The sequence below is a fragment of the Gymnoscopelus braueri genome (assembly GCF_963280865.1).
Source record: "Gymnoscopelus braueri genome assembly, chromosome: 23".
Classification (NCBI taxonomy): domain Eukaryota; kingdom Metazoa; phylum Chordata; class Actinopteri; order Myctophiformes; family Myctophidae; genus Gymnoscopelus; species Gymnoscopelus braueri.
This window is the reverse complement of record NC_137625.1, coordinates 12,468,009-12,612,187: the sequence shown is the minus strand read 5'-3', so window position 1 is coordinate 12,612,187 and position 144,179 is coordinate 12,468,009. Positions and strand designations below refer to the sequence as shown.

The following is a 144,179-nucleotide window of genomic DNA, read 5'->3' as shown; positions in this document are numbered from 1 at the left end:
GAAGCCCCAAAATTCCCAGACTTCACTATGGAGGATGAGGTACAATACAGGATGTTGCGTATGGCCCTGAACAACCTACTTGATCCAGATGAAACTGAAGAATTCAAGTTCCATATTCTTCTTGACCATCTTAAGGTGGACCAAGCCAGACGCCTTGCTTTGGCTTACTCATATGCCCACCAGCCATTCACAGAAGCCCTGAGAGCCCTTGATGACCGTTATGGCCAGCCACGCCAGTTGGCACTGAAGGAGCTGAAAACCCTTATGGCTCTTCCCCCTGTACATCCCGGAGATGGTCATGCCCTCGACGCCTTTGCCCTACGTGTCCAAGCCCTGGTTGGGCTGTTAAGAACTATGGCCAACCAGGGCCATGCTGAACTTCTCTGTGGCTCGCATGTAGATCGGCTACTTGAGAAACTACCACATGAGCAGGTCAGCCGCTTCAAGCGCCATATGTATAGAACCCAGGCAGATGCCACCTATGACCTGACCAATCTTTCTGAGTGGCTGCAGATGGAGTCCCGCTGCCAACCAAGATGGGATAGCACAGCCCCAAACCCCCCTCGATCACACAGACCACAAGCACCTACCCAGGCTACAACCACATTCTATGCAGCTGACAGCATTGGTGAGCATTTCGAACCTCAAATCTCCCCTGTGTCCCCCTGTGCCTATTGTGGCGTTACCACTCATCACATAAGCCAGTGTGCCGATTTCAGAGCCCTGAACAAGCAGCAAGTTATAGAATGGATCAAGGAAAATAGGAGGTGTTGGTGTTGTGCCAGACCACATCTTGCAGCTCAATGTACACTGAAGAGAGACTGTAATATCTGCAAGAGGAGACACCTACAGATCCTTTGTGAGATCAACAATACCTCAGATACAAATTCTTACCATGTCAATTCTACAGCCCAGACCCTCTACCTTGATCACCCAACTCGCACAGGTCATGTTCTCTTGAAACTCGTCAAAGTAATCCTACGCAATGGCAGTCGCACCCTGGAGACCTTCGCACTGCTTGATGACGGATCAGAGCGAACCATCCTCCTGCAGTCTGCAGCCCGAAGACTCCAGCTGGATGGAGAGCCAGAGGACTTGGCCCTCCAAACGGTACGACAAGGAGTGGAGAGGCTGCAGGGGGCTCGTGTGTCCTTTAAGGTGAGCTCGGCCACTAGTTCCAGTGAATTTCACATCAACCATGCCTTCACTGCAGATCGACTCGCTCTGTCTGAGCACACACACCCTGTCCGTTCCCTCCAAAGAAAACACAAATACCTACGTAGACTGCCACTGTCACCAATGCATAACGTCACACCCCTGCTGTTAATTGGCTCAGATCATATCCGCCTGATATCTCCTATTGCCCCTGTTCGATTTGGCCCATCAGGAGCACCGGCAGCGGTTAAGACTCGCCTTGGCTGGACACTGCAAGGTCCAACCAGGTGCACTGAACCTCACCCTTCTGTTGCCAGGTGCTTCCATATCGCCAATGCCTCCCCAACTATCCATGTAGTTTCCCATCGAAAGGAGATCCCGCAGCCAAACCAATTACCACCTCCATTTATATACCACCATTCTGACACCTGGTCCCAAGCCCCTGATGGCCCCAAAGCTATAGAGCACCATCAGCTTAAAATCAAGCCCTCCTTCTGTGAAGTTTTCACCAGCAGGGCCGTTCCGGATCCCAGCCATTGCAAACCTTACCGGGTCCTTCTTGATGCTTCAGCTGATCACCTCCAGACAGAAACCCAGAGACCGGCATGGATGGATGGCATTGAAGACTTTGCCCATCTCAAGTCTCAGAGACCCCTGATGTCAACTAGTCACCCGCTCAGCCCTGCCCCAACGTTTGTCCGGACACGGGAGGCCTTATTCATGTTGGAGGAAGGCTATGTACAGAAGCCTTATGTCCCCAGTTTCACAAATCCTGACCCTGTGAGACAAAATTTGTTCTTCATGGGGCGGCGGGACCCCTCTCAGCCTTTGGTCTCATCTAAGCTCGGAACTCCTCAGCTATTGGCACGATGTCCATGTCCACCAGTTTCCCTGCCTGAAATCCCCAACGACCCCCAACTCACTTTTCCTAGTGTGACTCTTGGGAGTTTCAAATCCTTACGGTATTTGGGGGCGGCTGTAGAAAAGAGTCACACTAGACAGCAACCCTCCCCCTGGCCTATTCCCATGGATTGGCTCCACCCACCTCACCTGCTCTCACTCACTCTCAAACCTAACCACACCTGTCCTAACTCACTCCTCATTAGAGGCCTGCTATAAATACTGCTTGAGTGCCTGTCCCTCCAGTTATTGTTTGTCAGCAGCAGCAGCAACAACTCCTCTGTCCTGGTCTGGAGTCTCAGCAGGCCTGGGTTATGCATCATTGAATAAAAAATCATAACCGAGAAGCCTCATCACCTCCTTGCCCAATAACAATATGCTCATGTGTGCAACGGAAATAAATGGCTTAAACGGAACTCAATTGTCAAACATTCTTGCCGATGTTCCATGGTGATGTTCAAATAACCTGTGAACCAGAACTCTATCTTATAATACTATATTGTGTATGGACATCGTCGCCTATTGATGCAGCCATAACTGATTTATGTTCAAGTGTGCATGCATATTTGTGAAATTGCCACATTATTGATCATTTAAACTGTTTAAATGAAGAGTGTGATCCACACATAAGCTTTTCAAACATGGTGTCAAAGCAGTGGTTTAGACATAAACACTGGTAAAAAGCAAACAAAGAACACATCATATGTACTAAACTGGACTTCTAAATGAAGCCACTTGTAATGGTCAACCCGTTGAAACTGTAGACAGTTTCAAATATTTGGGCAAAACTCAAAAATGGAAACTGAGTTTCTGTTCAAACACTGAATATATATTAAAGAAATGTATACAAGGTCTTCGTCTCAGAAGTCTCAACACAGTCTTATAAAGTGAGCCAGACAATTTCAGAAACTGTACACAGGACTTTGACCTAGAGTGTACTAACTGTTAATCTTACATCATGGAATGGAAACAAAAATGAAAGGGGGAACTTGCACTAACATGCACCAAAGTCCATATTATTATGCACATGCAGTTTCTGTTTGTTCTTTCACTGTTGTCTCTCACAATACAACATGCACACATACAGCAACTTCAACAGCTATAGAGTAGAGTGTGCCTGTACAGGTAACCGTTACAGTTGTCAACTGAGACTATTTATTTTTCTACATTCTTTTACATTTATTTTATAAATGAGCGTCCATAATACATATATCTGTACATGATCATAACCACTATATTGGAATGCTGTCTCTCAGCTTTCACTTCTCTTAACAAACTTAATAATATACCAGAAGAAGATTTGTTCCCATGATTTGTTATGTACTGTAGCTCTTGTGCCCTCAGTCTATTCTGTGCAACACACACACACACACACACACACACACACACACACACACACACACACACACACACACACACACACACACACACACACACACACACATACACACATGCACACACACACGTGCACGTACACACACGCGCGAGCGCACACACGCACGCACAAGCACGCACGCAAAATGACAGAGCAAAGTACTGTGAAGATGCTTTCATTGTTGGTGAAAGCATCTTTCACCAACCTAAAGAATGTCCATAGCGTGCGAAGGCATCAAGGTGGGACCACAAGCAGCTTTCTTGGATTATATTATTATGAAATCAGTTTTTCAAACTGTCATATAGAAAAAAATGCTGCTTGTGGTATCGAAAAAAAAAATGCTTGTGGTCCCGCCTTGATGCCTTCGCACGCTATGGACATTCTTTAGGTTGGTGAAAGATCACACCACAGTGCAGGGCAAGTGGGAAAGGAGATCAAACAAGAGAAAAAAAACAAAAACAGCTAAGGCAAGGATTGAGTTTAACTTTGATGCTGATCGGTCCAGTAAAATCATAAAACACGGGACGTGATGTTGAGACTGTCCATTGTGCCAATAGATGGTGTGCACTCAAATGAGATTTGCCTTGATGTTAAGAGAGTGGCACGGGAGGTGTATTTCTTAGACTGGGGTAAGATGTCAATTTCGGGACACATCCTCTGTAATGTGCCTTTGAATCAGGGGGTGTTTCGGCCTTTAAACACTATACACCCTCATCAAAGGTGGCCAGCTACAGGGTGATCAAGCCTTAGCTTGTGTCCCATGCCCAATCATAAAAATGTGCCTAGTTTTAAAGTCCCATGGGACTATATGCAAGGCAGGGGCGTCCTATTCCCTGAGCCAACCCTACAGCTGACCGCATACCTCATATGCCCTCCTCAAATTGCCTCTTTCAGCAGCCAGCGGATATGGATCAAGATTTGCCCTGGACAAAAAAACAGACATATAGACACACACATTTCTAGAAATCTCGCCTCTTAAAGAGCTGTAAAAAAAGGTGGTTTAAAATATTGTATGACATTTCCTAAACTTTAGTATTGACAAGTGATTCCTCATACCTAGACAATACCGGTACTTGCATATTTGTATCTTTTGTGTTTTTCAGTGAATATAGTTGATGTTGGTTCTCGTTAGTTTTTAGGTGTGAACAGGTTCTGACCACCAACCATCAGAGCTGTTTATACTAGATGGTTAGTCCATTACCATCTCAGGTGTGTATCCTTTCAGTATTGAGCCTGTTGTTCCTACAACGTAAGTCAGCATGTGTAACACCTGAACTGATAAGGAGCCCAAATGTTTACCATAAAAAAATATTCCCACAAATGTACAAAAAAAGCGAACTAATGCCAGGTATAAATATATGCAGTACGTTATGTTAGTAAACATGATCTGCATCTCCTGCCTCGGGCTACAGCATGCCTTTTCGTCGAGAAACGAGCCAGACGAGCCAGGTTACTGTGTGGACTGCACGTTCTTCTCGTGAAGCATCTCGACTCCCGCCTGGCTAGAGCCAGAGCTCTCGCTGGATGGAGCAGTGCACAACCGAGCGGTGAGGCCTCATCTGCAGCCGGCCGAGCGGCCCCTCCCGAGACGCACCGTGCGGACGACACTGCGTTTATTATGGGGGGGGGGGTCCAATCTGAAGCTAGGGGGAGAGACCCCCCCGTCCCCCCCGGGATTTCCGTGCCTGAACACAGCATCCGATTGCGGTGAAACTTTGCACGCACATTCGCACTACGTTGAGGAACAAATGCCACCCTTTCAACATTGCTCTATTATGCGCCGCCGATTTTTGAAAAAAAAATGTATTACTCCTGCAAATGTTGTCCAAACATCACATAAATCGGTACATATTATCTCTTCAGTCAAGTGATCAAGACGGATCCGTATGATCCGTCCGATTTTTCACATTCCAGCCTGATTGGTGAATTCCAAACATTGCTGGCCCACTCTAACCTACCTGACCTGGCGGAGACCTGTGCACCGAGGAGCACTTTTTCTAGTTTTCTTGTATTATTTTTTTTACTGGACCCCTGAGTCTACACAAATAAAGCTGATTGATTGATTGACACAGTAAGAGAGATGAAAATGGCGAGCTTATCAATGTATTTAACATCTGACCTTTTGTTCCATAGTCGGACACAGCACTTTTTGGGTTTCTTAGCGCTAGCCCTGTCTAATTACTGCAGTAAAGTTTCCCATGGTTAGTAAACAACTTCTTTTTGTTTTACAACCCTTGTGTTTGTCTGTAGTCGTTCAGGCATGAATCATATTCTCCTGATTGATCATAAGGCCCTGAGGTGAACTGCACCTGTTTGACAGTTGGTGACAGTTGACGAAAAAAAACACCTTAGTTTCAGGCATGTAAACATAATCAGAATCAAAATCAGCTTTATTGTCACATCACAGGTTTACAGAATTAAAAAAGTGGGTGAAATTAGTTTCCGTGCATAGTTCCCATCGTTATTTCCATAGAAAAAAGAAGGGGAAGAAGACGGTGGGGGGTTGGGGGGGCAAGTGGGAAAGGAGATCAAACAAGAGGAAAAAAACAAAAACAGACAAGTTATCTTTTAATCTGTGTGTGACACATCTCATCAACAAGAGACAACATAGATTATGCCTGTACATGCTTGTATCAACCACTGTACTGGAATGTTGGCCCCGGGCACTCAGCAACCCTCAGGTTTAACATTTGTAAATAACTAAATAGCACGAGACTCAAGGGACAACACAGTAGATTCTTACGAGGGACAGTTTTCTTTATTCCACTCCTGCTGGATTTCTGCTCGTTTACCCTCTCTTACTTCTGACCACCCGCTCAAGCTTGAAGCAAAGTACCATCTGCTCCCATAATCCAAATATGGTAGGCGCACATTACAAACCCAAACACAGAATAAGAGAGAAAGAGGCATCCATTACAGCACCATGGACAGCAACACAGTGAGCTGTGCTTACAGGTCAACAATAGCTTAGGTTAGAATGGGGTGGGCAACTGTGATTATGGAGAGGGTCACTACATTTACAAACTCACCCCAGGGGGTCACATTGTATACCTGCTGCACTCTCACCAGTAGTATACTGTAAACCCCATCAGTCAAATAGCCCATAATAGTCACACAAAGGGATATTAACAATTATTATTCAGTATAACATTTGTATTTAATTTCAAATGTCAATTACCCTTGTATGGGTGGATACCTGTCGGTAACAACATTGTGAAATTACACTTTCCTGCTCTGTATTTAGACATAAGATAAATGTGTTCATAGAAAGCATGACAACACTTTTGTATTGTAAACACGGGCTTTTCAACCTCGTTTGTTGACTCGATGCTGTGCTCACATAACCTCACTCCGTCAAATGGAAGCAGCTTGCGACACACATTTTGTTTCACAGCGTACTTGCATCTGAGACTCCGGGCGCAGAATCGATGACAGACGGAGTTTCATTTTTTCAAGCTACTAGGCAGGTGATTGGATGATCCCGCCCCTAGCAGCCGCTGATTGGTTCGTATGCGCAGCGGTTCGGGCAGCTTTACTCTGTGAGCAATCCCAGACCCTCCTTCCTGAAACCAAATGCAATGCAATGCATGAGATTTCCGGAGGGAGGGGGTGTTTACCAGGCTAGTGCTCACAGTACTGAACACACACTGTTGCATGCTACTGTGTGGTAGACAGGGACAGAGCCCAGGGAATCCATGACTTAGCTGATACTGAATTAGCAAAGAAGCTATAGCTAAACTACTTGAATAAACAATGAATGAAGCTGCAAAGAGTTGTTGTTGTACCCAAGATTCAAATACGGCTCTCCCTCATTTTGGAGGTCAGGGTTCAATCCCTGGCCGGGTCTTACCAAAGACTAAATGGGACCCAAAGCTTCCCTGCTTGCCACTCAGCGCCAAGGGTGGGATTGGGGTAAGTCACTGAGACATGGGTCCAGGGGAGCATCACATTCTACTATACAGATTGGATCAAATAATATTTTATTCATTGAACTAATAATTCTAGATAACAGAGTACATTTTTCAAATCAAAATTAAATTCTCTGTGTAATTTAACAACACTTAAGTCTATGTTATACTCCATTGCATGACAGTGAAAATAAGTGATCTTCGATGAGCAACACCATACCACAATCAGCCTTAAAGTCATAACTCTTGTCTACCGAGACTTTGTTTTATTTTTTAAATTTTTTTTGCATAGTGTTCTGTCACTATGAACGTCAGATCTCACCAAAGCTGTGGCGGACCTGGGATGGAGTTGTGAAAGTTTTCTACTGTACCATTCATCCTAAGATATTATAACATCATAGAAAAGGTAAGAAAACCGTGGTCCAGAATTCCCTTTTAAGGCTCTAGGGGCCCCCTTTCAAGCAATTTATTTCATACATAAACTTTGGGTGGATATTAAATCTTCCAAATTCCAGCTAATTTTACAGCTAATTTTACAATGGTATATTTTGTTGAGCTATTACACAATATTTCAAATTTCACCCCTGACAAGCTAACTCTAAAGCTAATTTAAATAAAAACAAGTCTTTAACGGAAAATTACACTAGCAAACCCACTTTAAAATGAAATAACATCTATGAAAAATGCCAAACCATAATAACGTCATTTCACAATCATCCCTTGGATAACATCAAACTGTCACCTCATTATGGGTCTACTGGAAGTATTAATAACATGTTCAACAGCCAAGAAAACTGACTGTGCTTCACCCTGCAGGCGGTGTGTGTGTGTGTGTGTGTGTGTGTGTGTGTGTGTGTGTGTGTGTGTGTGTGTGTGTGTGTGTGTGTGTGTGTGTGTGTGTGTGTGTGTGTGTGTGTGGACCCACCATCAGAGACAAGGAGTTCAATTCAACCACAGTGCCTCTGGCTTGGCCAGGTGAAAACAACTGGCCGTGTTTGATGGTGTGAAGCCGGGCAGTGAGGGTGATCTCTGTCGTTGCACTTGTGACTCTTACAGGTTGGTCAGGGAGCCTTTTCAGCCCTCCCACATGACCAACTGACACTGTACAGTAGGGGTCAGTGACAGGGAATAAACGAGTGTGGGGAATATTGGTAGCCTAATTGGCATAACAAAATAAAACTTACTTAGAAAAGTGTGCTCCTCAGAGGACAGGTCTCCACCAGGCCGGGTTGTCTACCCAGGGCCTGCAAATTTTGGAAGGAAGTTATAGACAATTGGAATGGTATATGAGAAATCTTACCTATACTGTGTATTGTGATCACATGACTTCAGATATAATGTGTACCGATTTGTGTGGGCTTTGGACCAAAGTTGTAGGAGTGTGTTGTGAAGTAAACAAAATGGTGGGAGTTGCGTCATGATCAAAGGAATCCAGGGGAAAAACATTTATAGTTATAAAATAAAGGTATCGGTTCAACAGTTATAGGCCGAGGCCCAAAAGGCCCAAAAGGGGAAGCTCATCAGGCCGTTTTGAAAACATTGGGTATATGTGTCCTTGGTCTGTATGGGCAAAGTTTCACGACAATCGAACACTGCATTCATGATTTGCGATATTTTTTTGCAAAACGGGCCCCTCCCACAATCTTTGATAGCCAATCGTAGCCAATCTGAATGGCATCTAAAAAAGCTAACAGATACATCTTGATCACGTGACAACACATATAATGTGTACAGATTTGGGTGAGTTTAGGACAAAATATGTACAAGTAGTAGCAAAAACTGCATTAGGATCCATAAAATTGATCGTACAACCTACGGTTCAAGAGTTATAGGCCAAACTGTGAAGGGTGTTATAGCGCCACCATTAGGCTGATTTGAAAAATTGGGCTACTGGAAGTGTGTGTACAAAGTTCTGCGGCGCTCCCATTATCATTTAACACATGCGCTGCACTCAGGAAAAAACATCCTGGTGGACACGGGGCCAAACAATTTAACAGTCACCTCTTTATAATGATATCCAACCTGCAGGCTTGCTGCAGTCACACTCAGTACTTTATCAGCAGCCTCTTAAAGCCTTCATCACACAACAGCATCTCAACTGATCTTCTGTGAGCAACACCATCCCTCGATGAAATATAAATCAGGCTTTATTACAAACATTACTATATTGTGTATGGACATCATCGCCTATTGATCCAGCCATAACTGATTTATGTTCAAGCGTGGATGCATATTTGTGAAATGGCCACATTGTTCATTCAAAATATAAAATGTGTTTAAAACCACCATAAATAGTCCATGTTCACTAAGCTCCATGGAGTTTGCTGAAAGCAACCTGCTCATTAACCATTAATGTAATAAGCCAGACCAACATCACAACGACTTAGATTGAACAGATGACCTTAGTTGGCCTTCAAAGAAAACTCTTCAAACATGGTGTCCAAGCAGTGGTTTAGAGATAAACATTGGTAAAAAGCAAATAACTGATCATATGTACTAAACGGGGTGGGAGGTCGAACTATGGAGAGGTCGGGATAATGAGCGGACCCCGATAGGGAGATGCTCTCCCTATCTGTTTGTCTGCCTGTCTTCCTGTCTTTGTATCTCTGCTAGTCTGTCTGCTACTCTGCTTGTCCGTCTGTCTAACCCCCGGTCCTTCAGTCTTTCTGACCTGTTTACCCGCCTGTTGTGTCAAACCTCATGTTTGTCCGCCTGTCTGTCTGTCAGTTGATCTGTCTGTCTCTTGGCCTGTCTCACCTTCTGCCTGTCTGCTTGTCTGTGTGCTTGTCTGCGTGTTTGCCCGCCTGCCTTTCTGTTTGATTGTGTAGTCGTTTCTCTGTGTTTTTGACTGTTTCGTCCAGCCCAGTCCCTGCTAGCCCAGTTTTTTTATTCCTTCCCAGTCCTGTTCTGTCCTGCCTGTGTCTGCATTTGGGTCCTCGTTCAACACTTAACCCTGACATGTTCAAGCGAAGCGGCGTACGCAGAAACGGTATGCGCAAAAATGCTGCACGCGAAAGCGAGCGAATGTGGCACTCAAAACATTTTCCCAATGTTGGCAGGCCTGCGCTGCTGCCCCACACATTATTATCTGAGATCAATTAATCCAATCCAATCCAATCCAACTTTATTTATAGAGCACATACCAACAGTATAATGCAATACAAAAAAATAAAGAACAATACAATCAAACATTTATACAAATATCAGTCAGGGTTTAAAAGCTAAGGAATAGAAATTAGTTTTTAGGTGGGTTTTAAAAACAGGTAGTGTGGGAGCCAGCCTGACCTGGCGGGGTAGCTGGTTCCTTAGTTTGGGAGGTACAACTGAAAAGGCTCGCTGCCCTCGTTGTTTGAACCTCGTCTTAGGGACGACAAGCAACAATTGGTCAGCTGACCTCAGAGATGACCTTGATATTCCTATCAGCACCCTAAACTAGGTCAAATTATGAAAGAATGTTTCATAAGCACTATATGATAGGATATCTCTGTGCGTGCGTGCGTGCGTGCGTGCGTGCGTGCGTGCGTGCGTGCGTGCGTGCGTGCGTGCGTGCGTGCGTGTGTGCGTGCGTGTGTGTGTTACTTGAGTTTTAAGTTATTTAAGCTTTCATTCATTCCTTCATTCATTCATTCAAGATTTATTTATTCTCAAAATTACACACTAATTAAACTCATTTGCAGAGTCGTCGAGTAATACAATACAGTGCAAATTCAACAGCATCACAGTTTAAAAATACATTACATCTGGGAATTGGAAAAGAAAAAGGCATACATACAGTACATGTGAGATATAAAAAGTTACAAAAATAAATCAAGACAGCATTTTTCAGAGTTCTAAAAACAATTACACATTGTGGTGACCTGTTTGGTCACCAGAGTTCTAAAACGACTGAAGGGTACTAGAGTGGTTAATTTCAATGTAGTCTGCAGGTCATTCCATGTGGTAGGACCACAGAAGCTAAAAGCAGATCTACCAAATTCAGAGTTGACCTTGGGCACCTTAAATGTGAGAAAACTACTTGAACGGGTGTGATAGGGTCCAACGGGGGCCCATTCCAAAACAATCTCCAAGTATGGCTTTATATAAGAACAGATGCCAATGCAGTTCTCGTCTCTCTGCCAAGGAGAGCCATCCAACATTGTTATATAAAATACAATGGTGAGTACCATAACTATCACCCGTGATGAATCTGATTGATGGTAGACAGAGTCTAGGGATTTAAGAGTGGATGCTGCTGCATGTCTATAGATTATGTCTCCATAATCCAAGACAGACATTCAATCATTCCACTGCAGAAATGACGGGTGACAAATACCTATAGTTTTTTTAATCATCATTATTATTATTACTATTAGTAGTAGTAGTAGTAGTAGTAGTAGTAGTAGTAGTAGTATGTTTTGCTTTTGTTACTATTTTGCTGATGTTAATTGTAATTATGTTGCCTAAACATATTCATAAACAAGCCTGATGTTACAGCATCTCAGTGTTAGTATAGGAAATCAAAGGTTATTTGTGTGGAGACCAAGCAAGTCGACTTGTCTCTGCGCCATCTTGTTTTGACAAGGTGAAGTTAAGTTGTGCGTGTTGTTGGTACATATTATGAAACTTCATCTACAGCTCTGTCTGCTGTGGTGTAGACAACATCACGAGAGGAGAGGATGTGGGCACAGAGAAGACTGTAGATCATGTCTAGCACTGAGAAATTACAGATGTGAAACCTTCAACCTGACCACCTGACAAGCCTGCTAGTGAGTACTCAACAACAAGTCACACGCACTTCAGCCTTTTAAATATTAGTCATGATAAAAAAGAGCCATTCAAGCAGCTGTCACAGGATTTGATTTGATTAATTAAGGTGAAACACCAGAAAGTATCACGTGATCTATAACAGGACTATATGTGTGTGTGTGTGTGTGTGTGTGTGTGTGGTTCAAAGCATATAGGCAAGGCACTAATGTTAGTGCCTTGAAGATCGTATGGTTGAATTGAATAGACTTATAATATTCCATTGTTAGGCTAAAGGAGGCTACTGTTGTCAGCTACCCAAAGCAGTAGGCATGCAGCGAGAGATCAGCTTGGGATGGGCATATTATCAAATTATCTTTTTTTGAGGCAGGTGTTCACGGAACCTGATCCTTATCAACTGTGTGTGTGTGTGTGTGTGTGTGTGTGTGTGTGTGTGTGTGTGTGTGTGTGTGTGTGTGTGTGTGTGTGTGTGTGTGCGTGGTGTTATTGAGCATGTGAGCAGTCTGACTGTACTTCACTCTCTTATCTTGCACAATGCTGTTCGCGAAAGCGAGTGAATGTGGTACTCTAAACATTTTCCCAACTGCTGCCCCACACATTACTATCTGAGATTAATCAATCAGCAAGTTGACTGATCTCTTTCTAATGGCCATTATCAGCTTTATCCTATCGGCACCCTAAACTAGGTCAAATTATGAAATAATGTTCCACAAGCGCGATATGATAGGAAATGTGTGTGTGTGTGTGTGTGTGTGTGTGTGTGTGTGTGTGTGTGTGTGTGTGTGTGTGTGTGTGTGTGTGTGTGTGTGTGTGTGTGTCACTTGAGTTTTTTGTTATTTAAGCTTTTATTCATTCCACTGCAGAAATGACGGCTGACAAATATCTATTGTTTTTTTTTTAATCATCATCATTATTATTATTATTATTATTATTACCATTATTATTATTATTATTATCATTATTATTATTACCCTTATTATTATTATTATCATTATTATTATTATTATTATTATTAATAAACAGTGAAATTATACTTTTCAAATATGCCTGAAGGCCCACTGACCATTGACCCTTTTATGACTTGATTCGACATTCAGAACCAAATCGAACCAGAATCCCATTATTAATCTAGATATTAATATGCAAAGATGGCTTGATGAGTTGTTCAAAATAGAAAATATGAGTGGAATAAAATACTCTATGTAGTACTATTGAGGAAAGGGATCTTTTATAATGAACACATTTCATCACAACTATTTCAGTGTTAAGGATGATTTAATTCCCAGGATGGAAAGTACAGTAGTTTTGTAAGTACATGCCCAGTGCCCACTCCTACTTTGCCAATTTCCATGTCATGCTATGAAATGGACACCAGAAATCTCCAAATGTCTTTACAGTTTTCATCACTGATGCATCATGTGTCCAAGCTACACACCATCTGGGTTTTTCCAGTAACTAGTTATGCCAATTACAGACACATTTTCTTTCTCTGGTTCTGGTTTATTAAGTAGTGTACATTTCTAGGCCCAGATGGCAACAATCAACAGAAATTGACATTGGAACACCTTGTTCTACCATGTTAACACACTCAGTGTTTGCTATCTAGATGTGTCAATTCACTCAACCACTCATATGAAATGATGACCTCGCTGCAGTTTGTACAATAACATTATTTTCAGTAATAATCAGATCAAATAAAAGCATATATATATATATGTATAATAAAATCACATAACTTAAAGGGATAGTTCACCCAAAAAAGTACTGATTTTCTAACGATTACTAAGGTCACTAAGATATTTACCTTATATACTATGCACTCTACAATGAAGATGTTTTGTTTTGTTTTGTTTTGTTTTATTAATCAGAGTGAATTTTCTTCAGTTTCTGATATTAGCTGGCTCAGAATTTATGGAAAACATTTGATGTAAAGTGACATAATCTTAGAGTTTATCATACAGTATGCAGTAATATTGCTTGGGGTCTATTAAATGAATTTAGTTTAATTTAATTGATTGCTGTTTAATCCTTTTTGTACTAGTTTTTTGTTCTACAATGAAAAATAAAGTGAATTCAGTAAAAACTTGGGATTGTGTTACAACAGACTTAACACATTTACATAGCACAGACTAATTGTGATATTTAATAATAATAATAATAATAATAATAATAATGTACAGTTCAATTATACTTTTCAAATATGCCTGAAGGCCCTCTGACCACACTGAAAACAATCTCTGGAATGGATCAATTGAACTTTAAAGGGGTATCTCACATTAAAATACAGCTGGGGTCATTTTATCGTCTGCTCTGGCTTTTCTGTGCACCCCAGACAGTTTTTAACTTGCTTGATTCAATATTTAGATATTTGACATTCATTTTATTATCCCCTTCCTGCATAAACCCATTGTAATCTCAAACTCTATTTTATCCATGTTAGACTCATTCAAAACACACATCCCAGGTTCGCCTATTCCTTTTTTCATTTATTAAAACAAAAAAATATATAGTATTAAAAAGTAAAATATCCCCCCATTCTCTGCTTGCAGGTTTCAGTTTAGGGTTACCATAGTAGCCTACTTGGTAGGAAACAAGGGCAAGGCTATGTCAATAAGGTATATGGCAGAGGATCTATGTCATGACATCCGCCATAGACACACTGGGAGCCAAACTGGAGCTGGACGTTTGATTGAATGCATTGTGAGAGCTGACTGGACTCTTTTCAATGCATTTCATCAAACATCCGGCTCCAGAAATCTGCCAGCTCAACTTGCCAGACCAAAGTGACATATTTTTCCTCTCCTTACATAGCCTTGATTAACTTCCCTCTATGACAACTGCTTGGACAACGCTGATCCCTAGTGGCCAAGGTCTAGCCTATGAATACCATTTCCATATGTAGTCTTACATTTAGTTTAGTTCATTGAGCTACTGTATATGAACTAGTGGAACAATGTTAAATCCCTGTTGTCCTTTTATAATGCGTTTCTTTTGCACTCTCTAAATGCTCACTGTGTCTTAATGCTTAATGTTTTATATAAAGCACATTGAATTGCCTTGTTTAAATTTGTTGTACAAATAAACTTGATTTTCCTTCCTTCCTACCCCTCTTTGCAGTCACTGCATGTTGCTCACAGGAATAATAACATGGACAGTAGGCCTACTGGTCAAAATATTACAACTGAAAGGTTCGTTTCAGAATCATTTTATTTTCCTTCACAGAGCGAGGGAAATAGGCAGTTTTTTGTTTAGTTTAGTTTTTTCAAATGAGAAGAGCATGCTGAAGTTGTGGAATCCACTCAAAAATGTCACGGTTTGAATCAGAGGTGTAGGACCCAAGCGCAGGACAAGGCAGAGGACGAGGCAGACACAGGGCGGATCGAGTGCAAGGGGTTTTAATAACCAAAAACAGAGGAACAGGAATAATACACAGGTATACGAGGGTACTAGGAAAACGTCACAAACTGGGAACAAGGCTAGGACAAAACAGTGACTTACTTTTACGAACGAACAAGGGACTGAACAAACAGGGGAGTATAAATAGACACACGGTTAACTGGACACAGGTGAAACTAACTGACAATCAACACAGGGATAGGCTAGGACACAGGTGCAAGACAGAGTTAATCAGAGGACTGGTGAGTCAAGACAGGAAACAGAAAACAAGGCAGACAGGAAACAATACTACAAAACAAGAGTACGGAAAACCAGGGCAAGGGCAACAGAGTTATAATACAAGACCAATGCAGAACATAAAGAACAACGGCCTAAACAGGCCTAAAGAACAGCCCTTAGGAGTCCAAACCCATATAAGGGCATTCAAGGTCCAAATAATAAGGGCACAGTCCACGGCCCGAGGAGCGGACTGTGACACAAAAAGATCAGTTCAGATCAGATATAATATAAGACTGCATAACTATAAATTCCACAAACCTCATATTTTTGTCATCTGGACCAACCAAGTGCAGCCTAGTTATTTCCAACAGCTAAAAAAAAAATCTATAATACCAGATAATACCGTGTAAACAATCTTAGATTAGATGTAGGCCTATTTGCAGTGTTGTAGTGCTAATTTTGGAAGTGGGGGAGCGCACCTCTGCCACACATGCACGCGCGCGCAGTTCAGATCAGATATAATATAAGACTGCATAACTATAAATTCCACAAACCTCATATTTTTGTCATCTGGACCAACCAAGTGCAGCCTAGTTATTTCCAACAGCTAAAAAAATATCTATAATACCAGATAATACCGTGTAAACAATCTTAGATTAGATGTAGGCCTAGGCTATTTGAGAGAGCAGATGCATGTCACATTAACGAGCGTCAACAAGCATCAGCTGACACACAACACCTCCCCTGTGCAGTAGCCTGGGCATCATTCCTTTTCGGGTATATGATCCGGTCGGGAGCGGAAGTAAAAAAAAAGAAAAGTGGCCGGATGGGCAGAACCGGAAACACGTCTCACCACAAAATAGGTCCGTGCTAATAAAATCCTTGATTCGGCATAGTTTAGCTTATTTTTTAAATATAAATGTGCGTGCACTATCCGGAGACTATTTAGCGTCTGTATTATCCCACGGGGAAATTCTATTCCATTTAAATAGGGATTGGGGAACCAAAACAAAGCGGCACCGCAAAAACCGGATGGGCAGAATCCGGAAACAGGATTCTTTTCTCTTTTTTTCCCCCAGTAGACCGGATCATATGGGTCTTTAGTAACGAACACCAGGCTTTCCTCCGAGGTGGAAAGACTGGTGATGCGAGGTTACCTGTGCAGTGCTTTAAACTGAAAGTGACTGGAGTCTGTTTCATTTCTCTCCAAAATACCTTGAATATGATGGAGGACATGATTAATAATTACTATGATTATGATAAGCTTTACATTTCATATCATACAGTAAAAACTCCTAACTTTCACCGGCAAAAAAAAAGAAACTGTTTTTTTTTTATTAAAAAAACAATTAAAAAAAATTACGATACAGTATGACATCATGACAATACCTATCATCACAATTTAATACCACGATAGGCTATATCGTGACACAAAATATCGTGACACTTCTAGGCGGGGAGGGTTACTCTTTTTTTTGTAATCACTTGGGGAGGGTCATTGATTTTTTTTTTTGTCAAAGGGAGGGTCATGGTATTTTTGATCAGGGCACATACATTTTCACCAGGGGTACCCTTCTTTAAAAATCGACCTGTCCCTAATACCATTAATTTCTGCATCATGCATGTCAGAATAGGTGTGTTGGGTTTCTTGGACATTCACAGCCTCTTCCTTGTATTTAGCAATATGACAAACAGATGGCAGCAGAGACCCAACGTACTGCTGATGGTATTCATTTTAGCTGTACTGTTCTTTATTGCAGTGGTTCTCAACCTTTTCAGGCCGTGACCCCCAAAAGAATCATATTTGAACTGGGGACCCCCCACCCTGACAAGCACTTGGAATGTAGGAGTTGAGGCATTAAATGTAGTTTGACTCAGTTCCACAGAAATATTATGAAAATAGCCGATCTATAAGCTTGTAGATCTGCACTTTTTTTTCTTTTTACCTCTTTCTTATATTATTTGACAATTTGGCCAATTTTAATTTGTTGATTAGTTGTAATGCTGTAATGGTATATATTCTTTTGTATTAAAAAGGTCTTAAAAGTCATTGTCACTTCACTGTCATCTGGCAGACCCCCCCCAAAATCATGTGAACCACTGCTTTATCGCAGCAGGCATTGGACTGCACACTTGCTTTTTGCATTCAATGCAATTTCTGTCTACAGAGGTACAGTATGAGATTCAGTTATGAGGCTGCAGGAATCTGTTGATCGTTCCTGTTGTATTGTTTCAGTTAGATAAGATCCAAATCTGAAACATGCTTTTTGCTGATTACAATTGAACATGATGTAATGCCCAGCAGGTTCAGGTGCACAAGGAGTAGTCATGACAACAACCTTTTAGGAACACTCTTATTGGTGACATTGCTCACCAAAACATCAAACCAGCTCATATAAGCATTGCTTCACAGAGAGGAGGTGATTCACATTATCCCTTTAACCCATGGTTTAGCTCAATACACATAAATGGTAACATATGAATGGCCATCAGTTACTAGTTACTTTGTAGATTTTGATTATTACAAAACATACATTAACCACTTCAGCCCTATATACTGTATATTTCAGCCATTTGAAAATAGCAGATCTACAAGCTCACAATGCGTTGCGATGCGACACATTGTGAGCTTGTAGATCTGCTATTTTCAAAAGATTTTTATACATTTGAAAACTTATGAAATGGGACATTCTGCATAATGACTACTTTCTACTTTTGTTACTTTAAGTACATATTTATACCAATACTTTTGTACTTTCACTCAAGTAAATTTTGAATTCCGAACTGTTTTATAACAGAGTATTTCTATATTTCAATATTGACACTTTTACTTAAGTAAAAAATGTGAGTACTTTTTCCACCACTGATGGCCATCACACAATACCGTAACACCTGAATAGCACAAAAATAGGCTACTGTCACCATGCCCTGTGTATGGTGACAGAGAAAAACAACAGGCAATTTGGTTTTGCCCTGAAACGCTTTAGAAATACTAATTATTTACGTACATGTCTTCCACATTAAAGACCTGGCATTCTGGCAGTGTTATGTTTGATAATCTCTTCTACTAATGTCCTGAAACGCCTGAAAATGCTCATTATCTCAGTAGGCCTCTACATGTTTTCCACATGAAAGACATAGCATTCTGTCAGTGCTATGTTTGATAATCACACTACTAATGGCTGTTTTCGTATCTGCTCACGGATACATCCTCTCTGATGAATTGCCACGGCCTGCATTGCAATACACTAGACCAGTGGTTCTCAACCTGTGGGTCTAGATCCCCAAGGGGGTCCCCCCACATGATTTTGGGGGGTCCCCAGATGACAGTAAAGGGACAATTTAAGGACTTAAGACCTTTTTAATACCTGAAAAAAAAGAAAAAAAGTGAATTAAAAAATGCTTCAAAGGTCAACAAACGATACTTTAAAAACTGGTGAAACATTGGCCAAATTTTCAAATAGAATAAGAAAGAGGCAAAAATTGTGAAAATAGCCAATCTACAAGCTTGCAATGTGAGCCGTTGTGAGCGTTTAGATCTGCTATTTTCACAATATGTATCTGTGGAACTGCAGTCAAACTAAATTGAATGCCCCAACTCTTACAATTCCAAGTACTTGTCAGGGTGGGGGGGGGTCCCCAGTTCAAATATGATTATTTTGGGGGGTCGCGCCCTGAAAAGGTTGAGAACCACTGGTATAGATTACATTAATGAATGAGGTGAGAGAACAAAGGGAACATGTGAGCTGGATGGAAGGTGGCTGAGGATCTGTCTGTCTTCTTCATCTAGAATATTTGTCACTTGCGCACAGTTTCTGCTCGCAGGACCTCTGTGTCTGTCACCTGGCAACCATCTTGTTGCTTAGATACAACACGCTGTTTCTTATTTCCAATGGATCAAATAGAACCAGGGTTGAAAGACTTGTACATGTGAACAGGAGGAATTGTTGCACACACGATGACAGTTCAATGACATTCAGTTTGTCTTGACTGATCATCCACAACTTGTGAAAACCATCTCATGGTAATATGTTACATTGAGAGACCAAAGTGTCACATTCTGTCAGAAATGAAGTGCGATGCATTGTTCAGATTCTTGTTTTCCCCCTAGGGATCACACACAAGCAGAACCTAACTGTGGGCTAAATTTGTCTTGTGAGCTTGTCGCTAAGTAAGCAGAGCTAATCTGGGAGACATTAAAAGACACACACTCTCAATTACACGCAGGGGGGCCGGGGGCACATTTTGAACTTTTGGGAGAGAGCTTGCATTTTGCATGCTTGCCTACTCTTTCCCTCACCGGTGCAGTGGTTCTCAAACATTTTCATGTCACGCACTGCCAAATATTTGCCGGCGAACCCCCTCAAGGACCCCTGGGGGTTCCCGGACCACACTTTGAGAACCGTTGCACAAGTGAATATGGGCATAGTAGGGGCATAGTATCACCTGATAGCATCAACACCCTCCAGAGGACATGGTTTATCTTGAACAGGCGCCGACTCATCGCTTTCACAGAACCAGGGTGACCCAATTGAGCAAGGAAAATGCCCATGACTCATAATGTTAATAAAATATGTCACGTTCCCAAGATGACATCAGCACGTCTCTTCCCACACAGCAAAATCCCAAGAGAGTGTGGAAATGGACCTGTGTGTTGAATTTACAAGTTGAACCCTAACAGTAAAGTAAAAGAAGTTTTACTTTTACTGCAAAAGTTATGGAATTCATCCATGAAGTGACTCACCACTGCAAAAGAACACCTTCCCTGAAAAGGGGAGTTCAAGGAAGTCAATCCTTTCTCATTTTCTACCTGCTGGTTGTTTTTACATCATACTTGCACAGATGGTCTACAGGTAGTGTCCCTACATCCTAAAGCAACCAGAATGCCAATATTTGGTTCTATTGTGAATCAGCAGCCTTTTATATAATATAAGGCCTTATTAGAGGCAGTGTGACACAGTGTGTGTTTCCGAGTGTCAGGGTCTTAAATGGAAAAAGAACAATCACCGTAGTCTTATAAGCTTAGACTTAAGATCAAACAAGTAAGAGTCTGGAATTAAAAATGTACTTAAAAGTACAAAAGTATTGGTATCAAAATGTACTTAAAGGTAGGGTAAGTGATTTGCGTTGGTTAAAATAATTGTTAAATAGCTCTATATTCTGATAGTACTCATTGCTATAGAGTGTTTGTTCAGTATTAGGAGTCTCCTTGTCTTTATTAAACAGAAAATGCATTTTCGTTTCAGTTTCAGTTTCATTTCCAATTTTATCCAACCAGGACAGAGAACTCAATCAGGATCCAGATTAAACAAGTGAAATTGGAAGTGATGACACTAAGAAATGAGCATGCAAAATTGGAACTGAAAACTATACAAATTAAGCTTAAAAATGGGTACTTTCTCCTGATTGGCTGAGATTTTGACACCTACCGAAAAATGTATTTTCTGTTTATTAAAGAGCTGGAGAGACGGGGAGACTCCTGTTACTGAACAAACACTCTATAGCAATGATTACTATCAGAATATAGTATTTTAACCTTTTAAAAAAATACTTTTTGTTTTAACCAAAAAATATCACTTACCCTACCTTTAAAGTCAAAAGTCAAAAGTACTCGTTATGCAGAGGGTCCCATTTCACAAGTTTTCAAATGAATAAAATGTTAAAAAATCGGAAAAACAAAAAAAAAACAATGCATTGTGGCTTGTAGATCTGCTATTTTCAAATGGCCAAAATGTATGGGCTGAAGAGCGTAATGTATGTTTTGTAATAATATATGTATATGTGTGTATGTACAGTATGTATATGTTGCTAGTTTTAGAAGAAAATGCACTTAAGACTTCTGGTGATTAGTAGTTTCGTTCCCTACCCTAATGCACGTATTGTAAGTCACTTTGGATAAATGCGTCTGCTAAATGACTGTAATGTAATGTAATGTAATGTAATGTAATGTAATGTATACTGTATGTATAATATTTGCCTCTGAGATGTAGTGGAAAAAATTGGAAATACTTCAGTAAATGTACTTAGTTACTTTACACCACTGCTTAATGGTCTGTGGCTGGCTCAGATGGAGTTAGAAGAACTACATAAGATGTACAAAGTAAACTCCTCAGTGTTCGCACCCTTCGTGTTCCTTTTGCTTCCATTTGTACACACGAGTTACAAATGAATAAATTAACATTGGGACTTTTACTATGTAGCCGGGGGCCAAACACAGTTGCTATGTAAAGTTTGAGGGAAAAGGTTAGTGCCACTGCCGGTTAGTCTGGTCTTTTGTGTAAATGAAATACAAAGCAAATGCATTGCTCTGTTTTGTATATTTTTGTGGTGGCCTAAACGATGTCCTGAACCAGTCAAAGGCAGCATGAAACTGATGAACAGACAATAGATCTAGTAAAATCAAGTAAAATTGATCACACTGACAAGACAAAATAACACGAAACAATACAATTTGAACGCTTTGCTATTGCTACTATTTGCTGCCAAAAGAGTAAGAGTTTTCCATCTCATTTTTAGAGTGAGCTTTGTAGAGTGAATGCACTGTTGCCAGCACAGAAAGACAGTCTTGGGTTTGAACCTGACTGGGTGTTTCTTTGTGGAATTTGCATGTTCTCCCTGCATGTTCATGTGGGTTTGAGTCAGTGGTGGAAAACGTACTCACATTTTTTACTTAAGTAAAAGTATCAATACTGCAATACTGAAATACTTCGTTACAAGTAAAAGTCCGGAATTCAAAATGTACTTGAGTAAAAGTACAAAAGTATTGCCATCAAAATGCACTTAAAGTACCAAAAGTGAAAGTACTCATTATGTAGAATGTCCCATTTCAAGTTTTCAAATGTATACAAATCTTTTGAAAATAGCAGATCTACAAGCTCACAATGCGTCGCATCATGACGCATTGTGAGCTTTCAGAGTTACAGCACTTTCAGTGTGCATTTCAACCTGTGGCGTTCCCCGGACCTGACACATTCCCTGCCAGAGGTTTTTTTTTTTTTTACTTCCCCCACTGCCAGCATTGTTTTAACCTTTTTTAAAAAATTTTTAAGTAGTCACAAAATATTTTCCGTGATCACCGTACTCACGGTGATCCCCTCATTACACACACACAGGAGTCTCGTAGAATCGTGGAAAAAAATAATCCGATTGCGGTAATCCGTTCCATAATTGCAGCCAGTTGAAAATAGCATGTTTTTCCCAAAATAACATGGTAAAAAAAAAAGTACACAGGAGCCGAGATACAGGATTTTAAAGTAATAAGTTAACCAAGGAGTGAATGGAGCTAGAAATCTTTGGATCGTGATATCTCTGGTTCTGTGTGGATAAATTGAAAAAAAAAAGACCAAAAAAAAACACAACGGTTATACTCGTTGTTGGCAGTAAACAGGTGTATTTTTCAACAACGGTTATACTCGTGTTTGGCAGGTAATGTGTTAAAAAACTGTATAACTGTGTATACTGTTGTAGGATCTTGAATGGTAGTTACCTTGGCAAACATTTGTATTTTTTAGTACATCATGTTTAAGTCTCCATCATGGTTAGGCTTGGTTGGACTGAGCGAACACTGGGGACAACGATGAAAAAACTGTCGAGGACTTTATCGTTTTATCCCTGACATAACAGTGGCTTGGCTTATATGTAAATTTTGTATGCATTATTAGAATTTGTCAACTAATTCAAACCAAACTGACTTGCCAGCCTGAAGAGCATGGTAGTAACATCTGACAAGCAATGTAAACAGTGACAGACTATTCCAAAAAGGCTGACAAACAGCAAAGGAGGGATTCACTCTGTGGCATTCTGTTAGTCTAGGGATTGAGCTGAGGGGACCGATTTGCTAGCCTGGTAAACAAGATTTCCGGAGGGAAAATCTGCCTCCTGGTGGCGCTATAACAGGCCCATGTGAAAAACTGTTTCGCTGCGATCAAGCCAACGGTGCCGGAGATTAGCTGTTCACAGACGGACACACGGACGGACGGACGGGTTGCAACACATAAACTGAAACCATGGGTGGGTAGGAAGCCAACTCTGTGCAAATAGGCCTATAGCTCTAATAGCTCATTGGATTCCGTTTATCCAGCATTTACCATTGATGAAAATAATGGGCATCTTTTGAAGCTTTTCTTTTCAGTTATGCTCCTTGAAGCTCAATGTGGGTGTCTTGTTGGTCACAGTTATGCAGCCAACTATGCCAACTATGCTATTTCGGACTATTTCCACACAAAGCTTCTAGAGCATATGACGTTACCCCCATCACCAGCTTGTACTGGATATCTGAAGGCATTTAACACATTTGCTGTGACATGGGAAGGCTTTAATTATGCAACAGAAAGAGAATATTCATACAGAATGATATTCTACTCTTTCATTTTCATACAGTATATTAATTACACATTTTGATCGATAGGTCTCATTTAGGTGTAAAAGCCCATGCAAACAATCCACTTGTCACCAAAATAAATAATAAGTAAATAGATAACATCAGGATCATACTCAATGCAGTTGTCGTTCTGTGAATTTTACTCTCTGAGTGAGAGTGAATGTTATTTTCATTAAGTTGTATAAGACTTTGTATCAATATGACCTGAACTTATTAATGCTGTATAGTAAATGTAGTGCAGTACTGAGTAGAACCCAGAGGGAAATTTGGGTGACAGAAATAATACCCATCCAATCTGAATTAATATCTGTAGGGTTCGATTTGCTTTTTTTATCGTCAATGTCTGCTTCTGGTCAGAATGAATTAAATACACATTTCCCTTTGGGAAATGTAGACAATCATATGTTTGATATCTATGTTTGATAATATTACAATTTAACAACAAAAGTGTCCCACAACACATCACGATGCAATGAATTGTATGCTTGTAGATTGGCTATCTTTGCTATTTGTTTTATAATGTTGTAGGCCAGGGCTTAAGTGGTTAAGAGTTTTGTTTTTGTTTAGTTTTTTACAAATCGAACCCTGGATATCTAGATACCTGAGCTTGATGTATTGACATTACTGTGTATCTAGGGGCCAAATACAGAAATGCTATGTAAGATTTGAGGGGAAAAGCTAGTACAAACAGTGTTATTGCACATGGTAACTATGTAAGACCATTTCTATGGAATTTTGTTTTCACCTTTTGTTATAATTATTTGGGGCTCAAATGGAGCATCTCAGTAGGCTACTTCAGGCAGACATGGAATTCAATCCAGTCATGCTCTTACACCCTCCAATCACTAATGGTTGAACTAGGTGGTCTATTTAAGCAGACAAAACAACCGCACACTGGATCCTGCTCCAAAAGTTTTAAATGAATTCACGCCTCAAAGGCTCTTCGTCTGATGAAGAGCCGCTGAGGCTCGAAAAAACGCATACAAAGTATGATCTCAGTTTGTGTCACGCGTATGCAGATTGTTCTTGAGCGTCACAGGGCCACATCCCCAAATACAATGCAATATCATTGCAATAAATGGTTTTATCTACACTAGTCCTGCACTCAACTCAACTCAACTCAACACTAAGCTTCATTTGACGCATATTCGAAAGGGAAGTACCTCTTCTGTAAGAGTGGATGACAGTTTCTGTTTCTTTTCATGAGCTATAAGAATGTATTGTATATGGTACATTTAGGATCATAAAATTGCATGCTCACATACCTTTTTTTGTTTTGTTTTAAAATTCATGCCTGTTTTATTTGCTTTTTACGAGGAGAGTGCCAGGTATACTGTATGACATACTGTAGGTCTTGAGACAGATTTAATCCCAAGCTTCATAATCAACTTTTTTCTTATAAAGTACAAAACGGTCTGATCACTTGTGCAAGATAGCTTCATGAAATAAACGGTTTAATCATAACTTACAGTTAGACAAAGTATTTATTAATGAATATGTCACAGTGGAGGAAAAGAACTGGGATTCAGCACAAATTGGCTGAGCACACTTAATTAGGAGAGCAGCGTTTAATCAGCGCAGCATCCATCTTCTGGGAGACCAACCTAATTCCATCCACGACCCCATGACTGGATAATTGCGTTTATGATGTACTGTGATTGTAAACAGAGAATACGAAAACGTATGCATAGAAGTTGTAGAAGTGACAACAATAAAGGTAATCTCTTTCACTAAGAGATAATAATGAGAAACACAAGGCTATCACATTACAAGGTTCCAACATCCACCCAACAGGAGCCAGTGCTGTGCCACAGCTTGATTGTAATTGTATGCCACCATCATTGCCATTGCCAGCATTCATTTGGGAAGACAAGCTGAACTGCAGTGGAATGGAACATATCAGAACTGTTGGACCTTACACTTAGCTGCCATTTTGCCAGCCCACTGGGTCTAAAACCTGATATAACTTTGGAGGGAGAACATTAGGAGAAGAGATGTAACCTGTCTTCAGTTAGTTATATCATATCCAAATATAACAAAACAATAAATAGATGATGAAAAATAAAACAGAGTGTGATACAGTATATGGTTCATAGTTTCTGCAATGGAGACCAAATGTCTCCCGCTTGGCCAGGGGACATATTGCACAGCTTCAGGCGGTATTGTTTGTCAACCGATATTGAAAAAAGCAGAAATAGCTGATCTACGTCACTTTGTTGTAAGCTTGTAGATCAGCTATTTCTGCTATTTTTTTACATGTATAAAATTATTGAATATGTCAATAATTTATTTGTATATTTAAGTTATTTGTCATATCTGCCCTGTGGATTTTTTTATTACAATGCCTAAATGGCAAACAGAAACTTTTTCTTTTTATATGTTCCAATGTTCAATGCCAAACACACAATTAGATCGTTAATCGCAATTATTTGAGTGACAATTAACCGTCAACTTAAATTTGTAATCGTGACAGCCCTAACGGAAGAGCAGGGAGACCACCTCCAACCGCTGCAGAGTTCAAAGTGGTCAAAATAAGGTTTTATTCATCAACATAATTTCCGGATTGCAAATGGACCCTTATATCATGGGTTTCATTAGCACACTCTCATAGTTAAATCAACACTGGGGATTTGGCTGTTTTGCTTTTCTTGAACAGTGTTGGAATTATACCTGCAATACAGTTGCAGATCCTTCCAAATCTAAAATGTCTTGCCAGTGATGTAAGATGTAAAGGTTGCCTCTGCTGCAGAAGCTCAAGAAGAAAATAAATCTCGCTCACTCTGTCTCCTTCTCCCTTCTAGTTTCACGATGTACTTTCTAAAGCTGAGGCAAGGTCACATCTCTGACTCTGTACTGTAGGGCTGTAAAAAGAAGAGATCTCAATAGAATAGTCATCACGTCTTTCCTATGAAACTTAACTATTGTCCAGTGTTGTAAAGCTATTGGTCTATTGAACAGAATCCCGTTTTAATTATCCAATATCCACAAATACTCCCATTTACTGTAACTGCTATTCATCATATTAATTTGTGGTGAATGTTGTAAGTTCTTTCTCCTTAGAAGATTAGATGTTTTAGAATGAGTTACAAATAGGAGCTCTTTCCTTTTTTCTTTCTTTTTTTTTAAATATAATACTCTTAAACAAAGATAAAACATAATGTTGTAGGCAGTTTGTCACTTTAGTTCATGTCAACCCCAGGAAGACGTGTGATTTAGGGCACAGCTAATGGGGATCCTAACAAATAAACAAACAAAGAATAAACAATACTATATGATTTAACCACATAGAACCCTACCATCCCTTTTCTGGACATGTCACAATAGGTGAAAACAGCAGATCTACCAGCTCACGTCACAATGCGTGGCAATTCAACATGCTGTGAGCTTGTAGATCGGCTATTTTCAGTGAAGAGATTTGGTATAGAGGGAAACAAATAAGGGGGAAAGTATAGACCCCTGAGTGACCCTGGTCAACAAAGTATATAAGGGTTTCAGTGGTTAACTATCCCAAGCAAGTCAGGCTATAAATCAGGCTATAAATGATGTATGAAGAACTGCCTATGTTGTGCTGGACCACATACTTTCAGATTCAATTTGAATTAATCAAGGCTGCTCGTCTAGCCTACATCCCCCTAGGGGTCCATCTTGGGGGTTACACAGCTGGGAAAATGAACTGGCCAAGGACCTCCGCTTTGCCAATGGCCCTTTTTTTACCCTCCTGTCCCCGATAAAGATCAGCAATCTGGCTGCTCTATTTTTAGTGACAAGGCTACGGGGAGAGGAGCGAGGGAAAATAGCCTGACTGTGTATGGTTTTTGTCCATGTATCGGTCAGCGCAAGGATGTCTGTTTATAGACAGAAACCATGTTGGCCCACTGTGCGTTGAAGCCAAGTCCCCAATACATCATCGTCTGTGATGGATGGCCTCATTATTACAACATTACAGCCTCTCCACCCAAAGCTCCAAATTCACCTGCTTGTTTATTTGAAATGGAAAGTGAGAGCAGCAAGTAGAGTAAAGGGGAACAGGTATCAGAACATGGTTTTAACTTTACAGAGTTTGTTATATCCATAGAAATAAATTTAGAGTGGACATTCCATTCATAGCAACGCTGTGATTCTGTGTCAAACACGGAAGAGGAATTAATCGAGCCATAAAAGCCTCTATGACACGTTTGTGGTATCCATCATCAGTCCTTCCAGGAAAGTTGGTGCCTATGTTAACATGGAAGTAGGCCACTGGAAGTAAGATAGAAACCCTTCTAGTTTATATCTTACTTCCAAATAGTTCATTTGACGCTATGGTCAGGCTCAAAACATTATTTGATCATCTCCCAATAATGTGTCATTATAGCACACTGTTGTGTCTGAATCCTCTGTATAGTGTATACCATTCCCTCATTATGAGCAACATGCTCATAATGTAATACTTACATTCTCAAATGATGGCTCCATAAATAGCAAGGTTCCAGTATACAGTATGCTCAGCTTTTTAAGCAAATTACTTTGGTTTGAGAAACTAATTAAGTGTGTTCCAGTTGGGATAGTTGGCCTGTACCTTATTTGAGAAGAGCATCTTAATTAAAATCACATTATGATGTAAATAAGGATTGGTCATATGATGTTGATTCCAGAAAGGATATGGTTGCCTTGAACTAGTCAATATAGAAAAATATGAGTAAGTTGGACACAAACTCAGTAATAGTAATTGCTTTGGGGAGAATAATGAATAGTGCCTTATAGGTTATTTTCACATATCACCAGCGAGATACGAATTTACATTAGCAGCCGTATTCGATTATGGTGCTGAAAGGACAGCTCCCTCACATTTGCCCAGTGGTGTAAAGTAACTAAGTAGCCTACTAATTTAACTACGCAAATATGAATATAGAACTACCAACAAGCTACTGCAAAATGTTAGTTAAAATTGCATGCAGATCACTATACTCTGGTCATATAGTGTAGGCCATTGGTTCTCAAAGTGGGGTCCGGGGACCCCCAGGGCCAGGGGTCCTTGGCGGGGTACCAGGGGGTCCACAGCTAAATAAATTAATACAGCGTCACAATCCTTTTAACCACTTTAACCATTATTGTATTTGTATAGATGGCTATTCAAAAATAGCAGATATACAAGCTCAGAGCGAGGTAGTGCCATGCTATGAACTTGTAGATCTGCTATTTTGGAAAAATCGGTAAAATTTGCGCAAATCTTTTAATTTATAATTTCTTTTTTTAAAGCCAACATTTTTAACTCTTGCTCTTTGCTTCTGGGGGTCCCTGGAACAAAATATTTTGAGATGGGGGTCCGTGGCCAAAATAAATACATATAATTTTGGGGGTTCTTGACATGAAAAAGTTTGAGAAACAACAGAGTCATGGACGCAAACCGCACACTCAGAGGGTTGAGGAGGGTGTGCCCTTAAAAAAAAACACGTTTTCACAAGAAATACGCTCATCTCACAGCTACGGCTGGAACCTTGTAGCCTACATATTTTTCACTCTTCATACCAGTAACCTGTAAGCTGATTGTATGACATTCTGTATAGTAGTGTGTTTATCTGTCTGTCTCTTATATGTCATCATGATTTGTGTGCATGGGGATCTCATCTTAAACAAGCTCAGTGCTTAATGAGTCTTCCAGTTTAGTAGACCTTGTATTGTGAATTTGTACTTCCATGTATACTACTGTTGTTCTCATGTCTTACTAAATAAAGTACATCAATCAATCAATCAATCAATACGGCTGGAACCAGTAAGAATTCGTCGCTTTTGGGTATAAATAATTCACATTTCACAACAGAAGTTGTGATGACAATGTCAAATGACTGTTGGATGGATGACTGTTCCGTTCCATGTGACTTCACCTTCACCTGTCCATCCAGTAACCGGAACGCTCGCCCCAAAACACACTCGCCCCCATTTTTTTCGCGGACCGCTCGCCCCCAGCAGTTCTTGAATACTTGTATTTGTTTGACTGAGGATAAGGTTAGAAATAAGCTTTGGGTTAGGCATAGTTTTACTGAGGTTACGTTTAGGAATAAGGTTAGGTTTAAGCATAGTTTTACTGAGGTTAAGCTTAGGAATAAGCCAGTTTAGGAATACCTGGTGGCGACCGTTCCGAGGTCGCCGGATTTGCCCCGCGGGGCGACTGTGTTTTGGGGCGAGCGTGTTGGTATTCGTCCATACGCGGTGCGCGGCGTGGAGAGGGCAGGGACTCCCGAGGCGCGCACGCTGGCTGGTTTGAGCGCAACAAGCGCGCAGTCAGTGTGTGAGAGCGAGGAGGCGCGTTGATGCTACCAGTTGAAATGATTCGCTCTTGGAGCTAAGGAACTGTGTGGAGAGCGTGTTGTGGTGGGAGTGGGACCCAGTGACCCCCCCAGGTCCTCCAGTCTGACAACACACCACACCACACTGCAACACCTTCACTATACAAAGCACCCGCGTGGCTCAACATGTTGCGTACGGATACAATCCAAGTGCTTTTTTTGGGGGGAGAATTTTAAATAGACCCTGTGCTGTGTGTATACATGTGTGTGTAATGTGTGTCAGCAGCGCCTGCCGAGCTTTGCCGTTAGTTACTCTGGAACTGCACTAGATCTCCCTTCTTTGTCAAGTCTTCGAAGTCATGTCTGTTACAGAGCGATGGGCAAGTTTGACGACAACGAGAGGATAGTCCTCAACGTCGGGGGGACGCGACACGAGACGTACAAGACCACCCTCAAGACCCTGCCGGGGACCCGACTGGCCCTCCTCGCCTCCGACGCGGACATCGAGGATGTCCTGGACCAGCTGCAACAAGTCCCCGGCTTCCTCGAGTACAACGCGCGGACCAACGAGTACTTCTTCGACCGGCACCCCGGCGTGTTCGCCCATGTGCTCAACTACTACCGCACGGGCAAGCTGCACTGCCCGGCGGACGTGTGCGGCCCCTTGTTCGAGGAGGAGCTGTCCTTCTGGGGCATCGACGAGACGGACGTGGAGCCCTGCTGCTGGATGACCTACAGGCAGCACCGGGACGCCGAGGAGGCGCTGGACGTGTTCGAGTTGAACGTGGACAACGGGGACGAGGACGACGAGACGGCGAAGAGGCTGGGCATGGAGGACGCGGCGGCCGACGGCAGCGTCGGCCTCTGGAGGAGGTGGCAGCCGGTGATCTGGAACCTGTTCGAGGATCCGTATTCCTCCAGAGCGGCACGGGTAAGAGCGCACGGCACGACCCGGCGCGCGTGGAGAGTTTTAACCTGTATTTAGAGTCTAGACTCTACAGTTTTCTGAAAAACCGTTGTTGCTATTTAAGTGGTTCTCAAACTCTCTCATGTCAAGGACCCCGAAATGATATGTATTTGGTCGCAGACCCCCATCTGAAAATATTTTGTTCCAGGGGACCCCCCAGAAGCAAAGATTTGAGTTAAAAAAAAATCGCTTTAAAAAATATAGATTTGCACAAATTCTCAAGATTTTTCAAAAATAGCAGATCTACAAGCCCATAGCTTGTATCTGCTATTTTTGAATAGCCAAAGTATAAAATTCCAGAGCAGCACGGTAAGAGCGCACGGCCCGGGCACATGGAGAGTTTAAAGCACATAATCTATTCTATACGCCCCATTTCCAAACTATAAACAAGAGGTGGAAAAACTACTCATATTTCTTACTTAAGTAAGTAAAAGTATTAATACTGCAATGTAGAAATACTCAGTTACAAGTAAAAGTCCAGAATTCAAAATGTACCTGAGTAAAAGTAGGCCTACTATTAGTGTTGGCATCAAAATGTACTTAAAATACCAAAAGTAGAAAGTAAATAGATAAAATGTATAAACATATTTTGAAAATAGCAGATCTACAAGCTCACAATGTTGTGAGCTTGTAGATTGGCTATTTTCAAATGGCCGAAATGTATAGGGCTGAAGTGGTTATTGTATGTATTGTAATAATAATGAAATCAAATCAAAATCCGCAAAGTAACTAGTAACTAAAGTTTTCAAAGAATTGTAGTGGAGTAAAAGTACTATATTTGCCTCTGAGATGTAGTGAAGTAGAAGTAAAAGTATTGAAAATTGTAAATACTCCAGTAAAGTAAAAAATCCCTCAAAAGTGTACTAAGTACAGTACTTGAGTAAATGTACTTAATCGTTACTTTCCACCACTGCATGCGCTCCATTTCCAAACTATAAACAACACACTTTTAGCCCCATAGGCATATTGGAACGTGCTCTCTATGTACTGAATTCTTCATATAGCCTCAAGTATTCTATACATAATCAAACAAATATAGGTTGTGTGACTTGTTTTCATGGCGTGCCGTGTGTCACTTAGTTTCATCCCTTGTGCCAACATTTGTTTTGTAAACCCGTACTGAACATTCTTCTCTTCAGCACACACACGCCCCCAGTGAATTCTCAAATTGTAATACACAATAAGCTTATTGGATTTATAGCTTTATCAAAAGTGGTGTCACTTAGACTATCAATGTAACTATAAAGTGTCATGTTCGGCCGCTTGTGGACTGTTTAAACGGCTTGTTTGTGATTCCCCTTGTCAGTGGGGGTAGGTTCAGGCACATTGAGTTTGAAGCTGAAAATGATCAACATAGCAGCCACAGAAAACGTTGATGACCTTGAAAAAAACTAGTATTTGCCCCCATTTTAATAAATGTGATGTTCCATGGATCAAAGGCTCTATTTTCAGCCTATCAATGCATATTATCTTTGACTTGACAAGACCTAACACCTTTCATTGCTCTGTTCCTACTGAGCAACAGCTGAGAGGCACTGTTATATGTATATCTAGGCTAATGGACCGTTTTGGAGAATGGGCAGTAAATACTGTAGCTGTCTTGTTGGCAGACTGACATCTCAGAAATTGTTGCCGACAATAACGACATGTTTTTGCAACGTGCAGTTATTGACAAAAATAGGCTGTGGTGTCACAGCAAATGGGCTTTCTGTTCATAGATAAACTGTAGCAGGAATACGGAACATTACAGCTGTCACCATTGACAAGGGTTTCATGTAGATTTATAGTAATCATTTTGTTGAGTAGAACCTGTATGCTTGTAGCCTCTCTAAAATACAATTCAAATTTGATAACCAACTTGTTTACCTTTGTTGGGTAACACTGTGCACTAGCTTTCAGATCTTTATTACTCTGCTCAGCTCAGTGTAGTTTTCTCCTGAAACACAAACTCAGTTTGAGCAGTTATTCTGTATCAACAGTCGAGTGAAGATTCATGTAGGGTTTGGGAAGAGGGTTGGAAATGGAAGGAGCACTTGAGGACGATATAATATATAACCTTTGAACTGTACATTTTAGGGGAACAAAACTTCACCCCTCCCTGCAGGAGATTGAAGCTGGAATTGATATGACCGGCCAAAATCGGCATATATATATTCATGAACATGTATTCATGTCTCACATCTCTACAGTAATAGCCGATATGTGCGACATAATTTTAGCCGTCACTGTATGGAAATTGTGATAAATGTATAAGGCAAGTGTGACCTACACCCTATTAACGTAGGGTGTAATGTTGATGTTACAAAGGGATACACTGGTAGCTGCTGTTGAGAGCATCATCCATAAAATAACTAACTAAATAAATAAATAAATCCACTTGGTTCAATTCTGGATTGGGGTCCTGTGTTGCATGTTATTCCCCTCGCTGCACTTATCCTGTATATCCTGTCCTGTTTGTCTACAATGTTGAAAAATACTCCCTCCTGTACTGTGCAGAGTTAAAGGGATAGTTCACCCCCAAAACTACTTTTTTCCCTATCGATTAGTACATAAGAGACTTGAATTCATGGATATTTTTTTGTTTTTTTTCGCATTCCTAAGCCAATAATTTGATGACCGGCAGCGGTGGTAGGAGACACGAAGAGTCTCCTTTGTGTCTTCTATACCGGAACCGCTGCCTACCGGTCCGCAGGTCATCAAAAAAAACAAGTGTGCAGGCTTATTTTTATTGTTGACGAACACTCCCTAATAATATATATATTTCAAACTCAATAATTAATTGTTTCTGCACTTACATTGTGGCAGAGGACAGAAGAGGTCCTTGGCCCCTATTATTTGTCTCTCACCGTCCATTTGCTAACTCTTTCAATATAGACTGTGTTGATGTTTTTTGCCTTTTACTATGTGGGACAAAAATTCATAGCATAGATTTAAATACCCAGTTCAACAGGATGCTTAAGTGGGTGAGCAGAGTAGAGTAGACGGAACCCTTTTTGCATTTGTGGGTGCACACATCTGTACAACCAAAGCACCCCTTTTAAATGTGCTTCCTCTACCAAGATTTTGCCAGCGTATGAGCTGAGATCAAATGAAACCCTCGCATCTCTTCCCCCAATGTTACACAGAGTCCTGTCTACTATTTCTATAATTGCCTTCAGAGAGGTGGGGACAGGCAGTGCCTCATGTGGCCCATGCACCTCCTGTGATGGTGATGATGCTCTTGACAGCCAGCACACTAATCCTATCTTTGAGCAGGTTGCAGGAGGTGGGTGGCATGAGGCGGAGAGACGCCGCTCCACTTTGATGCCCATAAGCCTCCTCTTGTGTGTTATTCCCGGGCCGGTCGGCTTTTAGTTAGCCTTGAACGCTATAAGGTTAAGATCTCTCGCACCTTGATAGCCCAAGTTGCACTTTAGTTGAGAGCGGGTGTCGTGCACCGCAAAATAGCGGCAAGCTCACAACGGGTCACGCCGCAACACATTGTGAGCTTGTAGATCTGCTGACAACCGGCGCACAACTAAGTCAGGCTTAAGACAGAGCGAGAGAGAGATGATTGCATGTCTAAAAACAGGCCCTTAGGGGCACTAATCCTCCCGTCGATGAAGCATGGAAAATAAGTAATGTGGATTTATCATCCGAGGAAATGAAAGGTATGAGTTTGACCCAGGGCTCAAATGCTAAGTACTTCTGTAAGTGCTTAGTGAGTTGGTCAGTCAGTCTTCTTACAAACTGTGCGTCTGACACCAGTCACGGCAGTCAGTGTTCCTGTCCATGTCTGGGAGATGATGATGATGATATTAGAGGTCAGCTAAATGAAAATATCTTAAAACAACCATCTTGTCATGTGAATATGACTAATGTCTTCCTTTCTCCAGGTAAGCAAAAAATAAGTTTGACGAAAACAAAAACAACACACTGTCCCCTTTCTGAACCTGTACATGAATGTGAGCCACGAATCAGATTTCTTCAGTTGTGCTCCCCATGCTGTCTCTGTTGTTTCTTCCATGCTGTTTTCTCTTTATTCCTGTCTGTCACAATTTGTTCTACCCATATAGACATGCACACATGTGTGTGTGTGTGTGTGTGTGTGTGTGTGTGTGTGTGTGTGTGTGTGCGTGTGCGTGTGTGTGTGTGTTCTCTCCTATGTGTTAATCTGTTTGTCTCTCTCGTGTCTCTGTAGTTGGCCCTTGCTGGATTGGTATGGTAAAAAAGAAAAAAAGGTTAACTCCCACCACCTTTTTTCATTTCCCATGTTTGTGCCTGTAACTGTGAGGCAGAGGTTCACCCAATGGCCAACTTTGTACTCTTCCCTCCCCGCTTTCCATTCTCCCATGATCCCATCTGAGACTGCCGCTTGCTTTCCGCCACTTAAGAGGTTAAAAACCCACACCGTCTGGGTGCCTTGCCGCCGCACGCCTGAAGATACCAAAGCCAGGCTGCACGCTCAGCCTGCCTGTTGTCATAGTAACCTCATCGCTCATCGCCACAGCACTGTTTTCATTGAGAGCTGTCCAGTCCATGAAACCGATTGATTCCAGGAATCTGCTTGCCCGTGAGCCTTTTGCCCGGTAACCCCATACGTCCTAGCTTGTACATGGATGAACGGCAAATGATGACGTGGCTACAAAATACAAGGGTGTTGAAGTATCGCTAACAGAGAAGTCCCCTGCGCCTGTTTCCTGCATTGCATGTAATTTAAACTGCGTCTTTAACCACTTAAGGCTCCAATCCATAACTTTTTTGTGTGAATAAAACATAGTTTTGAACAACCTGTATTGTAGTGTAACTCAATACAGTATAACTAATACAACTGTGGTGGTTGTAGTTGGTCTACCTGCACTTCTATTGAGGAAAAAAAGTTATTGCATCAAAGTTCAAACGCAACCAGCCTCTGCTCAAATGAGCGGTCTTAATCTTAGATGTGTGAGACAAAACTGTTCTAAGACCAATTTATACTTCGTTGTCATGTGGCGAACACAGGACACAGCCGATCTGCAAGCTCTGCGACGCGTTGTGAGCTTGTAGATCTGCAGTTTTCGGCATGCGACACCGTCGTACCGTACGAAGGAACAAACTTAATCATTAGACCATTGCAGAGACTAGTCGGTCTGAATTCCCCCTTATAGCTCACCAGTACAAATTCCGGTGCTCGCACAGGAAACAAATCCCCGGTTGAGCATGAAAGTTATGTATTTCAGCTTCAACCCTTACTTGTACGATGAATAGCAAAAAAAAAACTGTCGAAATGCTTCTCTTAAAAAAAAACCTGAGAAACAGCTTTGACAAACTATATGAGCATGGCAAACAATTTGCCCTGCACTGTCTTGTTTCGCCAATGCGCTCCCTCTTTCGCCACTGCTAGAGGTGTGCACGTTGCTTTCCCTGTGTAATCCGAGTCCTCACTGAAGCATATTCAGTAGCGACGAGCGCCTGACGTTGCAGGAGGCCATGGCAGCTGATCTGGTGCAAACAGACTGCGAGGTCTCGTCGAGTAAACAAAGTCTGACGTGTAAACAGCAGCAGACCTGATGGTGGGCAGGAGAACAGGGCAAATGGCTGCCTGTGCGTGGGTGGTGATGGCATGCCGCTGGGCATGTTTGTAGCCACTGCCAGTCACATTAATCTTCCCCGTCAATCATGAATCCTACACTCCTCTCGTGGACGGTGATAACTCAACATATACGAGCTGTGCAGACTGCTACGGACACATTAGTTTGGCAGAGGAAGACTAAAGGCTTCACCTTTAGCAAGTCCATTCTTGCCCCATGTACGTCTTTGTATGGTGATGAATAGCGACACGTTGCATTGTGAGCTTGAAGTTATGCTATTTTGCACACTTTTTGCCTATGATGACGTACCCAAAATAGAGACACCAGGTTGAAAGTGGTTAACTGAGATCAACGCAATATCATGACTGAGCGTTTACCACCAAGCAAAGGCACACAATGGAATGTGTGTGCCTTCAGAGAAAGTTCTTGGATACTTAATGAGAGAGAGAGTTGTTCTGTGTGCATGAGTGCTTTTAGAGGAAGATGCTATACAAGGCATTTCACCAAGCCGTATTCTGTCTATCGTCCTTTCTGCCATTCTCTGTCTCTCTGTCTCTCTCTCAATCTTTCATAAACACTCTCTGCCACTCAACATCACAACGCCTTGGGGCTACTGTTGAAAATATCACTTCAATTATAAATAAAAGGAAACAATGTGCAAGGTGGAGTGCATTGTGTGACGAAGACCTTTTGACATTTGGAGAGGTAGGGAAGAGTGATGGATTGTGAGTAGACATTGTTATGGAAATCACTCTGACCCTGTTTAGCTAGCAAGAACATTCACATTTTGATCGCTTTGGACTCCAGCTAGCATGATGTGCATTTGAGTATGAATGAAGCATTTTGGAGCATGTGACAAAAAGTGCATGTATGATTTTCCATAACAGCAGTACCTTTCTGTTTCTATATAAAACAAGAAAATGCAAGAAGTTTTTCTTTTGCACAATTTGCATTGATGATGAACTGTGACTAATGGAAACTGCATTGTGTGCTGCTGAAGTTGGAATTAAATTAAATGAAGATATTTCAAAGAACCGCCAGTGTCAGGTTTTGTTCTTTGATGTTCGACCTCACCAGGGAAATACTCTCCCAAACACTGTCCCTGGATGATAGAGTATAGACCGCGGGGTTGGATATGTGCATCTCTTGTCATGCATTTATGGATGCGATGGCATGCATGTTAAAGGTGTGCTGTCCTAGTCCTCCCATGAGATGCCCATGGACTGCCAAGAAGAGACCTGATGAGCACTAACTACATTAGCGCTCATAGAAATGTCGTTTGTCTGGGTCGAACGCTGAATAATTGATGCTTAGCCATTCAGTCTAAAAGATCGAGCACATCCCAAGGACAATGGATTTATTGAAATGGCTCTATTCTCTAGCGCCGTTTTCACAATGTTGGGGCTCACACATTAAAAGGTAATTAATAAATCAGAGTTTGGAGATGATTCATTTTGATCTGTGCCTCGTTCGCCCTTCTGTGAAACCTAACACTGAGGAGAGGGATGAGATGGTATGTTGCAGGAGGTGCAAAGGCACTCACTTACTGACAGTAGGTACATTTTATCTTAAGCCCTATTTCATACTTTTCAAAAGTGGCAAAAATAAGTGACATGTCGCATCACAAATCGTTGTGAGCTTGAAAATAGCTTGATCTGCTGTTTGGAAGAGTTTTGAAAATAATTTGCCTACAATTACTTTCCTAAAATAGGGATGCCACGATGAACCTGGCCTGCGGTCTTATAACCTGGATTGAAACTCATATCTTGTACGGTACATCTTCATGTACTTTGGTACAGTACAGCAGTCTGATTATATGTAATATACTGTGAAAGACAGGGTCCTATCTTAACCGGTTTGAAATGCAGTCAACAGCGTAGCAGATGGGGCATGGCGACTGACTTGGTATTATCTGGACCTGTGGTACAGTGGCGAGATGGGTTGAATTAAGCTGAATATGTTATCAGTGCGTGTTGCAGGTGCATTCAATCATGATCAATGAGCACAAAGGTGTACTGGTAATTTGCGTTTGTGTTTTGGAAGAAAAGCCTCGGAAAACAACAAATCTACAGCAGCACAAATAGACCGCCAAATGCAGTTCAATACTTTGTCCCCAAATATGTTTTTTTAATAGCCGATCTACAAGTCTGCAACGCTTCACATTGTGATCTTGTCGATTTTCGCCGAATGTTCACCTATTATTACATGCCCAGAATAGCGATGCCAAGGTTCATGTGGTTAATACATCTGACACTGGTCCTATCACTCAGTGTAAAGCCCAGATAAGCATAATTCTTAGTCGACAAATGAACTACACAAAGGTACGTCCACAGGGTCTGCAGACGTGTCCATGAGAAATGCTTTCTATAAATTTGGGTTGGTATGCTGAGCGTGTTTGCATATGAAAGACAAGCGTCCGTGGACAGTCTGTTGGACTTTGCATCCGTGTATGTGTCTTCTCCCTGTGTTAGTTTACGAAAGGAAGGCTTCAAAAACTTTATACGAAACAAAGTTTTGACGCCTTCTTTTTCGAGCCTTCCTTCCTAAACTGAACTAAGAACTAAGAAATGGTTTCATTATGTCCGGAGTACCTTACGAAATGGCTTGATTATGTCCGGTGATGAGCCAAACAGGACATGGATGTATTTACCGTATAATGTGTAGACTATCAATAAGCTTTTTATTGATAGTTTTTACTGATGTATATCATGCCTTCAATATTTTACATGTGTCATGGTGGCACCATGATGGTGCACAACAGTTTTGTTGGATATAAGCATTTAACCACTTTAACCCAGGTTAAAGTCCCAATTTTGGGGATGTCTTTACAGGCGAAATCAGATCTACAAGCTCACAACGTGTCACGATGTGATGTATTGTGAACTTGTAAATCAGCTGCTCTCGAAATAATTCAGAAAGGTTTTGTAGTTCCAAGTGGTTAATCATTGTGGAAACAATGCTAAATATATTTTAAAAATTCAGCAGCCCCGACTGCGCCTCCCCTCCCACATGGGTACATGGCGTACCCAGGCAGGGCAAAACACGCCACTGCACTTCAGGAAATTGTCAATTCAAGTGGAAAAGTGATCTTTATAAATACAAATAACAACACAAGTGCTTCACAAGAGCAATGTTGGTGTAACTAACTGCATACCCTTTCAACTGTGACCCAACTCCATAAGTTTCACTTTCAGTTTTACTAAGCAGCTGCATTTCAGACATGAGGTGGTTCTGTTTCATGATGCCAGGCACATACATTATAGCGGCATGAGACGACTTGGCCAGTCGGCCTATAGCCATGCCATAAAAACATTTTCTTCAAATCAATAATTCCAAAGGAACCAATCACAAGGGAGATGCTTTTCCTATCTAAGATCAGGAATGCATCAAATACAACTCCCAGACTCTTTAGGCAAAGGTCAAAGAACATTTTCAGCATAGATTTTCAGCTCAAACCAATTTAATAGGACAACAACATACAACATACAGGCGAAGGCCAGCAAGCTGGAAATGTCACGGCAGAAATGAGCCGAGGGAAGCCTTACGTGTGCATGGAAATTGAGTTGTCATCTCATATCCTGGTAACCAAGGGTGGTGTGCTCCCATCTGAAGGCAGCGGTGCCTATTGAAGCTTGTAAATGTATGAGAGTTGGGTGTTTTTTTCCCCACCATGATGCCAAGCACGCCAACTGTTGGAGGTTTTCATTTTCTGTCTCTTGTAACTTTGTCAGATGCTAATTGTGTTCTTTTTTTGTGTTATCCTGCTGACTGAACTCCTGGCTTTCAACTCGCTGATCATTTCCATTGGTTCAAAAGACTGAAGGTTTAAAGGGGAGCCCGCTGTTTAATGCAGCCATTTCTGTGTGAGCGTGACCCAATTAGACTAGCTGTGGTGCCAATTCAACATCCTGAAAAACATCAAAATAGAGAGAGGGAAACAGAGGGATGGATGCATAATGGGGGTGAAATGGAACATTGTAGATGAAGCAATACAGAAAAGGAAAGCATTTTACAATGGCATTCAGATCATGTTCCTTATCAAAGAAACCATATCTCATGTCTCGTATTGATTTATAGCCGTTGTGATGAATTATAAGTACACCATTCCATCCAGATGTTTCCATGAGTAAAGTCTGATGGTGTTCCAAAAATCCTGAAATGATTTACATGTTCTGTCATAGCCTACTTAATACCTATCAAAGGTCTCTCAGTGATAATGATGATGAATGCTAATGCAAGTCTAACCAGCTTGGTATCGACTAGTCAGTAATGGAAACCTCCCTAGAGGTTGGCTCTTGGAAAAAGGGTCAGTGAGCTGTCTCCACCCTCTGGCACAAATTGAATGTCAGTTACAGACAAAAATACTAAACAAAAACTAAACTAAACAGTTGTGCATTCATTTTGTCAGACATAAAGGACTCAGTAGACCTCAGTGTAACATGCCATTTGAGTATACTGTACTGTAACCATCAGTCCAGCATGGTCTGTCACTTTAAGTTCAGATCTTATTTCAGGTTAACCCATTAAGTTGGCCACCAAAATGATATGCATTTGGCCGCCAACCCCCATCTCGAAATATTTTGTTCCAGGGACCCCCAGAAGCAAAGAATTTAGGTAAAAATGTTCGCTTAATATGTCAATTCAAAGATTTGCACATATTTTCAAATAGTGACGCGCTATGAGCTTGTATATCTGCCATTTTTGAATAGCAGATATACAAGATGTACATATATACATATTTGGGGTTCCCGGACCATCTAACATCTTCAGAATTTGAATATGATAGTAAATATACCAATGGATTTCCAGTTTTTGAACGTACTTACTGAATTGATTGAACTGAGAGTAAATTGACTGCCACCTTGCAATCCTGCCCGTCAGACTACAGTGTTTGTTTCCAGTTCTGTTGGTCCTATTAGTAATCCTCTACTGGATCCTGACTCTTTCCCCATCCCCATCCCCTCCACCTCCCCTCCATGGTGTACCCAAGGACAGAAAGTAAACATTTATGCTCGGGTGCTTTTTGCTTCTTATTATGTACCATCAGGGATTTGTTGAAAGATAGATCCCCAATTCTAAGAGAACAGGTTAAGAGGTTTATGGCAGAAGAGATATCTCTATTCTGACTTCACCTCGATGGGCACTTACTTTGTTCCTAAAAGGCATTCCAGCGGTCTGCTAGACAGCTCTGTGAACTTCAGACAGCACGGTCACCTTAGAAAGAATGGTTGTCCTTCGATATCAAAGTGTGGTTGGAATGATAGCACCGCACATCATTGTCAGCAAGGTAAAACATTTCACCCAGACTGTGAAAAAGAGGAAGAAAAAAATTAATATATATAATCAATTTCTTTGAAAAAAATGTATGTTCTCCTCAATTTCATTCTGCCAATTCCCCTTGAACAATGAACTGCACAGTCCTTTTTGGTAACCCCCACCGTTGTCCTGGGGAGGCTGTAAACAACCACATGCCTCTCTGATATACAAGGAGTCATCAGCCGCTTCTTTTCACCTGACATTGAGGAGATCACTGGGAGGTTGTAACTACACATTATGAGGAATGCCCTCATAATACCCTGCTGGTAGACCAACCTCTAAGAGTCATTAGTACAGCGACAAAGAAAACAATCCCCTGCCGGCTTCCCACCCACGAACATCATAGCCAATTGTGTTGGTAGGAGCACCCGGCATCTCAACATTTCAATGCCGGCACAGCAGGCTTCAGACCTGCAAGGCGCGGCCGAAACGAGGCATCTATCCATTTCTTTATATAAATGATCTATAAGTCACCAAATCTCTGCGTGCCAGTCTGTCCGGGGCACAACTCAGAGGGTGGCGTGCCGAATGCCAATTGGGGACGACCCACGGTTTCCGAGAACTGAAAAACCACACTGAGCGGCCCGAACTCGGGTCTAAGGAGCTTGACTGATTGGCAGGGCATCCTGGTAGGCCAATCAGACCCTCAGCTAGACTGATTAGCATGGCTAATGGCGTTTGTGCAGAGCTTCTAGGCGGGCGCCGTCCTAGTATCTATTAATTCATGAAACGGGCACCGCCTGACCGAACAACGTCAAACTTTGTAAGTGGCAATTGTTGATAAATCTAATTGTACACTATACTATAGTGTACAGAAATGAGGGAATACTGAAAAGCTTCTTTTGTTTTTTATATGGAGATTTATGGAGATAAGTATATTTTTTAAGTATTTTGGGTTACTATTAGATGAGCATGTGCCTTTTGAGGAGGGTATCAATGTCACTGCAGACTTGGCATGGACGGTATTTGGAGCAGTGATCAATAAGAACATTTCTAAGAATCTTGGGATATTAGGCTGGGGAGGATAGACTTACAAAGTAAGTGGGATTTTCCCATAACCATCTTAAGGCAAGGTAGCAAGGATGTACTTATACAGAAATAAACTACTGTATGTAATATTAATCCAATTAAGAGCAGTTGAGTTCTAATTTTAAGAAATAGGCTAATCTCAGAACTTATTTCACCTTTAAGCATCAATATGCACCTGAACCATACAGTATGTTAGTTATCATTTAATCAGGGGTCAAAGGTCAGTGTAAGCACACATCTGAGGTCTGGGACTCGACCTTTGGCCATAGAAAAGGTAGATACAATGCTATCACTGAATATTAGACAGATTATGTATTTAAATGTTTTGCTGCCCATTCTATAATGATCTGAGAACTAATCTGTTCAGGAAGCATGCGTCAATTGATTTGATTTTTCTTGATGATGAACAAAGATTTTTTGTTTCAGGAAGACGTTATAGCTCAGTCAGTATGTAAAGCATCGAATAAAAGGCTCTGAATTAATGTATGTGATTTTCTACATATATCTGTACGTGTATGCAGATATATGGTGCTTACTTAAGTGCATAACACTGAAATAAAAGCAATCCTCATCAATATGCATCTCTCTCTCTTTGTCTGTCTGTCTGTCTGTCTGTCTGTCTGTCTGTCAGCCGGCGGGCAAGCAGATATGCCCAAATATGGACATGCACAAATCACTGTTGTTAGGCAGCGGTTTCCGTTGTGTCTGATGTCACATGCCCACATATGGAGATTCCCAATGTCAGCACAAATTGATTATACTTATACCCAAATATGGATAGAGAGAGAGAAGGAGGGGCGGAGGGGAAGGGAGAGCTTGATCAGCGAGAGGGAGGGAGAGAGGGAAAGTGGGGGGATGGATGAGAGGAGGATGGAGGGAGGAGGAAAAGGAAAGAAGGAGAGCCTATTTCACCCATGCAATATTCCGGCCAATGCTGGGTACCTGAGCAACTTGTTGTCAGTGCAATAACCAAACTGATAATGTGGCACAAATGTTTTGCATTTTCTGCTTGTATTACACTGTATTTAAAGTTCAAGTGCATGTTTGTCTGTGGCGGGCATACAGATATGCCCATACGGACTGGACATTTGCAATACGTTGTGAATGCAATAACGTCGGCAACAACGGGCATTATACCCAACTATGGACATGCCCGACGTCAGCACAAATCGGCACGTTACATGCCTAAATATACAGATACGTGCACGCGTGCGTGTGTGTGTGTGTGTGTGTGTGAGAGAAAGTATGCTCATCTAATTATGGAGAACCCTACCCTCAGCCCAAATCGACGTTGTTAGGCAACGGTTATGTCTAGTATAATAAGTGCCTGGATTAAGCCCAAATATAGCCAATGCCTGATGTCACAACAATACTGACTGACATCATCCAGTGCTGGGTACCGAAACCTGAACAACTCTAGTTCAGGTTTTAATATCACACTGTAACCTATAACACTGGCAGCACCAGGCAATCTTATGATTCATAACGAAGTGCTGCCTTATCACTATACAGTATAAAACAGTGAAGTGTTCTTGACTTTTGAGTTTCTTTCTTAACACATTCAACCGTCACACTGGCACGTAGCTCGACCTCAATTTACATTAATGAGCAAATTGTAGAATATGTCAACTGTAGGCATCGAATATGACATCACATAATGGCACATGTAAATTATCCTACATTATTTCTCCCTAAGAACCCCCTTCTGGGGAAATGCCTGGATATTCCCAAAGAGGGAAGCCAGTAATGCCTGGAATATGATTTATTATTCAATTGGCCTTTACTGAATGTCGGCCTTGTATCATCCAGGAATTCCCCAGCATGAATAAACTCCTGGGAAATATTTAAATTGCAGCCTTCTACACCACTCTCCTATCAAGTAGCTTGCAGTTTCACAGTAAAGACATCATATCAATAACATTTTGTCTTGGCAAGAATAGTGCCCAAGGTTTTGCATTAGATTTGAGCAAGATTTATAGGAACAAGATACTTAATATAACTGACTATAGCACTAGATGATTAACCCTGGCAACCCTATTTTGGGCAAATTCTCAAAAATTGCATAAGCCTGGCCTAGTGGAAGTGGATACGACGCGTTGTGAGCTTGTATATTGGCTATTTCCACTACGTGACACTGTTGTTCGATGAAGTATAAATCAGGTTCACGGGTCCATTTGCTTACATTTGTAAACCCTCAGAGTTGAATGAACACAGGATTTTAAGGTATACTCTGACTTTTTGTCCTTACCACTGTGATTATATCCAGATAGTTCCTGGTAAAGTGATCTTTTTGCTTATCCTATCCTTATGTGTTTCCCTGAGCTCTGCTGGGGATAATAAAAACATAGTGAGAGAATACAAGAGACGGGGGTACATCTCTCGGGTGTTGAGACAATTCCCTTACTTGGTCGGCCGTGACTGAGGCCATTTTCCAGAAGCAGGTCAGGTTGAAGGGTGAGGACAATGGTGTTTGTCTTCTGGGAAACATATTGAGATGTCTTACGTTTGCTCATGCATGAATGTGAGTCACATACTAATTTAGGTGCATTATAAATACTGGCCCTTCGCTGGTTTCTGTTTCTTCAGTTCCTCTAGAGAGGAATGTAGGATTAATATATTACTCAAAACGGCCTCCTTTTTTTTAAATACAAAATGTGTGGCCTTTGACTTGAATTGAGAAGCATAAGCCCACATGCCTTCCGCAGTTTCCGTGTTTTATTATGTCTTTATTATAATTATTAATTTCAAACGGTTATGACCATGACACATAGAGTATCATCCTAGTGGATTCGATATTGGACATTAACAAACAGGAAGCAAAGGGTAACAGTATTTCATCTGATCTATTATCAGTGGTGGAAAAACTAACTTAGTACTGTTCTTAAGTACATTACATACCTTTATTTTACTGGAGTATTTCCAATTTGTGATACTTTTGCTGCTACTCCACTACATGTCACTGTCAAATTGTACTTTTTACTCCGCTACAATTATAGAATTGCTAGTTACTTAGATTTGAGAATTGAGTACTTTTTTGGGGGTATTTCCCTGCGACATACTGGCATCATGTGACATCAAGTTGCCCCACGCTACAGGCTCCTGACCTTTGAGTCAAATGGCTCGGGACCTGTTGGTTCCCACGGCTATTTGCACCACTTGTTTTTAACTGGATTTCTGAATCTCCTGCCTGTAAAACAAATTTCACCCTCCGGCACAAATAAAGAGATTGCTCACGACCCTTAAAATAAGTTATTTTGCTACAGGAAAATGTGTTCATTTAAAAATATCACTGTTTACGAGTCGTCTACCTTCAGACAAATTGCTTGAATAATTATTCAGCACCAAACACCTCACACCTATCAATTTGCTGTAGCTCTGTGAGAGTTAATCTGAGTTTAGTTACCAGGGGGAAGTCGGTTTGGTTGGGTTCAGTGTACATGTATATCCAAGCAGCCTGTACCCAGGGTTGCCATGTCCGCTTATTATGCTTGAAAACATCAGTAGTTGCGGGTTGCGGTTTTTGGGGCTTGTTTCTAAAGTGCAGTTGCTTATTTTGGGCTTGCTGTTTAATGTTGTTTAAACCAGTGGTTCTCAAACATTTTCATGTCAAGGACCCCCAAATCAATATGTATTTGTCTGCAGACCCCCATCTGAAAATATTTTATGCCAGGGACCCCCAATACAAGATTTGTGTTGTTAAAATGTTTCAAAAACATAAATTGTTCACGTTTTCTTCAAGATGTTTTTAAAATAGCAGATCTACAAGCTCACAACACGTCGCGACACGTTGTGAGCTCATAGATCGCGATGCGATGCTTTGTGAGTGCAAAACCTGGCAATACTGCCAGTACCGCTGGCTAAGGAGCCATTTTAAGAGCTTGATTTGAATGCCACTGGAGCGCAAGCCTCTCGGCAATATGCCTGCTGTTAGCCAAGACCCAGTATCTCTCTCTCGCTCTGGTGTGCGAAGGAAAGATATTCTTTTGCATGTGAGAAACTTCGTCTAATCAGCATGCGTGCCACTGTGTGCGTGCAAGCTGCTAGTACCTCTCGGCATGTGGTCTCTCACATTAGCACTGCTGCAATTGCGTTGACGAGGAAGGAGTGTTTTAAATGGACCTGAGTTTTAGCAGACAAAAATGCGTGTGTAGAGTTGCCAACCCTGTTTCACTGCTGTACTAAGTGGATTTCATCTGCATAGCTGGTCTTCATGCAGAGAACATAATTGTCACTGTCGAGTGGAAACCTTGCATGTCCAATAATGTCAATGGAAACAAGAACCTGTATTCCAATGAATCCACTGTAGTTATTATTATTTAGTCGCAAGCTCAAAAAAGGTATACACCCCTGGCCCTGGGGGACCCTGGTCAACAAATTATATAGGGTTTAAGTGGTTTGGTTTCCATTTGTACACTCTTCTGAGTTAAATGGACAGTTTTTACTGTGTATATAGATCTACCAAACTATTGGACTGAAACAATCAATAGTAATTTGAGCAAACTCAGTTCAATAAGCTGTTTTGTTGCTTTCTAGTGTTTGATGACCGTAGTTATCTTTGTGGTTATACAGTCATGCGCTTCTATATTGTAACTGTTTTTTATAACTCGATTCCAGCTCATGGACCCTGTGGTTGTTGTGGTGATCCATCAAGAGTGACCCCCCCCCCCCCCCCCACACACACACACACACACACATTTATTTGGATCATTTTCTGCAGGGCAGGCTTGGCTTCTAAAGTACCTCCATAAAATACCGTGCAGCCATCTTGTGACCCCATGAAACCCCATGAAGCTCAGAGAGAGAGAGAGAGAGAGAGAGAGAGAGAGAGAGAGAGAGAGAGAGAGAGAGAGAGAGAGAGAGAGAGGGGGAGAGAGAGAGAGGGGGAGAGGGAGAGAGGGGGAGAGGGGGAGAGGTGTGAGAGAAGGGTTGAGTGTGTTCTAGCATAAAAGGAGTGTGGGAGAAGGGGTGAGGTTGCACTAGCATTGTGTTTCTTGAGTCTTATCTAAATGACCTCAGATATCATGTCCACCCAGATGCTGGACTACTGGGCCTGATTTGAGGTAAACAGCTTGACTTTGGGAGGATTACACTTTTGAGCTGGCGGCAGCAGAAATGCAAGCAGAACTCCTTCTGCTAGACTAGACTAACCCTCTCTCTCGAGTGTCAGTCATCACGGCTGAAGGCAAAGAACGTTGCATCAGGGGATGTTCAAACGGCTACCGCTCAGACATATAACTTTGCATACTTGTTAAAGCGGCTTCGGATTAAACGGGGTCAGCTGTGAGATGAGTCAACCCTCCACAGTCCTTTCAGCAAAAAAAATTGAAAGAAAAAAGAAAAGGAAAAAAAGCGGGAAAAAATCAAATACAGAAATCACGTGGGGTTCTTCAGAGTTCTCACATTTCAGCGTGTTGCCACATGCCGCCATCCGGAGTGCTAATTTAGATTGCAGAGTGTGAGTTGCAATTTTTGCCCTCTCAGAGATAAGATAACACTCCGGATTTCACTGTACACTTCCCCTCCATTGTCTAATCTGTTGTCATTACTGTACATGTGCAGTGTATGTCAGTGACTCTCAAACGTTTTTAAATTCAATTACCCCGTTTGATATGCATTAGGCCACCATTTGTTATGATTTATTTTCATCTCTGTTAATTTAACTCTGAGAGTGTAGTACAAATGGAACCAAAGCCATTTTGGTTCCATTTGTACACTCCGAGTTACAGATCTAAGGTTCTATTTGGTTCCTAAATATCAAACATTTAGCTGGGATCCCCCTGGAACTCCCTCAAGGAGAACCACTGGTGTATGGTGACTCCTCAAAGCAATACGATATTTATGCACTTCAAGGGGGTGAAAACAATCATGCACAGCGTGAGACCTGCCAAGTCTCTGCCGGCTGCAGCGTCAGATTTAAATGCCACGGTGTCTACATGGACTTGCAACCCAGCATGAAAATACAACCCTCTTTTCTCTAGCACCCTTGTACACCTGGCCATGCAATTATGCAATTTACACTCCTTTCTAAGCTCTCTGCCTCGAACCATGCTCTCTCTCTCCTTTAACGGTCTCTTTAGCACAGCACTGGAGGATGCTAGTGAAGTTGAGGAGAAGGGTCCGTTTCTCTCACACACACACACACACACACGCACACGCACACACGCACACGCACACGCACACGCACACACACACACACACACACACACACACACACACACACACACACACACACACACACAGAGTTAGTGTCGAAGTGTCCTTGAGCAAGACGCTGAACCCCTATTAGCTCCCGATGAGCAGGTTGGTGCCTGCATGGTTTCCTCCGCCATCGGTGTGTGAATGTGTGTGTGAATGGGTGAATGTAATGCACAATCTATCTAAAGCGCTTTGGATAAAAGTGCTATATAAATGCACCATTTACCATTCACACACACACACACACACACACACACACACACACGCACACAAACCTTTCCATCTTTACCGTTATCATTATTTCATCTCCTACTGCTCACTCCTTGAGACTTGATTAGACTGCAGTGACAGACAGGCTGCCGCGCCGCCCCTTAGATTCCGTGAACCACGGCTAACAATTAACATTACCAAGAGGTTGTGTGCATCACTGCACCACCGGTTTTCTGAGACGGTAGACAATTGCACATCACAAGAATAAGCTATTTATGTTGCTGTGGTTTATTCTGTGACCACAAGTATCTCGTGGATATCAATGAACAGCACTTCATTTTCTTGACTAGACAAGAAAATGAGAACAAAGGTCAGTCGTTGCGTTTACAGCCACCAGTCTGTGCAAGTATGATCACATTCCAACAATGTCAAATAACCGTTGTGTACATGTGCACTTTGTTTTGCTATCAGTGAGATGTTTTAACCACTTAAATCCTATTTATTTAGTTGACCAGGGTCCCCCAGTGGTCTATACCAAGCGATGCGTGGCGGCGCGTTATGAGCTCGTTTGCGTTATGAGCCATTTTTGTCGAACGCTTGCCCCAGAATAGTGTCGCTAGGGTTCCTGTGGTCAAAAGGTAAAAACAGTGTTTAAATATGTGTTTTCATTTCGATTCATTCAGTGTTTATATGTAAACTTGTATCAAAACATACATGATATAGGCCGTTGCATTGTGTGCCCTTCCTTTTGATCTCTTGCTCTCTGTCTGTGAGTCAGACCACAGGGGAGCCATATGACATTGGAGAAGCCCTGCTTTCATGCCATCTGTACAGCTCCTGGTCTGGACGGGCAAAGTAATGATCACATGATGATATTAACGCCAACCCCCCCACCCCCCCACCCCAACACATGCGCTCGTGCACTCGCTTGCGCGCACGCACGCACGCACACACACACACACACTCCTCCCAGCCACGAGGAGTCTCACCGGCAAGCAATGCAATTATATAATCAGTATGAACAGCCATTTGCAAACTACCACTAAGGCACAATAACGCACACGTACACATACAAATTCACGATCACTCCTAATTACATTTTCCTTTGCAGCACACACACACACACACACACACGCGCACACACACACACACACACACACACACACACACACACACACACACACACACACACACACACACACACACACACACACACACACACACACACACACACACACACACACACACACACACACACACACACACACACACACACACACACACACACACACACACACACACACACACGGATGTGTCATCCTAATTGTTTGCGTCAGAGCTGAGATTCCCTTTGGCTGAGTGAGTCAGTGTCTTCTTTGATCCATATTTGCTCTGACCTGTCAAACGTCCGTGGCATCCGAGAACAAACCATAGCTGACTGCATCACCAGTGGCACAAAGAATGATGGATATTATTATGGGTTTGGTGTATGGAAGGGCACAGTGCACAGTAGCAGTAACGATCGCAAAGAGTCAACGGCATGTGATAGCTCGGCTTCTATGTTGAAACAAAACCTGATTATCTTCAGAACATGAGTAGCAAAGGTTCCATTAGGAAACACAGAGGAATTTGTTCTTGAAAGAGACTGCCAACCATTTCTCCTGGCTTTAAGATACTAAATATAGAGCCCCAATGGTTTCGAAAGGGTAAAGTATCAAGGGGAAAGCCAAAGCTTTCCAAAGCTGCTAATTTATAGACCTGTTTACAGGGTCTTGACATGTAAAGCTACTCAAGAGAACCCTTGGACAGGGAACTGCCCTGGGCACCCCCTAACACCTGACATCAGCTTTGCAGTGCTGGTTCTGGAACAGGGGCCTCACATCCACTAGCCAAGGCCAACCGTAGTTGGCTGTAGGACAGGATGAGTTACAAGTCGTTACGAGTTGTAGCAGCATACTACAGAATCAGAATCAGAATCAGAATCAGTTTTATTGTCACATCACAGGTTTACAAGGTAAAAAAGTGGGTGAAATTCTTTTTTGTACATCGTTCCCATCGCAACGTTAGTTTCCATAGAAAGAAGAGGGGGGGGGGAGAAGAAGAGGGTGGGGGGCAGGTGGGAAGGAGATCAAAACAAGAGAGCAACAGAAGGCCAGACAAGTTATCTACATATTTACAAATTACCTGAGATAATAAAAAAAACTAAAAAACTAAACTAAGGTGCCTGAGCATAGCAGCAATGTATTGTATACTGTGCATGTTATACTTATACTGTGCATGATAGACAATGGACGTTAAGGTGCTTAGAGGAAAAGGAGCACAATAAAAAAAAGACCCAAAAAAAACAAAATATATATTCATAATATATATTATGAAAATATATATACTCATGTGAAGTGAAATACCTCTCAATATGCATAGAAATGACCCTGTTCCTCAGCGGAAATGGACTTTTTGGTGTTATAAATCAACTTAAATATCGCATCGCAGGTTTACAGGTGTACAGTGAGTGAAATTTGTTTTTGTGAAAGCGCCATCGTTTTTATCTCCATTAAAGAGAGAGGGAAGAAGAGGGGGGGGGGCAAGGGGAAGAGAGAGAGATCAATAAAACAACAGCAATTATTTATCTACATATTTACATAGTATATCTATCTGGTGCGGTAAGTACCTGAGGTAAGACACAAGATGCGTGAGCATAGCAGCAGATACTGTACATGATATGCTATGGACGTTAGTAAAAGTTAGCAAAAGTCCAGTTCAGCAGTCTAACGGTAGCCGGATGGAAGCTGTTCATGAACCTGGTGGTGTTGCCCTTGATACTGCGGTAGGCCTCCTTGCCTGGCTGCGGTCGTTGTAGGGGTTTGAACAGTTTGTGGCTGGGGTGGTGCCTGTCCTTGATGATGTGCTGGGCTTTGACTACACACCTCTTCTTGTACAGTTCCTGGAGCGCTGGAAGCTCGTCCTCCCATTATGCACTCTGCCAACCGCACCACTTGCTGCAGGTTTTTCTTTTCTCGGGCATATCGTTTCTGTACAAGGCCGTAACACAGCCTGACAGAACGCTTTCAACAGAGCTGTTCTAGTACAGCCTGAGGAATGCGGGGTCCTACTCCGAACTTCCGAAACCAGAACAGTGGCTGCTGAGCCTTTTCCCTCACGTGCGTGGTGTGTGTGTGTCCCATTTGAGCTCCTCCTCGATAGGAACTTGAACTCGCTGACCCTTTCCACTGCATCTCCATCGATGAGGATGGGCGTATGCTCTCTCCGCGGCCTCCTGAAGTCCACGATCAGCTCCTTGGTCTTGTCAACATTGAGGGCGAGGTTGTTCTCCCGGCACCAGAGTGCCAGTGAGTTGATCTCATCTCTATAGACAGACTCGTCATTGTTGACAATCCGGCCTGGCGCTGTCGTGTCGTCCGCATACTTGATGATGGTGTTGGAGTCATGTGTGGCTGTGCAGTAATGCGTGTGCAGGGAGTAGGAGAGGGCTCAGCACACATCCCTGTGGTGCTCCAGTGTTGAGGGTCAGGCGGTCAGATGCTGCCCATTCTCACCACCTGCTTTGACTGTGTGTGTGTGTGTGTGTGTGTGTGTGTGTGTGTGTGTGTGTGTGTGTGTGTGTGTGTGTGTGTGTGTGTGTGTGTGTGTGTGTGTGTGTGTGTGTGTGTGTGTGTGTGTGTAAAGTAGTACAAGAGTACAGGGACCAATGTGAACATTTCTATAATGCAAGAGAACATCCCAGACCCAGAGACCCTATCGGTCCCGAGTGAGAATGTTGAAGGGAACATGCTCTATGCATCCCTGTCCTTTTGACTCCTGTGTTTTTAGCAACTCTTTCAGACTATATTTCTCTGATGCACGTTCACTCTTTTCTCTGTCCCTGACACTACTGTACAACTCTCTTGTGAGATTCCTTGACTTGGCTCTGGTCGTGCACGCTCTCCCCCCTAGAATCCCTTCATCTGGGGCGCGCACACACACACACACACACACACACACACACACACACACACACACACACACACACACACACACACACACACACACACTCACACACACACACACACACACACACACACACACACACACACACACACACACACACACACACACACACACACACACAAGGAGGGGACTTGTAAAACTTTTTGGGTCGGACTGCCAGGTCATCTCGACCCAATCTGCTGGAACTGAGGGCCCAGTATTTCATGGGCCAGCTGGCCCTCTGTCTCCTCCTTCATCTTCACCTGTCCTACATGGCTCCGAGGCATTCAACCCCAAACAGAAAGACTTTAATATCCCACCTTCCAGCCGCTTCCATGAGGCTTTCTCTAAAGCCAGCCAATTGTTGAGTTGACTGTTGAGACCTCACTTACCCTACTGGGGTGAGCCTATCAGTGCGTAGATGTGTCCTATATAAACATTTGTGTGTTGTACAACATACATGAAGTGCCTTCAACTCCCTTAGTGAATATAGTGACTTGTAAAACTGTCTTGTAAAAAAAATAGAGGGCCCTCTGGCAGAGGGCAGACGAGAAACATTAGAGCCACGGCATAAGGTCACATTTTATGAGGCTTAGTCTTAACCCCTCCAAATAGAGGTGATTACGGTAGAAGAGCTCGATTCCAGTCCTACTATGCTGCCGTGACGGCCTGTGTTTGCACTCGACCTGACACTCCTACAGTTACACAAAGGCGTGTCGCTGACAAGTTGGCAGCCGGCTCCATAAATTCATCACCTTGTGGAGTCCGTGATGACTTCACAGCTATGTCCCGTCTGTGTCGTCGGATCAACAGTGGTGTCAGCGCCCAGACAGTGGTCTGATCAAGGGGACATTGCTGATGGAGCTGATGAGATAATGCACTCATTCCTTTGCCAGTGTTACTGGACCACTTGTTTGTTTAATCAGATCGGGGGGGGGGGGGGGGTATTGACATTTCATTCAGTGCCCACAGTGTGCTTGAATTAGCCTGACATTGTATTTAAGGACGGTCAGATGTCTTTTTTCCCATTTTTAAATCTCTCTCTCTCTCTCTCTCTCTCTCTCTCTCTCTCTCTCTCTCTCTCTCTCTCTCTCTCTCTCTCTCTCTCTCTCTCTCTCTCTCTCTCTCTCTCTCTCTCTCTCTCTCTCTCTCTCTCTCTGGCTTATGTTTATTGCCTTATGTTTAGCTGGACTCAAATGTTAACCGAAAACAAAGCAGGTATATTCTCGCTGGCTCGGTGGAACGTTTTTTCCTTCAGTAGCTCTTAAGCAGGGCCAGGTCATAAATATGGGAACGACGAGACATTCTGGTGATAGGCTTTGACTTTTTTTACAGGGGCCAGTTACGAATTGCACCCACCTACCTCTAAGTGCTCCTTTAGAGCCGTTTTGAAGGAGAGTATGGATTCACACTTTTTCATGACTGTTGGTTGGGCATTGCACAATTTGGTGGCATAGCATAGAAGTCTGTAATGACACCTGCAGTGTGTGTGTGAGTATGAACTATCATCCATAAATCAAGAGGGAAGGGTTGAGCAGTAACAAACAAAAAAAGCCACAGGCCTAAGATGATGATTACCCTTCAGTGGGATCAATAATTGCATTTGGGGCAGAGCACCCGATCTCCAGGTAATAACAGAATAATGTTTGCCACTGGGAATGGGACGGATGAATTTGTCTGGCCCAGGGCATATTGGACACGGGCCAGGATTTTAAGTGTGTGTGAGCGTACGTGCGTTGTACTACACAATGAATGCTAATGCCTTTCTCAGTACTCAGCTGAACCCTCAGGTGCTGTGGAGAGCAGGGCAGAGCAGTGGGACTCACCTGTGGGGAAACACAGGTGATCAGTGAGGTGTACGAGTCGGAACACCAGAGTGGAAAATGTAGACACACCAGGGATGTGCAGGATGGGCGCTTTCCTTGTGCTCTCCTCTGCACTGTTTGTGACTCTGGCCTACACATTTACAACCTTTTTCCTAATCAGGATATTCTTATAGGCTTGGGAAACACCTTGATGCCATTAGAGGCAGTCTGGTAGATCAACAGGCACTAGGGCGCCCACTCCATCACACATACTGATTGTGTATGTATGGATCATGACCTTATCCAGATGCACTCCCTCTCTCCCTCTCTCTCTCTCCCCCTCTCTCTCTCTCTCTCTTTCTCCGTCCCTCCCTCTCTCCCTCTCTCCCTCTCTGGAATGTCCATTCTCTGTACTATTTTATGAATAGTAGAAAGGCTTAATTATTTAGCTTGAAAAAGTCAAAGGTCATGCTCACAAGTCACAATCGAAGTCGAGATCAAAATGATATAATTGGTCATATCACAGGAACAGGAACAGTGAGACATGCGTAGAACAATAGATGCTGGTGCAATCAGGATACATTTGTAATTCATCCTATAATATTTTTGGACCCCCATTCAATTCTTTGAATCCCGATTATTTACCTCTTCCTATCCCCAATCTCTGTTTGGTAGAAAGTACCCCCCCCCCCCCCACACACACACACACACACACACACACACACACACACACAGTCACACACACACGCTCACATGCATCCTATATAATGACCACCTGACCAATCGCAGTACGGCGAGATGTGTAATTGTGTGTTGACTTTAGTGTATGTCTGTTTGGCATTGATGCCGCTGTTGGCAGAGTCTGTACCGTAGTCTCCCTTTGAAGGAAAGACTTTCACACTGTTTCTAATGAAGCAGCACGGAGCCTTGCACTCTGACCATAATCTTCCTGCCACTACCAGCATGGGTCCTTGAGTAATCCTGAGTTTTTCTGGTGTTTGTTACAGCCAAGCGTACCCCTACGCTCTGTTTTTTTTTCTTCTTATCATCATGCCTCAGCAGGTACGCTGTTGTTTTGGTACTGTGTTGTGTTCTTAGAACACTAATGAATTGAGTTTACGTGCAAAATGGCTGCCACGGGTGCTCAGACACTGTTCATTTGTCACTGGGGCAGGAGTTAGTGAGCTTCGAAAGACAGAAATAGCTTTTTGGGTCGGACTGCCAGGTCATCTCGACCCAATCTGCTGGAACTGAGGGCCCAGTATTTCATGGGCCAGCTGGCCAGCGAGGCCCTCTGTCTTCTCCTTCATCTTCACCTGTCCTACATGGCTCCAAGGCATTCAACCCCAAACAGAAAGACTTTAATATCCCTCCCTCCAGCCGCTTCCATGAGGCTTTCTCTAAAGCCAGCCAATTGTTGAGTTGACTGTTGTGACCTCACTTACCCTACTGGGGTGAACCTATCAGTGCGTAGATGTGTCCTATATAAACGTTTGTGTGTATGCCCTTCCCTTGTATGAAGGGATGAAGGTCTGAGCTTTTTTCAGCATTACCAGTGTGCAGCCTGTTTTATTTCTCTAACAGCGCCTCGGAGAATTGTACAACATACATGAAGTGCCTTTAACTCCCTTGGTGAATATAGTGCCATAGGGGATAGTGTTTGAACATCAACGTTCCACTGAAATTCACTTTGTGTTCCGTCTAGGGGCCTACAGTAGATGTGAAGTTTCAGAAGAAATGAGGAACTGAGTGAAGGACTGACTTGAAGGCTGAGCTTTGATGAACTAAGCAGCGCTCAACTGAATGTCATTGCAAATAGTGACAGTCTGGTTTCACTGCCGTGTGTAGATGGTGGAATGTACACAGTGTGTCCTGGAAGGATTTAAAATACATCAGTGGTCCATTATGTTGGATGTGTCTTGTTGTCCAAAGGTAGCACACAAGACTAATAAGTATTGTCATGGAAATTGAAGTCAGTCTCTTTAAAGTCAGACATCTTGTCAATTGAAAAGATTGCTATTGCTATTGCTGGTGTACTTTCAGCAGTTGGTAATCATACGTAGGATTTTTTTTTAAATCCCTGTGATTGTAAGGAGAACAAAAGGAGGGATGCATTGCGTCTGTGCAGTGGTGGAAAGTAACTAGTACATTTACTTGCATACTGTACGTAATTACAATTTTGAGGTAATTTTACTTTACTTGAGTGTTTCTATTTTTGTGATATTTTATTCTTCTACACAAATACATCTCAGAGGCCGGTAACACTGGCTATGCATCCCATGTCTATAATGCATTATAACCTACTTATAACACCGTATAAATATAGTTACCTCATAAATACTCATAATGCATGCGTGTGTGCGTGTGTGTGTGTGTGTGTGTGTGTGCGCGTGTGTGCGTGTGAGAGTGAGTGATAGTGATAGTGTGTGTGATAGTGTGTGTGTGTGTGTGTGTGTGTGTGTGTGTGTGTGTGTGTGTGTGTGTGCGTGCGTGTGTGTGTGCATGTGTGTGTGTGTGTGTGTGTGTGTGTGCGCGTGTGTGCGCGTGAGAGTGAGTGATACATTCTGCACTGCTATCCTAGAATGACCCGGTGGCGATGAGGCGTATAGCGTCCAGCAGACAGCCTCATTGGTCATCATCATTCATATTGTTCATACAGCAGTTCATCCATCACTGTTATGTACTCGTATGATGCTCATAAAGACCCAGGTGAGGGACCAATTCTCCCCCATGATGACTTATGATGCTACGAACTGGTTTCAGTTCTACTACACAGCAGAAAATCCTCAGTGTTAATTTTTACTCTTGAGAGTGTACAAAAGGAAACAAATGGACCCGGTCCATTTTTGTACATTCTCAGAGCAGGCGTCATCAATATGTCCGTACACGGACAAATGTGTCCGTGGCAAAGACTTGGTCTTGTCCGTGACAAATCTTTGATTTTCTTTTTTACACACCATTATAATGTTCTTATTTTGATCATAAGACCCAATTACTGAATGTCAGATCTCCAGGTGTTCTTCAGAATATGTACAGTATGACACTGATCTACTATGACACTTTGGCAAAATAGGAGTCCAACTATAGTAGTGGTTCTCAAATGATTTATTTGCAAGGACCCGTTTGACTCTGAGAGTGTACAAATGGAACCAAATGGACCAGTGAGGGTCCATTTGGTTCCATTTGTACACTCTCAGAGTTACAGACCTGTTATGGTCATTCAGGGCTATAGCTCCTTTTGTGTTTCTGGTAATATTATTGTCCACACATTTTTTTATGTCCATGGCAAAAAAAAAAATCCACCACAAGCCATCATTGCGATGACCCCTGTCTCAGAGTTACAAATAGATAAATGAACACTGAGGATTTTATTGAGTGTCCTGGCTGAGGTATCACTTTTAACCTTTTAGCCCTGGCCTGGGTGACACCTAGAGGTGAAAGGATGAACAGAAGCTAATCCTTGTTCACCCGTTGCTTTCATTTCTTTGCTTCTCAGGTGCTGCCGTCTTTGCCTCATCCTCTCTTTCTGATCACCTATGCCAGTGGTTCTCAACCAGTGGTCCGGGGACCACCAGTGGTCCTTGAGGGGGTTCCAGGTGGTCCCCAGCTAAATGATGGAGAGTTGGTACTTGGGAGTGTAAAATGAAACCAAATGGACCCTTACGGGTCCATTTGGTTTCATGTTACGCTCTCAAGAGTTAGATTATTGTTAAACATTACTTAATTTACAAGAAGTCTACACAATTAGAGAATGTAGAAGAATTGTTATTTTGATCAACGTTTGCTTGTTATCTCTCCTATGGTACCATTGTACCAACATCAATACAACATGGAGTTGTGGACAATTTTTTTTTTTTTTTGTCACTTAGAATTTGCATTCCTTTTTTATACACACATACATACAATACACATCACATACAAGCAAACAAAGAAAGAAAGAACAAGACTTCACAATATCCAAAAAGGAAAAGAAAAAACCCAACAAAAGACAAACATTTTGAAACCGACTGAAACTGTTTAGATATGCATCTTCTTGCTACAATGACACTTCACATAGTTGTGGACAAAATCTTATCCAACGACAACAAAATATTCCAAGTTTTGGGTCTGAGAGTCCAAATCTCATCAAATGGTGGTCCGTGGCTCAAATGCCGAATAAATAATGGACCTTGATATGAAAAAGGTTGAAAACCACTGATCTATCCTTACTCTCTTCCCCTTCTCTCTCTGTCTCCCTTCCCTCCCTCCCTCTATGTCTCCCTTCCTCCCCCTTCTCTCTCTCTGTCTCCCTTCCCACCACCCTCTCTCTCTGTCTCCCTTCCCACCACCCTCTCTCTCCTTCCCTCCCTCCCTTTCTCTCTAACTCATGACCAATGACCTTGAGACAGTTGAGACCGAGAGTTTGGACACTGCAAACTCTGAAGAGTCTGGGGAGGGATTGATGTCTATAATAGTCTTGCTTTGGATCACTGACCTCGGTTAGGCAATGTGAGCATGTGATGGTGCAGCTTTACATACAGAAGGTGATACCCAGGGAGAGGGAGAGAGGAAAAAGCCTACAGAATCCCGGAAGAAGTTGGAGTAATGTGAGAATTCTCTTTGGAGTCGGCGGGGCCAGTCCTATAACCGTGATTGTCTCTGACTGACTGAGTCACTGACTGGGGAAGTTGCAACCTTGGTCAGCTGGTTGGCCTAACAACAGACTAACCAATCGCAGAGCAATCATCCTTCCAGGCCATGGGATGTAGTCTATCCTAACTGACCTTTTCTTCTCATTTGACGCCAGGGCTGAACAGCACTGACTGATGGATTGGTTGGCTGTCCGTGTGAGTGTCACCGTGTCCTGTACCCAATGCTTGGTTGCAATGCTGTGTAAAGGTGGACCCCCATCTCAAAAATAGGGTGTTCCAGGGACCCCCCCCCCCAGAAGCACAGATTGGAGTTAAAAATGTTTGCTTTAAAACATAGCCTATATCACAGGGATTTTTTTTTTCAAAATGACTACCAACTTCTGCAAGTAAACATCAGCTATAGCAATAGCAATCTTTTCAATTGACAAGATGTCTGACTTCATTATTAAGGGTGGACCTTAAATCATCACTGATGATACACTTATGATTGGGGTATCAAAGTATCATTACTATAACAGGATCACCCAAGTGCGTCATCAAGTGATGATATTAACCCCGCCCATTAGTGATGAGCGGGCCGACCCGTAACCCGCGGGTCAACCCGCGGCGCGGGTGGTCGAGTCAGGATTTCAGAGGCAATTATGCGGGCTGCGGGTGAGCGGGTCAGCCGCTCTCACACGCAAAAAAAACTATTTTGAACAGCATGCTTGTTTATTTAGCCCATGACAATGTTGTGTTACTGTAGACATTTAAAGCGACTTTGGGTACTTCAAAGAGCGCTATATAAATCTGAGCTATTATGAATGTGATTATCTTTTTTTCCCCACCGCGGGTCGCGGGGTGGGTTGAGCCATAGATTTATATATGGGTTCGCGGGGCGGGTTGAGGCGGGTTGGGTTCCGTGGCGGGGCGGGGCGGGTCATGAAAAAACCTGACCCGCACATCACTACCGCCCATACAATTGTAACTTCAATATTACAACAAAAACATTAAAATGGTTTTACTCTACAATTCAGTAAAACATAGCTCCCAGAATGTGTACACGTCTTCAGCCATGACTATTTATCATGTATAATGTTTTTTAGAAACCAATCATTGAATTCCCTTTACAGGATCTTTATAGCATCTATCTATCTATCTATAATTTTTATACAACATCAATCTCGTACTCTGCTGCTCATCACTCTCGGGTTCAGGGATAACAAATGGCACACACACATACCCATTTTGCATCACAGCCAAGATCAAATTCCCTTCTCCCACTTCCACTATCTGTGTAACGTTAGACAAAGCACCTTTTAAATCAGCGCGGTCTGACACCAGTAATAGGATTCTGAAGAGGTGAAGACAGGCGTCAGCTCATCCCTCAGCGCCTGTCTCTTATGGGGGCGTGAATGGAAGAAGGCTCACTGTTCGGTTTGGACTCTGGTAGGCGGATGCATCTATGCCTCAGCATTCAAATAATACCAGTGGTGGAAAAGGTACTCCAATCAATGTTTTACTTAAGTAAAAGTATCAATACTGCAATGTAGAAATTTACTTGAGTAAAAGTATTGGAATAAAAATGTACTTAAAGTACCAAAAGTAAAAGTACTAAAATGTTTGAAAATAGCAGATCTACAATTTCACAATGCGTCGCGATATGACGCGTTGTGAGCTTGGCACTATGAGCTTGTATATCTGCTATTTTTAATAGCCAAAGTATAAAATATGGTTAAAGTGGTTGAAATGATTGTGATGCTATATTAACTAATCTAGCTGGGGACCCCCTGGTACCCCCCCAAGGAGCCCTGGGGGTCCCCGGACCCCACTTTGAGAACCAATGCTCTACAGCCCCTCTGTCCGCACCCAGCCGACCCCTGACGAGCTTGGAAAGCACAGTTTGATTCTGGCCTGGGCATACTGTATATACAGTAGAAGGCTATATATACCATATACGTACTTGTATTGGTATCAGTTGTTTTGAGAGTGGAAGGTTAACCACATTATCCACATGAACCCTACAGCATCCTTATTCTGGGCATGTCGTAGGGGGCGAACATTCGGAGAAAATAGCTATACGTTCTATAAGCTCACAAATTGTCGTGAGCTTGTAGGGACCCCGGGCAATGAAGTATAGTATAGGCTATATATTTTAAGTGGTTAACGCTCTTTTTCTCTCATGAATAGCAAAAATGGCAGATCTACGAGCAATGTAGATTGGCTGTAGATTTAGATTGGCTTTCACTATTTGTTGTACAAAGAAGTATGCAGGGCTTAAGTGGTTAAGAGTGAGAGAGAGAAAGGGCAGGAGAGAGGACAAGGTGGTAAGGTGTGTAGTGTCTAATAATGTGTAATAATCACAACCGTTGGCTGTTTTGAAGCATTAGCATTCATATCTAGTTGCTGGGGACTCATCTTGTATGTTTCAGCAAAAGGCATTCACTGTGGCGTGTGTGTGTGTGTGTGTGTGTGTGTGTGTGTGTGTGTGTGTGTGTGTGTGTGTGTGTGTGTGTGTGTGTGTGTGTGTGTGTGTGTGTGTGTGTGTGTGTGTGTGTGTTGAGGCGTGTGTTTGCCTAAACATGTGTGGATGTCTGGCAGCAGGGAACAGCAGACTGCTCCCAAATGTCAGTTTGCGCTGTGCAGGTTGCCTGGTAGCATATGCTGATTGCTGAGGTTGAGCAAGCATACTAATTTGCTGAGAATCTACACTGCATTCAAATTGTCGCAGTTTAACTGAATCTTTATCCAGAGTATAATGTCAGAGCTTTATTATAATAATGTTTTAAACCTTTTACCATACTAGAGAATAATGTGCTCCTCTGAGCACACATCTCCTCCTGGCTGGGTTGCCTAGCCAGGGCTGTGTGTAAGTCATGGTTTGCAGCTGTTAGGATGCAAGGAAGCTTGGGCGGGTGGGGTGGATTGGATGTTGCATATTGTAGTGTAGTGTACATGATATAGTGACTGTGGTGTTTTTTGTAAGAAATAGGCCCAGCCCACTAATTATTTAAGCCAATTTACAGACAAACAGTATGAAATATCAAAACCCTGTTTGACACTCCTTGAGTCACATGATCATTTGTCCTGAGGGTGGCACTAGAGGAAAGATCATGTGGTTAGGGGTCATCCTCCAGGGACCATGGATGTGTTCCAGTTTCATGGCAGTCCACCCATTAGATGTGGAGATATTTGGGCCTCTCTTTTGAGGGTGCTGGCGCATTGTGCCGATGACTACTCGGCATACAGTATTGTGTTTTCTCAGAACTACGTGCAGGGCAGGCACTATGGCAAAATATTCTGTTGGTGCTGAGATTCCCAAGGTTTGTAAGCTGCCCTGCCCTATACAAGTGCCATCATCACTTGGCACAATACCAGGGAAGTCGTGAAATGCTTGAGTATGATTGTAGTTGCATGCAGTATACAAACAATGACCAACATAGGCCTAATATATTAACTTTAACTCTTTTAAGACCGGGGAACGCATCTGTCATTTTTAGATTTCTTTGGCTATTCAAAAATAGCAGATCTACAAGCTCATAGCGCGGCACCGAGTGCCACGCTATGAGCTTGTAGATCTGCTATTTTTGGAAAAAAAGTTGTGCAAATATTTGATTTGTTCTCTTTTTTTTTGGCGGACATTTGTGTCACGGTCTGAGTCAGGGCAATTGTAGGATCCAAGTGCAGGAGGAGACAGAGGCTGAACAGATCGATTCGAAGGGGTTTAATAAATCAAAATGTAGGACTACAAACAGGAACTGAACCAAGATAATACTACACGAACATAAGATAATGAACAAGCAGGGACACAGTGCAAACACAGGGGTTAAATAGACAGGGAAATAATAAGACACAGGTGAACTCAACAGACAATCAACACTGGGATAGGCTGCGGGACTAAGAGGACACAGGAGGAGGACAAGACTAATCACAAGGGAGGTGAGACAAGACAGGTAACAGTAACTAAGCGGACAGGAAGGCACAGAACAATACTGCAAAATAAAGTACGCAAACGCAGGGGCAACAACAGAGTAACAAAATAAGAGACAACAACATAACAAAGGCCACATAAGTCCACGACATTATAAGGGCAGTCAAAAGGCTAAATAATAAAGTCAGTCCACGGCCCGAGGAGCGGACCGTGACAATTTGTAACTCAAATCTTTGCTTCTCGGGGTTCCTGGAACTAAATATTTTACAAATGTTTGCTTTGAAAAATATACAATCCAAGAGTTCACGATTTTTCAAAAATAGCAGATCTACAAGCTCATAACACGGCACTCGGTGCCGCGCTATGAGCTTGTATATCTGCTATTTTTTAATAGCCCAAAGAAATCTAAAAAGGACACACAGATGCGTTCCCGGTCTTAATGGGTTAAAAGGAGGGGTAAGGACATTAGAGGTTTTCAGTGGAAAAAAAGGAAATAGGCAGTCTAGGTCTAGTTTGCTGGTGATGACCTACTACGAGGCAATCAAGGGCATTCCACCCCCTTGCCTTCCGGACATGATCCAACACCACACCCCTTCCCACACACTTACATCAGCTTAACACAGGAAGTCTGTCCCTCCCGTCCTTATAACGCCCCTGGCCATTGCTCCAAGCGTCCTAGACTCTCCTCCCTGTCCTAGCTGGCTCCCTCCAGCTGTGGAATGATTTGCCCCCCTCATTCAGGACTGCACACTCACTCCCCATTTTCTGCCGCTGTCTTAAAGGTTCTATGACATTCATTTTCACTTTTTTTTTATTTTTTATGTTTTTTGGGGGGTTTTATGACCTCAATTACACCCAAAAAATCTGAACTTTGAACATTCAGTGGATTTTCTGTGGTCTGGGGTTTTATGAATAATTAGGCTGAAAAGTAATCTGAGCTTGGCCCTTCTGCAGTGAGGTCACAGTCGATTAATCCCGCCCACTCTCCTCCTCGCCCCTATCCTTTCCTTTGGGGGGGGGGGGGGGGGGGGCGGAGCAGAGGCGATGATTGACAGGCAAAATCCCTCACCAGCGACACCCGCAGGCAAAGATTTATTTTTTCATTGCAGTTGAAAAGGCTTTAGAAATGTGAGAGAAAAACACCTGCCATGGATCAATGGAGTGGATTTTTTTGTTAAAACTTTCTATACACGTTTGAAGGACCATGACAAAGACTTTTAATGTGTGGTAAAACTGAACGTCATGAAACCTTTAAAACTCTCCTTTTCAGACCCCACCGCACCCCGCACTCCTCTTTCCTTGTATACCATGTCACCTATTGTTTGATAGGTGCTATTTGCATATACGTTGGTTACTCGTTCACATATCTTGCCATTGAGATATACATATTCTGTTTATTTGACCACACATGCTAAGAATGTATTTATATAGCATGTTGTTTTTGACAAACGCTTTGGCAAAAGTGAAAGACTCTTCTGTCGCGGAAAGGGCGGCGAAATATTGAAACAATGGCTGCCGAAGAACCGGTAAAACAGTGAAACGTGTCGGCACGGCAGCACCCGCTGGTGAAGCGAACATTCTACGACTGACGTTGCTTTTGGCATTGTGCACTATTTCTCTGGAAGTTTGGCATTGTGCTAATGGGAACTTAATGAATCATTAAGGATTTCCCCCCCTGCAATAACGTGCAGATTTAGATAAATGTATAAGGAAGATAAGAGCGTTTTCCATCTTATCCTAATCGTTATTATTTAATTAGATAAGTACTACGGATGGATCACTGGTAAGCTATAATGTGATGTGAAAAAGCGACCTCTCTCTCTCTCACTATTCCCCATTAGGGGTGGAAATCACCAGAGAGTATTTGATATAGTATCATGGGATGCTAGAACCACAATATGATTAGGCCTATATTGTTCTTTGATAGAACTTTACTGTGCAAGCTTGTGTTGATAATCTTTAACTAGCATAATCATTATTTGTTATCAATAGTTTGTATTCATTTGTCACAATGTCACAAAACGAATCAAACTATGCCAGCATAATATAATATACAGTATATATGAAAAGCAGTTCTTCTATGTGTTTTGGTGTATCAGTTATTTTGTTGTTGCAAAGTAGCAACAATCAAACTGATGCTGGATAAAAACAAATCTGGTTTAGTCAGGGATGAATGGTTAATATGAAAATGCCATTTGTTTTGTTTTGATTGTGTTGTGAGTGGTCAGTGACTGGTGTTCATCGTACCCACGATGTATTGATTTCCACACACTCCCACATTCTCCATCTTTTAATTAAGGATTCCATTCTCCCAAGCTACTTGTTTTATTATTCATTTGTTTTATTTGTCGGTAGCCTAAATCAAACAATTCAAGAACTTCAGTAAGCACTTCAACAACATAACACCCGTCATCTAAGTGTAAGTGATATATCTGAACTAGAACACTCACCTGATATTAATAATTCAGACAGAGAGTGTACCATAAATAGATTTTATGACAACACTGTAGTGTTTGATCCTGTTTGAAGATCCAACGACTCTGAAAAGCAACAATTCCTGGAGCCATTTCAAACATTGTCATTGATTTTGATTTTATTTGAATTACTTGCACCATTGACAGGGTTTTAGAATAGAACAGGGTTGACAGGGTTTTAGAATAGAACAAACCGGAATAGTTTGAGTTATTTATTCATATTAGGCTATTTGTAGACACACTGATTGTTGTGTTTTGTTGACAGTTCACAGAGCTATCCAAGTTCATGTGCAATGCCAAACATACTCAATGACCCCCCCCCACACACACACACACATTATACCCAGCTTTCAGAGTGATACTAATATATAGATATCATTCACCCACTCAGGACTGCACTTCCTCATTCTCTCATGACAGAACACATGTATTTATAATGTGCCGCTATATATATATTTCCCCTCAGACAAGATATTTATACCGCGCTGTATGTCCTTGTCAATACAATGCTGTAACATGGTGATAGATAAATAATTCATTACCTGGCCAATTATTCTTGACACGGCTCCCGTGGGTGGAGACAAAGTGATTGCTGTATATTTCCTTCTGACACTGAAAATGAGGCGTGTCAGCCTGAGAATAAGGTTATTTCACATTTAGCCCGGGGCTGCACATTATTCACAGAGGCCCCATATCCCGGACCAACGTGGCGCTGAGGAATACTTCCTTAACCCAATCGCTCCGGGAACGCATCTCTGTCATTTTAGATTGCTTTGGCTATTCAAAAATAGCAGATGTATAAGCTCATAGCGCGGCACCGAGTGCTATTTTTGAAAATAATCGTGACATTTTTTTTTGCAAATCTTTGAACGTGTATTTTTTAAAAGCGAACATTTGTAGCTCAAATCTTTGTTTCTTGGGGTCCCTGGAACAAAATATTTTACAAATGTTCGCTTTGAAAATATATAGCCTATTCAAAAGGTTTGCACAAATCGTCAACATTTTTCAAAAGTAGCAGATCTTCAAGCTCATAGCGCGGCTATGAGCTTGTATATCTGCTATTTTTTAATAGCCAAAGAAATGACAGAGGTGCGTTCCCGGATTGAATGGGTTAACCTCCATTTACAGTAGGCCTACATCTATTTTCAGGTTTCTAGGCTTCACACCTGTGTGTGTGTGTGCGTGTGCGTGTGCGTGCGTGTGTGTGTGTGTGTGTGTGCGCGTGCGTGTGCATATGTCCTTGGAGTTATCGGACATCAGAGAGGGAGCTGCTCAAGTGTGCATAATGACTGCATGAAACATTCAATAATTCCTTTTAGGATTATGAAGGAGAAACTTCCTGTTGTAGGGTCAGAGCCCAGAGCCGAATCAACACTAGCTCTCATAGTAATGTAACTAATATATTACACTGGTGTTTTTGTGATTTTAAAATGGATCACCACATGTACGTTCAGCAAAAGTGTGCGCGCTCGTGGATTTGCCTACTTCTAATTTGGGCTTGTGAATGGATTCTGTTGAATGTAGGCCTACTGTAGCTCTGGTCCATATAGCGTTAGAAGGAGTTCTCCTTAACACTATTGCGCTCGCACAGGCTGCGCAGCCTCTCGTCTGTAGTAAAAAATACTCTTTGGCTACTCACCAAAACAAAGACGGTTTTATGGAGTTGAAAGCCTACTCTACTTAGTGGGAACACTCTGAGCCCCCACCTCACATCTTAAATACACTTATTGGCCAGAAAAGAAAATATTTCACCGGAAGGAAAAATCTGGTCAATAGAAAAATTCCATTGACCAGGTCTGTAGAGGGCGCAGTGGAGTGAACAAAAACTTGTTCAAAATTTTTTTATTCCGGTGAAATACTTTCTTTTCTGCCCAAAAAGTGTAGGGGGGGGGGGGGCTCAGAGTGTTCCCACTATAAGTAGAGTAGGCTTTCAATTCCATAAAACCGTCTTTGTTTTGGTGAGTAGCCAAAGCGCATTTCTTATTTTTTTACTACAGACGAGAGGCTGCGCAGCCTGCGCTACCGCGGGTGTGAGGGGAAAGGATCGAATGTACCATAGCGCTAAGGAGAACTCCTTCTAACGCTATGGCTTCAGAGCTATAGGCCTGGGGCGTATCAAGCTCATGTACACATTGTCTGCCCTCTAGATGCTCCAGCACCATATGCAATTCAACCACAGGTTGATACTCCCTCAATACTCCACTATCTGTGAGTCGACCATGAGTGGTTCACAGCAAATCCCACTGTGGATTATATTACTGGTCAAACAACCGTAGAGTGCATTTTACCATGGGTGTCCATCTTGTTGAGCATGATAAGCAAGTGTGCACTGCAATTCTAACTTGCCTGGAGGCAAAGTTTAGACAGAGGTCAGCCCCTCAGACACCAGGGGCTTCGAGCGTTGTCCAATTGCATCCTGCCGTTTTTAAATGAAATCCTTTTCGATAAGGTCATTTGAACGTTGACCCAGGATAGTCCAGAAGATATGTGAATCGTTCACTTTTTCATAGAAGCACGAAACCTGGTACACTTGTGCAATTTGGGACCCTGAGCTGTAATCACAAATACGCCTTGTGGTGGCCATTTTGCTTTCCGCTATAACCGAATTATGTATTTTGCACCTGATAACAAAGAATAGACGTCTACACCTGTTATGATGGTCAAGGATTACAATGATACCATGTACAGTACAACATCATAAACTGTTGAGGTGAATAGTTAATGGTGATTTCAGAAAATGTTCAGGACCCCAAACTGTACCAAGTTCCATGCTTTGATAAAAAAAGTGAACGATTCACCTCAGATTTGGCACAAATCTTCTGGACCAGGAGAACCATTTTGTCAAAAATGCAGCTAGGTTCACCTGCCAGCCACAGGAATATCAGTTCTGGCATTGTCACGCCGGGCCTTGTCCTCGCGCTCAACGTTCCTTGGCGGACACTTTCACATTCCACATCGCCATAGCAACAGCGATATACCCTGTATCCTCTCTCACGAGAACCACAGCCCCAAAGACTTTGCAGGATAATCATAATCAGCTGTGATAATCAGCGAACCGACCGGAGGAAAGCTTGAAATCAACATTTTCTTGCCGTCGGGCGGAAAGCTTGTATGTCCGAAACCGTTCCTTTTTTTAAAAACATTTTAAAGTAGTGATAATACCCGATCTACAAGCTCACAACGTGTAGCATCACGACGTATATCAGCTATTTTCACTACTTTTGTGTGAAACTCTTTAGGGCATTAATTTACAATGTTGAAATATGGTCATACGTGGTTTCTGCCCGACAGCGATGATTTCCTTGTCATCTGATCTAATTTCTTGGATTGGATTAATACAATTATGTTAACTTGCGGCCATAGACCATGAAGACTTGAGATTTATACTTTGTTGTACGAAAGGTGTCCCGCACCAGAAATGGCAAATCTACAAGCTCACAACGCGTGACGATTGCGGCTACACATTGATTAGTTATTTTCGGTGCCTGACACTGTCGTACAATGGAGTTTAAATTTAGACATTACAAACTGTTAGATGAAAGCTATGAAAGCTATGTTGTTGAGATGTTGATGTATGATTTTATATTCTGTGGAACTGCACAACGGAGTCCAGAACTAATTTCCCTACGGGGCCTTAACTAACACAAATCTTTTATGTTTGTATCTGGAAGACTTTGCTGGGTTGAAGATTTTATTTTGCGATGCCACCTTTTATGAGATTAATTTAAGTTATTTAGAATTTATTAAGAAGAACTCCAACAGCCAAACCCCACTATTCAGACAAATACATGACTGTCTGAATAAGTAAGACGGGCAACAAAGCAGCTGCTTTGTTGTCCTTCTTATAAAATGAGAAAAAGTGCCGGAAGGACCGAACGTTGAGTGCTGGCATCATTCTGTTTACCTTGAACTCTTTGGAGCCGTGCACCCGGCAAGTTTGTTTTATCGTTTATATTTGACTGAAATGTGCTCGCCTTCTTTGTAGTTTGCAAATGGTTTAGTAACAACCCACCTCTCTCTGCATTTGTATGAAACTTCCTTTCTGGCTCCATCTAAGTGCACAGACAAACAACATGCCCATTCCAGTCTTTGTAGGTTTAACCTTGATGTGATTTATAAAATGTTACAGTGAATGGTTTATTTATCAGGTCCAAACAATATCCACTCTCTCTCGTTGATAGAAAACAAGAATAGTTTATCCCACACCAAACAAAATAGGCAAAAATCTTCTACATTTTGAAAAATAGACGTTATATCATGACGTAAGCGACACAGCTGCAGCTAATTAATTTAACAATGTGGTGTGTTACTGTAGATTTAGCTGTGTCAATGGCTATTGTTGACAATCCTATTGACTATCTATGCTTGCACTTTAGAACACCCATGGCTCTGCACACCTAATCTCTCAAGAACAGATTCTGCTCTGCGTTTGAATCTGTCGGTAGCCGTGTTGACAACCCGTGCACATTGGCTACAAGTGGCGTGCCATCAGATCAGGAAGCAGGCCGCGCTTTACCCAATCAAATGTAGTGGCCGGGATTTACGTGTGTGCCGTTCGTTCCCCCACTGGAAACAAACCGAAACTCATTTAACAATAGCGCCCTCGAAGCCGACAAAACCACGGAAAGTTAGTAACATTTTAAATTGCTCTTTCATCATAGAAACAAGTGGGCTTATAACCAAAACGATCCATGTTCGTTGGGAGAAATGGTGTTAGTGTTCCGCGGAGAAATATTGTTAGTGGGAATGAAAACATAGTTGCACCACCGGAAGTGAAAGGCTGAAGGCAGACCAAAACCCCGGTTTCCCTGAGGTTTCCGTTCAGCTCCGCCCAGAGCCAAATGAATAAGTAAAAAACAGCAGAGGGCGCTGTTTTTCCTTTTTATTTGGCGATGGGTTCCCAGATTGCTGCACACCTAAATCGAACACACCCATCATTAATTTGATTAACTGCATCTGTGTTTCTAAAACAACATCTGCTTAGGACTTCATTTCCCTTTAAGTGGTTACAGTTGAAAGACTTTCATGTGTAACACATACAGTATAAGGTTTGGGTAGAGGTTGTACAGTAACTAAGTACATTTAAGTACTGTACTTAAGTAGATGTTTTGAGTATTTGTACTTGAATATTTCTCCACTACATTTCTAGGAAGGGAAAAGTTATATTATGAATTAACCACTGAAGCCCTATTTCATATAGTGGATATAGCCGACCTACAAGCTCACAACACATTGCGTTGTGAACTTCTACTGTAGATCTGCTATTTTCACTATATCTGTTGATTTCTGACATTTCTGGAAAATCTAAAATGTCTTAATATCAAAATTTCAACACAGCAATGCATTGATGTTAAATGGAAAATGAATACTGAATATAATACCATTTTATTATATCATAATAATAATAATAATAATAATAGTATATGATAATATTGAATTCTTAAGTATTTTTTAAATCAAGCACTCCACTACTTTAACTCATGTACAACTTTAACTTGTAGTGGAGTAATATTTGACTAGGAGTGTACTTTGTCTCAAGTACTGGAGTTGAGTGCTTTGTCCACCACTGGTTGTACGTTGGGATCTGTACTTCTGGCCCCAACACAGCTATTTGTGTGTGACCCACTTCTGTTCAGGATTGACTACTGTAAAATGAGCCTGTGGAATCTAGAGCAGACAACTCATAACACGCATACAGTAACAACGTGACAAATAACAGTCTTCTAACAGTCCTATTCACTGAAGACAGAACGTGTTGCTTTGTAGCTGGAGATGATTGAAGTGTGTGTGTGTGTGTGTGTGTGTGTGTGTGTGTGTGTGTGTGTGTGTGTGTGTGTGTGTGTGTGTGTGTGTGTGTGTGTGTGTGTGTGTGTGTGTGTGTGTGTGTGTGTGTGTGTGTGTGTGTGTGTGTGTGTGTTGCGTCCAAGGGGGTATTGCAACTAAACTGGGCTTCTTTCTCTTTTTACTCTCCATATAATGGGATGTTTGTTTCTTTTAAATAACCATAATATATTCATGTATTCAGAAAGTCTTGGGAGGGCTGAGCAAATGCCTGCCAAAGTTAGGCGTTTAATCACAACAGTAAAATGCCTACATACTGACATCATTCTTTACACTCTGACAAACACACACACGCACACGCACACGCACACAAACCCCACTCTCACTCTTATCTGTTCCTCTCTAATGAACTCATCAATAACATGATGACAGGAAGTGTGCTTTCACAGAATGTGTTTGCCAAGTTCCAACTAACTAACTTCTTAGAAAATAACACGGATGTTGTCCAAATACATCAGTGCATCACTGTTTTGCAGCATCAGTGAGACAGACCCTCACACACATTTAGGTTGAAAGACAGACCCTAACGAGCCCTCTCATCCCATGCAACTGGCAGTGCGCGTTCGGCTTCCAATTCTGTTGGAAAATTGTGGATCTTCTACTTAAGGTGCCTGCACATTGCACGATTTTGGCCATCTTATATGATCATTATATGTCACACGATATGATGCGATATGAAAAAGGTAACATCGTGATTATCCTCCCTATCAGAGAGAGGAGTATATACACAGTACCACACTGAACCAGCCATGTTGGCTGAATCATTGAGAAATCCAGGCCGTTTGACAAATGAGGGCACATGAAGCCTTTTCCCTCTGATTTTCCATTTGCTTAGAATGTGATCATGATGGTTCCATTTGTACACTCTCAGAGTTACAGAGCTGTTAGGGTCCATCTGGAACCTCCTATAAGGGAACCGTTAAGGAATCGGACCGTTAAGAGGGAATCGTTAAGGAACCGGAGTCGTTAAAATCCTAAAGGATTCTCAATGTAAATTGAGATAACATCATAATGTACTACAGTATGACTTTATCTCATGCGCTGGTGATAAGCAGGCAGCACACAAGTTATCCTGCTCACCAGGAGCTTTCCTTTCATGAGGAAAATGTTTTTGCCCGGGACCCAATAGTGAAAATAGCAGATCTACAAGCTCACAACGCGGCGCTTCGCACCACGTTGTGAGCATGTAGATCGGCTATTTTCACTACTTCTTAAAAATTTGTTTTCTAATTTATGGAATTTCTTTGATTTTCTTTTATTGTCTCCGCCAGGCCGAAAGGCATGGCGAGAGTATGTTTTACCCCTGTCCGTCCGTCCGTGTGTCCGTGTGTCCGTCCGTCTGCGAGCGGCTAATCTCCGACACCGTTGGCCCGCTCGCTCCGAAACTGTGCACACACACTCCCTGGAAGCCAATTCAGAACCTCTGCCCCAAATTTTTCACATAGCCCTGTTATAGCGCCACCAGGAGGCCGATTTGTGCAAAACCCATTTACTCCTACAAATTTTATCCAAACGTCATGCAAATCGGTTCACAGTATCTCTATAGTCATGCGATCAACACGGATCTGTCCGATTTTTCATATTCCATCCTCATTGGCTAAGGTTGGCTTCCAAAGTTCGCAGGATTGGTCCGTTTTCAACAAAATGCCTCAAATCATGAACGCAGCGTGCGATTTCCGTGAAATTTCACACTCACATTCCCACTAGGCCGAGGAAGAAATGCCACCCTTTTCACATTGGCCTGTTATAGCGCCACCAGCAGGTCTAATTTAGCAAAACACATTTTTGGAACAAAAGCCTCAAATCATGAATGCAGTGTCTGATTGCCGTGAAAAGCCCAAGAAGAAATAGCACCCTTTTCACATTGACCTATTATAGCGCCACCAGGAGGCCACAATAACCTACCTGACCTGGCGGAGACCTGTGCTCCGAGGAGCACTTTTTCTAGTTTATTCCTGAAATGCTTTTGAAAAAAAACATTGAATTTGTTTTTAATTCATGAAAGATTGTTCTTTTTTTTTCTTTTTTTTTGAAAATGTTTTCAAATAATAATTAAAAACAAGATGTAGGGAAACACTGTGCTACAGTATAAGCATGCAACCACTGAAACATTGATGGGGAGATGTTATACGTTCGTTCTTGTGCAGTTATATTTAGTTGCACAGCCTCCCCTTGGACTGTTACATGGGAAGAGTTTTTTTTCTCCCCCAACTGGGGATGTTGAATACAGTTATGTCACAGTAACCATTCTTGTGCTCTGTCTGCAGCTAAATTAATTCTATTCATTCTGACTGAATATGATGATGCACAGGGCAATGATGAAGGATTACAGTGGTCAAGGGCTATTGTTACTGTACCTCTACTATCTCATTGGACCATTTCTTCGCAGAGAAATGCTGAAATGAAATGTTGTGTCACTTTGCTGACTGACATGTCATGTCAACCTTAGGATATCATTTGCTTCGTGTTAGGCAATTTGCGGCGCGTGAGGCTTGTGAATCTTTTGTTCTTACAGTTAAAATTAACTTCATCATCTGTTTCATACTTGAGGCCTTCATTAGCATTATCTTCAGGCATTCATACTCTAAACCAGCTGGTCTTCAACGGGGGGCACAAACTAGGTCTGTCATTCTTTTTCTGAAAATGTATTGCATCAAACAATGGTTGTGAGTGAATCACATTAAACTTTTGCGGTGTGTGTGTGTGTTAGTTACAGTATGATTGAAAAACCAGTCAGGTTGAAAAAGGAGTGCCCGTTTTCTTCGAGTTCACCTCCCGTGCTCCCCCATGGCGGGGTGGGGCCCCCCTGTCAAAAAAAGGCATGACGCCTCGGAGGTACCGAGACTAGGGGGGATAATGATTTACGATTCTATAACTCGGACGGCGCTGAGTTGGCTGAAGGTGACTTTGCAGCGCTCGGCACAGCGACTCGCTCGCCTAAGCTCGCTCTGCGGTGCCTCTCGTGGCTCAAGTCACGGCATATACCTCAAGACGGCATATACCTCTGGTACCTCTCTATACAGTATACCTCTGGTATGAATATATATAAATATATATGAGCACCTGTGCTTTAAGCGATCATTCTAATACTATAGTTTAGTGTGAATGTATCTATATTTCTATTACGGCGGCCAACTTTACGCAATAAACCAAAGTTGACCATTGAATTGGTATAAATGGACCATTTAGTTAAATTGACACTTAGGATTGTACTGTGCACATATTATTGTGTTTGTGACCTTTTGAGGATATGTGCAGATGGAGGGTACAAGTGGCTGCCGAGGATTCATCCGTCTTTACCTCATCTCCCACGTCGACTCCGCCGGCTTAAGTGATGATGAATTATTCAAATTGGAACGCCTGGAATTTTTTGATAGGCTATTTTTAACCCAGCATCTGGTTGGTTGCCAAAAGCTATGGGTTTAGAAGGGTTTCCCAGGCGAGCCGGCTGTCACGTCACGGCAGGCTGTATAATGAGGGTGGGAGAGGGTATGAGTGCGAGTAGGGGTGGGAGAGACAGGGATAGAGAGGGGGGGGGGGGGATCTTCCTGTTATGTGGAAGGATTTCTGTTTCTTTCTCTCTTTCATTCTGTGCTGCTGGGGTGGGTTCAATGGAAGCCTGTTCATATCTGTAACCGCCACCGATTGTTGACTCAGCGCTCAATTAGTAATGAAAACAAACAAATAATTGAAACCCATCCATTTGGTCGAATGAGTGACAGCAGACCGAGCTATGGGTTTTGTCCTCTGTCCACACAAAAATAAATCCCTTTGGGGAGAGAGAGAGAGCCGGAGAAAGAGAGAGAGTGGTAGAGAGAGAGAGGGGGAAACCCTTTCCCTGCCAAAGAACACACCCGTTAATCTTTCCCTCCCATGCCTCCCATTTTTCCATCTCTTCGCTCTCTCTCACACTCACTCTCTCTCTCTCTTCACACTTGCGATTCACCATCTTGTGCTGTCAAAAAAAAAAAAAGGCGCCGTTACCATGGCACCAGCTGATCAAGGGAGGAGTGCAGCCCTCCTCGTGACAAAAACATCCTTTTGTTTGGGCGGTTCATTGTACTGTAGACCAATTCAATAGTTGACTCCTCTCATCTCCCCTCTATGCTATATTCCTTACAGGACTTATTCTCAGCACTGCTGTCCTCCGAGGCACTTGCTATTCCATATATAATCAAGCGTCGTCTCTGTAGGATATGGCTAAGATGAAAGTCAATTATTTTGACAGCTTAATTATGCATGCGCTGTGTCCGTGTTGAAGTAGCAACTGTACACCTCATAATGTTGATTTAACTACTACTTTAATTTTAGAACAGGGAACGGAATGTGACAACACTTGCAAATAGATTCCATGTCTGCCTCCCCGGGCACATCTTTCATTCTCTACTCTACACACTTACTTGGTTGTAACACAGGAGTCTCAAGGACTATGATAACCATCAACAATTAACTGAAATACACTTCCAACAGCATGATGCTATCCCTGTTGTTCTATTATGCATGCTTTATATATAGGCATATATGGATCTCCAGTTGTCCTGAACTGCCGATCCAACCGATATGCCCATATTTGGGCATGCCAATATATGGGCATTGGGCATACTGTATACTGATGACATCAGGGATCTCCATGTATGGGCATAATAGGGACAAGGACTGACAGATACAGAGATCTCCATATATGGGCACAAAAGGGACACAGATGAGTACAATGTCTACTCTGACAAAGCCCTTGACACTATGACTCTGACATATCAGTCAGATTGGCGGTGTAACGTAGACCTGAGAGGGCCGCATAGCGTAGCCTGGTAAACCCCCTCCCATTCTGCGACCGGAGTCTCAGATGGGAAGTAGGCTGCGAAACAAATGTGTGTCGCAAGCTTCTTCCATTTGACGGTGTCAGGTTACGCATAGCGGCCTGAACGCCAGATTTCAGGACCGAACCTCTAGTATGTATATATCTAGCCACCCTAATAGACGTAGACAGACTTAGTTTATTCCGTTTATCCCGTTCGCCGACTACTACAGTAGCAGCACACTAGTAGTGCAATCTTTTCCAAACTAAGCACAAAAATCGTGCATGCCATGGGAAATCCAATACGCTACATTGCATGCGTGCATAACTTTCATATTTTCCGTACAGTTTGTAATTGTTTTAAACTACATTATTGCGGCATACTGATTGCGCAATACGTATTAGCGCTCCAACGCTATATACGTCACATTGTTCCAGTTACACAGGGCATGCGTGGACACGGACAGTCACACTGTTCCAACGAAAAACAGTGAACACACTACCTGCCTCTCTTACTACTACTAGTCAGACAGATGTGTATGTGTGTGTGTGTGTGCACAGACGAATAATTTGTTCCAGCTCCATATACGGCCACAAAAGGGGCCAGGTCCATATATGGCATAATGACATCAGGGATCTCGATTTATGCCCATAAAAGGGACAAGTACTGACAGATACAGAGATCTCCATATATGGCCATATCAATCGGATCGGCAGTGCAACGTAGGTGTGAGGGCAGCGTAGCACCCTGAACTCTAGACGTTCGGGCCGCTAATAACCTCTAGTACATATAATTTACTGTATATAATCATATACAGTATATAATTTATAAATATCAACACCTGTGCTTTAAGCAATTATCCTAACGCTATAGTTGTCATTGGGGAAATGATTCCTCTGCATTTGACCCATCCTAACTACTTAGGAGCAGTTTACAGCCACGGTGCAGCGCACGGGGATCAACTCCAGCTGTAATGCCGGTCCCTTGGTGAAGGGTAATGAAACTAGTATCTATGTACCATGTCATTTGGTGTGAGAGGAAAGTGGAAAACCCACGCAAACGCGCAAAGAACATGCAAACTCCACACAGAAGGCCTGCTGGGGCTCGAGCCTTGAACCCAGGACCTTCTTGCTGTGAGGCAACAGACAGTGCCAGGCAATCACTCCTGCACCATGCCTCCCCGAAAACCCTAATGGACTCTTCACTCTTGTTGGTTGAGTCATACACCGTCACCACCTGCTTCCACGTGGTTGTTCTTGGTTGTGGAATGGGCTGCAGAACCCATTTTTTGGTCTCTGTATACAAAGGTCAATTCCTCAGTAGTTCCCAGTACCCAGCTGTCCTCAGAACCTAATTTGTGACCCGGGTTCAAACATCTATGAAATTCAGACACAGTAATGAAACATTGTCCAATTGATGGCGCAGGAGTGATTTGTACTGTAGCCTCACAGAAACAAATGTGCTAGTAGAATATTAGGATGTATGCATTGCAATATTTAAAACAAGCATTCAAGATAAGCTGAGACCAATTTTCGGTTTGCGATGTTGGACCGACAGAGTGGCTTATACTATGCATGGTCGCAGATGAAATGAAGTTCTGTATTTTACCTCGTCGTGTCATATTATGTTGACTGTTAGGAGACCACGAGGTTAATCCTCTGCAATCTTGAAATAGATTTAACACAGTATTTCTGTGATTTAAACCGTCATATAAATTAATTCAATCAACAGGGGTGCCTTCCCTGTATTGTTTACCGGAAAAGTCATCTGTTGTGCAAAACGCCTGCCCTCGTTGGCTGCTTGTCCAGAAAATATTCCAATGAAAGCATGCCAGTGACATGTATAATTAGCAGCTCTATTGCGTACAGCATTGCAGCTGTCCCTGTGTCAGGCTGTTTCCTTTTGTATGTGAAAGAGGGAGAGGGTGGGGAAGAGAGAGAGAGAGAGAGAGAGAGAGAGAGAGAGAGAGAGAGAGAGAGAGAGAGAGATTCTCCTGTCATTAAGTAGATGATCAACATCCCTCCCTGGTGTGTTGTCAGTATCGTGGCAGAGGAAATGGGGGGGAGGGGGGGGGGTTGCTTTGAAGAGACACAGCACCACGGAGTGACAGACACCAAAGCACATATGGACTCATATCTCCGCCTGAGGTCTCTATTTTCAGCTGTAGCTTTGCAACCAATCTGAGTGTGTTCGCGTGCGCGTGTGTGTTTGTACGTGGGCAGAAGTGTTTGTGTGTATGCTTTGTGGTGTGTGCCTCGTTGTCTCTTGTATCTGGTACATTTAATTTACAGTCATGTCTTCGTAGACTACAGTACATAGTAGGGTCAACTAGTCGACTACTACAGTGTAACGGCTGGGCGATATGACTTCATATCGCCTTCATATTCATATGTCATGACCTCATATGTTTGCCTCGATTACAATAATGAACAATTATCAAAAGTGAAACTAGCAGATCTACAAGCTCAAATTTTCACTATTTTTGTATGCCAACATTATGTTGGTGTAAAGTTTGTTGTAACACACCGAATATAATACAGGCTAAAGTGGTGAATCAAACTAACGGATTTAGTCCTTTAGTCCTTTAAAGCCTGCTTCTCGATTATTCAATTAACCTACACAAGCAAGATTAAGTCGGTTATTGGTTCTAAATATCAGTTTCTGTATACAGTATTTTCAGGTACTTGCCCAGCCAACTTAATTGACTATATACTAGGATTTTCACCAACTACTAGTCAATTAGTCATCTACTACAGTACAAAATTGTGATCCATCATCCTACAGTAGCCTACATACGGTGACATGTCACAATAGAATGCTTGAACTTTATACTTTACAAAATAGCATTTTCATTGTTACTTAGAATTCCTCTCTCTGCGCCTTTCTTACATCATCTATTGTGGAAAGCCTGCCAACTTCAAAAAATCATGCAGTCATGAAATCCCTAATACATACATACTGTATGAGGGCTGGTGCACAGAGAGTTCGCGGTATTGGATTTACTCGGCTATTAACTTGTACACGTGTACAGGGCTGTGGAAGTCCATTTTAAGTGATCATTCATGCAGAAACAGCAGGGTCTCCCCATACAAGCCAATTAGCGAAACCCCACAGGTTGAATCATGTCTGTGTGTGAGCATAACATGCATTTGTTCCCTGTGTGTGTGTGTGTGTGTGTGTGTGTGTGTGTGTGTGTGTGTGTGTGTGTGTGTGTGTGTGTGTGTGTGTGTGTGTGTGTGTGTGTGTGTGTGTGTGTGTGTGTGTGTGTGTGTGTGTGTGTGTGTGTGTGTGTGTGTGTGCGCGCACACACACACAATTCCACAGTAGGCTATCTTGGACTACAGTGTGTTAGAACCTCCGGAGTCCCCTTGTGATTATGTCACAGAAGCTTAGTGCTGGGTTTGTTGGGGCATGGGTCCAAGCCAGTATGGGGGTGGGGGGGGCTTCTTTGTCTTTGTCCAAGATCTGATTGGACTTAGCACACAGGGCCTGCCTGCAGAGCCTCCCATCCATGGTGTCAAACAGATGGTGGCGGTCCAGAGGAGGTGGGAGCAGCAAGCTCTCTGATTGGTCCAAACCGGCAGGGGCCGGGTCTCTGAAACAGAGTGCCTGTGGGGGGGGATTTTGCCGTGGACAAATGCCAAGGTTTGGCCAACATGTTGTGCCAACAGATGAAGGGATGTGTGGAAAAACACCAAGAGCCAACGGTGTTCTGTTTTTAGCTTTGCGATGAGTGAGTTGCAGAGAGGTCAGGATTTACCTTCAAGTACTATTACCACTCTTTCACTGCTCACAGGGACCAGAGCAAGGATTCCTAATGCTAGGGTTCAAGTGGTTACACTTCAGTGCTAGCGTCCTATTAGGCATGTCATAGTTGCGTCGCGAGCTCGTAGATCGGCTACTTTCGGCGACGGGATTTGGTGTAGGGGGACAAAATGAAGGGGGCAAGGATAGACCCCCATGAGACCCCTGTCAACGAAGTGTAATAGAGTTTGTGGATAATGACGTTAACCAATCATGAATGAACCACTGAATACTTTGAAACCTTTTCACATCGGCCCCATATGCTCTTCAAGTTTTCACCTACTACTGGCATCCTCTGGCATCCTGAGGACTGCTGCGCTGCCACGGCCTGTTGGCTCTCACGATTCCAGTCCAAGCTGCAAATGTAAACTGGTGGTGGGTGCAGTCCAGGGGGTCGTGGGATTGAGCCGTTTGGCCCGTTATTTTCCTCTTGTCTCTGCCCGGACTGAGCCACAGACATGCATGGCCCTGGGCACTGGCGGCAGCCATAACAAATGATGTGATTCATCTTATTAAGACTCCACTCCACTCTGCAGTGACAGAAATGGTTTCCCATCAGTGTTTGGTTTGGCTGATAGGGCTGCTGATTGGATGTCATCCTCACAGAGGACAGAAGCCTCTTCTGTAAAAATGGGAGGGTTTTGGGGCTAAATTACATGTGTATTGTTTCCATGACGGACGCTTGTGGTCAGTGCCGGCTTAATGGAAGGGCTTGGGCACCAACCTGGGGGGGGGGGGGCACCAAACAGTGGGGAGAAAACGGTCCCGGGGGAAAACGGGTCGTAGCACCGGGCACCACGAAAGGTTAATCCGCCCCTGCTTGTGGTACATGTATCCCATCATTTCTATCAAAATGGGGTTTTAGAGAAACATGTTTTCAACGTGTGTGTGTGTGTGTGTGTGTGTGTGTGTGTGTGTGTGTGTGTGTGTGTGTGTGTGTGTGTGTGTGTGTGTGTGTGTGTGTGTGTGTGTGTGTGCGCGTGTGCGTGTGTTAAGGTTGCAGTTTGCAGGTGATTGATTGAGTGCCTGTGTGTGCACAGCATGTGAATGGGTATATCTACAGTATGTGCACGCTCACGAGTGAACATGCACCCACATACACTATACTGCATTGCCTATGATAGGACTGGGCAATATGGACAAAATCAAATATCACAAAATTTTTGACCAAAAACCTCAATATCAATATTGTGACAATTATATCGATATTGTGGCGATACCATTTTATTTTTTATTTTTACATTACAAAAAAATGCTGATTTACAAGCTCACAAAGCATCGCAATGTGACGTGTGTGAGCTTGTAGGCCGCCTATTTTAGCTATTTCTGACATTTCTGAGAGTTTAGGACTTAACCCATTAAGACCTGAGGCCGATTCTACAAATGCCTCTACAGTTTTCTGAAAAAACATTGTTGCTGTCGGGCAGAAACCTCTTCTCTCCATATTTGTACTTTTTGTGTTAAAATGAATGCCTTATATTTGATCTACATGTAAGCATTTTCATTTATTTCATTTATTTATTTATTTCGAACATATTAAAAAATACATAAATGAGAAAAGACAAAGGAGAAAAAGAAGAAAGAATTAATAAAAAAACAGCGCCAAAATTATTTTAACATCCTTGAATTATAGTCCATGCTCGAAAAAGGAGTAGGAAGAATTGACGCATTGTGAGCTCCATACTTACAGCGCTTACATTGTGTAGATCCATACTTACAGCGCTTACATTGTGTAGATCCATACTTACAGCGCTTACATTGTGTAGATCCATACTTACAGCGCTTACATTGTGTAGATCCATACTTACAGTGTCACACAAAAGCATCAAAAGCAGCAGATCCACAAGCTCGAAACGCGGCGTGAAGCGACGCGTTTTGAGCTTGTGGATCTGCTGCTTTTGAATTTGAATCCTGAAAAGTAATATGGCTAAAATCTAAAATGACACAGATGCTTTCCCGGGTTTCAACGGGTTAAGTGATTAAAACCAGGAAAAGGCACTAATGTCATTCATTACGATCTCCAAAATCCCAGACGATTTCTATTCGAGTCTCAGGTTGATGTCTGCTGGGGAGACAGGTGTGAACTCCCTGTGTGCGTGTGCACAGGCTATATGAGACAATCGCACCTCAGCACAAGACAGCAGCTGCTGTTATGCAGTGGTGTAAAGTAACTAAGTACAGTACATTTTGATACATTTTGATTATTATTCCAAAAACATACATTAACCACTCCAGACCTGTATCCTGTACATACTTTGGCTATTTGAAAATAGCCAATCTACAAGCTCACAACGATTTTTATACATTTTGAAAACTATAAGTTGGACATTCTGCATAATGAGTACTTTTACGTTTGGTACTTTAAGTATATTTCGATGCCAATACTTTTGTAATAATAATTTGATTACAAGTTTGATTTTACTTGTAACACAGTGTTTCTACATTGCGGCATTGAGACTTTTACTTAAGTAAAACATTTGAGTACTTTTCACACCACTGCCATTATGCCACGCAGCATCCTAGCACACCAGAAAAACGGCATACACAGTCCTGCTGTTTGTTTAGGACGATGTCACGCAGAGAGAGAGAGAGAGAGGAGAGAGACCAAGCTGAGGTGGGTGGAAGGAAAGAAACACAGTCTATTGTTTTGGATTGCGCTCTGTTGAAATGTGAAATATTGTTTTCACCAGAGAGAGTATCACTGCATTCTGAATGTATTGAACTGGGGAATGTAAATGTACGAATGTTCCAGTGTTTCTAAACACACACACACACACACACACACACACACACACACACACACACACACACACACACACACACACACACACACACACACACACACACACACACACACACACACACACACACACACACACACACACACACACACACACACACACACATGAGAATGTGAGAAAATAACCGTAAGCTGTTAGTGGTAATGTTGTACCTATTATTATTTAAAGACTAATAGTTTAGTTTGATTATTTAACAATGAGAATTATTTGTAAAAGTAGGTATGACTTTGTTCAAGTAATGGACATCTCATATTGGAACTCGCGTGATTAACTCTTAACTTCTATACACAAGTGACATTTTGTAGGTGAGCTCATGAATGAAAAATGTTGTACGTGAAAATCTAGGCTTTAATGTTCTGCTTCAGAATCACTGATTTGATCTCTTAACCACCTAAACCCTATACTACGTTGACCGAGGTCCCCCAGGGGTCTTTAATTGGTCCCCTACTTTTTTCCCTCTGCACCAAATTTCATCATCGAAAATGGCTGATCTACGTAGAAGCTCACGACTCATCGCAATGTGACATGTGAGCTTGTAGATCGGCTATTTTTTGCTTATTAAGATATGCCTAGAATAAGCTTAGCGTTCATGTGGTTAAGCTATCTTTTTCACATTCCATGCACTGTGCTGTATTCAACACCTGTAGAGTCTTGGCATTCACGTTTGGTGCTCTGTTCCTTTAAGACTTTAAGCCTACTTTATACATTTATTTCATTAAACTCAAACCGTTATTTTTGCATTAGATTCAACGTATTCACATAGTGCTCCCCATGGAGTCATCTGCTGAAAAGTGAGAAAGACTTTCCCTGAGTTATAACCACAACAAAAAAAAAAGGAGAAAGTGAAATGAGGCATGTGGGGAGACACAGTCACATGCATAATGTATGGACACAGGACAAAGTGCATGCTGTAACCCGAGGGAATGCACAGAGGCAGTCAGTCCGTTCACAAACAGGGTGACCCAAATAGTGGCACTGATATTTTGAGACCGCATGACTCATGCTATCCGAAACAAAGCCAGGATGCGTGTGAAACGACTTCTAGAGAGCTCAGTAGGCAGTAGCGAAAAAAAGTGGATGCGCTGTGGGAGGAAAGACGGGAAGATGGAGTGACTGAAATAATTGCAGGGCACTGAAATAGTTTGAACAATATCCAGGGTTAAAATTACCCCCAAATATTACTTCATTGTGTTATTTGGGGATCATTAACAGCACTTCATCATAGAAAATGTTTCTGAAATATCTTGTCACAAAGGTATTGCCATTGGAGACTGTTGCTCTGAGAGAAAGGGGCGGATTGAGGGGGGGGGGGGGGTCTGAAAATAATGGCTTCTACTTGTGGAGAGGAGACAGCGGGACTTAATCTGTTTGTGTGCCCAAGAGCTCTTCTCTGACTGCAGTGTGGTACCATGTCCTGTTGTCAGCCATATGTTTAAAGGCCTGAGACAGTTGGTCTGACATGGGAGAGACAGGCTAGGGAAAACTTCCAGAGGTGACCTCTCCTCCCTGCCAAGCAATGGTTCATACCGGACAGCACTTGTGAGGATCGGAATAGAATTCGGGGGCTTGCAGGTATAATAGATGCTTTAGAGATACTTTCACAGGTAGAAATTAAAGGTAGGGTAAGTGATTTTCTTTGGTTAAAATAAGTATTAAATAGCTCTATATTCTGATAGTACTCATTGCTATAGAGTGTTTGTTCAGTAAAAGGAGTCTCCTTGTCTCTCCAGCTCTTTATAAAACAGAAAATGCATTTTCGTTTCAGTTTCAGTTTAATTTCCAATTTTATCCAATCAGGATAGAGAACTCAATCAAGATATAGACTAAACAAGTGAAATTGGAAGTGATGACACTAAGAAATGAGCAGACAAAATTTTAACTGGAACACTATAAAAATGAAGCTTAAAAATTGTTACTTTCTCCTGATTGGCTGAGATTTTGACACCTACCAGAAAATGTATTTTCTATTTATTAAAGAGCTGGAGAGACGGGGAGACTCCTGTTACTGAACAAACACTCTATAGCAATGATTACTATCAGAATATAGTGCTTTAACCTTTTAACAAAATACTTTTTGTTTTAACCAAAATATATCACTTACCCTACCTTTAAGCTCAGTAAATTAAAATCCCCCCTGGAGGATATCTCCAGTCACCTTTTTCTATAGAGCAGACACTCACATCTCACATCATGAATTAGTAATACTAGTATTTCCAAACACAAACAAAGATTCTAAACACTGCCTCCCAACCTCCCACTCCCTCCTCCACAACGCTGGTCTTGTTTTTATTTGGTTCCACCACCTTCTTATGTACCACCAATTCCCTCCATTGCCCCACATACCAATGGCAGTAAATGACATCGGACTGCATCTACAATCCTTTTGCCGCGTTCCCACGAGGAGGACGGGAAAGAGCGTTTTTATTTGTTGCTTTTGGCTAATTGACTGCTTCTCTCTCTGGACTCTGTTCAATTTGACCCAAGTTAATTATAAGTTGCCTCAGGTTTCTCTGTCTGTCTCTCCACAATAAAGGAATGGAATAGCATGTTCATTGTTGTTTAAAAATCCCCACAATGCCAGAATTGAGATTGACAATATATTTGTCTCTGTTTTCCCCCTTCCTCTCCTCTCCTCTCCTCTCCTCTCCTCTCCTCTCCTCTCCTCTCCTCTCCTCTCCTCTCCTCTCCTCTCCTCTCCTCTCCTGCAGTTTGTGGCCTTTGCCTCCTTGTTCTTCATCTTGGTCTCCATCACCACCTTCTGCCTGGAGACCCATGAGGCTTTCAACACCATCATCAACAAGACGGAGCTGGTGCGCTCCAACGACAGTCAGTCGGACCCGGGCCCGCAGTACGAGATCGAGACAGACCCGGCCCTCACCTACGTGGAGGGCGTGTGTGTCTTCTGGTTCACCATCGAGTTCCTGGCGCGCGTCATCTTCAGCCCGGACAAGCTGGAGTTTGTGAAGAGCCTGCTCAACATAATCGACTTTGTGGCCATTCTGCCTTTTTACCTGGAGGTCGGCCTGAGCGGCCTTTCCTCCAAGGCCGCCAAGGACGTGTTGGGCTTCCTCAGGGTCGTGCGCTTCGTGCGCATCCTGCGCATCTTCAAGCTCACGCGCCATTTCGTGGGACTGAGAGTGCTGGGCCACACGTTGCGGGCCAGCACCAACGAGTTCCTCCTCCTCATCATCTTCCTGGCGCTGGGGGTGTTGATATTCGCCACCATGATCTACTACGCCGAGCGCCTCGGCGCCAGCCCCAACGACCCCACCGCCAGCCACCACACCATGTTCAAGAACATCCCCATCGGCTTCTGGTGGGCCGTGGTCACCATGACGACACTGGGCTACGGCGACATGTACCCGCAGACGTGGTCGGGCATGCTGGTGGGAGCGCTGTGCGCCTTGGCCGGCGTGCTGACGATAGCCATGCCCGTGCCCGTGATCGTGAATAACTTTGGGATGTACTACTCGCTGGCCATGGCCAAGCAGAAGCTTCCGAAGAAGAGGAAGAAGCACATTCCTCAGGTAGTGCAGGGAGGCTCCCCCATCTACAAAGCTGACCTCAACACCACCTGTAATAGCGCTCAAGGTGACCTGTGCCACGTTAAGGGGAGCAGGGTACTAGAGCGCAACCGATCAGGTAAGACCGGCGCGTTGGCAGGAGGGAGAGAACTAAGAGGTACATTACAGTAGCAGGGAAAGGGTTATTTATGAGCTGACAGCAGTTGAGGGAAATCCATAGGGGATCTAATTTCAGGTGGAAAACACTGGCCATTTGACGGATTCCCCCCTGGGAGTAGAAATCCCCCCAGCCCCCCCCCCCCCCCCCCCATCCACCCCCTCGAGGGCCTATAGCACCGTTGAGGCTTCCCCATAAAAGATTGAGCACTAGTGCCTTGCGGCCTTTTCTCCCTGGTTGCCACGGTGATGAGAAAAGGAGATGTGAAAAGACAGGGAGGGAGATGAGAGTGATTCCGGTGAAATATTTTGTTTTAGATAGGAATGCTGGTTGTGTCAGGGAGTAGACCAGCGGTGATTGTTCATTTGTTATTTAAACCGTAGGTGGCTGTTTTCCCCCTCTAGGCTCATGTCAGTAATTCACTGCGACATGTCTGATGTTGATGGAAATTAGTGTCAACCTCTGCGTTCTTTACTTTCTTTGAATTATAATGCGGAAATTCCTTAGAGTATGCGAGTGGTCTGGGTACCCCCCAGTTGTATATTAGATGTGAAATCCTTGTATAGTGTTTTTTTTATTCACGTCACAAACCAATGCAAGAAAAGATTCATTCATCTTGGTTGCCGGGGAGATTTCCACAGGGGTCATTTCAAATACAAAGCCTCGGATATTGTTTTAGATCAGTGTAGTGTCCCTTTCATGAAGCCACAAGTTCAAATTGGAAGGGTTTCATTCCCCAAAGCTATTTATAGCAGTTTTGGGGAAATGGGGATTAAAAAAATACAACTGATATCACCTCACCTGATATCACCATATCAGCTCAACTGTACGTAGTATTCTGTAAGCCAATCTATTAGTAGTACAATTTACTATTTCAGTGACATTCTATATTCTAGCTTCAGTGTTCAAAATCATTTGTTGATGACCACATTTCTCAATTGGTGGACATCTCCCTTTGGAATCAAGCTTAAATAAAGATTAATCTCTGGTAGTAAACTTTATACACTGCAATCTGTCCTGCACACAGTGTGTACTGCAGTTCCCCACCATTAGATTTCACCTTATTTTATACAATAATATAGTTGATATACTGCAATGCAGAAACTCGTTTCTTTCAGTGACCGTGTTGCCAGAGAAGTCGTTGTGCCTTCTGGCAGCTAAAAAGAAAATCAAAACTTTTTCTAAGCATTTCCCAGTGTGGCAGTACTAGCACTGAAATTATTACTTATACAGAAACATTACATATCCACATCCACATCCATATAGACCCCTTAACAGACAACGTCACAGTCGTCACACTGATAAGAACCAGTATGCGTGCAACCAGTATGAAACCCATTCTGTCAGGACACGCCTCACTAGCCAACACACAAGATGGGGTTGGGGTGTGCTGAAACCAGCGCACCCCGAAACAACAGGTTGAGAATTGATTGCATGAAACAATCACCTGTGCATCCAGTCTCAATGTTGGTAAACAAATAATTGGTCTATACGGTAGTATCATATCAATGATCATATTCAGCCTCCAAAATCTCTTGACACTTGCAAGCGTTTAACACCTTTCCGTCCCCGTATTATTTGTCATTCCGCGATTGGCATTCTTCTTCTGTGACCTACAATAACCTCTGACCCCTTTTATGCTGCACACTGGTGACATTTGTGCTTTATATGTGGAAGGCTGTTTGATCTTTCTCCTGGCTTTGATCCCCTGAACCTCAATATTTATCTACGTACTGTACCAACATACAGTACACTCAGCACACACACACACACACACACACACACACACACACACACACACACACACACACACACACACACACACACACACACACACACACACACACACACACACACACACACACACACACACACACACACACACACACACACACACACACACACACACACACTTTTCTCTGCCATGACCCCTGCCATCCTGACTGACTCCCACAGTTCAGTCGGCGGACTGCAGCGGGGGGAGTGACCTGACTATGTCCCCAGAAGAGAGTGAGAGCGTCCCCATGCACCGGTCTAGCACTCGAGAGCAGGACCGCAGCAGTACCGGGACCTGCTTCCTACTGGCTGCCAGCGACTACAACTGCCCCACTGATGGGGGGATTCGCAAAACAGGTACCGGTATCTCCCCTCAGGATGGCCTGATACATGCAGCATTAATTGCACGCGGTATGGGGGTTACAATGTTCCGTTACCTTTGTTATGAAGTTTCACCGAACCTTGAATAATTATGTTATCCAAGATTTTATCACATAAACCAGTGCATGGAAGCTACATGTTCTGACCTCTGTTTTGCTCTTCAAACTGGTAGCAAAGATTAATGATGTTTTAAAAAAACATCAAAGTGCAAATTCAAATCAATTTTAAAAACGCGGACTTGATTAAGGTTTTTCAAGCGGCGTGTTGCGCTGCGCTAGGAATGCCAGGTTGAAAGTTGTTAAAAATTGGGACACTTCGGCTTTATAACTGCCGATATATTTGATGTCATCATCAAACTGGTATATCGATCTGGCTCTAATACTGTTGGATATGACGTGCATGGTGGTGTTCATTCATTGCTGTATGTTTATTATTTGCTATTCATTATTCATGCACCTGGATCCAGCTCCATCTGAAAGGTCTTTTTTTGATCACAGGTCAGTCGAAAACGTACTCATGGGTTTATAGACCAAATGTTGACAGATGACAGATAACAGCTACCTTTTGAAGTGGGTCTTAAAAATGGCACATTCATCAGTCAAAATTGTCATCCATTGAGCCATAACTGAAACATTATCGGCCCTATAGAGAAGAGGAAGGGTGATTGTTCAGCCATCGGCTTAATCCATGAGGCCGATTAAAAAAATGTCTTCTAAATCCTAACAGTTTTCGGGAAAAACCTATGTTGTTATAAGTGGTGCTCAAACTTTTTCATGTCACGGACCGCCAAAATTATGTGTATTTGGCCGCGGACCTCCATCTCAAAATATTTTGTTCCGGGGACCCCCAGAAGCAAAGATTTGAATTAAAAATATATTCAAATATTTGCAAACATATTCACGATTTAAAAAAGAAATTGCTGATCTACAAGCCCATAGCGCGGCACGAAGTGGCGCGCTATGAGCTTGTATATCTGCTATTTTTGAATAGCCAAAGTATAAAATCATGCTTTTTAGCTCAAATCTAAAATGACACACACAGATGCTTTTCCGGTTTTAAATACCATGTCATATGACAAGAAAACAACAAAAAAATCATAATTTTTGTTGTATACTGCGGTCATGCGACAAAGTATAGATTAGCCTTCAGGCTGCCATGGTAATGTACCCTGTGGATATGGAGGGATGATGCGCTTTTCATTAGGACAGTGTACAACTCAGAGAGACAGTATTATCTTTGTGTTCAGGTATATTTCAGGGACAAATGGATGAAACTATATATCTTGATTCACTTTTTTAAAAAAAATGTTGGCTGACTTCAGTCTTAACCTGTTTAGACCTGAGGCCGATTCTGAAAAACGCCTTCTAAATCCTGACCTAGGTTTTCTGAAAAACTTCAAATATTTATTCAAAAATACAAAAAAATATATGTTGCTATATATCCTATAATACATTGGAAAGATGAAAAGCCATAATTTCCCCGTGTCATTGTTTCGCACTAAACACAACAACAACATATCACATGTCACTAACAACACAAGCCACAACGCGCGCAATTAATTAACGGGTGGCGTAGGCTACTTTTCATTGCTCACCACACATCTGCCCCCTCGGAGCATAATTAATTGCGGCAAGCACAAACTCACAACATTACGGTCGACCATGTTGTTCCCTAGCGTCACCGCCGACCACCGCCGAGCGACACCGAAACACCGCGAGCCGGACAACATCACGGGTACACCATTTTGTTCCCTTTAGCGTGAGCACCGCCACCGACCGGCAGTCTCTTCAGACCGGCAGTATGGGTTGCCACGTTGCGAAAAGATAAGCAGCAGGTCAGTGTTGCCAGATGTGCGCCAGAAACAAGCAACCACCTTCATGAAAAAAGAAAACCTAGAAAAAATATATATATATTTTTTAAACTTTTTTGGGGGAAATTTTTATCCCACGATTTTGGTACCCCAAAATAAGCGCGCCCTTGCTAGAGCCCCGTGCGCGGCTAGCCCTACGGGCGCCCGGACCACTAGTATTGTACATAGCAACAACTACCCCAAAAGTGGTTTCCGGATTGAAAGGTATAGTTACGTACAGGGGTTCCCAGTCTAAATGGGTTAATGCAGAAATAATGAGCAATTTAAATGCAATGTTAAAACAACACATTATAGTCAATTGACCATATTCACATGGTGGTCATTTTCCTCTTATGTCATACTCAGGATTGACAGGGTTTCATTTCAGCATCGATGGGATAGAAGTCAGTTTACTGAAGTAAAAGCTTACAAGTTGAGCATGGCTCTCATTGAAACGCCTGAATACTGACACACTTGACTCATTGGCCTCATGTTTGAGGGCGGTAATGTTAATGTTTAATGAAACGTAATTGATGGGTTTGCACAGCAGCGGTATCTGTATGACTGACGCTAGTGGCATAAAATGGTTGGCCAAATGTAGTGGTTCTCAGTGATGGAAGAAGCACTCACATCAATACCCTATTGTAGAAATTGTCTGTAGAAATTGTCATCAAAATGTACATAAAGTACCAAAAGTAAAAGTATTCATTAGGCAGAAGGTCCCATTTCACAAGTTTTCAAATATAAAATGCATAAAAATGCTTTGAAAATAGATCTACAAGCGCACAACACGTTGCTTTGCGACGCGTTGTGAGCTTGTAGATTGTCTATTTTCTAATTACCAAAGTATATTTAGGTCTGAAGTGGTTTTGTAATAATAACCAAAATGTACAAAGTAACTAGTAGACTAATTTTTTAAAATAATAGTGGCATAAAAGTACAATATTTGCCTTTGAGATGTAGTGGAGTAGAAGTAAAAGTATTGAACATTGGAAGTACTTGAGTAAAGTAAAGATACCTCAAAATTGTAAGTTTAAGTAAAGTACTTAAGTAAAAAAAAAAGTACTGTAGTTAGTTACTTTCCACCACTGGTGGTTCTCAAACATTTTCAGGTCAAGGAACCACCGATAGATATGTATTTGGCAGCAGACCCTCATCTGAAAAGACCCAAAAAGTGTTTCTAAATTAAAATGTTTCACTTACTTAAACTTTGTCAGCCACAATAGTTGAGACATTGTCAGCTGTCTCAACTATTGTGGAACTTGAAGAAAACACTATGGGCCCTATCTTGTGCGCCACCTTTTTGAAAAACATTTTAAAATAGCCGATCTACAAGCTCACAATGTGTCAATGTACAGTAGATCGGTTCTTTTCAGTATTTTAAAATGTTTTTCAAAATAGTGGCTTAGAAGTTTAGGCATAAGGGGTAAAGCCGTGCACAAGATAGGGCCCTATGTTTGTTAGTTGTCAGGAGTGTATCAGGTTTTCCGCCCTCAAACTAGAGGCTATTGGCTTGCTTGATTGCCCCCAATCAAGTTAAGCTACTGCAGATATAAAAATGTATTTTTAAATTATACATATAAATATACATATTAATAAATATACACCAATTATTGTCATCAAATATTTTTCTCATATATTATCCATCGCTTTTGGTCCTGCAGCCGTGTCATCTGTGAAAAGGTCAAGCTAGGAATAGAAATGGCCTGCCCAGCTCTTTGACTAAAGCCAAATGCCATCATGCAGTTCACATAAACGCCATGGCATAGGGCAGCTGACGAGATTCACACAAAGCCTCACAGTGCAGTGCCATGCCATTGGTCCCGACAGCCCATTATTCTGAAACCCAGATATTCGGAAAAATTTCCCATTGGACCGAAAGCCTATTAGTCCAATGGCCCATTATCCCCAAAACAAATTCTCGCTGTTCGGAAGGCCCATTGCTCAGAAAAAAAACAAAACAACAAAAAAACACCCTTTGGAGTTGTGCCCTGTCCATGGTGCTGAAACCCAAAGATACAGTTTAAAAAATGCTTAGTCTTTGCTTTTTAGTGTTCCCATTGGCAAAAAATATCATGGCTTAAAAAACTTTAATTTAAAGCGGCACTATGCAACTTCTTTTATGAATAAAATGTAATTCTGTCCAATCTGTTAATACAATATAATCTATACAATTGCTGTGGTTGTATTTTGTCTCCCTGCTCTTCTACTGACACATTTAGATCGTGTCAAAGGTCATGTCTCACCTAGACACAGGATCTGACACACATTTTGACCTCATGGTCAAGATTCAATTCATCCCCTGAGCAAGCAGACAGGCTCTCTTTTGCTCAATTGCTCAATTGTAAAAATGTCAGCAGGTTAGGAAACCGAGTTCAAATCCGGGGTAGAAGAGGAAAAGTTACATGGTGCAGCTCTAGCAAAATACACAACGTGACACTTACTCATTGAATATCCTAAGCGTGAGGCAGATATCTCCCAGTAATCTCCATTCCATCCAAGCTTCGGCATGATTATTACATAGGCTAGTAGACTAATAATCGAATAAAGGCGTAATAATGTTTAAAGCTCTTGTAAGAATGTCATCTCTACCTCACCAGAAACATTAACATTCTATGTCGTAACTTGATCTAAGCTTTCATACTTTGGTGTATGAGGGAGCTTACCAACAGCCTTTCAGCGAGTGCTTGCATGGCGCTGTTAATATGGATGTAGTCAGAAGCCTGTTGGACTATAAATGTACTGACGTTTTTGGTTAGGATGAGATTTGGTACTCGGCACCACTACCTTGATTTTGCACAAAGAATAGGACAATTCCAAGTAGAAACCACACCAGCTTAATATCTTCCAACCCTACCCAACACACATAATGCACATTTTAATTGTACTAAAGAACAACAACAGAATATAAAATAAATGATTAATGCCTGCCGCTTTGTTCATGGAAAAATTCAAAACACACCTTCAAGGTGAAATATTAGGCTATAATATGCACGTTTCGTGAATGAGGTTGAATATGTGGGCATTGCGCCACTCATCAACGCTCCCCACTACTTCTCTAGTGATGCTTTTTGGCCTCATATGTAGCAGCTCATTTTGGCCATTGGACACACTAAAAAAGCAAGCAATTTGTAAACTGTATCTTCTTCGGGTTTGTACATAAACCAAGATATCAAGGGCAAAAGAGGAGAGAGGTAGCCCCTCCACCCACACAAACATGAACACACTCACAGCTGATTCACCACCAAGTGATGTCTGCCAACAACGAATTGCACAGTTTATAAAATGTCTACAGCTGCTTCTACAGAATCTGGATCAAACAGTAAGGTGCAAATTCACTTAACCCATAATTAAGACCTGGAACGCATCTGTGTCATTTTTGTATGATTTTAGCACCAAAAAAAAGAGCGTTATTTTACACTCTTGGCTATTCAAAAATAGCAGATATACAAGCTCATAGCATGGCACCGAGTGCCGCGCTACAAGCTTGTATGTCTGCTATTTTAGAAAAATCGTGAAAATGTGTGCAAATCTTTGAATATATATATTCTTTCAAAGCGAACGTTCTAACTCAAATCGTTTCTTCTGGGGGGTCCCTGGAACAAAATATTTTGAGATGGGGGTCGGCGGCCAAATACATATCATTTTGGGTGGTCCTTGACATGAAAAAGTTTGAGCACCACTGATATAGAAACATACGTTTTTCAGAAAACTGTTGGGATTTAGAAGAGATCTGTAGAATCGGCTTCAGGTCTAAAGGTCCTTACACACCGGGGCGAATTCTTCATGCGAATAAATACGTTTTTTTTTTAAACCTTATAAAGTCAATGCAAGCGTCCACATCAGTTTCGCGAAGCGAAAAAGCGCCTTTTAATTATTCGGAACGAGTCCGAATTTTGCGTATATTCGCATATTCGCCGGTGTGTAAGGACCTTTAATGGGTTAAAACCACTTAAACCCCCTAGTCTTTGAGAACCAGACCGATTTCTTCCGCCTACGACACGTTGTGAGCTTGTAGATTGGCTATTTTTGGCAAATGTTCCACCCACAATATGCATGCTGGGGCTCAAGAAGAGGTCAACTTTATACCCGCGGTAATAGCAAAGGTATTAAGTAGTCTAAACTAGGATTGGCACGCTCAACTCATGAGAGATGGATAAATGAAGGGTAGGGCTGCCCCAGCCCAGGACGTATTCTTAGCTTTTGTTTTTTGTCATGTTTAACTTTATATTAGACTGATTAACAAAATGATCATTGTTTGTAGGATGTGCACACAAAAAAGACAGGGACAAGTATAATTCAACTTCATACGGATATGTTATTGGCAATTGGCATAATAAGTGGCTTAACCCTAAATAGATGGTGTTATATGTCCAAAACCGTTACTTTTCAGGAAATTGAAGAGAGAAAAAAACAGAACCTGTGTTCCAAAGGATTCAATGTAGTTATTATTTAGCCACAAGCTCCTATTAATACTTGTCATTGGTTAATTATTTATAAAACCCACAGACTGACCATTTTCATTTTTGAAAATAGAGAAATTAGAGGATATGCACATTGTGAGCTTGTAGATTGGCTATTTCCACAACTTTTGCGTGACACTCTTGTATGATGAAGTAGGGCAATAATTTACCCAAAAAAAAAATATATAAATATGGTGATTCAAGGTTTCCACTCGACAACAACAATAGACGGTCAATATAGGCAATACTATTGAACAACTCCTGAGTTTGTCTTTTTGAGAAACTGGGCATTTGTGTTCGAATTAATTCGAATGGGACTGAATAATGCACCATTGGACAAATAGGCAGCACCCCAGCCACAGCTCCGTGTACAGCACTACTTTCAAAGGTATAGCACAACAGTCATGACCTAAAGTGCAAGGACAGAGTCGCAGAATGCATACAGAATAGAGTGTAGAGCCTAAATTGTGTGGTTTAACTCCACTTTATCTCTGCCATCTCCAGACATTGATATTGTGTTAATACTAAACCCTGGTTAATTGCCTTTTATCAGAAGTTAACGGCCTCTCCAGAAAGCAATCTAAATGCCCTGCTTTCATTGGGTTTACTGCTACTCTATCCAAGCTAGAGCAGGGGAAGAACCATTCTGTAATTTGAGTAAGCAATCTAATCACTGAATTAAAGCAGACATTTTGGCATGGTGAACATGACAAGGACAGTCAATTTATTCGTTTTAATCAATTCCACAGATACTGTACACGGTTAATATACAGAGATAATGCACTATGATGTGTGTGCTACTCTCCTGGGCTTCATCTGAAAACCATCAGGCTAGGGGGATACCCTGCAAAATGACTTAATATAGCATCAACATCAGTTGAACCACTTTAACCCTACAGTATACACATCGCCTTTTTAACTCATACCGCCAATCGCGCATTAATGCGATCTAATAAATAGCGCTTGTCCGCCAAGATCGCATTAATGCGATTTAGTGATTAATTGGGGTTTACTCTGATCGCGCTATTCTGCTTATTTTTCATTCTAGGTTTCGAGTTCCACTTACTTCACCCACACTGGGATACGGTTTCATGACTCGGGTTCCGTTTCCGGTTTTAATTTTTTTCCCCAGTCATTTTCGGCCAGAATAGGGAAAAACACATTTTTTTCACACGGTATAAAAAACTTACGGAGAGGTCCACTTCTATAATCTATGGTCTGGGTGACGAACAGTCATCGCGGTCGTGTATCACATCGTATTTTTGGCCGATCGGAGAATCTGAGAACACGTCACATCCGGTTTATGTATTTGACTGTTTGACTCTGTGTGGGGGGGCGAGCGAGTCAGCGAGCTGATCAAGGTGTCTATTTGCTGCTCTCTAGTGGCAGATTTGTCGTATGTGTTTAAAACAGCACTCAGACAATTTATTTGAATGAAAAATTACAAAATAAAAAAACACGCAAATCGCTGGCACAGGGGTGAGTACATTAGGAATAAACTCTGGCAGTCAATGAGTTAAAAATAGCCAACTGTGAAACAAAATGTGAACTATTTGGAATATGTTTGAAACATTTTAAATCTAGAAATCCTGAATGGGGGTCTCTGGTACAAAATATTTTCAGATGGGGGTCCGCGGACAATATATTAATTTGGTGGCCTTGACATGAACAACTGGTTTAAACAAGCAAGCCCAAATAAGCAACTACAGTATACACTTTAGAAACAAGCCCAAAAAAGCAACTTTACAGAAGAACAAGCCTAAAGTTGCTTAATAATAAGCAGACTTGGCAGCACTGCGTCAGGCTCATCTAGTGCAGTGTTTCCCAACCTGGGGTCCAGCCTGGTCTGTTTGATCTACAAACTCACAATGAGTCGCATCGCGTTTATAGCGTGTGCGTGTGTGCGTGCATCATGCATGTGTGCGTGCATCATGCATGTGTGCGTGCATGCACGTGTGTGTGGGGGGGGGGGTCTCAGCTTTTGTCCAGTGGTGGAAAAAGTACTCAAATGTTTTACTTAAGTAAAAGTATCAATACTGCACTGTAGAAGTACTCCGTTACAAGTAAAAGTCCGGAATTCAAAATGTACTTGAGTAAAAGTACAAAGGTATTGGTATTAAAATGTATTTAAAGTACCAAAAGTAAAAGTACTAAATGTTTGAAAATAGCAGATCTACAAGCTCACAACGCGATGCGACGCGTTGTGAGCTTGTAGATCGGCTATTTTCAAATAGCCTAGGTATAAAATAGGGCTAAAGTGGTTAATGTATGTTTTATAATATAATAATTTATATCTGAAAAGTAACTAGTAAATAAAGTTTTCAAATAATTGTAGTGGAGTAAAAGTACAATATTTGCCTCTGAGATGTAGTGGAGTAGAAGTAAAAGTATTGGAAATTGGAAATACTAAATTGGAAGTACAAATACCTCAAAATTGTACTTAAGTAAATGTACTTAGTTACTTTCCACCACTGCTTTTGTCCGAGGTAAGGGGGGGCTCCAATAGTGTACAGTAAGTCATATTCCCCCGCTTGCCGATGAGCATGGCATTGCGGCCGTCTCAGACTCAGGATAATCTGCCAGGGTATGACAAAGTGCTGCTCAGATTCTATGGAGTTCATAAAACAAAGCAGGCCCTCTCTCACAGTAAGGGCTCCGAGCCAGCAGTGTTTATTTCGGCGTGGGCAGGCATCCAGCTTGGTCTCCGTCTCCGCTATCTCAGTCGGTGGTGGCAGGCGCCGCCGCGTTGATTGGCTCATGCATTAAACATGGGGTCCGTTCGACTGCCTGCCTGCCTGCTACCTGTTGGCACGGGGCCCGAGCTGCCCTTTGATCCGCCCGCACGGACGGTTTTGAATCCACGCCGGCTTAATTTACACCCTTCCTCTTCGGTGCGACAAATGGCGCTGTATCCAGTATGGTAATGAGGTCACGTTTTCCATTAGCTCTCATCTGTGTTTACGTCGGCTGATTGGCATGCTCTGCTAATGATCTGGCCGCTTTTGGCTCGCTTGCTTGTTACTGCGCACACGGAAATTATCTGGAAATGGACCAATGCAAATTTGTCTAAGTGCATTCGTTTATTATTTAGAGAACTAAGTTGTTACACTGGCTACAATGTAAGTGCTAGTAGCACTAAGTATTAACCCTTTAAGACCTGAGGCGATTCTTTAAAAAAAAATTCAAGATTTTTCAAAAATAGCAGATCTACAAGCTCATAGCGCGGCACTCTGTGCCGCGCTATGAGCTTGTATATCTGCTATTTTTGAATAGCCTAAAGAAATCTAAAAGTGACACAAATGCGTTCCAGGTCTTAATGGGAAGGATACTTTCAGTCATAATCATTAACATCACAATACAACATTCAGTACAAAATCTAATCTGTGCTAGAATGCACAACAACCTCCTCCTACCTGTCTCTCCTCATTTGAATGCTGTGAAAACCCACAGCTTAACCACTTAATTTAAACCCTATACTGTTGACCGGCATCCCCCAGGGCTCTATCCTTTGCCCCCTAATTTTTTACTCTCTACACCAAATGTCTTTTTTTGCAGAAAATAGCCAATCTACAAGCTCACAACGCGTTGCAAAGTGATGCATTGTGAGCTTGTCGATTGGCTATTTCCACCAAATGTTTGCCTATTATGACATGCCCAGAATACAAACTCTATGGTTCATGGGATTAAACAACATTGCAAGTTCCCTTATTTGCATGTTTTACTCTTCTGTCATTTATTTGATATATTCTTAAAGGGGTTCCCCAGGCAAATGAAGAGTAGTTTAATTTAACTATAATTCAATTCACTTGAAATGATCACAATAAAAAAAAATATTCGTGACCACTTCTAACAATGTTTCAATATTATGAATCAGTTTCTCATGTACAATTAAGACATTATTTAAATCAAACCATCAGGTCCGTGCGCACGCACGCACGCACACACACACAGAGTATGTTACTGTTTTGTCTCACTCCTGTCTCCTGTCCTGTCTTGGATGACTTGGCTGGCTTGGACTTGGAACGTTGACCGTGTGCCTGCCTGCCTGCCTGCCTGCCTGCCTGTCTGCCTGTCTGTCTGCCTGCTTGCCTGTCTGCCTGTCTGTCTGCCTGCCTGCCTGTCTACCTGCCTGCCTGCCTGTGTGTGTTCATGTACTGTTCCTGCACCTCCACCACCACCTCTCTGTCGCTCACCATGTGAAGGCTATCAGAAATACCGGAGTTTAAACAACATTGCGGGCGTGACTGGCATGGCTGGTAATACTCTGAGATGGTCTCCTGTGACATCGCCCTACGGCTCTCCTTGTCCACTGAGGCACTCCCGTTCCCCAATACCCTCGATCCTGTGAGAGGTCTGCTTCTGGTCCATTTAGGCCCCGTCTCAACCAGCCAAGCCTAAATACTACCCCCCTTGATATTTATAGTGGAACAATGCTGTAGATATTGTGAATTGTGGATAATAGGCTAGCTCTAAATCTAATGTTAGTGAATTATGGCCACAAGTCGTACTCCCTTCCTTGAAGGTAGATGTACTTAGCTAGCACAGCATCCTATTATATCTGGTCAGTCCTCCTCTGTCACTTTGGAGTTTCCTTTAGTTCAAGAAAATTGCAATAAATGAGGACCAGTGGGTTCTAAAGTAGCAGCCATAACGCGAAATAAAAAGGCATCTTGATAATCAGGGATATTAGATGTTTCTGTATTTAGATACAATAATAAATAAGTGCTTCCAAAAAAATTAGCAATAATACATGAGATGAAGTTAATTAGATTTTTGTGTCATTTTCCCTTCTTCAATTGCTGGTTTTGTTCACGGCGGGTGTGGCGGGGGGGCGGGAGGGTTTAAAGGTTTAATGACATTCACTTTTACACCACATTCAAAGTCTTTGTCCTGGTCCTTCAAAAGTGTACAAAAAGTTTTAAGTGAAAATTCCATTCCAGTGATCCATGGCAGGTGTTTTTCTCTCACATTTCTAAAGCCTTTTCAACTGCAATGAAAAAAGAAATCTTTGCCTGCAGGTGTCGCTGGTGAGGGATTTTGCCTGTCAATCATCGCCTCTGCTCCGCCCCCACCCAAAGGAAAGGATAGGGGAGGGGAGGGGCGAGGAGGAGAGTGGGCGGGATTAATCGACTGTGACCTCACTGTCGAAGGGCCAAGCTCAGATTACTTTTCAGCCTAATTATTCAGAAAACCCCAGACCACAGAAAATCCACTGAATGTTCTAAGTTCAGTTTTTTGGGGTGTAATTGAGGTCATAAAACCCCAAATAAAACATTGAAAATAAAAAAAGTGAAAATGAATGTCATGATACCTTTAAGAGTTTTGAAAAGCATGTCTTCCCGACGGTCACTCTCTCATTGCCGCTGGGCCTGCTCATGTTTGCATGGATCACCCTGTGGCATCATCTTGCCTGCCAGCGAAGAAAGAGGCAGGCAGTGAGTGAGCAAGTGGATGAGGAAAATGTGTTGGGATTACGGCGGGGTGGGGTGGGGGCACTCTTGTATTGTGTCTGCATCGTTCCGTCGGCTTTGCCTAACATCCACAGAGAGAGATGAACATTAACAGCTAGGAAGCAGAGAACGCCAACAGGGTTTTTGAATTCTCTCTGCATGTGGGATGTTTGTCTGCTGCTGCTGTTTTCAATTAACCTAAACCCCCTTTTGTGATTTCCTTTGGTGAAGGTGAACTGTCGCCATGTTGCAGAGTGCTTAAGTGTCTCTGGTTGTTCACTCACAGATAACTGCAAAGAGGTTGTCTTTACTGGTTTCACACAAGCAGAGAGCAGCGTTCTGACTTAATGGCTCGAGGGAAAGCACCGCCATGGTGAAAAAGGTAACATTCCTTCATAATGCTGGGCATGTTCGGTGCGAAGTGCACAAACCTTGGTTTTGGTGTGTGTGTGTGTGTGTGTGTGTGTGTGTGTGTGTGTGTGTGTGTGTGTGTGTGTGTGTGTGTGTGTGTGTGTGTGCAAAAAAGGGGGTAATTCAATTTTTTTTTTATGAGGCAAAGGCACTGTATACTAAGGCAGCAGTCTAATGAATTTAACGCAGATATTTCTCTATGCTATTGCACAATCCAATACAAATCCAATAATCCTACACCACTTTATCCTCCCATTCATTCTCAGTGATTCTCTCTGAGTAGAATCTCAAGTAGAATCCCCATGAAAAACTGACCTGGCCTTGTGTTTTGTTAGTTTTAGTTACAGCCATTCGTGGCTTATGAGAATTTGTATTGCTCACACATAAAGGCATTTTGTTGCACCAACAGGTGTAGGATAGCAGATGTTGCCATTCAACAATGTGCCTCACCCATCTCTACATACCAGTAGCAGAACGTTGCTTAGCAACTAGCTGCACAGTCGATGCATCTTTACACATATACTGTAGCTTGACAAAAAGTAGACCAATTAAAGGAAGCATTCAGACTAACGTTTCTCTACTGTGTGTCTGCATACCAACTTATTGAATAACCCCCTCACTGGGCCATTGTAATATACGATAGAGCATTAAATGACAAATATACATTCAAAGAATGCCATAGAATTGTAAGATTTGTACTTTATTCCTGTTTATATTATTTTAACTGTAATAGAGCTTATGAGAATACACAGTTCCTGTGCATATTCACAGTACTCTACATCAGTGGTTCTCAACCTTTTCAGGCCGCGACCCCCCAAAATAATCCTACGTGAACTGGGGACCCCCCACCCTGACAAGCACTTGGGATTGTAGTAGTTGAGTTGCATTGGGAGGCGTTGTGATCTTGTAGATCAGCTATTTTCACAGTTTTTGCCTCTTTCTCAGGTAATATTTCACAATTTGGCCAATGTTTGACCATTTCTATAGTATAGTTTGATGATTACTTTTGACCGAGTAATGGTCTTACTTTTTTCTTCTTTTTTTTCCAATATTAAAAAGGTCATAAAAGTCTTTAAATTGTCACTTTAGAAATGTGCAGATACCCTGTATACACTTATACTGTATGTTGGTTTGTTTACTGTTGAGTGAGAAAACAATATTGCACATTAAGCTAATCATCTGGGGACCCCCCAAAAATCATTTGGGGACCCCCCTGGTCCTGCCCCACAGGTTGAGAACCACTGCCCTACATTGCATGTTAGTTTCTTAAAGAACGACATTCAGCAGAAACAGATGATGCATTTCTGATATGTAGAGATGTGACCCCGTTTATATTTTTGTCCTGACAATTCATTTTCATGTTGAATGATGGTGGAATAAGACGTGTCATCAGCACGAGGAGTTATTGAAGTGTGTGGACCCCGTCTGGAGATCTAACGCCACTCTGGGGCTTGGGGACCCACAGGACATTACAACGACCGGGGGTTACGGACACACTAATCAAGCAGACTGACAGCCTCCCACTTCGCGAGACAAACTCATTGATCAAAGGCAATTCTGGGGAATCGGTGGACTTTGATAAGCATTTGCCTTTTCCCGGATTAGTTTTTTCTCCTATATTGGACTTGAGCTGAACTTGGAACTGCCACCCGTGGGGGTAAAAAAAAACTAAAGAGAGAGGAATGAAAAACAGACGCGTCGTTCAAAGAGGCTTCTGAATAGATGTTGTACTTGTAAATAAGCAGATCAAACGGTACATACAGCCCTAGAGGCTCGGTGCACTCATCTGTCCTGGGCGAGTTCCGGTAACAAGGTTGTCGGTCGCTAAAGTGGCGCCGTGACACACATGTCAATCACTTCTTCTTGCTGTGGTATCCCTCCTCGCAATAAGTGTATTAAGATGTATCAGTTGAGGCACTTTGTGTTCTAAAAATGGAGTGTATTCCAATATGAAAATCTACATACAAGTATATACGGTATAGAGAGACTAATGTGACTAAAGCTGAATAAATGTGACATAATGGTCATCATTGCTTTCGTTTCCCGTAGGAACCTTCAGTGGATTAATTGCTCTGGTGTGTGTTTTTAAATGTTTGTATACTTCAAACTCCCAGGGTAAGACCTGCAACATGCAGCAAGGGGCAAACCGGTGGACGCCAGGGACAAGCGTAATGTATACTGTCTCTCTTCGAGACAGTTCTATAGCACATATATCTGAGACAGAAGCCCCGAACACGGTAGCAATCACATGCACCAGTGGTCCAACACACCTTCAGGGTTCTTTGAGGGGATTCCGAATGGCCCCTTACAGGTCTGTAACTCCGAGAGTGTACAAATGGAACCAAATGGACCCGTGAGGGTCCATTTGGTTCCATTTGTACACTCTCGAAGCTATGGGGAATTTAAAAGTTTGAGAACCACTGCCATAACACCCAACCGTTCAGATCAGATTTGCAATAAGCAGATTAAGCAACACAAGAAAACAAAAAAAACTGCACCGATCCACACTGTGATTTCAACGATTAGAAGAAACAGGTAGTCGAGATAGCCGTGTAATGATCTTCTGAGGCGAGACGGCTGGGGGTTGGCACGGTACAAGGAGGTTGGGTTGCGATCTGCGCCTAGTATGACCCGTGGTTGGCTGGCTGCCAAGTATCGATCTGCACCCACGCAACCCTCCCTCTCTCCAATAGTACACATGCTGCTCTGAAGCCCGATTTATGCTTCGTCGTGCGGTGGCGTGGCGCATCGAAGATAGCCGATCTACAAGCACACTACGCGTTGCGGATGTGACTGCGTCGCGAGCTTGTAGATCTGATCTGATTTTAAAGCTTGCGACACACTCGTATGCCGAAGTAGAAATGACGGCATTACCCTTTGAATCAACCAAGGGGTACCAGTCATTGTTTATTTTGTCACTGTCAGGTGGGAAACCTCATATTATGTCCAAAACGGCTATTTTGCAGGATTCAAATTCAAAAGCATCAAAGGTTTCAGATCTATAAGCTCTTACGGATCTGCTACTGTTGATGCTTTTGTATGACACTGTAGTATGATCAGGTAGGGCGTTAATTTACGGGAAAAAAACGTTAAAAAGTTAAAATATGGATATAGGAGGTTTCTGCCCGACAGTAACGATTTATAGGACAATGTAATTTGACAAGGTGTTTTGGGGGGAGGGGGAGGGGGAGGGGGGTCCAGAACACGTATTGATGTGTCTTATTGTAGAGTATTCTGCTTGGGTCCTTTGTAAAAGTCATGGTACCGTAGTCCAATGCTGTGCTTCTCCGTCCTGTCTTCATTCTGTCGGCCTTTTGATCCAACTCCATGTTTTGTATGTTTTATTACTGTGAGGAAGATTCTAGTTTGAAGTCTGTGTTTGTGGAGCCTTTTGTTGGCTTTCTAAAAGTGCATGCTGAAAAAAAACGAAAGAAAAAAAAAACAATGTCAAATTGTAAAGAAAATAATGAAAAAAAGAGACTGTATAACACGTTTAGAAAAATGTGTATAGAGTTGAAGCAAATGCTATGTGACAGAATCACATAAACTATTTATCTTTTAACCGACTGCTGCTTTCTTTACTTTATACACAGTATGACAGTGATGGTGCGTGATGTGCTGCTGTGTTTCTCTCCTATACCAGGCTGAACATACAATGAGCAATAATCAAAGATCTTCCACATAGGCTATTATATCGCCAACCAGCCTTCATTTCACACAACCCACAACAGCCCCTTTTATGCCTAATTCGTGCTCTGTTGTATGAAATTGCCGGAAATTGCTCCCAGCGTGTCGCGGTATAACTCTGGCTTTGTATCCTATATTAAAATTGTCTCTCTGACGTCACTCTAACTCAAACATAACCATAAACAAACTCCATACAGACCCGATACGCCCATATATTTAGGCATTCGACTATGACTCAGACATAACCAAACCCCATACGCCCTCATATAGGCATGTCACTATGACTCAGACATAACCATAAACAAAGCCCATGCGCCCACATATAGGCATGTCACTATGACTCAGACATAACCATAAACAAACCCGATATATCCATATGCATATATGGAGATCCCGACACTATGATTCAAACATATATAGGTCGGATCGGCATAGCGTAGGCGTGAGGGCCACGTAGCGGGCCGAACCTCTAGTTGTACATAAAACCTGTATTTACCCTGCTCTTAAATATATGATGATGGTGTAAGACACACTGATAAGTCATCCGTATCGCTCCCCCAACCCCATGTATGTGCTGCCTGTTCATTCTTCAGCGCACGTTCGGTAATCAGCATCACTCTGCACTGTATCTCTGAGACGTCCCAACTATCTTTACTCCGGTAGCCATGGAAACAAGCCGCGCAGACGTGCCGAGGAGATGTAAACAGCTGGGGCTGGGGGTGTGCTGGAGAGAGAGAGAAATCTCCCCCCCCCCCACCGCCAACCCAAACCAACCAGTCACCCCACCCACTCCACCTGACTATCAACACCCTCCCAGATGCTGTCTGGTGCCAGCATCTGGAGAGTCAAAATCCAAAACTCACGATGATGAATATCGCATCAGAATCAAAATCTGCACAGTACTGCAAAGACATTCCAGGACATTAACATGTGTGTGTGTGTGCGTGTGTGCACAGGGCTCAACCACGCTACTAAAGCACACAATGAAAACATACAGACACACAAAGTGAGCATTTCATGGTACCCTATACCGGCGATTCCCAACCTGTGGGCCAGGGCCCACTGGTGGACCGTGAGGGTATTGCAAGTGGGCCCCCAAATATATGAAAAAGACGCCAGTTTTTGTACTGTACGTGATACCGATAATATAGGAACTCATTAAGTATAGTACGCTGGTTCCATTGACCCAAGAGCCGCAACACGATCCGATTGATTGATCATGAAAATAAACACGCTCTCTGGGCACGGTGGCGCAGTCGGTAGTGCTGTCGCCTCACAGCTAGAAGGTCCTGGGTTCGATTCCCGCCGGGGACGCTGTGGGCGCTCGGGGCGTGTCTTCTCCTCCACGTCATCAGTGCCCATACCCTAGGTGGGGTTGGTGAAAGGGCCTACTCTGTGTGGAGTTTGCATGTTATCCCCGTGTCTCCTAGGGTAGGTAATACCCTCACAAAAACATTTAGTAATCCTGGTCGCTATACCGCCTCCCCCATGACAGCCGGGGCGCCTGATGGAGGGGAAGGGAACTGGTTGGAATAACGTGTTCCTTCCACGCGCTACGTCCAACCGGGGAAACTCTCCCCTGTCAGGTGACAAGAAGGTCAGTTGGCTCTCACGCATTGAAGGAAGCATGAGCTCGGCCCTGGCCTCCCTAGGCTGTGGGGGACTGGTGTAGTGCTGGTGTAGTGCTGGTGTAGGGCTGGTGTAGGGCTGGTGTAGCGCCCAGGATCACTTAGGAAATTGGCACCGGGTGAAAAAAAATGGGTTACAAAAATCGCGGGATAAAAAAATAAAATAAACACGCTCTGAAAATGCACATGGCCCACTCATAGGTCGGCCTCAAAACACTTTCCAGATTTTCAAAGTGGGCCCTGATCTAGACAAGGTTGGGAACCACTGGCCTATTACTGTACATGTTTAATTTGAGGATGCTACTGTACAGTGTGTCAGTGTAGCCCCTGGAGCCCAGTGGTGGAAAAAGTATTACATTTGTTTTACTTAAGTAAAAGTATCAATACTGCAATATAGAAATACTCTGTTACAAGTAAAAGTCCGGAATTCAAAATGTACTTGAGTAAAAGTACAAAGGTATTGGCATCAAAATGTACTTAAAGGAGGAGTTCACCCAAAAAATTACTTATTTTCTATCAATTGCACACCCTATGAAGCCTTGAATCCATGGATTCTTTTTAGTTTTTGTCGCATTCCTAAGCTAATAATTTGATTCCCGTCTCCTACCGGCTAATGTATCCGGTAGGAGACACAAAGTAGATTATTTGTGTCTCCTACCGGAAATACACACGGTCATCAAATTATTGTCTTAGGAATGCCACATAAACAAAAATAAATCCATGAAATCAAGGCTTCATGGGTTGTGTAATTGAACTCCTCCTTTAAAGCACCAAAAGTAAAAGTACTCATTATGCAGAATGTCCCATTTCAAGTTTTCAAATGTATAACAATCTTTTGAAAATAGCAAATCTACAAGCTCACAATGCGTGTGAGCTTGTAGATCGGCTATTTTCAAATGTTCTAAATGTATATAGGGCTGAAGTGGTTAATGTATGTTTTTTAATAATAATCCAAATCTACAAAGTAACTAGTAACTAAAGTTTTCAAATAATTGTAGTGGAGTAAAATATTTGCCTCTGAGATGTAGTGGAGTAGAAGTAAAAGTACTGAAAACTGGAAATACTCCATTAAAGTAAAAATACCTAAAAATTGTACTTACTGTAAGTACAGTACTTGAGTAAATGTACTTAGTTACTTTACACCACTGGTGGAGCCCCCCTGACGGCAGCACTGCTGTGCTGTCAACGTGACACTGTGTCACACATCACTGTCACAAGGCTGCGGAGGCCGATCGATACCGACACAGTATTACATGATGTGATGACTGCCACTCATGATCACATAGATATCGCCCTGTCCTTGACACGCATTGGTGGAAGAAGTGCTCAGGTTTGTTACTTAAGTATATAAGTAGCAATACTACAAAATAGAAATACTCTGTTACAAGTGAAAGGCCTAGTATTGACAATTTCACTTGAGTGAAAGTACAAAAGCATTGGCATCAAAATAGGTTTAGTTAGAGTTTTGATTATGAATGTCTCATTTCAGTTTTCTTTTTCTTTTATACCTTTTTGAAAATAGCCAATCTTCAAGGAGTAGCCTACAAAGGATTAAAGAACGGAAATACTCAAAGTATAAGTACCTCAAAATTGTAGGCTACTTAAGTGCAGTATTTGAGTAAATGTACTTAGTTAGCTTTCCACCACTGCTGACAAGTACTACAGTATATTTATGTTCGACAACAGCATGGCATTTAAATCCCGATAAGTGCCATGTAATGAGATTGGCGTATAGTTGGCGAGGGCAGAGTGAGTCAGGAAATAGAGTGGGGGAGCCGCTTCCTGGCTTTGTTTCAGGTGCATACTCCAAAGCCACGCAAAGCGCTCTGACTCACACTCATTTGTTTGACATCGAGCCCCCCATTGAAATGCACAAGGACGTCGTAGCAGCGTGTGCCGAGTTGTGAGCACACAAGTGCTGTAAAAACGGCATTACTCTAGCTCAGGGGGAGCTAAAGGAGAGATGAGATGACTGTGACTGCTGTAATGACACTCTCCAACCTACACAGCAAGACGTGGCTTCTCCAGTGGTGGAATAAGTACAGAGTAAAAAGTAGCAAAACCACAATGCAGACATATAGGAGTAAAAGACACGTATTCAACGTTTTACGTGAGTAAAAGTACAAAAGTATCGGCATCAAAATATAATTACAGTGCCGAAAGTAAAAGTACCCATATGAATGGCTTGTTTCATACTTTTTTCTGTTTCAAAATGTTTCTTTTTTTTTAAAGGAAAATAGAAGAATTGCTCACAACGCGCCACAATGCGACGCGTTGTACCCTTGTAGATCGGATATTTTCTAACAGCCGAAGTACAAAATGGGGTTTAAGTTGCTAAAAATGCAAAGTAGCTAGTAACTAAACTAAATCAAAACATGTTAATTAAGGTAAAAGTACCTCAAAATCGTACTTCTGTAGAGCAGTGGTTCTCAAACTTTTTCATGTCAAGGACCCCCAAAATGATATGTATCTGGCCGCGGACCCCCATCTCAAAATATTGTGTTCCAGGGACCCCCAGAAGCAAAGATTTGAGTTACAAATGTTCGCTTTAAAAATATATATATTCAAAGGTTTGCACAAATTTTCACGATTTTTCAAAAATAGCAGATTGTAGATCTGCTATTTTTGAATAGCCAAAGTATAAAAGGTTAAAGTGGTTAAAATGATTGTGACGCTATATTAACACATTTTGCTGGGGACCCCCTGGTACCCCCCCAAGGACCCCTGGGGGTCCCCGGACCCCACTTTGAGAACCAACGCTGTAGAGTACTTGAGTTAATGACAGAAGTTACTTTCCACCACTGTTCAGCGGTCCTCACCAATACTTGAGGACAGGACACTTGAACTTGAACCCCAGCATCCATATTCTGGGGGGGAACATTCGACAAAAATAACCGATACAAGTTCACAATGCGTCGCAATCGGCTATTTTTGGCCAAGAAAACGGTCCAAGTTGCAACTCAGGTCCTTTTCACTAAGCCTAGACGGTTTAAGTGGTTATTAAGGCCTGTGTGAGTAAGGGCGGCTTCACACTGGATCCGTTTGAATCAAACCGTTTCCGAGTACGCTTGGCTGGCCAGCATTCACACTGGCCAAGACTCGAGACCATTTCATTTAACAGTAATGGTAAATATGTGCCTCATGGGGGCGCTGTGGACTATGGGGCTTTGGGAGGTAGAATGTCATTCACAGAAGAAAAGTCACTCTAGAGTGAATAATAAAGTTTGACTGTGTTCCTGACGTTGTCTTGAGTTATAATAACAACAGATCAACAATACACAACCAAAGCAGTGTGTGCACTGGTCTTTGAAACCTCGAAATGTAACGTTGTCTGTTAATATGATATTGGCGTCACGGACGCATCCTTGGTATGACGTCACGACTAATCCTTGGTGTATTTATCCTTATAAATAAGTTCGCCACACATGTGTTTTTTGTTTATTATTTTTCACGGCTCGCGCTACTCAAACACTAGCGGGATTATTATTTCTTGTCAACATTCAAGTAGAACTATGAGAAGGTATAACCCAGCTAAAATAATGCGTCATTATAAAAAATGTATAAATGATATATGATTAGCAGTCCACTTCCTTCTCTTGGTACGGATGGATTCACACTGCCGCGTTCCGTTCCCGACTCCGCAGCAATCGGACCCGAGACTACCTCCCAAGGTGGTTTCGGGTACGGTACGGTGATGCGTTACGGGGAACGGTTCGCTACGTTCACACTACCACAACATCTGCCATGTGGTCCGGGGTGCGCACCCGGGACCATAGTGTGAAAGCACCCTAAATGAACTCTTCCTTTGAGCAGGTTCTGGAGACCCTGGAGACTGGAGAGACAGACGTGTTTGGTGAGAAAAGCTTTTGAAGCGGCTCTTGACTGCTTTGCTGTACTGGAGTGCTGATGGCATTTTGTGTTTCAAGTGCTGCTTAAAATGAATGGAAACAGAAGATGACAAGTACAGCTGCTGCGTTTCCTGGTACAGCAATGTGAAGAACAGGCTTTCAAAGTGGGGGCCCTGCCAATTGAAAGGAGAAAACGAAATCATAAAAAAAATATATATATACAAGATGAAATTTCAAGTCAAATTCATGAAATTATTATGCCAGTGAATAAATGAATAATAATGGCATTTTTCTCCGAGACAAACGTTTTATTAACCTGTCGGGTGTTGTAATAATTGTGTGTGCGCGTGTAAAGTGTCTTTCCTGTATAAAAAAGATAATTTAAATAAAAATGTGGCGCATGTCATTATTGTCAAATATGTAAAAAATATATAATACAGTATATCAAAAAGTAGCCGAACGACTGCTTTCGTTCTTTTCTTATCTTTTATTTTATTTTCTTAAAGTCATTTCACAATAGGAGGGCTGTTAGTAGCCACTAGCCAGAGGCTATGGCTATTGGGGGTCCTTGCCAAGGACCTTGGCATGGAAAGGTTTGAAAACCCCTGGTTTAGAGAGAGGAATAACTGTGTGAGCACCCTACTGTGAGGTATAAGGCAAACCACCCGAGGTAAGGTAAGGCTGTGCATCTACACCACTGCATCACACATTAAGGGCACTGATATCAATAAGTTATCCACTTTCAACCTGGCACCCCTACTTTGGACATTTTGTCATTATAGGCAAACATTTTGGTAACACTTATTATTCATTCTATGTATATAATGCATTGGAAACATAGTCATAATGCTTTATAAAATGTAACACTATAATTATACAGTGTTCGATTCCCGGGCCTTAAACATGCAAGGTGACAACATATAGGCTCTAACATCCACTCTATTGGTTGTTGCATAATGAGAGTAAAACTCTCATGTACCCGTGCACAAGATGTAACAATAAAGAAACCTTGAAACTGTGCTCCAACATGGAGCAAGGTTTGGTATTAAGTCACTAATACCATACCAATACCGGGGGTACCAGTCAGGTTCCATTTCTTAAATACTAAGTCCCTAATACCATACCAATACCATTTAAAAGACTCTCAACCTTTAGACATACAGTACTGTAATTAGCATTCATAATGCATAGGAATACACTAAATCACTGGTTCTCGAAGTTGGTTCCAGGGACCCCCAGGGGTCCTTGAGGTGGTTCCAGGGGGTCCCCATGCAGGGAAACAATTGGTGTCTCAGAGTTATGGGGGTTCGTGGAAGAAGTTTGAGAATCGCTGCACTATATGTCTTGTTAGTTACCATGAATGTTGTTCACCATGCAGGAGTAATAGATGTGCCTTTTTGAAGGTCATAGCAGAGGTAAACATGGCTATTATGTCTGCAGACAGAGCGCCACATAATTGATGATCTTGTCTCTGTGATTGGACTGAGCCTACAAAAATGGGTTTGAAGGTTCCTTATCAAGCTCCATTGTTGCTGTCGCACAAAAAACACATCTCTCCAAACAGTCGATCATTTTTTTAAGAATTAAGAAATCATTGATGCCTGTGTACTTTTGAGGATCAGATACTGTAGCAGCTCACTCCACACATTAATTACTGTTTAAAATTAATGAGACAGAATTTAAACACGCAGTTTTGGATCTATTACCCCCCCCCCCCCCCCCTTTAATTGCAGGTCCAAGAATTGTAATTTTTTTCGGTGTCCCCCATGTATTTCCGCAGATAAGATCACTCAGTGACTAATCCCATTAGTCAAGGACAGCAGATCTCTTAAATATTGACATTGACTGATGTGTTTTAAAAAGATGTTCTGTTGTTCCTATAAACCACAATTTTTCTGGTATTCAAATGACCTAATCGTATCTGTACATATGCATTTGACTGCACAGATAATAATCCAATTAAAAACTTCAAATAATAGGCCTACAATAATTTCATAATGAACAATTCAATTAGTATGCTGAAGGATAAATAGAGGGGTGGAGACATGGCTGTGATATGGTATTGGTATTGTCTGAGTTAAGGCATTCAATTTAGTTTGACACGGTTCCACAGAAAATATTGCGAAAATAGCAGATCCACAAGCTTACAACGCCTCACAATCTCCCCTCTTATATTATTTGACAATTTGGTCAATGTTTCACCAGTTTTTATGGTATAGTTTGTTGATTACTTTTTATGCAGTATGCTCTTTTTTCTTTTCTTTCTTTCTTTTTTTTGTTTGTTGAGGTATATAAAGGTCTTAAAATTCCTTAAATTGTCACTTCACTGTCATCTGGGGGACCCCCACAACATCACCTACAGGTTGAGATCCACTGGTGTCCTGTACTGTATACTTGCATAATGTAAAAATGTATCATTAAAAATGTGTCAACTGGGTGCACCTGAACATGGAGTGACTTATTGGAAAACATTAATTTGAGCCAATTCGCCCGTCTTTAGCCCGAGACGGGCAGTTTCAGTCGGACATGCCATTCATGATAGCTCAATGAAGTAACAGGCAATTAAGCTGTCATCCTTCAGAGTGGCTTCTATAATGGTAGCTGTGAAGCCACACATGAATCTTAATCTAACTCTGCATCAGCACGTACACCCAACCACCCCCCCCCTCTCTCTCTCAATGCCAAAGACACGCAGCACAACTCAATGTGATGAAATGAGGTGAAATACTTATGGTGACTGGGTCATGGGCATTCAATGACGTCCATTATTTAATGCAACGTGTCATTCAAGTCTGTTGCTCTTTTTCAATCATTCCAAATGCGTTGGTGGGCCTTGCCTCGCAGAAGTCTGAATGTGCATATGAACGCACGCATGCATGCACCAGCGCACGCGCGCGCACACACACACACACACACACACACACACACACACACACACACACACACACACACACACACACACACACACACACACACACACACACACACACACACACACACACACACACACACACACACACACACACACACACAGTGGGCGAGAGAGATTGAGAGACACATAGAGAGGTTGGATAAACCAATAGCATTAGGCCAAGGCAGTATTAATGAGTCTTCCAGCGGAAAGAGTGCAAGAAGGGTTATAAAATGGATCTTTAACAGAGATTTAAATAGATGGTCAATTGTAATTTATGGAATCGTTTTAACTGTTGTTAATTATCTTGTGGATTATTGCCAGCAGCTGTCTCACACACAATTTCTAATTAACTCAATACCAGATTAAAGGCACTTCATAGAAAACCCACCTCAGCACTTCTCAACATAGTGAAGATTTCAAATGGCTTTAAATGCAGCCAAAACACAGTCATGAAGGTTACAATCTTATATCATCATATGACCATTTGCACAGCACAGCATATCTATCTTCTTCAAGTTTCTGCCTCATCTTAGCAAAATGTATTCACTTACCTTACCTCAGGGCTTTGCACATGAGAACCTAATACAGACTCTCAATCGATGCCCACCAGAAACTGATTTAGGGGTGAGGAGGAGGGCCCTGCGGGCATAGCATCCATCCATGGAGACCCCCTCCACTACCACAAATCCCCCCCCCTCAGGGCACCCAATTCCATTCTCACATTTTACTTTTGTGGAGTATTTCCAATTTTCTATTCTTTTACTTCTACTCCACTACATCTCACACACAAATATTGTACTTTTACGCCACTACAATTATTTGATAACTCGTCTAGTTACTAGTTACTTTGTAGATTTTCATTATTAATTACGAAACACACATGGACCTCTTCAGCCCTATTTAAATGTTGTCTATTTGAAAATAGCCGATCTACAAGCTCACAACACGTGAGCTTGTAAATCTGCTATTTTCAAAAGATTTTAACATATTTTAGACATATAATAACTTGTGAAACGGGACATTCTGCATAATGAGTACTTCTACTTTTGGTACTTTAAGTATATTTTGATGCCAATACTTTTGTACTTTTACTCAAGTCAATTTTGAATACTGGACTTTTACTTATAAGTGTTTCTACATTGCAGTATTGATATACTTTACTTAAGTTTAAAAAATAGAGTACTTTTTCCACCACTGGTTCAAATTCAGATGAACTAATGTGAACCCTCTGTCCCTGCATAAAAAATATGTTTCCGTTACTTTGAGCCAGAGGTGTCATGTGGGGTCCTACAGGATGGCAATCGCCACCCCCAAGCATTCACATTTAACCTCAAAATCAGTGCATTTTTGCATATTGCTCTCAATCCACGCCCATCACTCTATCTATACAGTACATGTGAAGTGACACATATTCTTGTCAGAAAGAAAAACACTTTTAGCACCTTTTCCTTGCAATCTGGCCCCCCTATTTTGGGCATGTTATAGGCTTGTATTTCTATTTCATTTATTTGTATTTTATTTTTTTAAAGCAGATCTACAAGCTCACAATATGCCATGAGTTGCCGCCTTGTGAGCTTGTAAAATGGCTATTTTCACTATTTTTTAAAATAGTGCTTAAGTGGTCACTTAACAATCAGTGTCACGATCACAAGGATTAGCACTCAATTGTGCGGGTTATTTTACAACCGTGCACTTGTCAGCTTTTTTAAGGTAGCTGTACCATGACTCAAAGTAATTTGCAATCCATCTCTTCATTATGGAAAGTCTGTCCATCAGAGCAAGAAGTTCAATCAACCTATTGGACTCTGTTACACGGGCATCAGTTCAACTAAACCTCTTTTTATAAACAGCCAGTCATGCATCCAGGCATGAATGTAAACCAACTGTATGGGGGGGGGGGTATTGATCTTTATGTGCCAGGCAACACTGCACTCCAGTTTCCACTGTAATGAAACATAATCGCTTAGAGAGTGTAAACTTTGCTGCTCCCTTGTAGCCAGCTCTCAGATGCTTTGGGTCTTTTCCAACAAGCACTGAGTCACAGATAATGTATGGGGATACATGGAGAGAGAGAGACACAACAAATAAGTAATAGATATATACATGGGGGATTGTGAGAATAGAAATACAGTACAGTGGCTACAGTGTCAATGGCTAGATGCAGTAAGCGAATAATCAAGAAACATAAATTAGAATAATTTGGAAGAGATGGAGTGTAAAGGAAAATAAAAAGGAAGAAAGAATAATTAAGACCTGTTTCTTAATTATAAGATACAGTGCGGAGAGAGATGGAATTCAAATGTTCATCTCTTGAATCTCTTCATTCCAATTTCTCCTGATTGACATCAGCTGATGCCAGCACTGCCATATTGGTTTACACAGTACAGTAGCCTATATACATGTGTTTCGTTTTTCTCTCAAGAGTTAAAGCTGCTCTCTCAAAATAAATGATTGAACTGGTTTATGTAGCTTAAAGCGTAAGTTCAATAAGGAAGATCTGTCTCTCACGCTTTCATCTTTATTGCTTGGGATGCTCCACAAACATCCTTTCATTCACAGCTTGAAGTGAGAGCACTACTTCTAGCCAATCTGCCAATCAGCAGATTGGGCTCAGTCTCTAAATATCACTGCCTCTGATCCTGTCGTTCTCTTTTCAGCAAACGACGAGCAACCCCACCTCCATCCTTAACTCCACCTTCATACTGTAGTTGAGAAGGAAGGAGGTTCATCTGCACTGACACCACCAGTCTAATCGGCAAAGTGTTTTATCTTTTATTGAATACAACATTTCGTTTGGGACCGGACTGGGACCAAAATTCAGCCCTGGCATTTTGGTCCGGACCGGCCCACCACCCCCTGGGCCGCTTTTGGGGGGGGGGGTTTTCAACGGGGGGGGGGGGGGGGCGTTTCACTGTTTCACTGCACATGAACTCTGCAGCCGCACTGAGGCCCCTGCTGGAAAGCATCCCAGCCCAAACATTAACGTAACTAATAATTGGCCCGCGCGACCCGGAAATGACCGTAATAATCCTAAAACGGGAGCGAAAATATTTTTATATTATTTTTCAATTTTTCAATTTTCCATTTTATTTTTTTTGGGTGGCCCAGCAGCCCACTGGCCCAGCGCCAGTGGTGGAAAAAGTACTCAAATTCTTTACTTAAGTAAAAGTATCAATACTGCAATATAAAAATACTCTGTTACAAGTAAAAGTCCAGAATTAAAAATGTACTTGAGTAAAAGTACAAAAGTATTGGCATCAAAATGTACTTAAAGTACCAGAAGTAAAAGTACTAAAATTTTCAAATAGCCTAGGTATAAAATAGGGCTGAAGTGGTTAAAGCATGTTTCATTATATCATAGTTTATATCTGCAAAGTAACTAGTAACTAAAGTTTTCAAGTAAATGTAGTGGAGTAAAAGTACAATATTTGCCTCTGAGATGTAGTGGAGTAGAAGTAAAAATATTGGAAATTGGAAATACTCAAGTAAAGTACAAATACCTCAAAATTGTACTTAAGTTCAGTACTTAAGTAAATGTACTTAGTTACTTTCCACCACTGCCCAGCGGCCCACCGGGCATTTGCCCGGTACGCCAAATGGCCAGTCCGCCGCTGAGTTGATGTTGCAACTGTTATAATATACAATGTTTCCCTTTGTTTACACCATCATTAATATGGAAAGTTTTTAACAAGCTGTGGACCAAGATTGTGTTTTGTATTCCCTGACATGTTTATATTAAGTGATGATGCCCTCAGGGGACTAGGGACACTTGGACACACCTGTGACTGCATCTCTATCTTTGTTTCACTACACCCTGGCCTGAAGAAGACACAAGCCGACACACGTTGGTGTATTTTAATGTCTCTCTAGTCCAACTAGAATTACTTTTACTTAAAATCCACCCTGAGAGCCTGGACGTGGATTTTTGTTATGCCTTTGGACAGCATTTTTCCTCTCTCCTGAATGCCAGCAGTTGTTTGGTGTTTCTCATGCTGAATTGAGACTGTAGGTCAAAAATGCTTTTAACCTCTGAATATAACACAGCAAACCCTTGCGGGTCTAAGTCAAGTGTGACCTGGTTTTAATGACAGGTCAGTCCTTTTTAGATTTGTCAGGCATTTGGTGAAAGACTGGGCCTTGGAGAGACACTGAAGCATATCAGCCAAGAGCCACTTTATGCAAACTTTTACTTTTTTTTTAAGGAATCTGAACTAGGGCCGAGTAATTAATATCAAAACCGATATGTAGATCCAATAATCGACTTAATCTTGCTCATGTACTGTAGTGTAGGTTAATCGAATATTTGAGAAGAAAATGATTTATCATTTAAAATGTCATATCAACAAATTACTAGTCTGATTAACCACTTGCCCATCATGGCAAACCGCTCACACCCCCTCCACGGGGAGATGGGGACAATTGTGCATGAGGGGGAAACGATAGATTCATCTACCCCAGGTGGAACTATATGAGACTTTGTATGTCCTTTGTGCCGGTAGCTACAGTATAGAGGATTTACAATGAGGCACACGATGGTCGCTCTGCTAGGACAACTGCCAAATAACTCTTCCTTGGGGGGATACCAGGGGGTCCCCAGCCAAATTTGTTGATCAATCATTTTAACCCCTTTATCCATATTTTATACTTTGACTATTCAAAAATAGCAGATCTACAAGCTCATAGCTTGAGCTTGTAGATCTGCTATTTTTGAAAAGTCTTGAAAATGTGTGCAAATCTTTACATCTTTTTTTGTTTTAAAGGCAAACATCTTTTATCATGTTTGCTATTTTTATTTATCCATTTCATGTCTTTAGTTGCCTTATTTTGACTTATTGATCAATAAATACTTCTGGTTCAACGGCCTCTGATATGATTAATTCTGGGCCTTTATTGTGGGGAGCCATAGCGACTGCTCTTTATAAGAGTAACAAACAGTACTAATTGAGTTACTTTGGTAGCAACAAGCACATGGTCACAGAAAGAAAGCGAGGGCTTTGTTTTTGCGTGGACCAAAAACGCATTCAACCTGTCAGCACCTCAGGCCTAAAGCTTTGTGTCACTCCTGCATTTATGCCACATTTGAGGAAACCAACCAAAACAGTGCTAAAACATTGGATTTTACCTGGTGTGATTGTGATATACAGAACTCTGGGAAATTGAGTTACTTTAGTAGGCCCATTACCAATTTCAGCCAGTGAAATGAGTCAAGTGACAAGTTTTTATTTTTATTTTTCTGTTTACTAAAAAACTGAAGAGATGGGGAGACCCCTGTTACTGAACACTATATATCAATGGGAATATAGAACAACTTTTTGTTATAAATAACGACCTACTTACTTAACCTTGGTGCAATTACATTTCCACTCTGGCTAAGTCTGAATTGACCTCATTGGAGTTTCCCCAAATTGGAAATATTACAAGCAAGAATAATATATCAGTCTGGCTGGTGTTGGCATGCAATTTGATGGGTGTTTGAGTATGTTCCAATAAATGTGAAGATCATAATACTATCTTTTCACATCACTCTTTTCACTCACTCATGTGAATGGGTGAAAGAGGACAATAGGTGCACCTGCCCTATAACTCATCCTTCAAGAGTGCATAACATGTGCATTGTTCCATATAAGTGAACGTAATGAACCTTTATGACACCTACATACATATCCTGCTGTAGATCCTCTCAAGTGCTGGGTTGTCCCAGTAATAAAAGGCCATATTTGTTTTAATGATTTCTAGCATGTCCTACTGTGAAGTACCTGATTTCACGTAGCTTTGAATTACCAAGCCATAATCTGCAACCACGTCCTCTCTCTCTCTCTCTTGTAAAACCTACTTTCACTTCTCCTCAATCCACTCTCGCATGTCGAAATGGCTTGTTAATGCAGCCAAGTAAGGCAAGATTTAAAGGGTTATCAATTCGCTCTTTTAAGAAGCCCTGCTCTGCGACCATTTCCCTGGAGACAACGGTACATTTGGGTGGTCTTCCATAACATTCGCCCAGTGACAGCGGCACTCAATCATCTAATGCGTTATAACTGAGTGTGTGCACTTTGCGTGGCTAATGACACTCGTTAGACTCTAATTGCTGCTAATCCAGGCCTCTGCAATGATGTGACAATGACATGTTCAAATGTAAGGTTCAGAAATCAACAGCTTAGTGATTAGTGAAATGTAAAGCATTTGTTGCAGTCACAAACAAGGAGAAGCCTGAGAGATTGTACTGTAAATTGTGTAATATACAGTAATATACCCGTAAAGTTCATATTATCAGTTCATTATTTAATTATAACTGCAATAGAAAAGTAATTATAAAGTAAAAAATAATAATAAAGAAGCCATTTCTCTTTTGGATGTTCATGCTTTTTTACAATATTAAATACATACATACCAGAGTCCATAAAATGCTAATCCTATTCATTTGGTGCATACATGCAATCACTGACTGTTAAGCCTGCCTTGCGTAGCTGCTCATTGCAAATGCCTATCCATTCCTGAGGGTAAATACAAATTCCCCTAAGAGCTCTCAATTTTGTACTTCAAAAAGGCATTGATCCATGTGTTTCAATTATGACCTGACTGAGTGGAACCGAAGGACAATGTGCCTGAAGGAGTTAACGGAATGAGTCGAATTTAGATGTGGACAAAATGACCGCCCACACATATCGAGAGCATGCTGCTCTGAATATAACATATTGAGTTAATCAGCTTCAACATCCATAGTATTGATATGAAATAAACAGCATGCAACACTTACAATAATATAGGTCAAATATTGGTGACAGAATTGACTGATTCTTTACACCTGCCTGTAACTGGTTGTCTTTGTGTTTGGGGCTGTATAAAAGTTGAGGTCAGCATTCACGGCAGGGAAAAACTATGGCTCAGCCTTTGTATTTAAAGAAAAATCGCTTGACCTCATTCAGTGCCTCATGAACCACATATTCTACCGTGCAGTTCATTTTTCAGTATGATTTAGAATTTCATTATGCAGAGTGGGTTTTAGCCCTTTTTCTTGTAGCATCTGAATTAGTACAGATCTGGCAAGGCAATTACTTTCATTATCCCCCTTTCACCTGCTCCGATAGCCAGGATTCATTAGGCTTATCAGTTTATTAATCCACGTGTAATTAAGTGGCTGAGACCTCCAGGGCCCAGTTCAACAGAAATGGCCTTGAGTCATGGAAAACTTTTCCTTTGGAGAATGACTTCAGTGAAAACACCCCTCAATGAGGAAAGTGGCTTATTCACTGCTCTGGAATAAGCAGTGACAGCTTGTACTGCCATTTCACCAAGCGATGAAGCGTTGGATGGCGTCTTGTGATCTGAATCTGATAATTGGACGTGGAGTCAAGGAGACTGTGACATTTCTCACAGGATGCTACCTCTGGTACTCTAGCCAGCTATAGACCACTTGATATTACTTAGATGACCGGGGTCGGCTCTGTATTCTTTAACACTAGTCTACACCAAATCTCTTTGCCGTTAATAGCTGCCTACAAGCTCACAACGCGTTGCAACCATAGAGGTATAATATAACTAGAGGGCGGATTGCCCCGCCCCCAGCTATCATTTCAATGAATGTGCTCAGTGGCGTTTTGAAGCACCCGGAAACCTGCCGGAAGTAGAATTATTGGTTTGATTTTGTACCCCCATAGAGTTATGAGCATGCGCACTAGTGTCCTTTTTGCGTTCTACGGCAGCCCGTGTGTCAAGGATTGAACGCGATATATTTATTAAATACACTCGAGATGCCTATGTATAACTAAATGCATATGTGTTTATGTATAATATGTTTACATATTTATATCTATATATATAAATATCTCTCAGCATGTTTTGCGCGTGCATGTATTTCTCCCCGCCTGCAGTTCCAGCTTTGGCCACTGGGGTGGCAGCTTCAATGTTTCTCAGCAACTCTGGGGGCTTGGTTGCAACACTACACGTTGGCTATTTTTGCCAGAATGGGCATGTTAGCTGTTCGAGACTAGACTGTTCAAAACAGTCTACTCAGACTTAAGTACAGTAACACCCCAGTGTTAATGGCTGTCCACACTAGGCACAATAACTTTTGTGAGCATCCCCCCCCCGATGTTGTGGTGTGGACACTGCCATCCACTTGAGTTAGAATGTTAGTTAGAATATGTATTTATTGATGTGTCACCGAAGCTACTGTATGGTTAATGTGGTTAACCTAAAATATTTTATTAAATTGTTACATTGTGATATTATCAAACATGTATCAAATATATCAGTCTACGTTTCCCGAAATGAAATGCATCATTTAATTCAGTCTGACTAGAAGCAGAGATAAAACATAATCGCCACCGACCGAATTAATGATCAGAGGGGGATATCAAAAGCAGAGGCACGGATTCTCCCCCATCCCCCCAAGAAAATTGAACCCCGGTTATAGTTATGGTGCTTGGAGTGGACGGCCCATTAGACAGAGCTTATGCAAGCAGAAGCATTATGAAGTGGGTCTGTCGATGTCTTTTTTTTTTCTTTCTTTCTTCTCCTGATGTTCCTTGTTCAAATAGCCGAAGCCATCATCATTCCAAATGCACTTTTGTCTAGTTGAGACAGTTATGTGTTTGTGATTAAAAAATTTAAATGGAATTCCTCTGACAGGTTCTGTATTTTAGTGCTCTCTTCCTTCTTGAAATAGCTCCTTGTACTCAGTGGAGGAAAGTTACATTTACTTAAGTATTGTACTTCAGTACAATTTTGAGGTACTTTTCCTTTACTTGAGTATTATTTTAAAAATCTACTCCAGTACATCTCTCAGGCAAATTTGTAACTAAGCACATTTACTCAAGTACTGTAGCCTACTACTGAGGTACTTGAGTATTTCCAATTTTCTGTACTTTTACTTCGATTCCACTACATCTCAGAGGCAATTATTGTACTTTTACGACACTACAATTATTTAATTGGCTACTCTAAAGAAAAAGAAACAGGAAAAAAAGACAGAAACTTTACTCCTAGGCCTGGGTAGGCTACATGTTAAAATAAAATAGCATTCTCAACATTGATCCTGATAGAACATCAGAGCTATAATTCATATCCTCAGATGATTGTGATAACTTCTTTTTAATCAATGTTTTTTATTGGGATTGCTAAACTGCATTTATTTTGTATTTTATTTTCATTTTCTTGGAATGGCTGTATTATGTTGTTGTTTTATGCTGTGCAGTACCATTGAGTTACATTCTGTACCACTTTGAAAAATAAATAAACATTTGAATTACAAAAAAAAATATATATATATAGCATTCTCAAATGCAGAGAAATTGAGGGAATGGGAAAGAAAGGGAGCAATGGAGACAGAGGGCCTTATCTTGCGCCGCCTTACCCCTTATCCCTAGACTTTAGTGCCATTTTTTACAATTTTGTTATTGCAGAAGATTGTCTCTCTCTCTCTCTCTCTGCAGCAGAACACAACCATGACACTCTCTCAGATTTACTTGTATACTTATGTAGCTACAAACACGCTCGTGCACGCACACACGCACTCACACATTCAAACCTGCACACATACTTACACTCAAACCCAGAGTAAACATAATGTGATGATTTATTAGCATTTGTCAGTCATTCAGAAGTGGAAATAGCAGGGATAGCATCTGTATGTGTCGGTTGAGGAAATGTGATTTGTATGTCATCATAAAAAAAAGCTTAACTGGCTGCCACATGAAATCAATACATCAATTGATACGTTATTTCCACATCCGGTGTTGACAGCTCACTCTGCTGAACAGAGGAACTTGCACAGTAAAAGCCAGTGTTAATTTAACACTGCTACACTCTCAGGCTAAAGGTTTTTTAAACTCTTTGTCTTACTGGCCATTCAGTTATCTCCAACTTAATAACAGACATTCTATTCAAGCTGTTTTTTGGGGAGATGTGACAAAGAATAATTGGTCCTCTTATAGAGGTCGGTTATGGATGTTATCAGAATCCTGAGGGTGAGAGACGGCACATACCAAAAATGTGCGAAACTCCATTACAGCGCCTGCATTCACTTACACTGTAGCATCCCCAAAGTGTCGAGCGTTGCCTGGCAACAGACACAGAGGTGAATTGCAAAGCAAAAATGGTGCTGTCTCCAAGAAATAACAAACCCTGTGTTTATGAAGACTTTTGGTATAACTAGAAAATAAAAATAAAGACCCAAAAGTTGCTGCTACCAGTCATTTTGTTTTCTATTTAATATATATGTTTGTGGTAGAATACTAGTAGATAGTCACAAGAATATGGTGCAGGGTTTGGCTGAATAAACACGCATCTCGGAAAAACATGACTTTTCCCACGCGTTTTGGAAAAACATGCATAACATTACCCTTGCACACAACCAGTGTTGCCGTCCGCTTATTATAAGCGACTTTGGGCTTGTTTTTCTGTAAAGTCTTTTGTAAATATTGGTAGTTGCGGGTTGAGTTTACTTTTGTGTGCGTGGCTTGTTTCTTGAGTGTAGTTGCTTATTTGGGCTTGCTGTCTAATGTTGTCTAAACCAGTCGTTCTCAAACATTTTCATGTCAAGGACATATATTGTGGACACTATAATAGAAATGTTAGAATGCCAATCTGTTCAAAATAATGTCTGTTCTATCTAATTTTATTTGAACCATAGAGGTTTAACTTCACAGCAGGGGTCAAGTCACAGCTCCTGTTGCTGGGACATTAACAACTGTTCCAAAGTCTATTTCCACTACACTATTCTCTTTCTAGCTCGTTCAGCAATACCATTGATGTTGTCTATAAGTGTGACATGCCTGTACATATAATATGACCATTCAATACCATTGATGTTATCTATAAGTGTAACATGCCTGTACATAGAATATGACCATTCAAAGACAGCATCTTTGTTAGAGTGGACAACTATAAGAATAATAATAAACCTTGATTGATTGATTGATTGATTGATTGATTGATTGAGAAGGGTATGTATGACAGTGGTGCTCTGTGTGCCCTGCTGGGGGCTAGAGGGGTGTGGAGCACTAAATTGTCAACACTTATATTATTTTCCATAATGACCCCAATCTGAAAATATTGTGTGTCACGGACCGCCATAAAAAAATTTGTGTATTTAAAAAGGTTAAAAAAAAAAAAAAACTGATTTCGATGCTATATTAAAAGAGGGAAAGATTTTAGCGTTGGCTATTCAAAAATAGCAGGTATACAAGCTCACAGCCTGTCACTTCGTGCCACGCTGCGAGCTTGTACATCTGCTATTTTTTAACATTTAAAAAAAACTCCTTGAAAGAGTGAGAACCACTGATTTAGAAGGCATTTGTAGAATCGGCCACAGGTCTTAATGGGTCAGGTCAATTTGTTGATGACCCCCTGTGTGTGTGTGTGTGTGATCATGCTACCTAATCGCTTCGTACGTGCTTGTTTTTGTAGACCCGTCTGCTTGTTTCTGAGAAATGGCCGCTATGAGATTTGTGATAAAGACACTGTGGGAGCAGGACAAATGACTGCCCTCCTCTGATGTATGAAATGATGGATCTGATGTTCAAAGCCCTGACCTGAACTGATCCATCAGGTCATAAAGCCAGAGGAACACAGCATCATCCTTCTGTTCTTTGTCACTGGAAAGCATCATGGAGGGAAGTGTCATTTGTCATGTCCTCTGCAACTCACAAGTTATGATGCCACACTGTTCTCCGCTGTAGTAGTATTCAAAATAAAAAAAATTAAAGCAGATCTATAAGCTCAGAGTGCCGCGCTATGAGCTTGTATATCTGCTTTTTTTGAATAGCCAAAAAAAATGACAGATCCTTTCCCGGCTAAATGGGTTAAATGGCTTTTTTTAAGCCATTTAAGCTATAACTAGGCTAAGTTTGAACTTAGTGTGAGGTGGTGCAACTGGCCCCTGGTCCCCTCCCTTGAACACGGGCATCGTGTAGATGCTTAGACAAAACTGGATGCACCGCAGTGGATACAAACCCCTAGACTTTTCTGGTGGACAGGGATTTTACCCCTGGGCAGTGGTGCAAAGTAACTAAGTACATTTACTCAAGTACTGTACTTAAGTACAATTTTGAGGTACTTTTACTTTATTGCAGTATTTCCAATTGTCTATACTTCTACTCCACTACATCTCAGAGGCAAATATTGGTACTTTTACTCCACTACAATTATTTGAAAACTTTAGTTACAAGTTACTTTGCAGATATAAATTATTTACGTTATAAAACATACATTAACCACTTTATCCCTATTTTAAACCTAGGCTATTTGAAAATAGCCGATCTACAAGCTCACAACGTGTCATGAGCTCGTAGATCTGCCATTTTCAAACATTTTAATACTTAAACTTTTGGTACTTTACGTACATTTTGAGACTTTTGTACTTTTACTCAAGTACATTTTTAATTTCGGACCTTTACTTGCAACAGAGTACTTCTACATTGCAGTATTGATACTTTTACAAAAGTAAAACATTTGAGTACTTTTTCCACCACTGCCCCTGGGCCACCCAAGCACCCTTTATTTTCACTGAAGTGTGAAATAATGACTAAGGCCATCTTGGCATCGCCCATTCCAGCTGTGCCTTATCAATCTCATGAGCTTCACTTATGTCTGAATGTCTCCTGATTCTCTGTGGAGATTATGTTGTGGGCAACGCTCATGATTGAGTGTGTAACCTTTTTTTCCCCCCTGCAAAGCCTAATGGGAATCATTACCATGGATTGGCATATGGGTATGTTATGCTTCAGGAGGAAGCCATCTGGTATTATGTTTCCTGGCAAGCATTCGCTTTACTGCACGACGCAGTGTTTTTATATCCAGGGAACACTGTGTGTGTGCATGGACAGAAGTTTCTCATCTTCAGACCACCTGTCCCAGACACTACAAACGTATTAGCTTAGCTGTATGCAACATTTCAGTCCACGCCGTTATGGAGAGAAGCATTAGGAAGTAGGCCAAAACAAGTACCTACATAAACCACCTCTTCAAGCACTTACAAGTATGGTACCCACAATGCAGCAGAACCTTATTGGGATTGCATATTAGTGTCTTCAACCAAGACACAAGGGCACACAAGTGTCAATGCCCGATGATCTGAAGGTCCGGAGGGCCCTTGCACTTGCCTGGAATGTCCTGCATGGGATGAGGAGAGTGTGGAAATCTGACTGGGGAGATAACCTCAAGAGGCGGCTGTCCGTAGCTACAGTGGAGTAAGTGCTACTGCATGGGGCCGAGACATCCCACGGGTCACAGACAAGGTCGCGGAGAGAGAAGGGATGGGGCTGGCAGGGCAGTGAGGACACCGTGTCAGGCAACCGGGACTGATGGCAAGCAAACTGACACTGTGGGAGCCAACACAAACCACAGCTAGGAAGGGAAAGAGGCGCACCACCTACAGTATGTAGACGGACTGCGGCATGACAGCGGAGCTACACAGTAACAACACTGCAGAGCTTAAAAGACAGGAGGGTGTGCACTGTTGAGGGCAGCGATTCAGAAGTCCAGAGTTGGTGTTTGCTAGTCCGCACTCTGTCTGTGAGTGTGTGAGAGAGAGACAGACAGACAGAGACACATGGGCTCTTGAGACCTACAGATCTATTGTTTCTCTACCAGGTGTTTCTGCAGGATTACAGCCTAGAGATAATTTGTAGTTACAGCACACCCACAGGCACATATACCAACACACACACACACACACACACTTATCTTCTAGTAGCTGAAAAGTCAATAGTAATGTAAAAGACCTTGGGGTATTTGCCACCCTGCCAGTCGCACATTCTATCTTTTCGCTCTCACCCTTTGACATTTACCTTAACCTCTTTTGTTCCGGAGTTCCTGACTGTGAAATCCTCAGTGTTGAGAGTGTACAAATGGATAAAGTAACACTGAGGATTGGACTGTGTGCGGTATTGAACCAAGATATTCCTGTGATCCCAAAAATTACATTTCACCAACCACAACCCCACTTAGAGTACACAACATTTCACAAAACATAATTTCTTATTTAAAAAATATCCGATCTACAAATGTGTTGCATTGCGACGCGTTGTGAGCTCAATTGTAGACCCACTATTGTTTGCTATTCTTGAATTAAAAATACAAAGATCTTTTGACAAATTTGCTCAAATTGTTACATTGTGATATTATCAGACATAAACATCAAACACATTGACAGTCTGTAATTCAGTCTGACCAGAAGCAGGGAAAAAACATACATATGTTTCCCCAACGTCCATAAAAATCAATGACCAGAGGGGGATACCAAAAGCAGAGGCAGCTAATCCAAGACTGAGTATACTGTACCCTACTGCAGCGGTTCTGGGCACCAGGGAAACATATTCACATTTGAACAGGGGACCCCCCACCCTGACAAGCACTTGGAATTGTAGGGAGTTGAGGCATTATATTTAATTTGACTCGGTTCCACGGATAAATATTGAGAAAATAGCTGATCTACTACTATACAAGCTCACAACGCCTCGTAGCGCGAGGCGTTGTGAGCTTGCTTTGTAGATCAGCTATTTTCTTATATTCTACTTATATTATTTGGCAATTCCAGTTTTTATAGTATAGTTTGTTGATTCCTTTTTTTATATTTATTTTTCTATTATTAATATTAGTATTAAAAAGGTATTCTTTTTTTTAAGGTATTAAAAGGGTATTCTTTTTTTTAAGGTATTAAAAGGGTATTATTTTATTTTTTTATTAAAAAGGTCTTAAAAGTCCTTACGTCCTTACGTTGTCACTTTACTGCCAAAATCATGTGGGGACCCGTCTGGGGGTCCTGACCCACAGGTTGAGAATCACTGCCCTACTCTATGACCTTGGATATGATACACACTCCTTTCTCCCTTTCAGATAAAACAAAGCATTAAGCAGCACGCATATTATACTGTATGTGACAGGCCTGGACTCCATAAATCATTGAGCTGGCAGGGCGATAATCTCAAGCATCAGGACCATTTACTTTGATAGAGACTGATATTTCCCAGCCAATCACAACCAGGGGAAAATGCAGTAAGGTGTGCGCATACTGCATACGTAACTTGACGAAACCACATGTGGATGAGTGTTTGTGAGCATACATGCAGTACAAAGCCACGCACACACACACACACACACACACACACACACACACACACACACACACACACACACACACACACACACACACACACACACACACACACACACACACACACACACACACACACACACACACACACACGAAAATGCATTGGACTGTTTGCAGAATACCCAGCCTACAGTATCAAGGTTATCGCTGCTGTCGGGCAGAAACCTTGTATCTCCATATTTCAACTTTTTACGTTTTCATCACTTAACGCCCGACGTCGGCTATTTTCACTACTTTAGCTTGACACTCTTGTACGCAGGCCCGGATACAGAAATTATTAACTGGGGGGCATTAATAAATGCTGGGGGAAGGCTTCCTCGCGCGGCGTTTTTTGTGTTTTCTTTTTTTTTTTTTTCGGTTGTTTGTGTAATACTGCTTCCTATTGTTCTTTTTTTGGGGGGGGGGCAGTCAGGGCATTTGGGGGCCCCCCCCCCCCTTGCCCATGCCTAGATCCGGCCCTGCTTGTACGACGATATACAAGCACTTGTAGATCTGCTATTTTCACTATTTCTGAAAATGTACGGATTTGGACATACAAGGTTTCCCCCCCGACAGTGACGTTATGCTATGCCTTCATGGGGGATGAACATTCAATTCTACCTACAGTAGCACATTTATCAAATGCCTCTCCATTACACAGATGGCTGCCCCTGCCTGAAATATCCATCAACGTTGGGAATTTGTGTGAAATAAACAATTATCTAAACATGGAAAGAGATTCATATTGTCATGAAAGCTTTTAAGAAAGAATACATTTTGATAAAACCGAAGCAACGTACAGGAAACGGAGCCTTTTTGACAGTTGATGGAGACATTCACCTGTCAGCCAATTTAATGAAATAAAAGCCAACTCGACAGGCGTTGCCACTTTCAGTTGACTAAACATTCCAGTACTTCGTTGTGCAACAAATAGTGATATTAGCCCAACTACAGTACAAGCTTACAACTCACATTGTGACACGTTTGTGAGCTTGTAGATCAGCTATTTTCGTTTCTTCTTTTTTTTTAATAATTATTATTATTTGAATGTCCTCTAAAAAAGTGTAGCAAAGCATTTTGTATGTTTTTTACATTGGATAACATAGTGTAGCATAGCATTTTTTATGTTTTTATTTACATTGGAAAACATAGTGTAGCAAGGCATTTAAATATTTTTTTACTTTGGTACTGTAAGTATATTTGGATGCCGATACTTTTTCACTCTTGCTCAAGTACAATTTTGAATGCAGGACTTTTACTGGTATCAGAGTATTTATACATTGTGGTATTGCTTCTTTCGTAGCACCTCTTCCTGGTGAAGTGTTTTTAACATGTAGCTGCTACCACTCTGCTGCTATTACCCAGCTGATCCATGGTCAGCCGGCTCTTTAGCCATGTAGTTTGGACCGACTCCCATTTGCCCTTCAAACTACATCCATCCATTCACGGATTGCCATGGCAACAGGGCTAACTGTCAGGACAAAGCAACAGCAGATATGAAATAGGTTATGTAAGAGAATTTGAGATGAAAGCTTTGTATTAGAAGTTACTACTGGCAAACAGAGTGACGTGTTTCTGAAGGTAATCGCAAGGAACGGGATGAATCATTAAATGTCATTGAGGATGTTAATGTTATAGAACAGTGGTTCTCAACCTGTGGATCGGGACCCCCAAGCGGGTCCCCACATGATTTTGGGGGGGGATCCCCAGATGACAGTGAAGAGACAATCTAAGGACTTTTCAGGCCTAATACCAAAAAAAAAGACCCTTATGTAATGCCTCAACTCCTACAATTCCAAGTGCTTATCAGGGAGGGGGGTCCCCAGTTCAAATATGATTATTTTGGGGGTTCGTGTCCTGAAAAGGTTGAGAACCACTGTTATAGAAAACAGCAGTGGTGGTAGAAGTACTCCATTTAAAAATAATAATAATAATAGTAGCAATAGTACAATGTAGAAATACTCCGTCACTAAGTCCAGCATTAAAATGTTTACTTGAGTAAAAAAAGTACAAAAGTATTAGCATCAAAATATACTTAAAGTACACTACCAAAACTGAAAGCACTCATTTTGCAGAATGTCCCAAAATATTTCAAGAAATGTCACAAATAGCAGCACTAAAAGCTCAAAACTCGTCCCGTTGTGTTGTGTAGATCTGCTATTTTTTAAGCATAAAACAGGGCCGGTATGTTTGTTTTGTTATAATAAACTAAATCTTCAAAGTAACTAGCAACTGAATCTGTCTGTCACCTGTCAAATAATTGTAGTGTCAGTAAAAAGTGCCGGTAAGTACGGTACTTGAATAAATGTACTTATAGCTACCTTCCACCACTGGTGACGTGTTTCTGAACTTTACTGCACACGGTGCAGATGATGAATCAAATGTCACTAAGGATGTTACTGTTATAGAAAACATAGAAAACAGCAGTGGAACAAAGTTGAAAACGACAGTAGAGCAGTGGTGGAAGAAGTACTCACATTTTTTACTTAAGTAAAAGTATCAATACTGCAATGTAGAAATACTCAGTTACAAGTAAAAGTCCGGAATTCTAAATGTACTTGAGCAAAAGTACAAAAGTATTGGCATCAAAATGTACTTAAAGTACCAAAAGTAAAAGTGCTCATTATGCAACATGTCCCATTTCAAGTTTTCAAATGTATAAAAGTATTTTGAAAATAGCAGATCTACAAGCTCACAATGCATCGCGACGCATTGTGAGCTTGTAGATCGACTATTTTCAAATGGCCAAAATGTATATAGGGCTGAAGTGGTTAATGTATGTTTTGTAATATTATAAAAGTAACTAAAGTTTTCAAATAAATGTAGTAAAAGTACAATATTTGGATCCGAGATGTAGTGGAGTAGAAGTAAAAGTATTGGAAATTGGAAATACTCAAGTAAAGTACAAATACCTCAAAATTGTAATTAAGTACAGTACTTCAGTAAATGTACTTAGTTACTTTCCACCACTGCAGTGGTGTAGGCATTACATTTAGGTTGACTCGGTTCCATAGATAAATATAAAATGAGCTTGTAGATGGGCTATTTTCACAATGCTTGCCTCTGACATTATTTGACAATTTGGCCGGTTTTATTGGCTTTCTGATGTGATACTTCTGTGTGTGTGTGTGTGTGTGTGTGTGTGTGTGTGGGGGGGGGGGTGCAGTGTCTTGCTCAAGGACACTTTGACAAGCAGCTGCTCAGCCTCCTGAGCCTCTGCCGCCCCCCCCACAGCAGTGCAAAAAGCAAATGTCTCCAATGTAAACCCTCAGTCACAACCTCAGACGCAAGCTTACCATTTCCATGACAACGCCTCACTCAAACGTCTCATGAAGTTAATTAACCCATTAAGACCTGAGGCCGATTCTACAAAATGTCTTCTAAATCCTAACAGTTGTCTGGAAACCTATGTTGCTATATCAGTGGTGCTCAAACCTTTTCATGTCAAGGACCCACAAAAGATTTGAGTTTAAAATGTTCACTTTAAAAATACACATTTTCACGATTTCTCAAAAATAGCAGATCTACAAGCTCATAGCGCTGCACGAATTGACGCACTAGGAGCTTGTATATCTACTATTTTTGAATAGCCAACCAATGTGCTATATATATATAGATAAAATCTAAAATGGCACAGATACTTCCCCGGTTTTAATTAGTTAAATGCCAAGTTAATTAAAGTATTCCACAACTGTATTTCTTCAGCGTTATAATCCTGCAATCCAACATATCTAATTTACGTTAACTTCATATTCTGAATCACCCAGATAATAAATGATGGTCCACAGGAGCACGAACACAGAGGCTGCATTAAGCCTGACTTATACTTTGTCATATATATATATATGACCATGACATATTTGACTTATAATGAAAATTGCAGCCCTACAAGCTCAATGCGTTGAGGATGCGACGCGTTGTGAGCTTGTAGGTCTGCTATTTTTGGTATGCAACACCGCAGAGCATAAATTAGTCATTGTACTTTGTTTTATGTTATAGTGTCAACTGAACTTATGCTGACTTAAAGTGAAATGGGAATAATAAGCATACGTGTCTCAACTGGTGCACTCCTCCACCGATGACGAAGCTGAAGACTCAACGGCTCGTCAGCGCTGAGAAGATGATGAAGACCTCTCAATGGCTCCTCACTACTGAGAGACATTAGGTTGGTATCTTTAGGTCGTTGACGCAGTTCAGACTGGTTCAGTGGATCAATAGAATCAGACCGCACAAAAAAAACATCTGCATAAAGCAGAATAAATGTGTTACTGTTCAGTACAAATTAACTTCACTCTGTGTGTACACCGATCATAGTAACATTAGCAGGTGATACAATGTAAACCTCAGTCAGTGTGAATATGCCAAAGTACACTTTTAGCACAACATGTACACATATGAACTGGAATGTATTAATTATACTCAGCAGGCTTTATCATCACCACATATTTAGTTGACTTTAACCCAAAGGCACAGCCAATTGATTCACAGTCAGTATTTCTCTTCACCTAGCTTGGCTAGGTGAAGAGTGGCTGGCTGAAAACATGAGGCCTAGAAGACAGCACAACAGCTGAGCACACAGACCCCACACAGACATATTCATCCATAAAGTACAATAAAAGTCACTAATTAGCCCATAATCATTACTCAAAGTAAAACTATTTCTTATATTCATCTCTGATTGATTTAAAGTATGCTTAGCACTCTTAGATTACTTTTCACAATGGATTAAAACCCTACTCACTTTCAAAACGACCCTAAAGAATCACCTTCAGGAGGCCGCAATTCCAAACTGGCCCCTGTCAAAGTCTTAACCTACCCCCCCCCCCCCCTCCCTCCCCTCCTCCTAGAACTGTCTATTGTACATATTTCTTGTTTTTCATACCAGTAACCGGTAAGCTGATTGTATGGCGTTCTGCATAGTAGTGTATATTTGTATGTCTTCTTAAATGTCATCATGATTTCAGTGCACGGGGATCTCATTTTAAACTAGAGTCTCCGCCAGGTCAGGTAGGTTATTGTGGGCCAGCAATGTTTAGAATTTGCCAATCAGGATGGAATATAAAAATCGGAATGCTGTGTTCATGATTTGTGGCATTTTGTTCAAAACGGGCCACTCCTGCAAACTTTAGATGTCAATGTTAGCCAATCAGGATGGAATATGAAAAATCAAACAGATCCATCTTGATCACATGACTATAGAGATCATGTGTACCGATTTGCGTGAAATTTGGATAAAATCTGAAGGCTTAATCTCAAAATATGTGTTTTACATAAATCGGCCTCCTGGTGGCGCTATAAAAGGCTAATGTGAAAAATGCAGGGCAGATGTTTTTCCTTGCCCTCTAGGGAGTATACATGCGAAGTTTCACACAGATCGGTGCAGTTACAGTTAAAAACGCAAATTGGCCTTTTATAGCGCCAGCATGAGGCTGATTTGAAAATGTTCAAGTGGCATTTCTTCCTCGGCCTAGTGAGAACGTGTGTGTGAACTGAAATTTCACGGAAATCGCAAGCTGCGTTCATGATTTGAGGCATTTAGTTCAAAATGGACCAATCCTGCAAACTTTGGAAGCCAACCATAGCCAATCAGGATGGAATATGGAAAATCAGACAGATCCGTGTTGATCACATGACTATAGAGATACTGTGTACTGATTTGCGTGATGTTTGGATAGAATCTGTAGGAGTAATATAAAAAAATGGGTTTTGCACAAACCGGCCTCCTGGTGGCGCTATAACAAGGCCATGTAAAAATAATTGGGGCAGAGGTTCTGAATTGGCATCCAGGGAGTGTGTGTACACAGTTTCGCAGCAACCGGGCCAACGGTGCCGGAGATTAGCTGTTCACAGACAGATGGACACACGGACACACACAGTAAACATACTCTCTCGCCATGCCTTTCGGCCTGGCGGAGACAATAAGCCAAGTGCTTTTATGAGCGATCCAGTTTAGAGGACCTTGTATTGTGAATTGTACTTCTATGTACTGTTTCCATGTCTTTCTAAATAAAGTATTCAATCAATCAATTACATTCTTTACTCAGAAACACACTTCACCTTAATAGACCAATTATTTGCTTACCAACAATGAGACTGGATGCACAGGAGATTGTTTCATGCAATCAATTCCCAACATATTGTTTCGGGGTGCACTGGTTTCAGTTCATTCAACCTCCTCTTGTGTGTTGGCTAGTGAGACATGACAGAATGGGTTTCATTTGGTCTGGCCTGCGCGTGCATACTGGTTCTTATCAGTGTGACGTCGTCTGTTAAGGGGTCTATTGGCTAATCAGTAGCATGAAAGCACCTGTGCACACTGCAACAGGCTAGCATTGAAACTTAGAAACAAACTCACCAGAGTTCACAAAGGTATAAAAAAACAAAAACGGCTTGGGCATCAATCAAACAGACGTTTGCTTCATCAGAAGACTATTTAACTTTATAACATAGAACAAACTCTGCAACTTAAATGAATAACGCTCTTTAGCAATGTAGTGCCTGTCTGTGGCAACTCTGCTCTGCTGCTGCCTTGCTCTCTCTGTTTTGTACAAGGGATCTGGGACACTATAGCGCCCCCCACATGAACATCAGTGTTAGTCATCCTGAATTAACTCTTTAGTTGCTGGTGCAACTCATGTGGATACATGTATGTTGCTGTTTTTTGTACAGTGTGATTAACCAACCCGATCTCCAGAGATTACCGTAACATTGCACGGAACGAGTGCACTTCATTCCGTGGATAGCCGCCTCGGAACTCCCGAATTGCGTGCATATGGTACGGCGCTGCCTTGTGACAAAACCATTTCGGAGGCGCGCAGTCACAGGCGAATTGTCCCCCCGTGAAGGACCACCGAGGGAGCTAAGGCGACGAGTTGCCGTCCTGAACGGTGGGACATTCGCCTGTGCCTACTCAGCGCCGTTTGAGTTATGTACCGATAGGCACAGAATCGTAAATTTTATTGTGCGGACTGCTCTGCTTCCGGGTTTTTCCGTGTTGCGACTGGTTACGCCCACCGTGGGACTCGCCGTACATATGCACGCAATTTGGGAGTTCCGAGGCGACTATCCACGGAATGAAGTGCACTGTTCCGTGCAATGTTACGGTATTCTCTGGAGATCAGGCTGGATTAACACTGAACTCAACGTGTGAAAATGCAGTGCACTGAACAGCAGACAGTACAAACATTCGCCCACGGCAAGGAGGTGAGGTGCCTTTGCTGTCAGGGCCCCTTGGCTCTGGAACGAGTCCGACCTACGTGAGGAGCTCAGGCTTGATAAATCAGCGTCTTATTTTAAATTATTACTTAAAACTTACTTATCAATTTTTATTTTATTTTACACTTTGTAATTGTGTTGTAAGAGCTTTATATAAAAAAGTGTATTATGATCATTATTATCATAATAAATAAAGATTACTATCATGTGTACCTGCCCAACTAAGCCATCTTTTTCTCCCCCCTTGAAAGTCTGTTCTGAGCCAGCACCAAGAAGCTATGATCTGATCAATCATCTCCTCTCTAGTTCCTCCTGTTGACATCTGTCTTAGATGAAAGCGGGACAGAAGGTGACAACATTCTTTGCCATCTCTTACAGTAGGCTTCACTCCTGCTTTATCTGATGGTAGTGTGTTCCAACAGAAGTCGTGTCTCGGATCAAATGGGGGGGGGGGGGGGGGCTGCATCATCGTTTTCCCTGGCCTTAACACTCAGTATATGTCCACATGGATACACAAAAACCAGAGCAGACTCAAGTCCTGCCACCCTTACAATAAGGCGGCACAAGACATGCTCCATTCCAAGCGCATGGTCAACGGCATCCTGGAAGCAGGTGTGTGGGTTGGCTGGGCCCTCACGTATACACCGCTACGTCCAGGCCCTGGGAGATGTCGTCAAAGGAGAATATCTACCACCATGAAGAAGTGGGGCTTGCGCAGCATGCCAGTGTGGCGAGCCGGAGCAGACTGCTGAACACATAATCACCACCTGTCTGTCCCCTGTACAGACGACCTTCAGAGGCTGGCCTCTTCCAAGTGGGATCCGAAATCTCTGTTTAAGTGACTTAAAAACGCTGTTTGTGTGTGTATGGATGAGAAGCCAAAATGTTCATTTAGCAAAATATCCAGATTAGTGTGGATGGGGCCTGGGGCTTATGGTGCTTTTGCTCAATGGGGATTTGGAGAGAATGTTCTGTGGTTCAGAAATAGTGCTGTGTGTGTGTGTGTGTGTGTGTGTGTGTGTGTGTGTGTGTGTGTGTGTGTGTGTGTGTGTGTGTGTGTGTGTGTGTGTGTGTGTGTGTGTGTGTGTGAGTGTGTGTGTGTGTGTGTGTGTGTGTGTGTGTGTGTGTGTGTGTGTGTGTGTGTGTGTCAGTGTCAGTGTGTGTGTGTGTGTGTGTGTGTGTGTGAGTGAGTGTGTGTGTGTGTGTGTGTGTGTGTGTGTGTGTGTGTGTGTGTGTGTGTGTGTGTGTGTGTGTGTGTGTGTGTGTGTGTGTGTGTGTGTGTGTGTGTGTGTGTGTGTGTGTGTGTGTGTGTGTGTGTGTGTGGTTCTTGAAGACAGTAGACCTGCAGTGCTTAAGCTTGAGTCATACTTAACCACTTGAACTCCACATTTTTTGTGGGGAACATTAGTCAAAGATTTTTGGCAAAGAGATTTTATATAGACAGGAAAAAAATATGGTCCAAGGGTGCTTGGGTGGCGCAGTGGTGAATTATCTGCCCACCACCGCGGAGGTTGTGGGTTCGAAATAAACGTGGTGGATTCCAGCTTTGTCGAGCGTCTATACGACCGCAATTGACCCGTGTTTGGGGGTGGGAAGCCGGGCGGGGAGAGTGTCTCTGCACGTATTCTGCGGGCTGTGGCGGCACCTGTCAACAGGGAGTGTTGGGCGGGAGGAGTCGAATGAAGGCTCTGCGTCCTCCCGGTGGGGGCTCCTCACTTGAAAGGTGAGTCAGTAGGATACAATAGCAGCGACAACACCGAAATGTGTGTGGGGAGGAATTCAGTGGCATACCGACTTCATTGGGGAGAAAAAGGGGTACGAAAAAAGAAAGGACAGAGGTCCAATTTACCAAGTCTAGTTAAACTGTCCGATCCGATCTAGGTCACATGTTGATCTATTTTTTATGTTAATTCAATTCAATTCAATTCAATTCAATTTTATTAAAGTGTCAAATCACAACAAGTTGTCTCAAGACACTTTACATGTAGAGCAGGGACCCGACAGTCCCACCCTGAGCAAGCCATTTTGCGACAGTGGCAACGAAAAACTCCCTCTTAACTGGAAGAAACGTCAGGCAGACCCTAGGCTCTAGGGTGGCGGCCTTCTGCCTCGACCGTGTCGGGGGGAAAGAAGAGAGAGAGAGGGAGAGACAGGAGAGACAGAAAGAGATACAAGTAGTAACAATAACAATAGTAGCAAATGTAATAGTGTAAGATAGTATATGGTAATATAATATAGTACAACAATAATGTTGTACTATATGTTGTATGTTAAGGCTTTAGTGTTTTCATGACTTGACAGTTTACATCCGCAACGCTTTCTCAAGTGTGCATATAAAGGTGAGATGTCAGCTGTTTTACAATGTTTTTGCATGTGTGTTAATGTATCTGATAGCTCTGTATCTGATAGCTAGAGAATCTAAATGTGGTCATTCACCATTATCTCTCACCAGGAGCTCTGCCATTTTATGTCCTTACAGATAAATCTGAATCTGCAGAAGCACATTTTAATGCTCAACTGTTCGAGACTACAGTGTTTTTTTTTTTACAGTGTAAAAATGTTCACAGTATATGCCGGTATATACAGTATACTCTTCTATATGCTCTTCTTACAAACTCTGTTCTCTCCTCATTAGACATGGCTGGCCAGTCAGCGGGCTCAATAGATGCAGCCTTTGCCGACCTCTCCTGCAGACTGTGCTTGGAAAGAGATAGATGAGGTGCATGTCTGTACAACTGCAGATGGTGTGATAGTAGTTACACTTGGGGGCTGGTTGAATGCTCGCTGTGCTTTCACCTGCATGCATTCACACATCAAAATGTAAATGATGTGCGGTAGACAGAGTGTGTGTGTGTGTTCAGTGGGTCTTTCTCTGCTCAATGAGCCATGCCTTTTATATCAAATTGGTGTCTCTGTGGGGTGGCCAGGCCCCCAAACAACAAACCGATTGATCAAGCTTAGTTTATTGATCTATTCTCACAGTGCACATTTTCGTTCTTAAAATAACTTAAACTTAACTTTAAAAATATCCAATCCACAAGCTTACAACGCGTTGTGAGCTTGTTGATCAGCTATTTTTGGAGCATGTGCAACATGCACCAACACTCAGGTTTTACTGTACGACACACTCTATGCTAAACTATGCAAATGGTTAACTGGTAGTCGACACAGATGGCACAGAACCATTCACTAGTCATAGTTGTAATGAATGAATCCAGTAATGAAATATGATCATGTCTTCTCCCGCACTTTCTTCATTGACTCTAATAGTCACAACAGCTGATACGGTATTACCATTACAGCTGCATTCCTGTGCTCTCTGCTACGATGTAGAACTGTTCTTCTTGCAGTTTATTGTACATACTTTTTAAAAAAAAATTAGGCAGAGAGATGACAAAATGTTCAGATGAGGAATCAGAATCGGTGTAAAAAGTGGGTGAAATTTGTTTTTGTGCCAGCATCATTCATTTTGAGGAAAAGAAAATGTACTGTAAAGATATCTACAGTACATATATATATAGAGCTTACACATAACTGTACAATCTTTCTCTACATTTACATTTTTAAAAGACATCCAATTAATGTTACACTCCAATTAGATTTGTATTGTGCACACACATGTAAACAGACAGAAAAATGCACACACACACATGCACGCATGCAACGTGCGCATACATGCACATTCCTGATCATTTACCAATGGATCCCAGGGAGAGAAGCCTGTGGAACTAGTATGGTGGACCTTGTTTTCTTACAGACCCAGAGCAAGCCCCCATCCCCAGGTCCAATCACACTCTGATTTAACCTATCCAGTGCAGCTATATAGGCCCCTGATGGGGCCACAATTGAGACTCTATTACAGAGCAGAACGGGTGCCTGTATGCGTGCACACACACATATGCACGCAGATACATACACACACTCTCCAACTTCATCATCACAGACGTCTCTGCTTTATTACTCAATCTACCTTCATTTTGTCATGTCTTCTACCATGAGAAGTCATCTGAAGGTCTTCTTTAAATCTCCTTGCTTCATTACTTGGAGGTTCTGTGTGGGAGTCGAGGCCAATAGATCATTATTATCCTTAATCGTTTGCTTCACAACATTTACTAGGCACTCTGTTCCGGTGGCTTCCTCTGCTATTATTTCACCATCCTGTATTACCCCTGGCTGGTGCATGACCATGTGGTTTTCAATGTGACTAAGGAGCCATTGAGTCGGAGAGCGTTTAGGCTACGAGATGAAAGGACAATGGATCCAGGGGGATCAATGTGCGTCAACGTGGAACCTGCTGTTAACATCTTACAAATGAATTTTAAGGTTTTATCGCCATCGGAGTTGGTTGCTGCAGGGGCATGATGCCATCACTGTCTGATCAAAAAAAGTATTTGCAAGGGCCTCACAGACACTCTCTTGCGTGTTTGAAAGCGCTGTAGAAATAGATTGAGTTCAATACCACCTTTGAGGTCTCCAAAAATGATTAGAGCATCAGTAAGCATGACAACTGTGACAGCCCTGTATCTTAGGTAACCTCAAAATGACGTAAACTATTAGTATTTTGTAACAAATGACAGTGACTGCTGCCAAATTAATTCAGTTCATCCTTTTGTTTTGCATCCTAGCCAGGTAATATATTTTGTAATTATCCAACTGAGCAAATATATTCTTCCCCTAAAAGCATGATCGACTATTGGTTGACTATTCATTATAAGTGTATGAACCTAGCCCACATCTCTTTCAACATGCTTTGCCAGAAAACAATTATCACTAAACTGCTGGCTCCAGTAAACAAAATCATTGCCTCAGATATTATATGACACTTATCTAACCAGTTAAATACTACATTCACAAGAACTTGGAGAGGAAGGTTCAAAGTATCATTTTGGTGAGAGCATTTCAATTGTCTGTGATGTGTGTATGCCATTGCCTGTGAGCATTTGTGTGCATGTACACATATCAGGAGATTTTACGCTGCTTTGATTGGCTAAATGGAGGTCAAACCTTAGCAGAGTTGTCAAACCATGTACGGAGAGGGCACATCAGTGGCAGAGTAAGACAGAAGCTGTCCAAAGGAGCTTACATTGAGGGCCACTACTCGCATGAGGCAATCTGGCCTGCTATTTAATCACAGGCAGTTTTCACACACTGGACAACAGTCACCCTCGGACAAGTAGGCCAAACAGTAAGACTACAGTGTGGACATAAACAGTGATGTACGGAGTAGGTTAGCAAAGATGGCAAGTTAAATGTGTCTTTGTTTGTATGTGTATTTATTAGCCTGTTTGGGGTTAATTGGAACCCATTGACTCTGAGACTGATCTCCCCCCTGATACACATTCAGAAAGTACAAGATGAAGAAAGGATGGATGTCTTGCTTCACACTGCCAGAACTTACTGTAGGGCCAATTATGGTTGGTTTCCAGGCTGACAGGAGGAGACAGTTGTTGCTATAAAAAGCCAGTGTTTACTTTACATGAGCTTCTTGGGACTGGGGACACACATTATTGATGTGGTTTTATGTCAGTATCATGGTCAGTTATACCATGATACTGACATGATACTGGCCATGCTACTGACCATGATACTGAACCATGATACATGATACTGACCATTATACTGACCATGATACTGACATGATACTGGCAGGATACTGACCATGAGTCATTGTGATACTGACATGATACTGGTATGATACTGACATGATACTGGCAGGATACTGGCAGGATACTGGCAGGATACTGACATGATACTCAGTGGTGGAAAGTAACTAAGTACATTTACTTAAGTAGTGTACTTAAGTTAAAAAAAATGGTATTTGTACTTTACTTGAGTATTTCCAATTTCCAATACTTTTACTTCTACTCCACTACATCTCAGAGGCAAATATTGTACTTTTACTCCACTACAATTATTTGAAAACTTTATTTACTAGTTACTTTTCAGATATAAATTCCCAAGTGAAAAAAAAATGTATTTTTTTTGTGCTAAAGTATACTTTTAGCACAATAAGTATGTTAATTGTCAATTTGAACTTTTGTCAAAGCATACTAACAATGCATTTTTGCAAAGATATATTTAGCAAATATAATCAGAGTGCATTCAAAAATATATTTCTACAATGCACATTAAATGTCAACATGAATTAATTTGTCATTTAGCACATTTGTTAAAAGTGAACTAAACAAAAATATATATTTAATTCAATAAAAATGTACTTTTCAAAAGTCTATTCATATACTGTTTAATTTTAGTTTAACTTAAGTACATTTAATGTTAAATATATTTGTAATTATTATATTTTAAGTGCTTTTAAAGTATATTCATAGCTAATTATCCTCAATATGCACTTATTTTAAGATATACTATAATATACTAATTAAAAGTATACTTTTCACAAAAACTATTTAAAATATGTTCAAGTATATATTTTTGTAAGTATGTTAATGCCTATTGTATTGAAATTTCACTCAAGTACTACTTCGTAAAAGTACACTTTTCATCAGTGCATTTATAGTATAAGGCTGGAAAAATATACTGAAAAAGCATTATACTTAATGTTTGCTTTAGTATACTTTATAAGTATACTATTTATAAATATGTTCCCGGATGCTATTAGTAATATACTTTTTAACATTATACTTCTAATATACTTATTTTAAAGTGCATTCAAAACATATTTCTACGAAGCATATTAAACGTTAACATAAATTAATTTGTAATTTAGGACATTTGTGAAAAGTGTACTAAACACAAAATATATATTTAATTAAATAAAAATGTACTTTTCAAAAGTCTATTCATATACTGTTTAATTTTTGTTTAACTTAGTACATTTAATGTTAAATATATTTAAAATTATTATATTTTAAGTGCTTTTATAGTATATTCATAGCAAATTATCCTCAATATGCACTTAATTTAAGATATACTATAATATGCTTATTAAAAGTATACTTTTCACAAAAACTATTTAAAATATGTTAAAGTATATATTTTTGTAAGTATGTTAATGCCTATTGTATTGAAATTTCACTCAAGTACTACTTCGTAAAAGTACACTTTTCATCAGTGCATTTATAGTATAAGGCTGGAAAAAATATACTGAAAAAGCATTATACTTAATGTTTGCTTTAGTATACTTTATAAGTATACTATTTATAAATATGTTCCCGGATGCTATTAGTAATATACTTTTTAACATTATACTTCTAATATACTTATTTTAAAGTGCATTCAAAACATATTTCTACGAAGCATATTAAACGTTAACATAAATTAATTTGTAATTTAGGACATTTGTGAAAAGTGTACTAAACAAAAAATATATATTTAATCAAATAAAAATGTACTTTTCAAAAGTCTATTCATATACTGTTTAATTGTTGTTTAACTTAAGTACATTTAATGTTAAATATGTTTTAAATGATTATATTTTAAGTGCTTTTAAAGTATATTCATAGCAAATTATCCTCAATATGCACTTATTTTAAGATATACTATAATATGCTTATTAACAGTATACTTTTCACAAAAACTATTTAAAATATGTTCAAGTATATATCTTTGTAAGTATGTTAATGCCTATTGTATTGAACTTTCACTCAAGTACTACTTCGTAAAAGTGCGCTTTTCATCAGTGCATTTATAGTATAAGGCTGGACAAATATACTGAAAAAGCATTATACTTAATGTTTGCTTTAGTATACTTTATAAGTATTCTATTTATAAATATGTTCCCGGATGCTATTAGTAAAATACTTTTTAACATTATACTTCTATTATACTTATTTTAAAGTGCATTCAAAACATATTTCTACGAAGCATATTAAACGTTAACATAAATTAATTTGTAATTTAGGACATTTGTGAAAAGTGTACTAAACACAAAATATATATTTAATTAAATAAAAATGTACTTTTCAAAAGTCTATTCATATACTGTTTAATTTTTGTTTAACTTAGTACATTTAATGTTAAATATATTTAAAATTATTATATTTTAAGTGCTTTTATAGTATATTCATAGCAAATTATCCTCAATATGCACTTAATTTAAGATATACTATAATATGCTTATTAAAAGTATACTTTTCACAAAAACTATTTAAAATATGTTCAAGTATATATT

General features: G+C 41.6%; 1 protein-coding gene across 1 annotated transcript; it reads left to right on the top strand.

The window, feature by feature from the left end:
- Positions 1-30,620: 30,620 nt before the first annotated feature.
- kcnc2 (potassium voltage-gated channel, Shaw-related subfamily, member 2) lies at positions 30,621-103,893 on the top strand. The gene is made up of 5 exons (XM_080421748.1): positions 30,621-31,273; positions 86,363-87,296; positions 89,292-89,468; positions 101,541-101,636; positions 103,047-103,893. The coding sequence occupies exons 1-4, from the start codon at positions 30,719-30,721 to the stop codon at positions 101,600-101,602; spliced, it is 1,728 nt and encodes a 575-aa protein (XP_080277874.1). The 5' UTR covers positions 30,621-30,718; the 3' UTR covers positions 101,603-101,636; positions 103,047-103,893.
- The last annotated feature ends 40,286 nt before the right edge of the window (positions 103,894-144,179 follow it).

Bases quoted from the DNA above. Each gene is read 5' to 3' on its own strand.
- kcnc2 (XM_080421748.1), top strand. From the start codon at position 30,719: ATGGGCAAGTTTGACGACAACGAGAGGATAGTCCTCAACGTCGGGGGG. The intron at 87,297-89,291 runs GTAAGACCGGCG...TGACTCCCACAG, and splicing joins ACTAGAGCGCAACCGATCAG to TTCAGTCGGCGGACTGCAGC. The intron at 89,469-101,540 runs GTACCGGTATCT...GTTCACTCACAG, and splicing joins TGGGGGGATTCGCAAAACAG to ATAACTGCAAAGAGGTTGTC.